Source organism: Microcaecilia unicolor, chromosome 2 (assembly GCF_901765095.1).
Source record: "Microcaecilia unicolor chromosome 2, aMicUni1.1, whole genome shotgun sequence".
NCBI lineage: Eukaryota > Metazoa > Chordata > Amphibia > Gymnophiona > Siphonopidae > Microcaecilia > Microcaecilia unicolor.
The window spans coordinates 630,848,004-630,968,001 of NC_044032.1; the positions used below are offsets into that span (position 1 = coordinate 630,848,004).

General features: G+C 45.6%; 1 protein-coding gene across 1 annotated transcript; it reads left to right on the forward strand.

Moving 5' to 3' along the window:
- Positions 1-25,405: 25,405 nt before the first annotated feature.
- SETD7 (SET domain containing 7, histone lysine methyltransferase) lies at positions 25,406-100,905 on the forward strand. The gene is given in 9 exon segments (XM_030191720.1): positions 25,406-25,546; positions 56,535-56,664; positions 70,670-70,871; positions 83,268-83,457; positions 87,298-87,379; positions 92,791-92,908; positions 94,099-94,256; positions 99,674-99,692; positions 99,694-100,905. Coding segments are annotated over 9 exon segments (1,101 nt in total). The 5' UTR covers positions 25,406-25,506; the 3' UTR covers positions 99,856-100,905.
- The last annotated feature ends 19,093 nt before the right edge of the window (positions 100,906-119,998 follow it).

Consider the following 119,998-nt stretch of genomic DNA (forward strand, 5'->3'; position numbering starts at 1 on the left):
TACGTCTAGTAGCGTTATAGAAATGATAAGTAGTAGTAGTAGTCATCGCGATTCCGGAATCTTGCAACTCTTTGGGATTCCGGAATCTTGCTACTCTTTATCCTTATCCCTTATTTGCCCTCTTCTCTGGCACGGCCACGTTGCTGATCTGCAAGGGCAGACTTCTGTTTCTGTGACTCACAGAAACAGAAGTCTGCCCTTGCAAGCCCACCTTTTTGATGCTGCTTTTAACTCCTAACCCTTATTCACTTGTTCAGAACCCTTATTTTATCATCCTCACTTTAATATTCTCTTATCTCTTGTTTGTCCTGTTTGTCTGTCCTAATTAGATTGTGAGCTCTGTCGAGTAGGGACTGTCTCTTCATGTTCAAGTGTACAGCGCTGCGTACGTCTAGTAGCGTTATAGAAATGATAAGTAGTAGTAGTAGTCATCGCGATTCCGGAATCTTGCAACTCTTTGGGATTCCGGAATCTTGCTACTCTTTGTCCTTATCCCTTATTTGCCCTCTTCTCTGGCACGGCCACGTTGCTGATCTGCAAGGGCAGACTTCTGTTTCTGTGACTCACAGAAACAGAAGTCTGCCCTTGCAAGCCCACCTTTTGATGCTGCTTTTAACTCCTAACCCTTATTCACTTGTTCAGAACCCTTATTTTATCATCCTCACTTTAATATTCTCTTATCTCTTGTTTGTCCTGTTTGTCTGTCCTAATTAGATTGTGAGCTCTGTCGAGTAGGGACTGTCTCTTCATGTTCAAGTGTACAGCGCTGCGTACGTCTAGTAGCGTTATAGAAATGATAAGTAGTAGTAGTAGTCATCGCGATTCCGGAATCTTGCAACTCTTTGGGATTCCGGAATCTTGCTACTCTTTGTCCTTATCCCTTATTTGCCCTCTTCTCTGGCACGGCCACGTTGCTGATCTGCAAGGGCAGACTTCTGTTTCTGTGACTCACAGAAACAGAAGTCTGCCCTTGCAAGCCCACCTTTTTGATGCTGCTTTTAACTCCTAACCCTTATTCACTTGTTCAGAACCCTTATTTTATCATCCTCACTTTAATATTCTCTTATCTCTTGTTGAATGGAGCCATTTTTTATAGCACCCCTACTTAATCGTTCATGCCAGCGATAGCGTCTGACGTCAGTCAGGAGGCTATAGAGAAGCCATTTTTGTAGAGAAGTTAACGTGTAAGGAAGTACACAGTGAAGCTGTCCTCTCAACTTGGTGAGTGTGTTGATTCTTTATGGTTTTCAGTGTTTAGATTTTCCAGAATTAATATGTATATCTTTCAACAGATAGTGCAGTAGAGGCCCTGAAGCAGCCTTGCGAAACGCTGGCCACCGTCGGCCCTGCACCAGTTGAGAGTGAAAGAGTACAGCGCAGTTAAACCGCAAGCATCCACTTTAAGATAAGTGTGGCGTTTTGGTGTTGAATATAACATAATCACGGTTTACCATAAATGAATGTAGATTAGCACAAGCAGTGGTTTTTTATGCCAGTGATGATTAAAAAGGTCATTTGACCCGTCACATCTTCTCTAAATCAATTTAAGATTTAGGAGGACTTTTGAGGCTTTTTCCACTGTTATACGTGCATGTAGGAATTAATTTTTTTCGGACTGCAGAAAAGGTAAAAGAAACCAGAACACCATAAAGCAGTGCTTCTGAAATCTTTACTGGGGCCCCCCACAACCAGTTAGAGATTCTGGATATCCACAGTGAGGCCCCACCTGGAGTATTGTGTTCAGTTTTGGTGGCCGTACCTTGCGAAGGATGTTAAAAAAATGGAAGCGGTGCAAAGAAAAGCTACGAGAATGGTATGGGATTTGCGTTCCAAGACGTATGAGCAGAGACTTGCTGACCTGAACATGTATACCCTGGAGGAAAGGAGGAACAGGGGTGATATGATACAGACGTTCAAATACTTGAAAGGTATTAATCCGCAAAAAAATCCTTTCCGGAGATGGGAAGGCGGTAGAACGAGAGGACATGAAATGAGATTGAAGGGGGGCAGACTCAAAAAAGATGTCAGGAAGTATTTTTTCACGGAGAGGGTGGTGGATGCTTGGAATGCCCTCCCGCAGGAGGTGGTGGAGATGAAAACGGTAATGGAATTCAAACATGTGTGGGATGTGCATAAAGGAATCCTGTGCAGTAGGAATAGATCCTCAGAAGCTTAGCCAAAATTGGGTGGCGAAGCAGGTGGGGGAAGAGAGGTTGGTAGTTGGGAGGCGAGGATAGTGGAGGGCAGACTTATACGGTCTGTGCCAGAGCCGGAGATGGGAGGCGGAACTGGTGGTTGGGAGGCGGGAAATACTGCTGGGCAGACTTGTATGGTCTGTGCCCTGAAAAAGGCAGGTACAAATCAAGGTAAGGTATACACATATGAGTTTATCTTGTTGGGCAGACTGGATGGACCATGCAGGTCTTTTTCTGCTGTCATCTACTATGTTACTATGAGAGAAATTAGCATTTAGTGGAGTCAGTGATTGCATATTCATTGAGGATATCCTGAAAACCAGACTGTCTGGGAGTCCCCAGCATAGACAAAAACTGCTCAAGAACAAAAGCACAATATAATTAAATAATTAACAAAATTCAAATAAATCTTTTTGAACGAAGTAAACCATGTGCTCAGACTGGCATAATTCAAAGCCCTATGTAAAGTTTATTCATTATATATGTCCCTCTCACTGATTGGAAAGAGCCTATCTTCCCCACTCCCTTGCGTTTACATTTGACTTTTTCTCCCCGGGGATTAAGTGCACCTCCGCCTTTGTGTGGTCTCCCTCCTGTTCATAATTCAAAGCCCTACCATGGGCAAACCAACTTACCCAGTGTAATCACTGCAACATGGAAACATTAATGTAAGTACAATGCAGCATAATATTGAAAATAAGAACATCTCACAGGCAAATTTTCAGGATTTTTTACTATCTTCTCCTTGAAGAAGCTCTTTTGTTAGAGTGAAATATGGACCATGTAGGAGTACTTTCATATTGAAGGTTTTATGTGATCTTTTTGAGTGTGATTGAATTTCCAATACTTTGGACATTTATTTATTTATTGCATTTGTATCCCACATTTTCCCACCTCTTTGCAGGCTCAATGTGGCTTACAATACATCATGAATGGTGGAAGCATATAAGAAGATATACATTTAGCATTATAGAAGGAACTTGGGTAACATGATAATGATAGAACATAATAGTAACATAGTAAATGACGGCAGAAAAAGACCTGCATGGTCCATCCAGTCTGCCCTACAAGATAAACTCATATGTGCTACTTTTTGTGTATACCTTATCTTGATTTGCACCTGTCCTTTTTAGGGCACAGACCGTGTAAGTCTGCCCAGCACTATCCCCGCCTCCCAACCACCAGCCCCGCCTCCCACCACTGGCTCTGGCGCAGACCATATAAGTCTGCCCAGCACTATCCCCGCCTCCCGCCTCCGGCTCTGCCACCCAATCTCGGCTAAGCTCCTTAGGATCCATTCCTTCTGAACAGGATTCCTTTATGTTTATCCCACGCGTGTTTGAATTCTGTTACCGTTTTCATTTCCACCACCTGAAATGAAATAGTAGTTTAACAAGCAAATTTTGTAAGGCAGCTCTGGATATTTGTATTGGAGTTCATATTTGTTGGTCTTTGTGGTATGCCTTGTTAAAGAGATGGGTCTTCAGTATTTTGCAGAAGTTGGTTAGTTCATAGTGTTTTTACGTTGCGCAGCAGCGTGTCCCAGAATTGTGTGCTCAGGTAGGAAAAGGTTGACGCATGCGTTAGTTTGTATTTTAGACCTTTACAGTTGGGGACGTGAAGAGGAGTGGCCTAGTGGTTAGGGTGGTGGACTTTGGTCCTGAGGAACTGAGTTCAATTCCCAATTCAGGCACGGGCAGCTCCTTGTGACTCTGGGCAAGTCACTTAACCCTCCATTGCCCCATGTAAGCCGCATTGAGCCTGCCATGAGTGGGAAAGCACGGGGTACAAATGTAACAAAAATAAACTAGATACTATTGGAGATTCTACATGGAATGTTGCTACTATTGGAGATTCTACATGGAATGTTGCTATTCCACTAGCAACATTCCATGTAGAAGGCTGCGCAGGCTTCTGTTTCTGTCAGTCTGACGTCCTGCACATACGTGCAGGACGTCAGACTCACAGAAGCAGAAGCCTGTGCGGCCACATTGGTGATCTGCAAGGGCTGACTGCTAGTGGAATAGCAACATTCCATGTAGAATCTCAAATAGTAGCAACAGTGGAGGGGTGGCCTAGTGCTTAGGGGGTTGGACTTTGGTCCTGAGGAACTGAGTTTGATTCCCACTTCAGGCACAGGCAGCTCCTTGTGACTCTGAGCAAGTCACTTAACCCTCCATTGCCCCATGTAAGCCGCATTGAGCCTGCCATGAGTGGGAAAGCACGGGGGTACAAATGTAACAAAAAAGGATTAAGGAATGTGCAGGATGATTTTTTGGCATTCCTGCGTGGTAGGTCTAGCAGGTCTGACATGTAGGCTGGGGCGTCTCCGTGGATGATTTTGTGAACTAGGGTACATATTTTGAACGTGATGCGTTCTTTGAGTGGGAGCCAATGTAGCTTTTCTCGTAGGGGTTTAGCACTTTCATATTTTGATTTGCCGAATATGAGTCTAGCTGCGGTATTCTGAGCTGTCTGAAGTTTCTTGATTATTTGCTCTTTGCAGCCAGCGTAGAGTGCATTGCAGTAATCTAGATGACTGAGTACCATTGATTGTACCAGGTTGCGGAAGATGGTCCTTGGGAAGAAAGGTCTTACTCTTTTTAATTTACACATTGAGTGGAACATCTTCTTGCTTGTGTTTTTCGCGTGATTCTCAAGTGTCAGGTGTCGGTCAATGGTAACTCCAAGAAGTTTTAGGGTGTCCGAGTTTGGAAGATTCAATTTTAATTGTATATTTATTATAGACAAGTGTAACTTTACTTCAATACTTAAAGGCTGAATCATTTGAATTTCTTTGAGATATGCTTATTTTTAATATTTTGCTGCATGGCAATTACATTAGGACTTTGTTTCCACATTGCCATAATTAGACTGGGAGTAAAACATCTCTAGTACACCACCAGCAAGTAAGATTCTCTATTAAATTCTATTGTAGATTTTTGAGGAAAAGACTTCAGACACTCGGTTCCAGCTGTTGCTAATCTTGTTAGTACAGCGCACCGCCTTGCTCAGCGTACACATTGAACAATTTCAATAAAGTAAATACGCTAGCGAGTATCGTCACTAGTCAGAAAAACCTCATTTTGTGATGACTCTGCTTCAATTTTAAATAGACTTTGTTGAATATATTAAAGGCTTTGGAAGAAAAGCTGGTACTTAGCTGTGGTACGTTCTGAGACTGCTAGGTACGCCCGACAGCGAGCTCCTGTGTCGCTCAGTGCCTCCTAAGGAGCTGAACCCCAAGTCTTCTCACAGGAATCTTTTAGTACCGTTGGTTTTCATGGAACAGGACATGAAACTGGAGGCAACTTTTCCCAGCAGAGAAGAGCTGCTAGTCTAAGGCCCGGAAAAGAGGAATCAGGGTGGAGCCTGAACTAGCACCGACAGACAATTAGCTGAGTGCTAGAGATTGGCAGGCAAAAAATGTTGTCTTTTCTTTTTTTTTTTTACAATTTTTAAAATTTTGGAGCGAATGTCATCAGGTGTACACGCTCTTTGCAAAAGAATGTTCACTGTGTGTAAAGAGGGTGGTCTCTTCTTAAAGAGGATGCTCTCTTTTCGTGATAGTACAAGCAGGCATGAACCATTACACATGCGCAGACTATTGGAAAGAGTACCCCTTCTTTCATGTAGTGCATAGTCTTTAAGAAGAGTGCATGCTGTTATTGATTGAGTCCGCTACTGAAGGACCGCGTTTGCTCACCAGAGTATTTTTTGTCCTCTATTGCGAAGGGGATCACACGGCGTTGCAGTTCATTGATCTTCTTGACTGTATTGTCTTCACAATACCGCCGCATGTTGTTTGCTGTTTTTTTGCGACCCCTGAGGCAGGCGCTGTGCGCCGAAACATGGACCGTGGGGTCCATTCAAGTATTGTTTCTTCAACATATGATTAAAGACTTCAATCCCCATTTTTTGGAGGCCCTTGGTGCTTTTTGTTTTTTGGCTTGGTTATTGGTGAATGACATTTCATTGCAAACGACAATCCATCCCTACTGATTGCTGCCACTACAAGAAAAGTAAAGAAGCAGCTGGGGGAGATTCTGCCCTATCATACCATGTTTTAGTCTTTCACCAGCCACCACTGAAAACTTGGAATGCCTGCATCCAGTGGCGTTCCTAGGCTGGCTGACACCCGGGGCGGATCGCCGATGCGCCTCCCCCCGGGTGCAGCGCGCCCCCCCCAGCGAAATTACACCCCCCCCCCAGGTGCAGTGCGATCCCCCCCCCCCCGACGAGATTACACCCTCCCGGGTGCATTTTTACCTGCTGGGGGGGTGCCGCGCGCCTGTTGGCTCCGAGTCCGCTCGTTCCATGGCTGCTGCTCCCTCTGCCCCGGAACAGGAAGTAACCTGTTCCGCGCTCAGGGAGCAGCAGGGAGGGAACGAGCGGACTCGGAGCCAACAGGCACGCGGCACCCCCCCCCAGCGGCGTGCACCCGGGGCGGACCGCCCCCACCGCCCCCCCCCCCCTTGGTACGCCATTGCCTGCATCATTGTCCTTAGTTCAAGTTCCATAACACAGACCAGTTGAAACAGGATGACATAATGATTAAGACAAAACCTAAATATGTCTCTAGGACAAGTACATAAACAGATGTACACAAATCTTTTCAAAATCATGTTCTGGGGGTCCTTGTTTCTGGTATTGTAAAAGCTGTTGCCTGGATAGTCTCTTGTGAACAGCTAATGTTAGCAGGCAGCACAAAATACTTTCTCCCTAATTTTATAAACGACACCCAAGTTGGACGCCAAAAAGATTCACACTAGACTAGTATTCTACAAAGGGTGCTCGCCCTTTGCGGAATACTAGCTTAGCATGGATCTCGCAGCTAACTCTGGGCACTGGATTTACGGCTGCTGAAACCTGGTGTAATGCCGATGCCCATTACGTACTCTGTAAGCCACATTGAGCCTGCAAATAGGTGGGAAAATGTGGGATACAAATGTAATAAATAAATAAATAAAAACAAGCTAATGATATCAGCACTTAACAAGCAACGATGAGCACTAATTTGCACTGATTAGAATTTAGGCCATGTTTTACTTGGTATTAGGCACACAGCAGATGTATTCTATAATAATGCGCATAGAATTTAGAAACGCCCACACACCCCCGCCTATGGCCATGCCCCCTCTTCAAATATGCGACTTAGAATTCACGCGCATCACGTTACAGAATACAGTTAGTGAGTTGTACGCATAAATCTTAATGCCAATTAGTGCTGATAACCGCTTGTTAACATCCAATTAACAGAGCTGATTAATTAGTCCACCAATTAAGGTACGTGCATTGTTATAGAATACATTTTGATTTCCATGCAGAAATGAAGGCACAGTGTATAGAATTTGGGGGGTTGTGCTCACTGGACTGGAATGGTCAGTATTGGGCCCAAAGTCACAAATAGCCTACAGATTCCGTAAGACAGTTTAAAATGCACAATGCACAACATCCCCTGGCTGTGTCTGACGAATGGGAATGGCAGGAGGAATCACGTTAGGAAGCAGATCTGAGAACAGTGATAGCACATCTTTGTAGGGAAGCAATGATGTGGTCATGATTACTCCATTGCTTTTTGCTTCAGTACTCACTCACCTTGCTAAATACGGCAGTAGGTATTACTCACAGCCTACCCCAAATGAAACCTGTCATTGCTGTCAAATGTCTCTTTGCTGCTTTTTGCTTGATTTCACCCATCAGGAGGAATAGCGCGGGATACATAGCTCCCTGCAATTATGTGAAAACACAGAAGTGCTATTTTCCATACACTTTCATTCAGGTTTGTTTATATAATTATTGCACTTTGTTAATGCATCTGTTACAATTTCTTCCTTGTTTTGTTTCGATTCAGTTTAGTAAATCCCTGTTTACTAACTGCGCTAGCAACTGCTGCTCAGCAATGCCGACACAGCCCATTCAAAGTGAACGGGCTGTATTGGCATTAGCGCACAGCAGCCGCTAGCGCGATGTGGTAAACAGGGGAGTAAATGGGTCACACCAACAGCCCTAAAGAGCTCTGGTGGTTCTATATAACTAGGCTCACAACTAAAGTGGATATATGGTATATACCAGGCTAAATAAAATGAGGGGAAAAGGCCTCAGAAGGTCCATGGATGGTAATACTACCCCCTATGGGCAGGTCTGTGGTACGCAAATTCATACAACACCCTACAGACCTTTTTCGTCTATCATTGGCCAGAAAAACCCACTCATTCTAAGTGCTAATTTTTAATCATATTTTTTACTGCAAAGGGCTTCCCAAATTGTAGATCATGACCACAAATGGGGTCACAAAGCCCACATTTGAGGTCACATCTGGGCAGGCTATCCATATATAAAATCATCAGCCTACGCCTCTGGGGGCCACATGCCTTCAGTGGCGACAAAAATGGTCTTGTGGTCACAGAAAGTCTGATAGATTTTGTCTAACGTACTGCTTTTCTTTAACAATCTACGTGATTTCCTCTAAAAATATCATAATATCAAACCAATCTGGCTGCTCATGGTTTACAGAGCACCTCGTAACAACACATTATCTGTGCAAGAACTCCTAGACCTGATTACTCAAGTGACCCTGAATTACCCTAGGTTGGTGATCATGGGAGACTTCAATCTACACATCAAAACCCCAGATACCACCACAGCTGCCTTCTTGGACACGATGACAGCACTAGGATTTACACAGGTGATCAATTCTCCAACCCACAAAAAGGGTCACATACTAGACTTGGTATTCTACAAAGGGGTGGATATCCCAGAATTCTGGGATAACAGGATTGAAATAACACCACTATCATGGTCAGACCATTTTCTAATTACATTCTCCATAAGTGACCACCTAAAACAAATGGCACCTCCCAGAGTTTGGAAGGAGATCAGAGACAAAAAAAAGCTGACCGCTGAGAATTTCCTAGAGGCCTTGAACTATCCACATGTGGATGAAAAGACAACAACAGTGTCAGAACAAGTTGACATCTGGAATACACACTTAGCCAAGACCTTAGAGAAAACAGCACCACTAAAAAAGGTCTTATACCCCACTCACAAACGCTCACCTTGGTTTTCTCCAGAACATCAGATCCTTAAACATGAAGGACGAAAACTGGAAAGGAGATGGCGCAAATCTCACCTGGATGAAGACAGACTAAACTGTAGGAAGCACATGGCAAAGTACCGCCAAGCAATAACAGCAACCAAAAAACAGTATTTCTCGCAATGCATTGCACAGGCTGCCAATTCAACCAAGAAGCTGTTCAGTATAGTAAAGAGCCTACTGCAGGCCCCACAACAGAACCAGCCTGCCCAGTTTAAACTGAATTGCAATGATTTTGCTGCATACTTTGCCAACAAAATTAAAAGTCTCCGCCAGGATTCACTAGCAATCCCTAGTCTCCAACCAGTCAACCAGGGGTGCACAAACTCACCCCCTCCTGACAGAAACAGATGGGACACTTTTAACCCAATGACAGAGGAGAGTCTTGACAAAATCCTAAGAGACATTCGACCAACTACCTGCTCCCTCGATCCCTGCCCATCAAAGGTAGTGCAGCAGGCAAGTATGGGCCTCATAGAAGGCGCCACAAAAATTGTGAACACTTCTCTTTCTAATGGGCAGCTACCAACAGCATTAAAAAGGGCAGTGGTCCACCTTTTGCTGAAGAAAAACAACCTTGACCAGGACAAACTTGAAAGTTACAGGCTAGTATCCAACATCCCGTTTCTAGGGAAACTCATAGAACAAACAGTCTGTGTTCAACTTAATGACCTGTTAGAAAAGAGAAACTGGCTAGATTCACGTCAATCTGGATTCAGACCTGGTTATGTTTCAGAAACGGTCCTTGTACCCCTACTAGATGATCTTCACAGAAACCGAGACAAGGGATTCGCATCGATGTTAGTACTGCTAGATTTCTCTGCAGCTTTTGACATCGTGGATCATGATATCATGCCAGCACGACTGACAGAAACAGGTATCAATGGAACAGTACTTGCTTGGTTCAGATCCTACCTATCAGACAGGCAATAATCCTTAATGTTTGGCAGCAACTCATCACCACCATGGACACTGACCTGCGGGGTACCACAAGGATCGATACTGTCACCTATTCTGTTTAATATCTACCTCAAACCACTAGCTGAGCTGATTCGGTCAATGGACCCTCAGTTTTACATCTATGATGTACAGCTACTCATACCCATTGAACCTGACTTACCTACAGCCTTGAATAAACTGATTACCTAACATCAATTTAAGAATGGGCTAAACACAACAAACTTTGCCTGAACCCAAGTAAAACCAATCTTCTCTGGGTCCCTAACACAAGTGGATACATACCTGACATCAAAATCCCTTTTGAGAAGTATGAACTCCCCCTCAAATCACAAGTCAGAAACCTTGGAATACAGTTCGATTCAACACTTACACTGATTCCCCAAATCCAAGCAACCTTCAAGAGCTGCTTCTACTCCCTACATTGAGAAGGTAAATTTTATCCCAGTTGTACATGCAATGATAACATCAAGACTGGATTACTGCAATGCACTATACAATGGTCTGACTACAAAGGGCCTGCACCAGCTCCAGTTGATTCAGAATGCAGCATTAAGACTCATAGAAGGTTGCAAGCGACGTGACCATATCACACCATTTTTGCAAAAACTTCATTGGCTACCAGTATAATACAGGGCAAAATTTAAAACTCTATGTCTGATCTTCAAGGCCCTAAAAGGAAATGGCCTTGAGTACCTGAAAAATAGGATGATCCTCCACACACCGCCAAGGACACTAAGGTCCTCCCAAGGACTTTCACTAACCACACCCTCTCCAAAAGACACTACACAATGTGATACCCACAAGCGAGCCTTCTCCGGAGTAGCCCCCACACTCTGGAATGCACTGCCTGAAAGGCTGCGCTTAACACAAGACTATCTCTACTCAGTGGCGTTCCTGGGGGGGCTGGCACCCGGGGCGGATCGCCGATGCGCTCCGCCCCCCGGATACAGCGCCCCCCCCCGATGCAGTGCGGACCCCCCCCCCCCGGCAAAGGGACACCCCTGCGAAGGAAACCCCCTCCCGCCAAGTGCATGCCGCTGGGGGGGGTGCCACGCGCACCTGTCCTCCGTTGTTCCATGCTTCTTCTCTGCCCCAGAACAGGAAGTAACCTGTTCCGGGGCAGAGAAGAAGCATGGAACAACGGAGGACAGGCGCGCGCAGCACCCCCCCCCCCCCAGCGGCGTGCACCCGGGGCAGACTGCACCCACCGCCCTCCCCCCCCTAGGAACGCCACTGTCTCTACTTCAGGAAGCAGGTGAAAGCTTGGCTCTTCAACCAGGCCTTTACTGGAAGAAGTAACTAACTTGTTAGTCTCACTCACGCACACAAGGAGTACTCGGGCTGTATATACTGCAGCAGGACATGTTTATCCACTCCTACCCTTTTTGCACTTCCTCCTATCACGAACATATCTAAAAAAAAAAAAAAAAAAGTATTGTCCCCCTATTTACTCTGTTGGCTATTTTTTCTTCCATTTGCATCTTTGCTTTCCTATTTTCTTTTCCAGATATTGTTACTTGTCTTCCTCTTTCTGCGATCTCTTGTAGTTTATAAAGGCTACCCTCTTTTCATTTTCCTTTTCAGCCACTATTTTTGAGAACCAGAACAGGCCTCCTTTTCCTCTTACTTTCCGTACAAATAGGTTTGTTGCCCTTATGATAGCTTCTTTCAGTTTTGAACCAGGGGCGTATCTGGAATCCGGCGGTAGAGGGAGCCAGAGCCAGAGAGGGGGGGGCACATTTTTGCCTCCCCCCCCCCCGCCACCACTCTCCACCCCCCCCCCCCCGCTGTCAACCCTCCCCCGCTGCTTACCTTTGCTGGCGGGGGGCCCCAACCCCCGCCAGCCGAGGTTCGACCCGCAGTCTTCATATTTCGTCTTCCTCCGACTCCTCCGTGGCCATGCTGTAAGTAACGCTGCTAATTCGTTGAATCCAGTTCGGAGTCTGACGGCGGGGAGGGGGGCCAGGGCGAAATCTGTGGGGGCCCAGGCCCCTGTGGCCCCACGCAGATACGCCCCTGTTTTGAACACTGCTTTCCAACTTCTTTGAGATGTTCCCATCCAGACAGCAATTCCTTGAAATAATTACTCATCTGAATAAAATCAGTTTTTTTTAAAAGTCTAGAACCTTCACTTTTGAATGAACCCTCTCTACACCTATCTTAATATTAAACCACACCATCTGGTGATCACTTGATGCCAGATGAGAATATAAGAATATAAGTGTTGCCATATTGAGATAGACTGAAGGTCCTTCAAGCCCAGCATCCTGCTTCCACTAGTGGCCAATCCAGGTCGCAAGTACCTGGCAAGATCCAAGAACAGTAAACAGGGCACTCTTGCCTGACCAATTTGCTTCATTTCTTTGATGGCGTGAATAAACCTGCCGATAAAGGTAAGCCGGTTGAAGTAGTGTAGCTAGATTTTCAGAAAGCTTTTGAAAAAGTTCCTTTCATGAGAGACTCCTGAGAAAATTAAAGAGTTATGGGATAGGAGGCAATGTTCTGTGATGGATTAGGAATTGGTTATTGGACAGAAAACAGAGAGTTAAATAGCCATTTTTCTCAATAGAGGACAGTGAACAGTGGAATTCCGCAAGTACCTGTACTGGGACCAGGGGCATAGCTACGTGGGGCCACGAGGGCATGGGCCCCCGTAGATTTGGCCCTGCCCCCCCCCCCGCCACCAACCCTCTCGACCCCCCCCTCCCGCCGCCAACCCTCCCTCGCCGTCGGGTACCTTTGCTGGTGGGGGTCCCTAACCCCCGCCATCCGAAGTCCTCTTCGCCGGCGCGGCCACATTGCTGATCTAAAAGCAAGGCTTCTGTTTCTCTGAGTCTGACGTCCTGCACGTACAAAGGTACCCGACGGCGATGGTGGGAAAGGGGGGTCGAAAGGGTTGACGCCGGGGGGGGGTCAAAGGTGGTGGTGGTGGCGGTGACAGGGAGGTCAAAAAGGCAGGGGGGGGTCGGTGGTGCCGGAGGGGGGGGGGTAAAATGTGCCCCCTCACCTCGGGCTCTGGACTCCCTTCTGCCGAAGTCTGGCTACGCCCCTGGCTGGGACCAGTTCTATTTAACATATTCATAAATGATCTGAAAATCGGAACAACAAGTGAGGTGATTAAATTTGCAAATGACACAAAACTATAAAAAGTTGTTAAAAAAACACTTGCAGACTGTGAAAAATTGCAGGGAGACCTTAGGAAATTGGAAGACTGGGCATCCAAATGGAATATGAAACTCAGTGTGGACAAGTGCAAAATGATACACATTGGGAAGAATAATCTGAATCATAGTTACCTGATGACTGGGAGTCAGCACCCAAAGAAAAGATCTAGGTGTCATTGTAGACTACACACTGAAATCTTCTGCCCAGTGTGTGGTGGTGGCCAAAAAAACCAAACAAACAGGATGCTAGGAATTATTAGGAAAGGGATGGTAAATAAGACCAAGAATACTATGATGCCTCTATATCGCTCCATGGTGTAACCTCACCTTGAGTACTGCGTTCAATTCTGGTCACTGTATCTCAAATAGATATAGCACAATTAGAAAAAGGTTCAAAGAGGAGTGACCAAAATTATAAAGGGGATGAAACTCCTCTCATATGAGGGCTCTTCAGCTTGGAAAAGAGATGGCTGAGAGGAGATATGATTAGTCTACAAAATTCTGAGTAGTGTAGAACGCGTAGATATGAACTGAATTTTTACTCTTTCAAAAAGTACAAAGACTAGGGGATACTCAATTAAGTTATTTGGAAATACTTTTAAAACAAATAGGAGGAAATATTTTTTTCACTCAACAAACAGCTAAGCTCTGGAATTCATTGCTGAAGGATGTGGGCTGTTTAGCTTGGAGAAAAGATGGCTCAGGGGAGATATGATAGAAGTCTATAAAATAATGAGTGGAGTAGAGAATGGGTAGACGTGAATCACTTGTTTACTCTTTCCAAAAATAGTAGGACTAGGGGGCACGCAATGAAGCTACAAAGTAGTAAATTTGAAATGAATCAGAGAAAATATTTATTCACTCAGCATGTAATTAAACTCTGGAATTCGTTGCCAGAGAATGTAGTAAAAGCAGTTAGCTTAGTGGGGTTTAAAAAAGGTTTGGATAGCTTCCTAAATAAAAAGTCCATAGACCATGATTAAAATGGACTTGGGGAAAATCCACAGCTTATTTTTAGGATAAGCAGCATAAAGTGTATTGTACTATTTTGGTAAGTACTTGTAACTTGGATTGCATCCTGTTTGAAACAGGATGCTGGATTTGATGGACCTTCGGTCTGTCCCAGTATGGCAATACTTATGTTCTCTGTTTTGGTGATAACTTTGAAAGATATCTTGTTCCGAACCATTCGCTTTTGAACAACTGTCGGCCTTCCCCCAGTTTCTAGTTTAAAAGCTGCTTTATCTCCTGTTTAAATGTCCCTTTCTTAAAGACCTCTTTCTGCCCCTTTCACACTGGGGGACTAAAGGTCCTTATTTCATATAACAGGTTCTGTATAGTTTCTCTAACCTCCATTGTCACCCAATCACAAGGGGGTCTGTTCTGGGGTGGCATTAGGAGCCGTAATTGAAAACTAATTCCCATAACTACTGCTTTCTGTCCAAAACTGAGTGTCACTTGTATGGGATCTACCTTGTAGGCTAAATGTAAGGTAAAGAGAAGATAGAATCAATAAAAATAGAGACAGAGATAGGTTTAAACAGATAGGTACATTTTATTCCTTACCCTAAGACAAGTCTTCAAGTTGATACAAATACAGACATCAGACAGATTCTGGGTTCATCTGCACAGCGCCCTGCCGTCTGAGAGAAGCGTTGGGGAGGACTCCGAAACTAAGGCAAAATCTCCCCTCTTTTATACACAAACCTCTCCATAGAAGTACATGGTGAGATACCTTGCTCTCAATTTCTGAGATGATACTTTCCCATGCGGTCTTATCAGCATGTTTTGGGAACAAGTTGTTTTGTTTTTTCTCATCTTGCGGTTTGAGATAACAGTTTCACATCTCCCTGTTGCAATACTTTTCACACCATCTTATGAACTCTGTATGACCTCTGTATCATGTTATACAAAAATTATAAGCTCCATGTTATTCATCTGATCCATCATTCTTTCATTACAGGTGCTGTATTTGATTTAAAAATTGTACCAATTTGTGGCAGGACTCATTGTTCAGACCTGCTTTGTGCAGATTCTCAAATATTAAACCATTTACCTCTTGTGTGGCCTAGTCAGTACTTTTTCAGTTGTTTTAGGCTGCATAGCTTTGGCCATCACTATTCCAGTGGTAGCCTTAAATGCCGGTGCCAGCAGCCTGGTCCCACCCTGGTTAAGGAGGAGCCCATCATTATGGAATAGGCTCCCCCTTCCCCAGAATATTGCCCAGTTCCTTACGAATCTAAAACCCTCCTCCCTGCACCTTTGCCTCATCCATGTATTGAGACCTTGGAGCTCTGCCTGTCTCTTGGACCCTCCGCTTGGAACGGGAAGCACTTTTCAAATTCTACTCTAGAGGTTCTGGATTTGAGCTTTCTACATAAGCACCTAAATTTGGCTTCCAGAACCTCCCTCTCACATTTTCCTATGTCATTGGTAACCACATGTATCAAGACAGCTGGAGCGTCCCCAGCACTATCTAAAATCTTGTCTAGGTGATGCTTGCAGTCCGCCACCTTTGCACCAGGCAGGCCAGTGACCAGGCAATCCTCATGTCCAACTACCACGCAGCTATCTGTATGCCTAATAATCGAATCACCATCTACAACAGGCATCCTAACCCTTACCTCCTGGGCAGAAGCTCCTGGAGACATATTCTCAGTGCGAGAGGATATTGCATCCGCTGGTGGGCTGGTCCTGGCTAAACGATTACTTCCACCTGCACCAGGGTAATGCTCTCCTTTTAGAAGACCTCCAATGCAGCACAGGGGTTGCGAGACTGGATGTGGGACTTCTCTACAACGTCCCTGTAGTCCTCCTCTATGTACTCTCTGTCTTCCTCAGCAACTCCAAGTCTGCTACTCTAGCCTCAAGAGAATGGACTTGTTCTCTGAGATCTAGGAGCTCTTTGCATTGAGCACACACATATAACCTCTCACCAACTGGGAGATAATCATACATGTGACGCTCAATGCAAAAAAACTGGAGAGAACCCTCTTGCTACTGGACTGCTGTCTTTATCTTAGTATTATAGAGTTGTTTAATTAAAACATATGGTACTAGGGATATCAGATGAATATAAACAGCCTTAAGATTATATGGTATAATATGTAATTTGTTTAGTGTTTGCTTCTCAGAAACTAATTAAATGTAATTAAAACTAATGAAAAACTCTCCCCTTGTTGACTATAAATGAAGAGTTGAGCTATGGGTCATCCTCACAAACCAAGGCTTCGAGCAGTGATGCAAGAGTTCTTGATGGCAACATTTAAAATTTTGCTCAGTTTCTCCGCCTTTTTAAATACTTTGACTATAGAGTTGATAATGCTCCTTCTCAGTTATGCTATGTTGTGATTTTTGGAACTAGTGGGATTTATAAAGGGGGGCGGGATGAGAGTGGGAGTCTTATATTACAGACGAATCATAGACTTGGTGGGTCTAAAAGCAGAATCCGTCACATCCCACTGTGCATGAATAACATCCCTGACATCTTGGTGCAAAGGAAAGGTCTTCCCTGGCTTGCAAATGCCCTTCAATAGGGGATCACCTTGTGGCCCTCTACAACAGGAGTCTCCTCTTCCTCAAAGCGTAAAGTAGTGGAAACCAAAGAAATTAACTCCTGCAAGTCCTCTTTGTGGAAAACTCTAACCAAAGAAGGATCTTCTCTCGGGAGAAGGGGCTCAGTACCTGAATCTATTTGACTAGAGTCCTCAACCAAATGTCCCTCAAGACAAAAATCCTGTTCCTCGAGAGAGGGCATCTCCTGGTCTGGATCAGAACCTAGGTCCTCGTCCAGATCCCAGGACTCCCTTGGTCTCTTAGTTCAGGGGCGTAGCCAGACACCCACATTTGGGTGGGCCTGGGCCCAAGATGGGTGGGCAGAAGAACTCCGCCCTGTCCCACAAGTGATTTGATCTCTCACTCTCTCACCTGCGTGCCATATGGTCTGTCAAACATCCCCCCTACCCCGCATACCTTTTAAATAGCAGATTTTCACCGGCAGCGAGCAGCAACTAATACACACTGTTCATGTTGGCCCCACAGTCTTCCCTCTGATGCAACTTCCTGTTTCTGTATAGACGGGAATACATCAGAGAGAAGGCTGGTATGCAGTTGTTGTGAGTTTTCAGCTGGTGGGGCTTGGGGATCCCTGCCAGACACCTACTGGGTGGGCCTGAGCCCAAAGTAGGTGGGCCTAGGCCCATCTAGGCCCACCCTTGGCTACGCCACTGTCTTAGTTGACACCAGCTGTCTTTCTATAGACTGTCTCACAGAAGAAGAGGAGGAGGATGGATTTGTTTTTTGTAAAAGAAAAGCTTTGTACATTTGAAGAACAAACTCAGGAGGAAAACCCCCTTCTGATCCTGCAGGCACAAGAGGAAAACTCTCTGCCTGTGGCTGAACTGATGGGACCAGCAGAGAAACAGACCACTCTGATAAAAGAGGGAGAGGGCAAAATGGTGGCGTTTCCTGCCAAAGCCGGAGCTACTGGCTTAGCCTTCCCCACAGATGAGGCTTTGCCCCCCCCCCCCCCCCCTCCGATGCCACAGACACTAAAACAGAAGGAGAGGGACCTGCCTCCAAAGAGTTTTCCGAAGCGGTGAAAAATTTACAACAGCCGCTAGCACCAAGCCCCCACCGCTGATAGACAGGGCAGCGTCAGAGTTTCTCTGCTATGCCAGCTAGAGACAGTGACACGGCTTTTTATTTCATTAACTTCTCAGCAACAGAGCACGGACTGAGGGAGAAACTGAGGCCAGTAAAGAGAGCTGCCTTGCTTGCCTGCACTACGGCTGCCTCTCTGCCATACAGCTTGTCCCTCGAAGAGACGGAGGCAAATATCAACCAGAAGCAGCGTACCTCACTGCAATAGGGAGGACTTGGGTGAAGGGACCCAGCCACCCGGGTGTGACACCCCCATGGCTGACAGAGATCCCCAACAACTCACAAAAAAACTCCAGACCGCCCAAAACACAGCAGCCAGGCTGATATTTGGTAAAACACGATTCGAAAGTGCAAAACCCCTCCGAGAAAAGCTGCACTGGTTCCCAATCAAAGAAAGGATCATCTTCAAAATCTGCACTTTGGTCCACAAAATTATCTACGGCGTAGTCCCAGGATACATGACAGATCTCATAGATCTACCAACCAGAAACAGAACTGGATCATCACGATCATACCTAAACCTACATTACCCAAATTGCAAAAGCCTTAAATACAAAACAACTTACGCATCCTGCTTCTCCTACATAAGCGCACAACTATGGAATGGACTCCCAAAAGCCGTGAAAAGAATTCATGACCATTTAAACTTCAGGAAATCGCTAAAAACCAACCTTTTCAAAAAGGCTTATCCCACCGATCCACCGTAAATCCCCACATCCAGCAACACAGCATAACCAATGATTGTACTGGACAATATACAATCTTCATTCCCTTTGACCCTCATGGTGCCTGATACACACCTACCTCATTAGACCACAATATAACCTTGTATTTGTTATCAACCAACTTGGCGAACGCCAAGTCGGTAGTATGTAAGCCACAATGAGCCTGCAAATAGGTGGGAAAATGTGGGGTACAAATGTAACAAATAAATAAATAAATAAAAATGGTCTTCAGCTTCTATAAACAGGTTCCAAGTACCCCAGATACACAGAATAAAGAGGAGAAAGAAACCTCTATTGCCTACTACTACTACTTATTTTTTTAAACTAGCTAATAAGTCAGAGAAAGAAATAATATAGAGAGACTGAAGGGCTCACCACCTTCCACCTGCTGGAGACTGAGAATACTGGATCTTTCTGTAGCTGGCAAAGGCTCTTATTGGCTCACTCTCTAGACTCAGAATTCTCAGTCTCCACCTGCTAGAAGGCGTGCCCAACCCATCAGTCACATTCTGGGCCGCTCCATAGGGACGCTAAGGAAAAGACAGTTTGAAGTATCTATATACAAATGATAGAAGCCTTAAAATAAAATAGGAGAATTGGAGTGTATAGTACTAAATGAGGAGGTAGACATAATAGGCATCTCAGAGACCTGTTGGAAGGAGGACAATTAATGGGACACTGTGTTAGCAGGGTAAAAATGATATCGCAATGATAGAGCGGATCAAAGTGGAGGGGGGGTTGCGCTATATGTTAAAGAGGGAATCGAGTCAAACAAAATAAACATTCTACATGAAACAGATAGCACTGTGGAAACTTTATGGATAGAAATTCCATGTATGAAGGGAAGGGGTATACTGGCAGGGGTATACTACCATCTGCCAGGAAAGAACAAACAGACAGACAGAGGAAACTATGTTTACAGAAACTAGGAAATCTGGCAAATTGTGCAACATTATAATAACGGGTGATTTCAATTATCCTAATATTGACTGGGAGTGCTAGGGAGGTAACATTTCTAGATGTAATAAATGACTGCTTCTTGGAGAAACTGGTTTAAGAACCAAAGAGAGGGGGAGCTATTTTGGATCTAATCCTTAGTGGAATGCGGGGCATAGTAGTAACACTGGGAAACAGTGTTCATAACATGATCAAATTTGAGTTGATATCTGGAGCAAAGTCACTAAGGAAATCTACTATAGCAGCATTTAATTTTTGAAAGGGCGACTATTTTTTATTTATTTTATTTTTGTTACATTTGTACCCCGTGCTTTCCCACTCATGGCAGGCTCAATGCGGCAGGCAATGGAGGGTTAAGTGACTTGCCCAGAGTCACAAGGAGCTGCCTGTGCTGGGAATTGAACTCAGTTCCTCAGTTCCTCAGGAACAAAGTCCACCACCCTAACCACTAGGCCACTCCTCCACTCCACTCTATGACAAAATGAAGAAAATGGTTAAAAGGAAGCTGAAAGGGTTGGCCGCAAAGGTTAGGACTTTAAATCAGGCATAGACGTTGTTTAAAAATACCATCATGGAAGCCCAGACTAGGTGTATTCCACGTATTAACAAAGGTGGAATGGTTAAAAGGTGAGGTGAAAGAGGCTATTAGAGACAAAAGAACATCCTTCAAAAAAATGGAAAAGGATCTGAATGAAGAAAATAAGAAGCAACATAAGCACTGTCGAGCCAGATGCAAAGCATTGATAAAGAAGGCTAAAAGATAATCTGAAGAAAAACTTGCTACGGAGATGGAAATTCATAGCAACACGTTTTTCAGGTATATCAGAACACGAAGCCTGCAAGGGAATCTATAGGACCATTAGATCGGGAAAGAGCAAAATACAATCCAAAAGGAGCACTCAGGGAGGACAAGGCCATAGCGGAGAGACTGAATTATTTGCTTTGGTCTTTACAGAAGATGTAAGAGTGGAGGAGTGGCCTAGTGGTTAGGGTGGTGGACTTTGGTCCTGGGGAACTGAGTTCAATTCCCACTTCAGGCACAGGCAGCTCCTTGTGACTCTGGGCAAGTCACTTAACCCTCCATTGCCCCACGTAAGCCGCATTGAGCCTGCCATGAGTGGGAAAGCGCGGGGTACAAATGTAACAAAAATAAAATAGATACTATTGGAGATTCTACATGGAATGTTGCTACTATTGGAGATTCTACATGGAATTGTTGCTACTATTGAGATTCTGTTGCTACTATTGGAGATTCTACATGGAATGTTGCTATTCCACTAGCAACATTCCATGTAGAAGGCTGCGCAGGCTTCTGTTTCTGTGAGTCTGACGTCCTGCACGTACTCACAGAAGCAGAAGCCTGCACGGCCACATTGGTGATCTGCAAGGGCCGACTTCTACATGGAATGTTGGAATAGCAACATTCCATGTAGAATCTCAAATAGTAGCAACAGTGGAGGAGTGGCCTAGTGGTTAGGGTGGTGGATTCTGGTCCTGAGGAACTGAGTTCAATTCCCACTTCAGGCACAGGCAGCTCCTTGTGACTCTGGGCAAGTCACTTAACCCTCCATTGCTCCATGTAAGCCGCAATGAGCCTGCCATGAGTGGGAAAGTGCAGGGTAACATAGTAGATGACGGCAGAAAAAGACCTGCACAGTCCATCCAGTCTGCCCAACAAGATAAACTCATAAGTGCTACTTTTTATGTATACCCTACTTTGATTTGTACCTGTCCTCTTTAGGGCACAGACCGTATAAGTTTGCCCAGCACTATCCCTGCCTCCCATCCACCAGCCCCGGGTACAAATGTAACAAAAAAGAGATCTACCTATACTGCTTAGCAGTTAGTTCTTCTTGCTCATTCTCATAAGCCCAGGCTTCGAGCTGTGATGCAAAAATTCTTGATAGCAACATTTAGAATTTAACCCAGTTTTATCACAGTTGTATATATTAGGAGAGGGATGCAAAACAAGACCAAAAACATTATAATGCCTTTGTATCGCACCACGGTGCGACCTCATCTTGAGTATTGCATTCAATTCTGGTCGCAGTATCTAAAAAAATATATAGCAGAATTAGGAAAGATTTGGGTGGGATACCGGTGCCGGAAATGGTATTCAAAGCAGACGAGTCGGAGAAACTTAATGAATTCTCTGTAAACCTGGAGGATGTAATGGGGCAGTTCTACAAACTGAAGAGTAGCAAATCTCCTGGACGGGATGGTATTCATCTCAGAGTACTGACAGAACTGAAAAATTAGCTTGTGGAGCTATTGTTAGAAATATGTAATTTATCCTTAAAATTGAGCGTGGTACCGGAAGATTGGAGGGTGGCCAATGTAACGCTGATTTTTAAAAAAGGATCCAGAGGAGATCTGGGAAATTATAGACCGGTGAGTCTGACGTCAGTGCCGGGCAAAATGGTAGAGACTATTATTAAGAACAAAATTACAGAGCATATTCAAAAGCATGGATTAATGAAACAAAGTCAACATGGATTTAGTGAAGGGAAATCTTGCCTCACCAATCTACTACATTTCTTTGAAGGGGTGAACAAACATGTGGATAAAAGGGAGCCACTTGATATTGTGTATCTGGATTTTCAGAAGGCGTTTGACAAAGCACCTCATGAAAGACTCCAGAGGAAATTGGAGAGTCATGGGATAGGAGGTAGTGTTCTATTGTGGATTAAAAACTGGTTAAAAAGATAGAAAACAGAGAGTAGGTTTAAAAGGTCAGTATTCTCAATGGAGAAGGGTAGCTACTGGGATTCCCCAGGGCTCTGTGCTGGGACCGCTGCTTTTTAACATACTTTTAAATGACCTAGAGATGGGAGTAACTAGTGAGGTAATTAAATTTGCTGATGACACAAAGTTATTCAAAGTTGTTAAATCACGGGAGGATTGTGAAAAATTACAAGAGGACCTTATGAGACTGGGCGTCTAAATGGCAGATGACATTTAATGTGAGCAAGTGCAAAGTGATGCATGTGGGAAAGAGGAACCCGAATTATAGCTACGTCATGCAAGGTTCCACGTTAGGAGTCACAGACCAAGAAAGGGAGCTAGGTGTCGTCGTTGATGATACATTGAAACCTTCTGCTCAGTGTGCTGCTGCGGCTAAGAAAGCAAATAGAATGTTAGGTATTTTAGGAAAGGTATAGAAAACAAAAATGAGGATGTTATAATGCCTTTGTATCGCTCTATGGTGCGACCGCACCTCGAATATTGTGTTCAATTCTGGTCGCTGCATCTCAAAAAAGATATAGTGGAATTAGAAAAGGTGTAGCGAAGAGCGACGAAAATGATAAAGGGGATGGGATGACTTCCCTATGAGGAAAGGCTAAAGCGACTGGGGCTCTTCAGCTTGGAGAAAAGGCGGCTGAAGGGAGATATGACAGAGGTCTATAAAATAATGAGTGGAGTTGAACGGGTGAAGCTACAATATAGTAAATTTAAAATGAATCGACGAAAATGTTTCTTCACTCAACGTGTAATTAAACTCTGGAATTCGTTGCCAGAGAATGTGGTAAAGGCGGTTAGCTTAGTGGAGTTTAAAAAAGGTTTGGACGGCTTCCTAAAGGAACTTGGGGGAAATCCACTATTTCTGGGATAAGCAGTATAAAATGTTTTGTACATTTTTGGGATCTTGCCGGGTATTTGTGACCTGGATTGGCCACAGTTGGAAACAGGATGCTGGGCTCGATGGACCTTTGGTCTTTCCCAGTATGGCAATACTTATGTACTTTTGGTTCAAAGAAGAGTGACCAAAATGATAGAGGAGATGGAACTGCTTCCATATGAGGAAAGGCTAAAGAGGTTAGGGCTCTTCAGCTTGGAAAAGAGATGGTTGAGGTGGGATATGATTGAGGTCTACAAAATCCTGTGGCGCGTCTGGAGGTGAATCGATTTTTCACTCATTCAAAAAGTACAAAGATCTGGGGAGACTCAATGAAATTGCATGGAAATACATTTAAAACAAATAGGAGGAAATATATTTTCACTCAAATAATAGTTAAGCTCTGGAACTCTTTGCCGAAGGATGTGGTAACAGTGGTTAGTGGTGTTTAGAAAAGGTTTGGACAAGTTCCTGGAGGAAAAGTCCATAGTTTGTTATTGAGATGGATGTGGGGGAAGCCACTGCTTGGCCCGGGATTGGTAGCATGGAATGTTGCTACTAATTGGGTTTCTGCCAGGTACTTGTGACCTGGATCGGCCACTGCTGGAAGCAAGACACTGGGCTAGAGGGACCATTAGTCTGACCCAGTGTGGCTATTCTTATGTTCTTCCATTCTTAAGTGATTTCTACAGATCTAAAAATACAGTACAAGATATAGTATTACCTATTAAAAATATTGCATAAAAAGAGAATAAGATTCCCTGTGAGGAAAAAGCAGGGTCCCCCGGCACAAGGTGCCATTTTTGCAGTAAAAGCAAGGTCCTGGCCCGGGTATTAAACTTTTTTGTCTGAGGTGTGAAAACTTCCCTCTGCGGGAAAACGGAATGAGATGTGTGTTTCTTGACGGCAATGTGGTGGTCAGTCTGTCACAGTGGCGTAGCCACAGGTGGGCCTGGGTGGGCCAGGGCCCACCCACTTAGGACTCAGGCCCACCCAACTGTAGCACATGTTTAGCGGTAGCTGGTAGGGATCCCAAGCTCTGCCAGCAGAAGACTTCCCCCTGATGGTAATGAAAACGCTACTCTCCACCATACCGGCACCTGCACGTGCTCAGTTTTCAGTGCATGCCTGCTACAGACTGCCAAGGTGGAAAGAAGTGTTTTCTCGCCAGCTGAGATATTTTTTTGGTGGTGGTGGTGATGAAGAACACTTGGTGCCCACCCACTTCTTGTCTAGGCCCACCCAGAATCTGTTGTCTGGCTACGCCTCTGCTGCCAGGTACTTTTGACCTGGATCGGCCACTGCTGGAAGCAAGATACTGGGCTAGAGGGACCATTGGTCTGACCCAGTGTGGCTATTCTTATGTTCTTCCATTCTTAAGTGATTTCTACAGATCTAAAAATACAGTACAGTAAGATATAGTATTACCTATTAAAAATATTGCATAAAAAGAGAGTAAGACTGCCTGTGAGGAAAAAGCAGGGTTTTGCAGTAAAAGCAAGGTCCTGGCCCGGGTATTAAACTTCTTTGTCTGAGGTGTGAAAACTTCCCTCTGCGGGAAAACGGAATGAGATGTGTGTTTCTTGACGGCAATGGGGTGGTCAGTCTGTCAGATAAGGGAAGGCTGGATAATCATCAGACTCTTCTGCTGCCTTTCTGCAGTTACAAGTCAGAGCAGTTCACCTGTTATACACAGATCCTTATTTTTAATATCCGGGGTAATGCATGGTTGTTGGGTCTGAAGAAGCTGCAGTGAAGTTTTCGTTTATGGTCTGTGATGTCCACCCACCTCTTTGGAGGCTCAGGCCAGCCCTTCCCTGCTTTTAAATGCAAAGTGCATTGGGCGCGGAATAAATGCAAATGTGTGACTAAGTTCCAGCTGAGACTGTAGCTCTCTCTCCTTTGCAGACTCCATGCTGTCTGTGCTTTCTCTGGTGTAATCGTGGGGGAGGAGATGATGTCAGAGGATCAATTGCTCGGTGACAGAGAGGGAGGAGGAGGAGAGATAGAGGAGGACAGGCAGCCGAAGTGGGAGGGAGGGAGGGAGGGAGAGGCAGCGGGAGCAGCAGAGCAGAGCTGAGCTCAGCCCGATCGTAGTCGCCTCTCTGGCCTCTGCTGTAATCCAGCCCCAATGGACAGCGACGAGGACACCGTGGAGGAGACAGTGGAAGGTGAGCGGAGGGGGAGGAGGCTGGTGGGTCGGGAGAGCAAAGGCGACAGGCCCCAGACGCAGAGCCGGGGCCTTTCCTGGCAGCCCAAGCAGGGGAGCATGATTGCCCCATGCGCCTGCTCAGAGAGCCAAGATGCTGGCCAGCTCTCCTTACTGCACGTGTGCACACATGTGTTTGCTACTTTCAGCATGTATGCACGTGTGTCTTACTTGGACTACTCAGATGCTTATTGCACTGTTTGTGATGCCCAGCTGAATATTGCATCTTGGTACGTGTGCTTGTGCTACCCAGATATCTATTGCTCCAGAGTGTGTGCTGTCCAGATGTCTGTTGCACCTGGGTACATTGCGTGTGTGTGTGTGTAGCCCCGATGTCTACTGCACCTGGGTACATGTGTGTGTGTGTGTGTGCTGCCCAGATATACTTTGCACCTGGGTACGTGTATATGTGTGTGTGTGTGTATGTGTGTGCTGCCTAGATGTCTGTTGTACCTGGGTGCATGTGTGTTTTGTGTTGCCCAGCTGAATATTGCATCTTGGTACGTGTGCTTGTGCTACCCAGATGTCTGTTGCACCAGTGTGTGCTGTCCAGATGTCTGTTGCACCTGGGTACATTGTGTGTGTGTGTATGCGCTGCCCAGATATCCTTTGCACCTGGGTACATGTGTGTGTGTGTGTGTATGTGTGTGCTGCCTAGATGTCTGTTGTACCTGGGTGCATGTGTGTTTGTATGTGTGTGCTGCCTAGATGTCTGTTGTACCTGGGTGCATGTGTGTTTGTGATGCCCAGCTGAATATTGCATCTTGGTAGGTGTGCTTGTGCTACCCAGATGTCTGTTGCACAAGAGTGTGTGCTGTCCAGATGTCTGTTGCACCAGGGTACATTGTGTGTGTGTGTGTGTGTGTGTGTGTGTGCTGCCCAGATGTGTGTTGCACCATGGGTACATTATGTATGTGTGTGTGTGTGTGCTGCCCAGATGTCTGTTGCACCATGGGTACATTGTGTATGTCTGTGTATGTGTGTGTGTGCAGCCCAGATGTCTACTGCACCTGGGTACATATGTGTGTGTGTGCTGCCTAGATGTCTGTTGTACCTGGGTGCATGTGTGTGTGTGTTGCCCAGCTGTCTATTGCATCTGGGTACACATGTGTATGTGTATGTGCTTGTGCTGCTCAGCTGTTTAATGCACCTAGGTAGACGTGTGTGTGTGTGTGTGTGTGTGTGTGTGTGTGTGTGTGTGTGTGTGTGTGTGTGTGTGTGTGCTGCCCAGCTCTCCCTGCGGTGCAGTGCTAAAGACAGTTTTCATAGCATAACTTGCCTCATTGCATATGAGGAACAGATAGATCGAAGGGGAGTTGAGGGCATTTAATTCCTTTGCCATGAGTAGTTTGCACTAAATGTTGCTTCCCTAGGAAAAAATAAAACCAAGGGTGAGGCCACCTCTAGCACCAGCCATGGGATGCATGTTGTGTAACTTTATGCGTCCACATCTATTTCACATCTGTCTCATCCCAACCCTTTTCTTCCACTCAACATTCCACGACATCCAAAAGCACCACACTTCTCTATTTTTTCCCCCATATGTTCCATGAGACTTTACTGGCAACGCTTAAAAGCTGTTGACGAGAGCGAGTGCACCAGGAAACCAGACTTCCAGAGCCCTACGACTTTTCTTTATTATTGTCTCAACTATACTTTGCCATGTTTATCCTTTTCTTTGTAACCTTTCTATCATTCGTTTGGCAATTTATATATAGACGGTCAAGCTTGAATAGATTAATGTTTGAGTAAACAGTTTCCCAATCTATAACTTAGTCTCTAGTTTGGGGGATGTATGTTTGTCTCTGTGACTCTTCTAATACAGCCCTCAGGATCATCTGAGTACATTAGGTGATGGCCTCAAGCACTGCAGAAATCTCTGTGGGAGCGATCTTCGCAACATATCCTTAAAAGAACAAAGACCCCGGCACATAGAGCTAAGATTGACATCAACAATTTATTCTTGAAGAAAATGTGCATTTAATTACCTTGGCTATGAGATTATTTGGAAATATATATATATATATATATATATATATATATATATATATATATATATATATATATATATATATATATATATAATTTATTTATTAGTTAGTTGCATTCAGGTACACTGTGTATTTCCCTGTCCCTGGAGGGCTCACAATCTAATTTTGTACCTGAGGCAATGAAGGGTTAAGTGACTTGCCCAAGGAGCAGCAGTGGGATTTGGACCGGCCACCTCTGGATTGCAAGACCGGTGCTCTAACCACTAGGCCACTCCTCCAGAATTTGCGCTTACCTCCTAATTCTATAAAAGCCGCTAAAAATCCAAAAATTGTGTGCGCAAATTTGGGCACATGCCCCAAATTGTTCATGCATTTTAATTGATTAGCAAGCTAACTAGTGCCAGTAATTGGCTTTTTAACGAGTAATTATTGCCACTAATTAGATTTTATTGGAATTCATGAATGTAAATTTAGGCACAGGATCCGCACCTATATTTTACACCCGAATAAAAAAAGGGGAGTGGCAGTGGGAGCAGCATGGGTGGAACAGGGGCATTCCTAGCATTTATGCGGGGGTTTTTTTTTTTGTATTTTTTTTTATCTTTCAATTTGTTTATTAAGTTTAAACTTTTAACAAGAATATACTTGTTATTGAAATACAGCCATAGTACAATTTATACAGAAATAATAACATTCCTTAAAGAAAACATCTTACAGAAGTAAAACCCACTTCAAAAAAAAAAATAATCTGAATTCTTAATTAATATAGTAATTTTTGCTTCCTTAGACCCCATTATTGGAGGAGACGAAAAGAGTTATGGGGAACATATAACAATAATTCACAAAAATAATAAGGTGGCGTAATATTCCCTTAATATTACAATTGTTTAGAATCCAGAAAAGATTTAAGGGCATCAGGTGAAAAAAATGTATATTTAACCTGACCCAGTCTTACAAGGCACTTGCATGGATAGGCCAGGAAAAACATCCCTCCTATCTCAATAGTTCTTGATTTCAATGCCAAAAAGGCTTTCCTTCTCTGCTGAGTCGATTTTGTAACATCAGGAAAAATCTGTACTTTAATACCCCCAAAACAGGTTTTAAAATTCTTAAAGTACTGTTTCATTATGTTGTTTAAGTCCTGTTCAAATATTAAGGACACTATCAATGTAGACCTTTCTGTTGTCTCGTCAAGTGTTTGTTCAAGTATAGCTGAAATATTTCCAGGGTCTATATTCGTAGGTTGAGCTTCTTGATTTTTCCCAATCTCTCCTTTAGGAATAGGAATATAATATACCTTCCATATCATCAAGCTGATCAATCCATAGACTGGTGGGTTGTGTCCATCTACCAGCAGGTGGAGATAGAGAGCAAACTTTTGCCTCCCTATATGTGGTCATGTGCTGCCGGAAACTCCTCAGTATGTTCTCTATCTCAGCAGGTGGTGGTCACACACAGCAGCAGCTCTGGCTAGGCCTCCAAACCTAATCCTTAGGTTTTGTTGAGGCCTGGGGTTGAGGGCTCTTTTGAGCAAGTGCAAACCTGGTGGTGCCAGGTCCCTCCTTTTCTCCCCCCTCCCGCTGGCTCCGTAAAAAAAAAAAAAAAAAATATTTTTAAACGTCTTTAAAGGCGTTTAATTCGACGTTTCTTTAAACGTTCATTGCAGCTACTCACTGGGACACCAGTTCGTTACAGCTCGGAGCGGCAAGCAGGTAATTTTACCTTTTTATAGCGGGCAGGGGGTTCCCCGATTCTTCTCCTCGTGGCAATGGCGTCGGAGGGCGAGGGCGCAAAGGGTCGCTCCCCGGATCGCTGGAGCGCTTCTAGAGGGGATGCGGGGGTTTTACAACCTGATTCGCCCTTGATGGGTGATAGTTTAGTGACCGATGAATGTCCCGGTTGTTCCTCCGGCGTGGCGGTTTTTTCCCGCCATAAACGCCCATCCCCCGCTCCTCGCTTCCGCCATCTTGGCCGGCCACGCGGCTCGGACGGCTTCTTCGGGGCCGCCCTTGAGGTTGGAGACATTAATGCCATGAACGCCCTTAATTTGGGCGATGGCACCAAAGCGGCTAAAGTTAAGCGCCGTTCTTCCCGCGCGGCTCCTTCACGGAGTTTCGCGCCGGACGCCATTTTGGATGCGCAGCATGTCTCTCCCCCGCTATTGCGAGCGCCGGTTGAGAGTGCGTCTAGGGCTGTTGCCCAGGCTGCGGAAGTGCACAGTCTGGGGGGTTTCTCCCCCGAGTTTGTTTTGCTGCTGCATCAGGCTTTCCTCATGCAAAACGCTGCCCCTGCTCCCTCTTCTGATAAAGAGGTTGAGGTTCCCAGAGGTAAACGCCCTCGGGTTGATTTCCAGGCCTTGGAGGACTTTTGTCTCCTCCGATGTAGATGAGGGCAGCGTGTCTGAGGTCTCCCAACGATCCTTTGCGGATTCCTTGGAGGAGATAGATCCCCGCTCGGATGGAGCGGATGACCCCTCTGCAGCGCGGCTTTTTAGCCCAGAGGATTTGCCCAACCTGTTGTTACAGGCCATGGACACTTTGAAGATTTCCTCTCCGGAGGACGTCTCTCCCTCAGCCCCTGTTGGCTCTGCCATTATGCTGGGGACGAAGCGCCCGCCTAGAACCTTCCACGTGCATGATGCCATGCACACCTTAATTGCGGCTCAATGGGATGTCCCGGAAACGAGCCTTAAAGTGGCTAGGGCTATGTCCCGCCTCTATCCTTTGGCTGTGAGTGAACGTGAGGCCTATCTGTGGCCTACCGTGGATTCTTTAATCACTGCGGTGACTAAGAAAACGGCGTTGCCGGTGGAAGGTGGCACGGCCCTAAAGGACGCCCAAGACAGAAGATTGGAGGCGGCCTTAAGGTCGTCCTTGGAGGCAGCTGCTTTAAGTTTGCAGGCCTCAGTTTGCGGCTCCTATGTGGCCAGGGCGTGCCGGACTATGGTGCAGCGGGCTTCCCCCTCGGATCATTCCTTGAGGGCTGATTGGCCGGCCCTGGAATCGGGCTTAGCCTATTTGGCAGACTTGCTGTATGATGTCTGGAGAGCCTCAGCTAGAGGCATGGCTCAGACAGTCTCTGCGCGGCGGTGGCTTTGGCTGAAACATTGGTCTGCTGACCACGCCTCTAAATCCCGCCTGGCTAGATTGCCTTTTAAGGCAAGCTGCTCTTTGGGGTCGAGCTGGACAAAATCGTGACCGATCTCGGCACGTCTAAGGGCAAGAAATTACCAGAGGTCAGGGCTCGGGTTAGTACTTGTCCCGATACCTCCATACCGCCCGGGCAAGTCGGGTTCCTCTGCCCCCTCTTCCTTCAAGAGGAATTTCTCCCCCAAGCAGCATTCCTTTCGCAGAGACCGCCGTCCCGGAGGTGCTCCCTCCGGTACTCCCCCAGGGTCTCGTACCCAATGACGGGGCCTTGGTCCACGCCCCAGTGCAGATTGGAGGACGGCTGTCCTCGTTTCTGGGCGAGTGGACCACTATAACTTCAGACGCGTGGGTGCTGGAAGTCATCAGAGACGGCTACAAGCTAGAGTTCTGCCAACCCTTAAGAGACGGGTTTGTACTCTCTCCCTGCAAGTCTCCGGTCAAGCTGTGGTAGTGCAGCAGACCTTGGACAACCTGATCCGCCTGGGTGCGGTCGTTCCGGTGCCAAAAAATCAGATTGGCAAGGGACGTTACTCCATTTACTTTGTGGTTCCAAAGAAAGGAGGTTCTGTCCGGCCTATCATCGACCTCAATGGGGTCAATCGGGCCTGGAAAGTGAGGCACTTTCGCATGGAGACTCTCCGCTCTGTTATAGCGGCAGTGAAGGCAGGAGAGTTCTTGGCTTCCTTGGACATCAAGGAAGCGTACCTGCATATTCCCATCTGGCCTCCTCTCCAACGCTTTCTGCGTTTTACAGTCCTGAGACGACACTTCCAGTTCAGAGCCCTCCCTTTCGGGTTGGCTACTGCTCCGCGGACCTTTTCCAAAGTAATGGGGGTCATAGCGGCCTTCCTGCTAAAGGAAGGAGTACAAGTCCATCCTTATCTGGACGACTGGTTGATCCGAGCCCCCTCTTATGCAGAGTGCGGCAAAGCTATGGACCGGGTAGTTGCTCTTTTGAGCTCCCTGGGATGGATCATCAACTGGAAGAAGAGCCAGCTGCGCCCGACTCAGTCCCTGGTGTATCTGGGAGTTCGATTCGACACCCAAGTGGGCAGAGTGTTCCTGCCAGACAATCGGATTGTCAAGCTAGGCGGCATAGCTTCCAGAGGCATTTTCAACACCTCATTCAAATAACTCTTGAATAGATCTAGGGGAGTAATCCCTAGGAGTTTGGGAAAGTTCAATAAACGTAAATTTAACCTTCTATTAAAGTTTTCAACTTGTTCCATTTGTCTCCGAAGTTCAACATTATCTTTCACCACATTTATTTTAAATTCTTGTAAAGAATCTATATTCTTTTGAATGACAGTCATTTTTCCAGCTATTTCTACTTTTATCAGGTCTACCTTTGCATTTAACTCACCAAATCTCTTATTAAAGTTACTGACTTCACCCGATGTTTGTTGTAATGTCATATCCATCCTGTTCAGCTTTACCCAAATCATTTCAAGATTTACCTCCTACGTTCTCTTTGAGGTTCCTACGACCTCTGCTCCCAGCGTCTTCTGTGGGACTTCCCGACCCTCACCGTGGATCTCACCCGATACACTTCCGGTAGGGCGTTGGTCCACATCGGTACTCGCCATCGACGCTGGGCAAGGAGGTTTACTAGTAGATGGTGGAGAAAGAGACACATCCTCTCCCAGCGGGACCTCCACTTCCCCAAGGAGCCCCGCTATGGGATCCACATCTCTGCTTGTTTGGGAAATCGGCCTGAAAAAACGCTCTAGTCCCGTCCGAGTCGATGAAGGAGTCGAGGTAGGTGGGGGAACTATCCTCGTCAGCCCCTTCCTTTTAGTATGGGGCATATTGTCAAGAACAATTTTTCTCTCAGGCTGGTTCTCGGAGCGATCTTCCGCGCTGCCTGTTACGCCGCCATCTTGAATCGTCTCCCCATGCGGGGTTTTTTAAAAATAGAATAAGGGAGATTTATTTATTTATTTTATTTATTTATTGCATTTGTATCCCACATTATCCCACCTATTTGCAGGCTCAATGTGGCTTACATAGTTTTGTTATGACATTGTCATTCCGGAATATCAGATACAGTTAGTAGTGTGCAGAGATTAAGTAAGGGACAAAAGAGGAAGTGATTAGGCGGGTAATTGTAGAAGTGGACTTTCATAACTGTTTGGGTTGGTAAAGTGGATCAGTGAAGCTGTTGGTTCTCATTGTAGGCCTTGTTGAAGAAGTATGTCTTCAGAGATTTGCGAAAGTTATTTGTATCGACGATTGATTTCAGATCTGTAGGTAGAGCATTCCATATCTGCGTGCTCGTGTAAGAGAAGGTGGTGTCATGCATCAGTTTGTATTTTAGCCCTTTACAGCTGGGGAAGTGCAAATTGAGAAATTTGCGGGATGTTCTTGTGGCGTTTCTGGGAGGTAGGTCCACTAGGTTCAGCATGTAGATAGGGGCATCTGCGTGAATGATTTTGTGTACAGTCGTACATATCTTGAACGCAATGCGTTCCTTAAGTGGGAGCCAGTGCAGTTTCTCTCTTAGGGGTTTTGCACTTTCATATTTAGTTTTTCCAAATATGAGTCTGGCAGCAGTATTCTGGGCTGTTTGGAGTTTTTTGATAGTCTGTTCTTTGCAGCCCGCATATAGTGCGTTGCAGTAATCCAATTAGGCACATACATTTGCACCATATTTCAGTTTGGCGTGAGTCCCAGGCGTATGCACTATTCTGTAAACTGCGCCTAATTTTAAGCACGGCTTATAGAGTAGTGCTTTTTTCAGTGCCAAACTTCGAAACACTCATAGATGAACTCAATCACACACACCCCCCCACCCAGAAGAAGCTCCAGCTGACAGCAAATGAACTGCCTTCACACAGCCTACAAGTGAGATAGTAGCACAAGTGCTAAGAAAATTCTCTTCCGCTCAGTGCACGCTGGACACCTGCCCCAATCACCTATTAAGAATAGCCCCGGACTGAGTCACAGACCAACTAACTTCCCACATGAACTACATATTTCAGAAAGGCCGGTTCCCACAGGAAAAAGGTAATATTCTGCTCACACCCATCCCGAAGGACACCAAGAAAAACGTCAGTGACACCTCGAATTATAGACCAGTGGCATCCATACCTCTAACGACAAAAATAATGGAAGGGATAGTAGCAAACCAACTAACCGACTACATTAACAAATTCTCCATACTACACGAATCACTTTCAGGCTTTAGACCTCAACACAGTTCTCATTACACTACTTGCTAACCTCAAGAAAGAAATCACTAATGGAAAAAAACAGTCTACTACTACAATTCGACTTGTCAAACGCATTTGACGTGTCGACCATCAAATCCTCAAAAGAATACTAGATAAAATTGGTATTGGAGGGAATGTGCTTGAATGGTTCCTATCAAGTGAAAAACTTCCTCTCTCTCTCTTCTCCCATGAAAAGCAGAATGCAGGGTCCCCCAAGGCTCGCCACTCTCACCAACGTTATTCAACTTGATGATGGTCCCTCTTGCCCGGTCACTAGCCAAACATGATTTCAGCCCTCTTATATATGCTGACGACGTATCAATCTATATCCCCTTCAAAAAGAACCTGCATGAAATCACGACTAGGATAGCGGATAGCATAAACATTATGGAACCATGGGCAACATTGTTCAAGCTTAAATTAAACAAAGAAAAAAACGCACTGCCTGATACTCACTTTATCTCACCACACCGATCAATTCCCAAACATCAACAAACTGGGAGAATGGGCGTGCAAGTGGCAGATGAAGTTCAATGTTGACAAGTGCAAAGTGATGCATGTGGGTAAGAGGAACCCGAATTATAGCTACGTCTTGCAAGGTTCCGCGTTAGGAGTTACGGATCAAGAAAGGGATCTGGGTGTCGTCGTCGATGATACGCTGAAACCTTCTGCTCAGTGTGCTGCTGCGGCTAGGAAAGCGAATAGAATGTTGGGTGTTATTAGGAAGGGTATGGAGTCCAGGTGTGCGGATGTTATAATGCCGTTGTATCGCTCCATGGTGCGACCGCACCTGGAGTATTGTGTTCAGTACTGGTCTCCGTATCTCAAAAAAGATATAGTAGAATTGGAAAAGGTACAGCGAAGGGCGACGAAAATGATAGTGGGGATGGGACGACTTTCCTATGAAGAGAGGCTGAGAAGGCTAGGGCTTTTCAGCTTGGAGAAGAGACGGCTGAGGGGAGATATGATAGAAGTGTATAAAATAATGAGTGGAATGGATCGGGTGGATGTGAAGCGACTGTTCACGCTATCCAAAAATACTAGGACTAGAGGGCTTGAGTTGAAGCTACAGTGTGGTAAATTTAAAACGAATCGGAGAAAATTTTTCTTCACCCAACGTGTAATTAGACTCTGGAATTCGTTGCCGGAGAACGTGGTACGGGCGGTTAGCTTGACGGAGTTTAAAAAGGGGTTAGATAGATTCCTAAAGGACAAGTCCATAGACCGCTATTAAATGGACTTGGAAAAATTCCGCATTTTTAGTTATAACTTGTCTGGAATGTTTTTACGTTTGGGGAGCGTGCCAGGTGCCCTTGACCTGGATTGGCCACTGTCGGTGACAGGATGCTGGGCTAGATGGACCTTTGGTCTTTCCCAGTATGGCACTACTTATGTACTTATGTACTTATGTACTTATTAGGAATCACCAAAGACCGCAAGCTATCCTTTGATAAACAAATCGCAAACACTCCAAAAAATAAACGTTCCAAACCATGTGAAAACTGAACGCATAAAAAGCTACTTCCCAATAAATGTATTCCGAATGCTAGTCCAGTCCACTGTCCTCTCCAGTGCTGAGTACTGCAATGGAATTTATGCCGATAATGCTGGATGCAAGGAACAATTATTAAAGAAAATGCTAATAATGCAAAACACAACTGCAAGATTAATTTTTGGAATAAATCGATTCAGAAGAGCACTGCTCCAAAAGCTACACTGGCCCCATTAAATCACGGATATCCTTCAAGATATGCACCTTGGCCTTCAGAATGCTTTTCGGCCTTGCACCGGAATACATTACAAAACTAATAGATCTACCAATATGCAACACACTCAAAGGCGCAAGAACCTACCTCACCTTACACTTCCCCAGATGCCAAGACCTAAAATACAAATCTTTACACTCGACCAGCTTCACATACATATGCTCCAAAACTTGAAACACGCTTCCGGAAAACCTAAAATGCACAAATGACTACACAACGTTCCGAATACACCTGAAAGCCCACGTCTTAAAAGTTTTTGACGAACCCACGTGCGTCAACCTGATCACCAACCAACACGATTGATGACAGAACCTTAACAAAACTAGTCCATACAGAACTGTAACAAATCCAACTGAATTTACTGTAAGCTACATTGAACCAACAACCCGATTGGAAAATGTGGGGTACAAATGCATGCATGCATGCATAAATATATACAATTCACCCTTAATGCGTGTCATCCCAGCAACTAACTTTAGGTAACCTGTAGAGAATTGTGTCCAATATACATGTCTGCTGTTATACTTGTAAATGAATATATTAAGCTCTATCAAATATATAAATGGCAAGTGACCGACTCACCTGCAAATGCGCAGTAGAGTCGGAACGCTGAGAGTGTAGAAGTCCAAGCCCCGCCTCCACCAGCAGTACAGCCCAATAGTGACGAGGGCTTTGACATGGGCGTGGAAATCGGAGGAGGAGGGAGCAGGGAGGGAAGGAGGGGGCGGAACTGAGGGAAACAGACGCAGCGATGGAGAACTGACGACACGACGATGGCGGAAAGAGGGGGGGGCGACGCTGGGGGGACGGTGAAATGGCGGCGGTGGGGACGGCAGGGCACAGGAGGTCACAATCGCGGTGGATGGGAGTTCGAGGATGGAGGGTAGGGGAGAGAACAGTTGATGGACACGGGTGGATGGAGCGGATGGGAGGGGGGAGAGGAGGGTTGCTGGACATAGGGGGAGTGCAGGGGAGAGAGCAGGGTTGGTGGACGGGGGGAAGCCATAGGAAAACAAAAAACTAGCCCGTTGTTATGGGCTTAAGAGCTAGTTTTGCATAAAACATGCAGATCAAAATTGAGATGCCCATGTCGAGATGTGCTTAGTTCTAGTGGTACTTCAGAAAATGATCTCCTGACATGGAGCCTATTATGAAATCCATTCAGAAGTGCATGTGTATTTGCAGGTACATGGATCAGGAGCAGCCATTTTACAAATATACATGTGGAAAAATGAATGGCATAGACCCAACAGTTTCCACATGGAGGGCTTGACACTTACATGTGGATTCACTTGCCTAGGAACCAAGTGGTGGAACTCCTTACCACCCAAAATAAGAAATATACAGGAATATAGTAGATTCCGCAAAATCCTCAAATCGTTCCTATTCAAACAAACCCTCACAAAGAACAACCATATCTTAAACAATTAATTATTACCTGAATTGATTATTACTCTATTTACCATTAACTTTCTCTTTGCTTCATGTACAATTTCTCATTCATAATAGATTTTCTAAATGTTAAACATCCATTAGCTGTCCTAGTACATTTATGATACCGTATTGTAAAATTGGATTCTTACAACAAATTACTTTCTTATGCATTATTCTTTGTTATGTATCCTATACTGTTTATTGTAAGCCACACTGAACTCAAACTTGTTTGGGATAATGTGGAATATAAATGTCACAAATTAAATAAATAAATAAAAATAACCTAAACTTTATAAAATTAAGGCAGCACCAGCTTTCTGCTGTAAGTTCAAAACATTTTAGGTACATCTTGAGTTACACAGTAAGTTTGGGCAACTGGAGGAAGAAAGACAATTAGGGGTCGATATTCAGACGGCAGCGGTGAGCATTTCTCTTAGCTGCTGATGGCATTATTCCTGGATAGTCAGTGCTGGCATTGAATATCTGGGTTTATGTGGCTGGCTAGCTCTTATGCAGTTAAATGTGATCTTCTGCTTAAAGATAGGACTGACTTGGTCCAATTTAACCCTAAACTTAGGCTTTTAAGTGCTGAATATCACCACTTAACTGGAAAAGTGCTGACTCTGCCCCGGACCACCCACAAAATAGTCGACTTTGAGTTTAGTGGTCTGTGGTTCTCTTTGGTGGCACTAACTGGTGAAATGCTGCGGAATATCAGTTCTACATCTACTTGGATGATGTGCAGCTACTCATACCCATTGAACCTGACTTACCTAAAGCCTTGAATAAACTGATTACCTGTCTAACATCAATTCAAGAATGGGCTAAACACAACAAACTTTGCCTGAACCCAAGTAAAACCGAGCTTCTCTGGGTCCCTAACGTAAGTGGCTACATACCTGACATCAAAATCCCTTTTGGGAAGTATGAACTCCCCCTCAAATCACAAGTCAGAAACCTTGGAATACAGTTCGATTCAACACTTACACTGATTCCCCAAATCCAAGCAACCTTCAAGAGCTGCTTCTACTATTCGCGACAGCTACGCTGCCTCTCTCATTACATTGAGAAGGTAAATCTTATCCCAGTTGTACATGCCATGGTAACATCAAGCCTGGATTACTGCAATGCACTATACAATGGTCTGACTACAAAGGGCCTGCACCAGCTCCAGTTGATTCAAAATGCAGCAGCAAGACTCATAGAAGGTTGCAAGCGACGTGACCATATCACACCATTTTTGCAAAAAACTTCATTGGCTACCAGTACAATACAGGGGTAAATTTAAAACTCTGTCTGATCTTCAAGGCCCTTAACCCTTTAGTGTCTAATGTTCCTGTAGATTGATGGGAACATTGGACACTAGAGGGTTAAAGGAAATGGCCCTGAGTACCTGAAGTGCAGGATGATCCTCTACACACCGCCAAGGACACTAAGGTCCTCTTAAGGACTATCACTAACCACACCCTCCCCAAAAAAACATTACACGATGTGATACCCGCAAGCGAGCCTTTTCTGGAGTAGCCCCCACACTCTGGAATGCACTGCCTGAATGGCTCTGCTTAACACAAGACTATCTCTACTTCAGGAAGTAGGTGAAAGCTTGGCTCTTCAACCAAGCCTTTAACGGAAGAAGTAACTAACTTGTTCGTCTCACTCACCCACACGTGGAGTGTCTTGGGCTGCACATACTGCAGCAGGACATGTTTATCCACTCCTACCCTAGCTGGGGTAATATTTAGCCATCTCTCTGACCTTATGTGCACCATTCTTTAACTTATTTTCTAATTCCACTTACTCTCTTACCTATCTGTATGTTCCATCTTTGCTCATACCCTTCACTGTCAATTAAAATGTTCTATTATGTATTGTGTTGACTTTGTAAGTAGTGTATTATGCCATACTAGTAAAAAAGGCCCGTTTCTGACACAAATGAAACGGGCGCTAGCAAGGTTTTCCTCGGAGTGTGTATGTTTGGGAGAGTGTATGTGAGAGTGACTGTTTGAGAGTCAGAGTGAAAGTGTGAGTGTGTGAGAGAGAGAGTGAGTCTGGGTGTGAGTGTGTTTGTGAGAGAGTGTGTGTGTGAGAATGAGAGTGTGTGCAAGTGTGTATGTGAGACACAGTGTGAGAGAGAGTGTGTGTATGAGACCAAGCGAGTGTGTGAGTGACTGTGTGGCACATAGAGAGTGAATGTGATACAGTGTGAGACAGAGTGTGTGAGAGTGAGAGTCAGAAAGACATTGTATATGAGAGAGAGAGTGTGAGCCGTGCCCTCCCAATCCATGGCCATCTGTCCCCTGCCCCCTCCATTCATCCTTTTCCAGCAATTCCCCTCTCTCCCTGAGCCCTGCCCTCCCAATCCATGGCCATCCATGTTTCTCTGTCACCTGCCCCCTCCATTCATCCCTATCCAGCATTTCTCCTCTCTGCCTGAGGCCTGCCCTGCAATCCATATCCATCCATGCCCATCTGTCCTCTCCATTCATCCCTATCCAGCAATTCCCCTCTCCCTGAGTCCTGCCCTTCCAATCCATGCCCATCCATGCTCCTCTGTCACCTGGCCCCTCCATTCATCCCTATCCAGCATTTCCCCTCTCTGCCTGAGGCCTGCCCTGCAATCCATATTTACTTCTATAATTGCCTATTGCTCATGTTTGGTTAATTATTACTGTACACTGCCTTGAGTGAATTCCTTCAAAAAGGTGGTAAATATAAATCCTAATAAATAAATAGTCCGCAGAGGCAATTTAACTGGCCAGGAGCTGTTTCTAGCTGGTTAAATCACTTTGAGTATCAGTCCCTTACATTTTCTTTCTAGTAAAAAGTTGATCTCATATGTTTCCTGTCTCTCGACAGTTTAGTCATCTTTTACAGTGCCGTAATCAAACATATAAATGGCAAGAGGCGTACTCACTCGTAAATGTGCAGTAGAGACCCTCTCTGTCCCGCCCCCGCGTCAATACGTGATGACGGGGGCGTGACAGAGAGGGAACCTGCACACCTGCGAGTGAGGGAACCGCCGTCGCCACCGCTCCCCCCCCCCAGGGTTGCCGCTACCGCTCCCCCCACCCACCCGGAGTCGCCGCTGCCACCCACCCTCCACCCAGCCCGGGTACCTGGCTTCACTATTCAAACCGCCGGAACGCAGCACACAGCTCATCTGAGCTGCCGTTGGCCTTCCTTACCTGCCTGTGTCCCGCCCTCACCGACGTTACGTCACATGAGGGCGGAACACACGCAGAGAAGAAGGAAGGCCGACGGCAGCTCAGATGAGCTGTGTGCTGTGTTCTGGCGGTTTGAATAGTGAAGTCAGGGTACCCGGCCCGGGTGGAGGGGTGGCGGAGGGGACTCTGGGGGGGGGGGGGGGCGGCGGCGGCGGCAGCGACTCTGGTGGGGGGGAGGGGCGGCGGTGACCTATCCCGGGGGGGGCCTTTCAACCCCCCCCCTTCCTTTACTAGCCTGTTTTTACGGGCTCAATGGCTAGTACAGTATAGATTTGATAAACGGCATTTAATTCTGTAAATATATACGTGTGTCTTTTTTTTTCTGCCATACTTGGCATCTTGTCTTTTGACAGTGGTGAAAAATTTAGATATGAAGGGGAGAGAGTGTTCTGTGAAACTCTTGGTAGAAGACGTCTTGCTTGTGCACAGGTCTCGTTTCCGGCTTCCCACACATCGTTCTTGGGTTTTTTTGCAACAGATTTTGTGGTGACTTCGCTGCATGTTTAGGATAAGGCTGCCAACGGGATCCAGATTTGCGGGATAGGGTCGATCCAGTCCTGGGTCTACCCTATTGCATGCAGGGACTTGTAGTTCTTATTTCCCCATTGCATTCCTTCAGAAAAGCGAGACTACAAGTCCCTGCATGCAGCAGGATAGACCCTGTCCTGCAAATCTGGATCCAGTTGGTTGGCAGCCTTAGTTTAGGAGCTAAAAGGAGGTCACACACCAGTTGTGGTGTCTGAGAGGGGACTGACTATGTTCACACATTTCTGGTCTGCTGTTCCGGCTTCCAGTATTATTTATTTATTTATTTATTTGTAACACTACACCCTGCGCTTTCCCACTTAGATTGTAAGCTCTTTTGAGCAGGGACTGTCTCTTTGTATCAGGTGTTCAGCGCTGCGTGTGCCTGGTAGCGCTATACAAATGCTAATAATAATAATAATAATATTAGCAGGTTCAATGCGGCTTACATAATATAACAGTTTACAAGATAACACAAAATGGATAACAACTGTAATAAAGTGAATAAATAGGTGGACGATAAAATTGGAAAAGTAAAATAGGTAAGGGAGGAAGGTGGCGAGGTATGGAGTGGAAAGAGGTGCATATTGGGAAGTGTTGTTAATTAAGGAAGAGTGAATAATGAAGGTTGGAAGAGGATAAATGGGGAAGCATATTTCATCTGCCCGCAGCCTTGGAGTCATCTTCGACTCCTCCCTCTCCTTCTCTGCGCATATCCAGCAGATAGCCAAGACCTGTCGCTTCTTCCTCTATAACATTAGCAAAATTCGCCCTTTCCTCTCTGAGCACACCACCCGAACTCTCGTCCACTCTCTCATTACCTCTCGCCTTGACTAATGCAACCTACTCCTCACTGGCCTCCCACTTTGCCACCTATCCCCCCTTCAGTCCGTTCAGAACTCTGCTGCACGTCTCATCTTCCGCCTGGACCAATATACTCACATCACCCCTCTCCTCAAATCACTTTACTGGCTTCCGATCAGGTACCGCATACAGTTCAAGCTTCTCCTTCTAACCTACAAATGCACTCGATCTGCAGCCCCTCCTTACCTCTCTACCCTCATCTCCCCTTACGTTCCTACCTGTAACCTCCGCTCTCAAGACAAATCCCTCCTTTCAGTACCCTTCTCCACCACCGCCAACTCCAGGCTCCGCCCTTTCTGCCTCGCCTCACCCCATGCTTGGAATAAACTCCCTGAGCCCATACGCCAGGCCCCCTCCCTGCCCATCTTCAAATCCTTGCTCAAAGCCCATCTCTTCAATGTCGCCTTTGGCACCTAACCACTATTCAAGAAATCTAGACTACCCAACTTGTCATTTCGTCCTTTAGATTGTAAGCTCCTTTGAGCAGGGACTGTCCTTTTTTGTTAAACTGTACAGCGCTGCGTAACCCTAGTAGCGCTATAGAAATGTCAAGTAGTAGTAGTAGGTTCTGCCAAATAGTCAAATTCGGGTAGTGTATAAGGACTCCAATTTAAGACAAGTCATTTGTAGAGGCTCGCTTGAAGAGGTAAGTTTTTAGCAGATTCCGGAAGGGTAAATGGTCATTGACTGTTCGAATAGCTCTTGGTAAGGCGTTCCAGAGTTGGCTTCCCAAAACAGAGAAATTGGATGCATAATATGTTTTGTACTGGATTCCTTTACATTTTGGAAGATGCAAATTTAGATAAGTTTGAGAAGATCTAGAGCGATTCCTGTTTGGAAGGTCAATCCTGTATAACTTCTTTACTCTTTGCACCCCAAGCTCCCCAAAGTAAGCGGGCAAACTATACTGATAACAAGCTTGTGTCCTAGTGAACAGCTCTGTAGGCTACGTAAACTCATGTGTTGTTGATGGATATGTGTTGTCCTTAGGGAGAAGGGTTCAGGCTCCGTTCACATGTTTTTGCAGCTTCCATGCTGTTTAATCCCTCATTTGATTAGATTTCATTTATTTGCTTGATATAGTTCTTAACACTAAATAGTTTTAAAGTGGTTTACAAAACAATAACAATTATTACAATTTAAAATAGTTTACATATATATAACATTATTACAATTACACATGTGAGATTTGCAGGATTTATTTTTGTTTTCCAAATCTTTTTTTATTGATTTTTCAGAGTGACAAAAGAAAAAACAGAGAAATTAAACTAACGATAACCATACGAAATGCATTACAGAGAAGTCCATGTAAAAGACAACTCAGTAGGGTGTTGCTGCAAGGTATTCTTCAAATGGTGCCTACATCAGGCTCATTTTCGAAAGAGAAGGACCTCCTCAGGACCGGACCTCCCTATCCGTCCAGCACCTTCAGAGGTGCACTTCTTCTAGCTTTTCCCTCTGATACCAAACAGGCTTGTCCCTGTTCCGCTCCTGGTGGGGATTAACCCTTTCTACCCACCCAGAGCTCTTCCAGGTGGTGGTGGCGGCAGGAGGGTGTTGGCGGCGCCTGGAGGGGGGGCTAAAATGTGCCCCCTCTCCTCGGGCTCTGGACCCCCCTCCCGCCGAAGTCTGGCTATGCCCCTGCTAGAGAATGATGCAGGGATGAGGACGGGTACAGAGCATGCAAGGACAGAGCCCACGGGGTGGGGCAGGGATGGGGACAGAGCCCACGAGAACAAACTTTGTCCCTGTGTCATTTTCTACTTTGAAGCCTGTTAATGAACTGGACTGTTATTTATGTTTGAGTGATGCAGACAACGATATATTGATTTTTTTGGGGGGGGGAAAAACAAGTGAATATGCTGGCCACAACTAGCAAAATTTGCATGGGGGATCCTGTACATTCCTGCTACCAGCATATCTTCTAAGAAGACATCTTCTATTGCAGGAAGGATTGTGGAAGACAGGAGAGCTAGACTGAATCCTAAGATTGTTGATGACTTTTTATTCATCCACAAATTAAAAAATCATAACAGTGCTTCATAGGGCATATTTCTCCCCTCTAGGGCTTACAGAACGGGTTGTAGTTGTATCCCTGGACATTTTAACAGGGTGGGTTAGGATTCCTTGGAGTAGTAGAAATCAGCTATTGTTGGGGTTGGAAGGGTAGAGTGGTGGGAAGGAGGGTTATTACAGCTGCTCACTGTTATTATTGTTTTCTATTTGTGATTTATACACAATAGTTGCATAGCATGTTGTTCCTTTTTATACTTTAATAAAAAGATTTAAATATAAAATAATAATTGTTCAAGGTTTCTGCAGATGAGGACAGAGCCCATGGGGCGGGGACGGAGACAAACTTTGTCTCCATGTCAGTGGTGTAGCAAGGGGGGCTGCCACCCGGGGCAGTTCGCCGTGGCACCCCCCCCCCGGGTGCAGCACGATGGCACCCTCCGCTACCCAGTGCCTACCCTCCTCAACTCCGTCCAACCAGCTCCCGCACCCTACCTTTAAAGAAATCTCAGAAGCTGTGGCGAGGCGCAGCGCCTCGCGCCTGCATGTAAAAGAAGTGTGGATCGTCTCGTTGGGCCTTCCCTCACTCTGTCTGTCCCGCCCTTGCGGAAATAGGAAGTTGCGTCAGCGGAGGGCGGGACAGACAGAGTGAGGGAAGGCCCGATGAGACGATCCACACTTCTTTTACCTGCAGGCGCGAGGTGCTGCGCCTCGCCTTGGCTTCCGAGAGTTCTTTAAAGGTAGGGTGCGGGAGCTGGTTGGATGGAGCTGAGGGTAGGCACTGGGTCTGGGGTGTTGATGCGCCGAGGTGGGGGGTGTCATTGTGCTGCACCCGGGGGGGGGGAGAGCTGGCAGGGAGCACCCCCTTGAGCTGACACCCGGGGCGGACCGCCCCCCCTTGCTACGCCACTGCTCCGTGTCATTCTTTATCCACTATATCAGGTACATACTTAGATTGTAAGCCCTCTGTGACTGAAACTGAAAAAAAAAGATGTGAGCTAGATGCAAGTACCATACATTTTAGTTTTATGTATATCATGCTGAGACAAAAAGGGGAATGAAAGACGTGACCCTCTGGGGAGGTGGCAGCTGGATTGATGGCAATTTCTGTTGTTGCTGGGACTTCACGTTACCAGTTGCAACAGTTGAAGAGGCTGCAATAAGGATTCTCCTTTCTGCACCTGGATACCCAGTCGTGGTTTGCAGGGAATATGTGCTCTTCAGACTGGGATTTCTTGTTTGGATTCTTGGTTGGAAGTAGGACAGCTACCAGCAGAGCTCCTGCCTGGTTCCTGCTCTGGAGATTTGGTGCAGATGGCGAGAGAAGCTGCAAGTATAACGGGGTCACTGGTGTGGTGGTGGCGGTGGTTGGCCTGGTTCTTCACAGGAGTAGTGTCTGCTCCGTCCGTTGCCCCTTCGAACTATGGAGTCCCTATGAAAGGAGGTGGTGAGAATGCAGGTTGGATAGTTACCAAGACTGTTTCGAATAACATTTCTGCTTTGGATTTATAATTTTTTAAATCACGATTAGTAATTTTAGTGTTTAGAGAGCTAACTGCTAATATTCAGTGGAGATAGCTGGTTATCTCCACTAAATATTCGTGGTTAGCAAATAGGAGCTAACCAGCTGTATTGAGCATTATGGTCGGTTATCACCGATATTCATCGCTGGGTTAAGTGGTTAAATAGGACGGCAGAAATGTCAGTCCTGTCTCTAACCTCTAGAAACTTAACTGGTTAGCGCTGAATATTGGCCGAACCGGTTAAGTTTCGGTGGCCAAAAATGAAACTGGATTTCAAGGCCGGTCACTGGAAGCAGCCCGGCATTGAATATCTGGGGTCAGCGCCAACTCTGACACTTATGCGGGCTGCCTCCGGCTGGCTGAATAGCGGCCCCTTATCAGCGCTTTGCATTTGACTTGACATTCCTTGTGCTGTTTCTTATTATTTTCAGTTGGTTCCTTCTTCCATTTTCTGAAGGATTTTCTTTTAGCTCTAATCGCTTCCTTCACCTCACTTTTTAACCATTCCCGGCTGTGTCTTCCGTCCTCCTTTTTTAATACGCGGAATATATTTGGCCTGGGCTTCCAGGATGGTGTTTTTGAACAGCATCCACGCCTGATGTAAACTTTTGACCCTCACAGCTGCTCCTCTGTTTATTTTTCACCGTTCTTCTCATTTTATCATAGTCTCTTTTTTTTTAAAGTTAAACGCTAACGTATTTGATTTCCTATGTATACTTACTTCGTTATGGAGAGGGTGGTGGATGCGTGGAATGACCTCTCGGTGGAGGTGGTAGAGACGAGGACTGTATTTGAATTCAAGAAAGTGTGGGACAGCCACATGGGATCTCTTAGGGAGATGGATGGATGGGCTATATGGTCTTTATCTGCCATCATTTTCTCTGTTTCTGTGAAGGATAAATGGACAAAAGTTTTAGGAAGCTCTGTTTATGTTCTGAAAACTCTAATTTATTGGCCCTGTGAGAAGGCGGTTAGTAATCTGATTGGACTTTGATATTACTACTACTACTACTACTATTTAGCATTTCTATAGCGCTACAAGGTGTACGCAGCGCTGCACAAACATAGAAGAAAGACAGTCCCTGCTCAAAGAGCTTACAATCTAATAGACAAAAAAATAAAGTAAGCAAATCAAATCAATTAATGTGTACAGGAAGGAGGAGAGGAGGGTAGGTGGAGGCAAGTGGTTACGAGTCAAAAGCAATGTTAAAGAGGTGGGCTTTCAGTCTAGATTTAAAGGTGGCCAAGGATGGGGCAAGACGTAGGGGCTCAGGAAGTTTATTCCAGGCGTAGGGTGCAGCGAGACAGAAGGCGCGAAGTCTGGAGTTGGCAGTAGTGGAGAAGGGAACAGATAAGAAGGATTTATCCATGGAGCGGAGTGCACGGGAAGGGGTGTAGGGAAGGACGAGTGTGGAGAGATACTGGGGAGCAGCAGAGTGAATACATTTGTAGGTTAGTAGAAGAAGTTTGAACAGGATGCGAAAACGGATAGGGAGCCAGTGAAGGGTCTTGAGGAGAGGGGTAGTATGAGTAAAGCGACCCTGGCGGAAGATGAGACGGGCAGCAGAGTTTTGAACCGACTGGAGAGGGGAGAGGTGACTAAGTGGGAGGCCAGCAAGAAGCAGATTGCAGTAGTCTAAACGAGAGGTGACAAGGGTGTGGATGAGGGTTTTGGTAGAGTGCTCGGAAAGAAAGGGGCGGATTTTATTGGCAGCTTTAACTTTTTTTTCCCCTCTATTTAGTTTTTTTTTCCCACACTTTTGTTTCAAAGAATTATATGGCATATCTGTATGCCCTATGGGTAGACTTAAATTCCAGATTTTTTAAAATGTAATATTGCATTGCATATGTTTGAGCAATATTTTAAATATTTTTAGTAGCTTGTTTGAGTTTTGATTTCTGTAATTTGATTTTTGTGAAATTCGTATTGTTGAGTGTCACAAATGACCTCATGTAGAATGGAGTCTGATTTGGTACATGCACTATATGTGAGGTCGTGTGTGAGCCATTATTGGCCTGTTGGATAAATTGAACATAGGGGGAGGGGAATTGTAATTCTTGCTAATGTGGCTGCATGGGGTGAATAGGAAAGAAAAATCTCTAAACACTGCTGGGTGGGGATAAGAAGACTTCAAAGTACATGCCGGCCGATATTCAAAGCAATTTAAGCAGGCAGGAGAGGCTGTTGCCCACTTAAATTGCCTTTCACGACTAACCCCCTCCCCCGATATTCAGTGGTACTAAAGCCAGCAGTGTCACCGAATATGGCCTCTGACTGCAAAGTGGGCAGGTCAGGGGCAGTACTGGGGGCGACGTTAGGGAGGAGTCCAGAGTTATGGGGGTTCTGGCAATATTCAGCGCCAAAATCCTATATAATATATATAATTGTGATAGAATAATCTTAATAGTAAGTACTCGTCACTACACTGTATATGGTATGAGGAAAAGCTTCAAAGAGTTCCAGGCAAAAACACCCTTGGAGCTAACAGATTCTTCATCACCGGCAGAAAAACGTCTCCATTTAAACAATATTAAGTATCAAAAAATGTACAACAAATATTTAAATGAACTGTAATGCACTTATATAACCTCTTTTGTTAGCAGGATCATCCTCACACTGACTACGGCCAGCGTTTCGCATGCGCTGTTTCAAGGTCGGGGTGTCTAAAAAGCAAAAAAAGAGAAAGATATAACAATCAAACTTGATCTTTCATAATAGAAAATTCAAAAACTCGTTAAACCTACTCCATAGATAGCACTGAACAAAGTCTAGCCGCAAAGAGTCATCTTTCCACAATCACAAAGATGGCTACTAGCCTATTAATAATGTGACATCAGACACTGTCTCTCAAAAAGTGGCAGTCCCCTATTGAAACGGCCAGTGACAGAGCTTCTAGAAAAAATGACACCACTCAACTTTCACATTCAATCCTTGAGGCTCAATAGAATTTCAATGATATATCTATCCATTGTTCTTGTTGCAAAAGAATTCTACGCCTGTCGCCTTCCAGGATTAAAGGGGCAACATGAACAAGTATTGTACATTTCAAAGACTCAAATCTGAACATAGTGTTTAACCAGTGGAATGGTAGTTTTCTCAGTGGCGATAGTGCTTTTATGTTCCGTTAAACGCACTCTAAAACTCCCGCTGGTCTGCCCAACATATAGCTTGTTGCAAGGGCGAATTAAACAATATACCACAAAATCTGTGTCGCAGGAAGTCCGTGAACGTAGTTTATAGGCTCTGTTCTTGGCAGGATCTACAAACTCAGTCAGCTCCAACATCTGTGTACAGAACCTACAATTGCCACACTTCTTATGTCCAAGCTCTGCAGATTCTAAAAAGAATCTGTATTCCTCAATGGCAACAAAGACGGACGTAACAGTTCTTTAAAGTTTCTTCCTCGACTAAAGACAAATCGCAGTGAGGAAGTCGAAAATGGAGATAAGGTAGTTATCCCAGTGTTTGCGTATCACTCTAACCAAACTAGGAGCCATGGAAGTATAACGCATAATATAAGTCAAAACATCATCATCTTACATAGTAACATAGTAACATAGTAGATGACGGCAGAAAACGACCTGCATGGTCCATCCAGTCTGCCCATGACAAACTCATATGTGTATACCTTACCTTGAATTTGTACCTGTCCTTTTCAGGGCACAGACCATATAAGTCTGCCCAGCAGTATTTCCCGCCTCCCAACCACCAGTCCCGCCTCCCATCACCGGCTCTGGTACAGACCGTATAAGTCTGCCCTCCCCTATCCTCGCCTCCCAACCACCACCCCCTCTTCCCCCCAACTGCTCCGCCACCCAATTTCAGCTAAGCTTCTGAGGATCCATTCCTTCTGCACAGGATTCCTCTATGCATATCCCACGCATGTTTGAACTCCGTTACCGTTTTCATCTCCACCACCTCCCGCGGGAGGGCATTCCAAGCGTCCACCACCCTCTCCGTGAAGAAATACTTCCTGACATCTTTCCTGAGTCTGCCCCCCTTCAATCTCATTTCATGTCCTCTCGTTCTACCGCCTTCCCATCTCCGGAAAAGATTCGTTTGCGGATTAATACCTTTCAAATATTTGAACGTCTGTATTATATCACCCCTGTTCCTCCTTTCCTCCAGGGTGTACATGTTCAGGTCAGCAAGCCTCTCTTCATACGTATTGGAACGTAAATCCCATACCATCCTCATAGCTTTTCTTTGCACCGCTTCCATATTTTTAACATCCTTCGCAAGGTACGGCCTCCAAAACTGAACACAATACTCCAGGTGGGGCCTCACCAACGTCTTATACAGGGGCATTAAAACCTCCCTTCTTCTTGACGCTGCAGGGAAAGCAAATCTCTGTTATTAAATTTCGCTCTTCAATAAGCAGTCTTTACTATGCAATCAGGGTAACCCCTTTTCTGCAATCTTGATGACAAAAACGTTGCTTGTTCTTTGACATCGTCTTTATCAGACAAATTCTCCAGTATCTGACAAATTGTGAGAAAAAGAGACTGTTTTTTTCAAGGCTGGAGGATGACAACTATTGTAATGTAACAGTGTAATTCCTGTCTGTTATTTTCCTACAAATAGTGGTACGTAAACCTTTCCCAGTCTTCTGTACAATAACATCCAAAAAGGATGTAGACTGATGATCATATTGTAGAGTAAACTATCCATTAAAAAAAAAAAAAAGCAAGCAATTAACATTTCTTCATTTCCATCCCACAGAAGAAATATATCATCTATGAAGCACAGCCAAACCTTCACTTTACCAAACTGCTCACTAGAATATACAAATTTCCGTTCAAAAGCAATAATAAACAAATTGGCCACTGAGGGGACCATTGTAGCCCCCATAGTCACCCCAGAAATCGCTGAGTGACCTAGCGGTTAGGGTGGTGGACTTTGGTTCCTGGGGAACTGAGAAACTGAGTTCGATTTCCGGCACAGGCAGCTCCTTGTGACTCTGGGCAAGTCACTTAACCCTCCATTGCCCCATGGAAGCCGCATTGAGCCTGCCATGAGTGGGAAAGCGCAGGGTACAAATGTAACAAAAATAAAATAGATACTATTGGAGATTCTACATGGAATGTTGCTACTATTGGAGATTCTACATGGAATGTTGCTATTCCACTAGCAACATTCCATGTAGAAGGCTGCGCAGGCTTCTGTTTCTGTGAGTCTGACGTCCTGCACGTACGTGCAGGACGTCAGACTCACAGAAGCAGAAGCCTGCGCGGCCACATTGGTGATCTGCAAGGGCCGACTTCTACATGGAAGAATAGCAACATTCCATGTAGAATCTCAAATAGTAGCAACAGTGGAGGAGTGGCCTAGTGGTTAGGGTGGTGGACTTTGGTTCCTGGGGAACTGAGAAACTGAGTTCGATTCCCGGCACAGGCAGCTCCTTGTGACTCTGGGCAAGTCACTTAACCCTCCATTGCCCGCCGCATTGAGCCTGCCGTGAGTGGGAAAGCGCGGGGTACAAATGTAACAAAAATAAATAAATCTCCATGTTGAAAAATGTTTTTCTTCATGTCTAGAGAGGCTAAAGTAAGAATAAAGGGAGTAGGAACTCAGGGCTGTATCCAATGATCCAAGAAAGATTGTATAATGTTGAGAGCCTCATCTTGGGGTATTGGCAGTATACAATGAGACTACATCCAGCGTAACTAACAAGCAAGGTTGTATCTCTTCCTCAAATTCATCCAACTTACACATAAAGTCAGTAGAATCTTTAATATAGGAATCACCCACTTTAACCAGCGGTTGCAAATGACAGTCCACATACATCGAAATAGGTTCAAGCAAAGACCCTTTACTAGAAACTGTCAGTCTACCTGGAGGTCTTTCAAGTGTTTATGAATTTTAGGCAACGTATAAAACACTGGTATCTTGGGGAACTCTATGTTTAAAAACTGAAACTCTTTCCGTCTCTTGCGTTGGGGCTGTGTTCAGTAGAAACCACATTATGTAGCCACTAAGTTTTCGAAAAATAAATCATGGAATTTTGCAATTGATATATACCCACTTTCAGACCTTTATGGTGGGGCATGCAGCCTAGACCCTGTGTTTTGTGCAACACAGAACGAAACTGAACCTGTCCAACATGGATCCTAAAAAGATGAAGTCAAAACAAAACTTAAATGATCTTTTAGCTGATTTGTTATGTTGGGCAGGAGTGGTGCTTAGACAGCCACTCCAGCACTGGGGAAGTAAGACCAGTTCTAGGTAGATGCCTAGTTTTTTTTGTCCTGACAGTAACAAAGACTGATCAGGATGAGATGGAGTAGCCTTCAGCGTGTACTCCAGTAGTTGGGAAGTAAAGCCAGTGCTGGGCAGAATTCAACGTCTGTTCTAAAAATGGCAAAGACAGGTTAGAGTCAAGTATGGAAGTATTATATCACATTTATATCTTTTATGCTAAGAGTGTGGGTGATACATATCTTGGTAGGGGAGGGGAAGACATCTTAAGATTGAAATTACGGAGTAAAATGTTAATTAGCAATATGGTTTGATTGTTGGTTTAATTGTTACAATGAATGTGACTATGCAGAGGCCATAATAATAAAATCACTCTTCAGACTGCTGGCATGGTGTTGTAACTGCCTTTGTTTGATAGGCAGGGTAAAACATAGAACTGCACGTCCCCATCCCCAATCCTCCACTCAGTCTCTCGCTTGCACATCCCCATCTGTTCTCCCTCCCGTGGTCTGAATATTGGCCCCTGTATCTTTTTGTATATCTGTCTAACTTTGGTCCTTGAGAGTTATAAATGGGTCAGGTTTTCAGGATATTCACAATGAGTATGCATGAGATATATTTGCCGGTGGTTGGGAGGCGGGGATAGTGCTGGGCAGACTTACACGGTCTGTGCCAGAGCCAGTGGTGGGAGGCAGGGCTGGTGGTTGGGAGGCGGTGCTGGTGGTTGGGAGGCGGGGATAGTGCTGGGCAGACTTATACGGTCTGTGCCAGAGCCGGTGGTGGGAGGCAGGGCTGGTGGTTGGGAAGCGGGGGATAGTGCTGGGCAGACTTATACGGTCTGTGCCCTGAAGAGGACAGGTACAAATCAAGGTAGGGTAAACACAAAAAGTAGCACATAAGAGTTTATCTTGTTGGGCAGACTGGATGGACCGTGCAGGTCTTTTTCTGCCGTCATCTACTATGTTACTATGTTACTGTCTTTCAGCTCACTTTGTCAACTGACTATTACCAAGTTAGCTGGAGCAGATTGGAAGAGACTTTCTAGTTACTGTTGGAGAATCAAAGATGTTCCTGTATTGGAGCTTCCACTGTGAAACGTTGTATGGCTTGATTCTGGAAACTTCCAGAGATCATGGGATAGTTTAGTTATTTGTCTGTGAAGTGCTGGATCAGATCAGTTTGGCACATTAATTGATATTTTATTAGAGAAATTTTATATTCTGTGTTTTGTTTTATATGATTATTAGTGATTAGGATTTGTAACTGAACTATTTCTAGGAATATGTTTTGTTACTGTGTATGTTGCTACATAAGAGAACAAAAATGGGATCTAATTGACCTCAAATAATCAATTGAAAAATCAAAACCCCTTACAGTGAATTGTATAATACTTGCAATAATTCTGTTGTAAAGGAGGAAAAGACCACAACACACTGTGGCACAATCACATTAGATGTTGTGAGCTGGTTTCTTCACTCACCACAGCCAACAGTTCAGTCATCATAGGTCAAAAACCTCCTTAAAAAATAGTGTCCCAAAAACTTATCACAATGAATGTGCAACTCAATCAAATTCTTCATAACACCCAAGGATAACGCTTATCATATGTCTTCAATCTTGTGTTGTCAAACAGCAAAAACACAGCTGTTATGTAGATAAATCCTTTCCATCCACGTCATGAGCAGAGGTTAAGCAGTGTCGGGACCCATTTCACCGCAAGCTTCTTCCGGAGACCTCACTACATGATTAATTCAGCTCAGCACTTCTCGGCAGCCCTCTGTCAGTAGACCTCAAAGATGGCGCCAACCCTCAAAAAGCCACTTATATGCAGTGGTGTAGCCACGGGGTGGGGGGGGGGGGGCTGGGCCTTCTTACATTGGGCTTAGGTCCCCCCAGAATTGTGGCACCCATTGAATGTCTGACAGGGATGCCCAAGCCCTGCCAGCTGAAGAGGTCCACAGCCCAAGGCGCCCCTCCCCCCCCTCCGCTGCCTGAGTAGCAAGGAATTCGGCAGCATGCTTCAGCCACTGACACCGGCACGCCTAGTTCAGAACTAGCCACTTGTGAGGAGTGCTGGTGTCAGCGTCTGGAAGCACTCAGCTCAGCTGACTTCCTCACTGATGAAGCAGCATGGGGGGGGGGAGGGTTCAGGTTCAGACAACGACCTCTTCGGTTGGTGGTGCTTGGGTATGATTTTTAACACGGCTGGGGAGGGGAAGAAGAGCAGAGAGGAAGTGCATGGCCTCCCAATCCACCCCTGCCCCTAGACTGTTCACTACACTACTGCTTCTATGTGTACCTTACAGAATACTGTAAATTATGTGTGGTCTTGCAATTAGGTGTCCACATTTATGCCAGGCCTATGGCCTACTGTAACTGAGGGTGCCTAGATTTTAAGCATGCAGATGGTAGAAGAGGAGGGCTCAGATGCCATTGAATAGGTGGTTCTCAGTTCATGGCATCGGGCACCTATAAGGGGGTGCCCACTTACAGAATTTCCTCCCAAAGGGTACATAAGTACATAAGTACATAAGTAGTGCCATACTGGGAAAGACCAAAGGTCCATCTAGCCCAGCATCCTGTCACCGACAGTGGCCAATCCAGGTCAAGGGCACCTGGCACGCTCCCCAAACGTAAAAACATTCCAGACAAGTTATACCTAAAAATGCGGAATTTTTCCAAGTCCATTTAATAGCGGTCTATGGACTTGTCCTTTAGGAATCTATCTAACCCCTTTTTAAACTCCGTCAAGCTAACCGCCCGTACCACGTTCTCCGGCAACGAATTCCAGAGTCTAATTACACGTTGGGTGAAGAAAAATTTTCTCCGATTCGTTTTAAATTTACCACACTGTAGCTTCAACTCATGCCCTCTAGTCCTAGTATTTTTGGATAGCGTGAACAGTCGCTTCACATCCACCCGATCCATTCCACTCATTATTTTATACACTTCTATCATATCTCCCCTCAGCCGTCTCTTCTCCAAGCTGAAAAGCCCTAGCCTTCTCAGCCTCTCTTTATAGGAAAGTCGTCCCATCCCCACTATCATTTTCGTCGCCCTTCGCTGTACCTTTTCCAATTCTACTATATCTTTTTTGAGATACGGAGATCAGTACTGAACACAATACTCCAGTTGAAAATGGACAGACAGTTTTCTTCTTTGTCAGACTCAGCTCAGTCTTCTCGTCTGCTTCTTCAGAATTGCTGTCTGCATGCAGGCCAAGATACTTTCATCTCCCTCTCCCTTTAAAGTTCTTGCTTCCCTGCCATGTTAGAAATCTCACCTTCACCCTCAGGTGCCTTCAAGGCCTATAATTTTAGCACATGCTGGCTTGCTGTCTGGGCTTTCCACTGGGAGTCGTTCGAGGCTAAGAACCAGGGAAGCCAGGGCTCGAATCCCACTTCTTCCGCCGATTCTCCTTGGGACTTTGGGCAAGTTACTTCACCCTGCATTGCTTCAGGTACAGCTTAGTTGTAAGCTCGTTCAGACAGGGAAATAAGTGATGTCCCTGAAATCGTAACTGTCTGACCTTGAACTCAGATCTGGAAAGACATGTAATTAAATCTGAAATCCAATACCAAAATATCCTTCTTGTGTAGTAAACAATCCACCGCTGATTTTAGGGTTTTCCTTTACCTGGCACCGTTATGGAACAGTCTTTTATTGGGCTTCCGGGTCGCCAGTTTGGCAGCGTTCTGTAAAAATCTCAAAGCCATACCTGTTCACACTAACTGGCCAGGATTCCTAAAGTATTCAGTTACTGGTATCACACAGCTGCTTACCTTTTGCTCTTTCATTTATACCAGTATTTTATTTTTTTTATTTTTGTTACATTTGTACCCCGCGCTTTTTCCCACTCATGGCAGGCTCAATTCGGCAGGCAATGGAGGGTTAAGTGACTTGCCCAGAGTCACAAGGAGCAGCCTGTGCCGGGAATCGAACTCAGTTCCTCAGGACCAAAGTCCACCAGCCTAACCACTAGGCCACTCCTCCACTGTTGCTACTATTTGAGATTCTACATGGAATGTTGCTATTCCAACATTCCATGTAGAAGTCGGCCCTTGCAGATCACCAATGTGGCCGCGCAGGCTTCTGCTTCTGTGAGTCTGACGTCCTGCACGTACGTGCAGGACATCAGACTCACAGAAACAGAAGCCTGCGCAGCCTTCTACATGGAATGTTGCTAGTGGAATAGCAACATTCCATGTAGAATCTCCAATAGTAGCAACATTCCATGTAGAATCTCCAATAGTAGCAACAGAATCTCAATAGTAGCAACATTCCATGTAGAATCTCCAATAGTATCTATTTTATTTTTGTTACATTTGTACCCCGCACTTTTTCCCACTCATGGCGGGCTCAATGCGGCAGGCAATGGAGGGTTAAGTGACTTGCCCAGAGTCACAAGGAGCTGCCTGTGCCTGAAGTGGGAATCGAACTCAGTTCCTCAGGACCAAAGTCCACCACCCTAACCACTAGACCACTCCTCCACTCTGTATGTTTTCATTGCTCAAATTTTTGTTGGGTGCCACAAATAAACTCAAATGATATGCACATGCGTGGAGACGGCCCCAAAGCCTGCCCAATACAGATCAGAGTTTAAGCAGTAAATTGGAGACGTTGGCCTGGACAGACTGTACGTTTCACCTTTTCTAATCTTGAGAGAAGTAGACTTGTGTATTTCTTTTTTTTTTTCTATCAAGCTACTAACGTCAGGTTAGAACAGCAGGGTTCTCAACCCAATCCTCGGGACCTAGCCAGTCGGATTTTCAGGATGCCCCACGATGAATATTCACGACAAATTTGCATGCACTGCCTCCATTGTTTGCAAATCTGTCTCGTGCATATCCGTTGTGGGTGTCCCGAAGCCTGAGTTGAGAACCCCTGGGTTAGAAATGTTTTTTTTTTAAGTCCTTGGATCTTTTCATTTTTCAAAAGTCTAGATGTGTTTAAAAACTGTTTATAGTGTTACAAAAAGCCTCTAAAGCTGGAGAGGAGCATGCTGGGCCCTGCTGCATCTGCTTAAATCTCTTCTGTGTCTGCTGCTCAGGTGACCTGGATGAGGATGGTCTACCCCACGGGTTCTGTACAGTCACCTACTCCTCCACCGACAGGTTCGAAGGAAACTTTGCACATGGAGAGAAGGACGGGCGTGGCAAATTCTTCTTTTTTGATGGAAGGTAGTCACCTTAGTTCTGTCTCCCCCACTCATGTGTTTTGTTTTGTTTTAATCTCTGTTCTTTGTAAATAATTTTTCTACCATGTTCTGTCCATATTATAGTTTGATCCATAATTTGTTCTGTTTTTTTTTTTTTTTGCTTCATTTCTTGCTGACACAGTCCTATGAGTAGAGGGACTTAGAATTTTAGGTTTAGTAACTCTTCTTTCCAAATCTGAGCCCCAAAGCAAGTTAGTCAGGTGCAGCTGGTAGGTCCCTGCCACGAAGGGCTTACCACTGAAGTAGGTACCTAGGGCAGTGGTGGAAGAAGTGACTCCCCAGGATCACAAGGAGCAAGATTTCAGCCCGCTGCACTAATCATTAGGCTGCCACTCTGCTCCCAGGACTGTGCTGCTACTGCTGTCTCCTATTTTTTCCTGTAAACCTAGAACGTAATGAAGGCTTAGCACTCAAGAGGCCAATGATCAGAAGCAAACACGGGCGCTAGAGGCCATTAGCGCCAGACTAGTGTCCACGTTTACCTATGCCCCAGGATCAGAGCCGGCAAGAGCGTGAAACAACGCGCTCGCCAGCTCTGTCCACTAATTGCATGCAAATGCATGCAGGCGAGGGTCTTCCGTATTCCTCCCGTATGATCAGCGGGCTGCATGCCAAACAAGGGTGCTCCTCCTGCTGCAAACTAAGCCAGCTCGGATTTGGTGTTAGGGTTTGCCAGCAAGGTAGAAGTGGGGGAGACCAACAGAGGTTTGACAGGTCCAGGATTTTCTCCTGGACCTATCAAACCGAAGCTCGGCCCCCAAACACAAGGCCTGGAGGTCCAGTGGATGTCCAGGCCCACTCCCACAACACTAAAAAAAAATGTGGTGGTCCAGTGGGACCACTAGCCCCCGCCCCCAACACTAACAAGACCCTTGTGGTTCAGTGGGACTGCTAGCCTTCCATACTCGCTCCTGCATCCCCCCACCCCCACGGCCTACCTTGAAGTTGAAGGCGGGAAGGGCTAGCACTCCCTCCTTCCTCTGCGGGTGCTTCCTCAAAATGGCAGCGCCCTGCCCGGTGCATCTTGGGATGTAGTGGGCGGATCTTAACTTCCATATAAGAGTTAAGTCCCACCCAACGCATCCCAGGATGCACCGGGCAGGGCGCTGCCATTTTGAGGAAGGAATGCTAGTCCCACCCTCCTCCATCTTCGAGATAGGCCATGGTGGAGGGGGGTGGTGCCACAACGGGTGTTGAGGGCTAGCAGTCCCACTGGACCACCATGGTTTTGTAATGCTGGAGTTAGGGGCTAGTAGTCCCACTGGATCACCAGGGTCTTTTTAGTGTTTGGGAGGTGGGTGGGGGATAAGCAGTATGAAATCTGTTTTACTCTTTTGGGATCTTGCCAGGTACTTGTGACCTGGATTGACCACTAGTAAAGGTGCTAATAAACCCAAAAGCGTAACAGAATTTAAACATGTTTGAGACAGCTGTATTATGGAAGACAGGGATAAGTGTGTTCCAGGTACCAGGTAAAAGATATAGGAGAGGGGAGGAGAGAGAAGTCTGAGGGTTGTTATTTTAATGTATTTGTTTCTTTAAACCAGTGCTCAAAGTGACGTATACAAACTAGATACATAAATCAGCAAATTAACAAACCAAAAGAGAGCAAAGCCACTCTAATGATGTACCAGTGTATGATTAAATAAAATTAACAGGCAGTTAGAATGGGGTCTTTCATGCGTATCTACCCAGAATGCTAGAGAACCGTCAGGGAAGGAAAGAAAACTAACCAGGCAACTCCTATCCGGGTCTGGCTTTCAGGACATCAGCACTAAACTCTCTTCAGATAAATGCATGGGCTGGTTGTCATAAGTAGCAGGCTTTTCTGTGGCTCTTAAAAGACTTGAAGCAGTTCAGAGAAAAGCAACAAAAATGGTATAGAGTTTGCACCACAAGAGGTAAGAGGAGGGACTTGACGACCTGAATATGTATATCCTGGAGGAAAGGAGAGACAGGGATGATATAGTACAGACATTCAAATATTTGAAAGGTATTAATCTACAAACAGACCTTGCCAGAGATGGGAAGGTGGTAGAACTAGAGGTCATTTATTGAGGTTGCAGGGGGACCAACTCAGGAATAATATCAGGAAGTACTTTTTCACGGAGAGGGTGGTAGATACCTGGAATGCCCTCCCACAGGAGGTGGTGGAGATGAAAACGGTAACGGAATTCAAAAATGCTTGGGATAAACGCAAAGGAATCCGGTATAGAAGGCATGGACCCAAACAAGCTTAACGGTGATCAGATGGCAACACCAGTAATTGAAAAGCAAAGCCAGTGCTGGGCAGACTTCTACGGTCTGTGCCCTGATTATGGTTGGACAGATTCAGCTACACTAGTTGGAGAACAAGCTCATTGCTGGGTAGACTTCTACAGTCTGTGCCCTGATTGTGGCTGGACAGATTTAGATGGGCTGGAGTGGGGCTTCAATGACATCTTCAGTAGTTGGAGAGCAAGGCCAATGCCTGGCAGACTTCTACAGTCTGTCCTCTGAAAATGACAAGGACAAATTAAGGTCAAGTATGTATATGTAGTATCGTATCATACCTTATGTTATGGGTTTATCTTGTTGGGCAGACTGGATGGATTGTACAGTCTTTATCTGTCGTCATCTACTATGTTACTATATAAGGAATGGAGCTGCTTATTGCTGAGATAATACATATGACGTTAACGATAAGCCAAAGTGGATGCGATATTCAGTGCTATTTAACCACCAGGAACATCTGGCAGATTAAATAGCAATTAGCCAGCTAACCACTAACATTCAGTATGAGATAGCTGGTTATCTCTGCTAAATATTAGTTCTTAGGGGGAGATTCTATATATGGCACTTAAAAAATCGGCACTTAAGAAAAATGTCAGAAAGTATTATTTCACGGAGAGAGTGGTGGATACTTGGAATGCCCTCCCACGGGAGGTGGTGGAGATGAAAACGGTAACAGAATTCAAAAAATGCGTGGGATAAGCATAAAGGAATCCTGATCAGAAGGAATGGATCCTCAGAAGCTTAGCAGAGATTGGGTGGCAGCACCGGTTTTTGGGAGGCGGGGTTAGTGGTTGGGAGGCGGGGCTAGTGCTGGGCAGACTTCTACTGTCTGCGCCCTGAAAATGGCAGATACAAATCAAGGTCAGGTATACACATAAAGTAGCACATATGAGTTTATCTTGTTGGGCAGACTGGATGGACCGTTTAGGTCTTTCTCTGCCATCATCTACTATGTAAAACGTGGTATAAATCCACATGTAGATTTAGGTGCTCTGGGCCATATTCTGTAACTAGGCGTGTAAATTTCAGAATGCCCATGAAACGCCTATTTCCCCGCCCATAACCACACCCCTTTTTGCATGTGCACATTAGAAGTTTGATGCGCATTGTTACAGAATATGTTTAGCCTAATTTCTAATCAGTGCCAATTAGTGCTCATTATTGCTTGTTAAGTGCTGTTCTCGGCACTCATTAGCTTGTTAAGCTTGTTAAGTTACGCGCCTTGCTATAGAATCTGCACTGATTTCGGCACCAATCTCTAGGCGCGCTAGATAGAATCCGGGGGGTTAGCTGCTAGCTGTGCGACTTAGCCAGTTAAGCGCGAATAGTTCAGCACTAACCGGTTAAGTTTAGCGGTTAAGGTGGGCTTGCTATTTATGCATCCTATCTTTAACCGGTTAGCACTCAATATCGGCTTATCCTGTTAAGTTGCTGCGGATAAAACTGAAACCGGATATTCAATGCCGGTCGCTGGATACGCTCCCCGGCATTGAATATCCGAGGTGAGCGCCACTGGAGGCAGCTAACTGCACTGGCTGAATATTGGGCTTCGGGGGAAGTGTGTTTTCTAGTCATTGGGCTAATAACAAGCAAAAGTAAAGCACTGGTTAGTCAAAAGCTCATTCAGTTTCAGCACAAGACAGCTCTTGAATGCTAAGACACTCATCTTGGGTTTTTTTTCTCCTCTCACTCTGCCTTTGTGTTGGACTGAAAGCTTCATTTCACTGGGGGAGATAATGGCTGTGTTATGTGCTTAGGAACAAAGGTCCACTTAGAATCCCCTCGCTTAAGTCTCTGCTGTCCCGATGCAAAGGCTGGTCTGAAACGCTAAAGGCTGGGTATTGAAAGAGGGAGCAAAGGTTTGGGGCTCCCCAAAATAACGCTGCAGGGTGGGAGGGCCCCAGTACAGCAGTGGGGAGTCTTTTATTTTTTTAATTCGATTTAATTACTTAATATACTGCTTAATACAGATGATGCAGAGAACCATATCTGTTCTATTCTGTCTAGGTCTTGTATACTGACCATTATTCCTGATAAAGATCACATTTGGTTCACAAAAAAAAAGAGAAGAATTCCTAACAATAAGTAGCAGATTTTAAAAAAAAACAGAATAGTCTAGTCCAAAATGTAACATTCATATAAATAAGTCTTTAGCATCTTCCTAAATAGGAAATATGAAGAGTGTAATCTCATATTCAAAGGTAACGTATTCTAAAGTCGAGCCCCCTGAAAAGGAAATGATCTTTCAGTAATTGATTTTAATCAAATATTTTTCATTGCAGGATGACTTAATGTTCGATAGTATCAAAGATTTCTCTTAGAAGAAGGATTCACTAACAAATCCACCAAACCCTCTGTGTTTGCCCCTAGAGAGTGCTTTAAAAATTCAGCATATCATCTTCAATCTGATACGCTGTTTGATGCAAATTTGAAGCATGCAGAAGCTGTCTGCTAATCAGGATAGACCTACCAAATGCATGCGCACGAGTTTCTGCACCAGTGGTATGTCCAAGCAAAATGAAAGTGTCAGCATACGTCTGTGTATGTGCTGGAATGCTTATTCTGCAGATAACATCAGTCTCAAAAAAATTTCTTGCACATAAATTCTTGTGATTTCAATCTTTCTGCAGACATTTCAGCACATGCGCAGATACAGGGTTGTTTTTCTGTTCGGACCTGTGCTCAGAACTGTCTACTAGTACTACTTATCATTTCTATAGCGCTACTAGATGTACGCAGCACTGTCACATCACTTTACTGTCTTAACAGTTGCAGGAACTGTTATGCTTTTAGAAAAGGAACAAACGTGCATTAAAATCCTCACAGAATGAATTGACCCTTCTGCTTCTCTTCAGAACTGGCATGGTGCTGTGGTTGTTGTAATCTTCTGCATACTGCACCGGGGCTGAATAGGTAATAGCCTCATTCCTGTTACTATGTCATGTGCCATGTCCTATGCACATTATCTTCTGCGTGAAACACTTCTCTGCGTTGCGCAACCATAAAATTGCACAAGGACATCTCGTTAACTGTGAGCTTCCGCCTGCGCGAGCTTTCTGCATCAGTCCCTGAGTGCAGAAGAGTAAGCTTATTGTCACAGTTCTAGAGGGTAGTGAGTTCCTATGCCAAGCAAGCTTGGCAGCCGAACAAAAATCTGCGTCTTACCTGCAGGCAGTAGCGAAGCAGAACACAGGTCTGGGCAAGACTTCAGGGTAGGCAGCCAGCAAAAGCAGAAGTCAGGATTCAGGCACAGTCTATAGGCATGCAGCAAGCAAAGCAGTAGTCAGATCCAGGCACTGCCTTAGGCAGGCAGCAAGCAAAGCACAAGTCAGATCCAGGCAAAGTCTTTAGGCAGGCAGCTACAATAGCAGTAGTCAGATCCAGGCAAAAGTCTCTAGGCAGTTGGCAGGCAATAGCAGTAGTCAGATCCAGGCAAAAGTCTCTAGGCAGGCAATAGCAGTAGTCAGATCCAGGCAAAAGTCTCTAGGCAGGCGGCAGGCAATAGCAGTAGTCAGATCCAGGCAAAAGTCTCTAGGCAAGCAACAAGTAGGAGCCACACGGAAAGCAGCCTCACCAACAAGAAGCCGAGTCAAGGAATTGCTGAAAGACCTCCCCAGAAATAGTCCGATCCTCAGAGGCAGAGTAGAATCAGCTGGGAGGAAGAGCCACCGATAGGTCACAGGTCCCGGGCAGGAGGAGTCATCAAGGAAACAGCCAATCCCCTCACAGCAGGAGGCGGGACCAACCCGAGCAACCCCGGAAGTGGGCAGTCCGGGAAATAGCGTGCAGGACCCGAACCTGCACGCCTGCGCGAAGGCTAGTCTCGGAAGCCAGCGCCACACCGGCGTGAACCTCCCCCAGCCATCCCAGAACATCCTCCCAAATCCGAGGAGTGTCGCAACTGACCACATGCTGGCGGTTGTTTCTGCGCCGCCGGAGTGCGGCGAAAACCAGGTGAGGGACGCGACACTTATAGAGCTGCTATGTGCTGTTTGTCCTTCCAGCCTCCCAAACCACAAGGGTTTTTTTGGTTTAGCACTGTTGATCCAGAGAGGATCATTTCAACTTGTTGATTTGGCCACTTTGAATTGGTTTTGTCAGGAAAGAGACGTATCAGGTCCAGCAGTTAGGAGTGGCCTAGTGATTAGAGTGGTGGACTTTGGTCCTGGGGAACTGAGGAACTGAGTTCGATTCCCACTTCAGGCACAGGCAGCTCCTTGTGATTCTGGGCAAGTCACTTAACCCTCCATTGCCCCAGGTACAAATAAGTACCTGTATATGTAAGCTGCATTGAGCCTGCCATGAGTGGGAAAGCGCAGGGTACAAATGTAACAAAAATAAAATAGATACTATTGGAGATTCTACATGGAATGTCGCTACTATTGGAGATTCTACATGGAATGTTGCTACTATTGGAGATTCTACATGGAATGTTGCTATTCCACTAGCAACATTCCATGTAGAAGGCTGCGCAGGCTTCTGTTTCTGTGAGTCTGACGTCCTGCACGTACGTGCAGGACGTCAGACTCACAGAAGCAGAAGCCTGCGCGGCCACATTGGTGATCTGCAAGGGCCGGTGGTGGACTTTGGTCCTGGGGAACTGAGGAACTGAGTTTGATTCCCACTTCAGGCACAGGCAGCTCTTTGTGACTCTGGGCAAGTCACTTAACCCTCCATTGCCCCATTGAAGCCGCATTGAGCCTGCCATGAGTGGGAAAGCGCGGGGTACAAAAATAACAACAACAAAAAAGTATTAGTTCTAATTATCTTGAGATTTTTGTTTGTTTAGGTTGAAGAGGGCAACTTTCAAAAGCCATTTGTGGATGGTTATATGCCTGGATAAAAGGGCTTTTTGAAACATGTCCATCCTGTATGCAAATTAGAGTAAGTGCATGTTCAAACCATGGTTTGGTGGAGATGCACCATCCAAATCATAGTTAACCTGATGCTAGGGTCCACCTTGAAGGTCAGCACCCAAGGAAAAAAGATCTAGGCGTCATTGTAGTTAATACACTGAAGTCTTCTGCCCAGTCGCCGCCACAAAAGCAAACAGGATGCTAGAAATTATTAGGAAAGGGATGGTAAATAAGACTGAGAATACTATAATGCCTCTGTATCGCTCCGTGGTGCGACCTCACCTACTACTACTACTACTACTTAACATTTCTAGAGCGCTACTAGGGTTACGCAGCGCTGTACAGTTTAACAAAGAAGGACAGTCCCTGCTCAAAGGAGCTTACAATCTAATAGATAAGAGTGAGACAAATATAGGACAATCAAGCCATTGTGACATCACTGATGAGGTTGGCTCTTAGGCATTGGTGGAATGAGGCATTATGACATCACAATCTCAGCTCTGGTTAAATCACTGCTATATGTAATACTACTACTACTACTTAACATTTCTAGAGCGCTACTAGGGTTACGCAGCGCTGTACAGTTTAACAAAGAAGGACAGTCCCTGCTCCAAGGAGCTTACAATCTAAAGGACGAAATGTCAAGTTGGGGCAGTCAAGATTTCCTGAATAGAGGGGTAGTGGTTAGGTGCCGAAGGCTACATTGAAGAGTACTGCATTCAGTTCTGGTTGCCATTTTTTAAACAAAGGTATAGCAGAATTAGGAAAGGTTCAAAGAAGAGCGACCAAAATGATAAAGGGGATGGAACTCCTCTCATATGAGGAAAGGCTAAAGAAGTTAGGGCTCTTCAGCTTGGAAAAGAGACGGCAGAGGAGAGATATGTTTTAGGCCTACAAAATCCAGAGTGGTATAAAATGAGTAGAAGTGAACTGATTGTTTCTATTCTTTCAAAAAAATACAAAAAACATGGGGACAGTCAATAAAGTTACATGGAAATATTTTTAAAACAAATAGAAGGAAATATTTTTTCACTCAATGAATAGTTAAGCTCTGGAACTCTTTGCTAGAAGATGTAACAACAGCAGAGATGGCTGAGAGGGATACGGCTGAGTTCTGTAAAATCCTGAGTGGTATAGAATGGGTAGAAGTGAATCGATTTTTCACTCTTTCAAAAAGTACAAAGACCAAGAGAAACATTCAATGAAATTATATGAAAATACTTTTAAAACAAATAGGAGAAAATATTTTTTTCACTCGAAGAATAGTTAAGCTCTGGAACTCGCTGCTGGAGGATGTGATAACAGCAGTTAGCCTACCTGGGTTTAAAAAAGGTTTTGACAAGTGCCTGGAGAAAAAGTCCGTAGTCTGCTATTGAGACAGACATGGGGAAGCCACTGCTTACCCTGGGATTGATAGCATGGGATGTTGCTACTATTTGGGTTTCTGCCAGATACTTATGACCTGGATTGGGCACAGTTGGAAACAGAATATTGAGCTTCCTTCAAGAAGCTCTCTGGCTGTTCCTCAAAATCTCAGGCGTGCTCAGACTGAGAAGAAATCAGTTGGTGAAGTCAGAGAATAAAGCAACAGAGGGAATAGATGGATCACAGTAGGCTCAGCTAGATTATGACCCGTGACACTACTACTACTACTTATCATTTATATAGCGCTACATTCACCCTCCCAGCCTTTGACCCTGTATAATTCCTTTGCTGCATTGGGGTATTATGATGCTGAGAAAATTGCTGATGTAGAACCAGAGCAGTGGTGTGCTGGAGCAGGCTCTCACAGGCTCGCAAGAGCCGGTTGTTAAGTTTTTAAGAATTTTGGGAGCCGGTTGTTAAAGTAGGGCCCTCCATGGCTACTTTAACAACTGGCTCCCAAAATGTGGGCTTGGGCCCCCCTGCTGAATTCTCTTTTACTTTGCTGGTGGGGATGCTGAGCCCTGCCAGCCAAGTAAATAGAATGCTGCTGCTCCCCGCTCCTTGTTTCCAGCTCTGGGCAGCAGGCTGGGACTTCTCGAGCATGTGAGAGAAGTTCCAGCATGTTGCTCAGAGCAAGACGTTGGGAGTGGTGGCAGTCCATTTATTGGCTGCCAGCAAAGATATGCCTAGCATGCCCGCACGAAGGGAGGGAGGAGAGAGAGGCAAGTGTTGCTCCCCCTTCCCCCGGCCGCCCCTGGCCCTTCCAACTGCAGAGCTGGCTACGTCCGGAGAAAGAGCCTGTTGTTAAAATTTTACCAGCACACCCCTGAACCAGAGGTTCAAAGAATGTAACACAATCCAAGAGACAACCCCAAAACAATGTCAGATCATTGCAAAGTGGAACATTCTTACAGCTAGAAAACGCCATTATCAGAGGCATTAACTTAGGAACATAGTTCAAGGTCCCAACATAGTGAAATGCCTTCCAGGATCCTCAGCTATAAGAAGTACTGATCAAATACTGAAAGTGATCCAAGAAGAGAGCATGAATTCTAAAACTGATGTTGCAATCCACTTGGGGACAAATGACCTGGCCAACAATAGCAAGTTTAAGGCACAGAGAGCATTCCAGAAGCATGGGGAGGGACTGAAGTCTTTGGTTCGGACTGCATTTTCTGAAGTAATTCCTGGAAAGACTACGTAAAACAGAGGAATTCAATAAGTGGCTTAAATCTTGGTGTAAAGAGGAAGGTTTTAGATACATAGGAGGATGAGGTAATATGTGGGAAAAAATTACAGGTTGTACTGTAGTGATGGGCTACATCTTTCTGTGACAGGAAAAAGGAGAAGCTGGACAAGGATCTGATAGAAGATATTCAAAAGCTTTGTATGAAAGGGGAGGTTCTATTGTTAGGAGAGTTCAACTTGCCTGATATGGACTGGAACGTCCTATCAGCAGAATTGTAATGAAGTAGAGAGATCGTGGACGACTGTCAAAGTGCCTTGCTTGGGCAAATGGTGGCGGAACCCGCAAGTGAAGGGTCGACGCTGGATCTAGTGCTCACAAATGGAGGAAGTGTTTCCAATGTCCGTATGGGTGCCCACCTAGGTAATAGTGATCATCACACGATATGGTTTGACATAAGAGTGAAAGCGGAGTGTGGACGTACAAAACTCAAAGTACTAGATTTCAGATGTACTGATTTTGGTAAAATGGGTGAATACCTGAAGAAGGAACTGATGGCATAGGGAGGATGGGTGAAGTGAAAACGCAGTGATCCAAGCTGAAAACTGCTATAAATATGGCAACTGATCTTTACACAAGGAAAGTAAACAAAAACGAGAGAAAAGGGAAGCCTATAGGGTTCTCCAAACAAGTGACTGAACGAATAAGGGCAAAAGAGGCTGCGTTCAAGAAATACAGAAGAATGCAACAAGAGGATCACAGACAAGATTATTGGATTAAACTCAAAGAAGCGAAGAGGGAAATATGGCTAACAAAAGTACAGGCAGAAAAAAAAATGGCTGAATACGCTAAGAGAGGTGACAAGACTTTTTCAGATATATTGGGGAAAGGAGAAAAGATAGGAATAGAATCAGTAGACTGAGTGGAGAGTGATGAGGATAAAGCGAATGTGTTAAATACTTCTCGGTGTTCACAGAAGAAAATCCTGGAGAAGGACTGCGGGTTGTCTGCCGAGGGAGTATCTGGGAATGGAGAGGATATTGTACCGTTCATGGAAAAAAGCGTTTGTAAACAGCTCGAGTAGAGGAGTGTGGTAGCCATGTTAGTCCACTCTTAAGGTTATCAATAGAAATTAAACAAAATAAAACATGGAAAAGAAAATAAGATGATACCTTTTTTATTGGACATAACGTAATACATTTCTTGATTAGCTTTCGAAGGTTGCCCTTCTTCGTCAGATCGGAAATAAGCAAATGTGCTAGCTGACAGTGTATATAAGTGAAAACATTCAAGCATTACTATGACAGTCTGACAGGGTGGGAGGATGGGGGTGGGTAGGAGGTATGCATGGGGACATCAAAGCATATCATTGATATTCTAACAGGATGGGTGTGGATAGGTGAGGGGTGGGGTGATCAACAGAGACATACAGCTTTATGGTTTATAATGGGCTAGGAACCCAGATCCTTGTTAAGTCCTTTCTGTTGGGTGTTAAAATATTCAATCATTCTGACTTCAAAGGTCTTAACGTTCTTGTATGGTTTTAAAGTTACCTTTCAGTATTCTCACTGTGAAATCACTGGTACAGTGTCCTGGTTCTGTGAAGTGCTGTCCCACCGGGGTGGGGGCCCTACTGGCTGTATTGTTCATGTGATGTCTATGTAAATTGAATCTTGTCTTAAGCATCTGGCCTGTTTCTCCAATATAGCATCCTTCGTTACATTTTTTACACTTTTAAGTCTCAGTTTCTGCCTGTTTTGCACATCTGACTGCATGGTTTGGTCTACGGCAGCAAGAGATTCCCAGTGCTTCTCTGAAGATTCCTCCTCCAAAGTGCAGGCGACCTGGACTCCAAATCCTCTCTGGGCCTTGGTGTTGATGTGTCTTTCAGGCAGGGCATGGGTCTTGAGTACTGGCTGGACAGTATCTGCTTTCAACATTGGTGATTTTGAAGCTGCAGCAATACTTTGAACAAAGAAGTTCTCCTTCCACTCTTGAACTGCTCCTCAGAGTCTGCCATTGACAAAGGCATGGATATCACAGTAGAAGTGGGCATATTCTTCTAAGTTACTTGGGGTGTATTGGGACTGAGGTCTTGGGTCCGTAGAAGCTGTTGAGCCCTCTCTGGTGGCAGAGAGGATGAGTGGTCCTCATGTTGAGAGTGTTTCGAGGACATCGGTGCTTTCAGCGTCTTGCTTCAATGCGGAATGATGCTGAGAGCTCCCTTGACACCGACAAAGATAAAGTCAAACCCACTGTCACAAAACGCCTAGCCACTCACCTGAGGCTAACCCTGCAGCCACTTAGAGGATCTATCCCCAGCACAGCTGAGTTCCGCCTGCACCTGGGTATGTGCTCTACACTAGCACCCTCCTCCCAACTGGGTCCCAACCGCCTCTGGGTGAGTCTCCCACTCTCAAGTTATCTTCGGTGATTTCTAGGTTACCGGGGCCACACTCCCAGTGGTCCCACAGTTCCTGGAAAGCACTCACAGACCCAACACACAAATCACCAGGGTTCTTAGTCAGTTCAGACAAGCAGAGTCCATAAACTAAAAAATGTATTGTCATAAAAAAATATTGAACAGTGAACTATAAAAACAGATGGAAAATAACAGGTAACTGAATAAGGATCAATTATAAAACTATCTAAATATTTTATCACTAGCTGGATAGAGCCTTGGAAGTACAGGAAATATAACTGCTAACAGGTTACAGAATATAACTGCTAACAGGGTCTCAGTAAAGAGGTCTTTCTCTCTATACTTCCAAACTGAGACTGGAGAAAAATCTAGTATTTCCAGACTGAATTTGAGCTCCTGGGCCAATCAGAGCCAGCTGGCCACATCACTTCAATTTACTTTCTCTTTGGTTAGACTAAAGAAGTAACAGTCATCTCTCTGTAACAGCTTTAAACATAAAACATGCACCCCCTGCTGGCCAAACTAGAGAAATACACTTCATGAAATATTCTTATAATTCACATGCTGGAAAGTTCACTATTTCGCCACACCCTCCCAATTCTTCATACGGCAGTTGGACAGTGACCATTCCCAGTGACCTTTCTGAAGATGTTGAGGATGATCAAGACACTCTCGATGTCGATGTATCCTTAGTGTCTGATGCAGCTCCTGGACCCACTGACATGAATGTTTCTAGTGCTGATGTTGATGGGCCAGTCTTATTTTTATTTATTTTTTGTTACATTTGTACCCCGCGCTTTCCCACTCATGGCAGGCTCAATGCGGCTTACTTATCACTGAAAGGCTTTTCTCTCTGCTGTTCTCTACCATAAATCCCTCTCTGACATCGGTGAACAGAGAATACAATGAGAGATATCATGCCTGGGTCTCAGGCGTATTGTATAAACTGCGCCTAAATCTATTACAGGTTATAGGATACACCTAGGCAGAAATATTTTCGGCGCTGATTTTTTTGAGGCGCCATGTATAGAATTCTGTTGTAAATACTAGTGCCTAAGCTTGGCATGGAGCAGGTGTATTCTATAACCCCTGCGTGTAGATTTTCAGAACACCCGTGACCAGGCACCCTTTTAATGCATTAGAATTTACACTCACCGCTTTTCATAATACACTTAGCAAGTTATGCATGTAAATTTTAATTAAGGCCAATTAAGTGTCTGTTGCTTGTTAAGTGTCAGCTTTTGAGCCCTCTCTGATGGCAGAGAGGATGAGTGGTCCTCATGTTGAGAGTGCTTCAAGGACATTGGTGCTTTCAGTGTCTTGCTTCAATGCAGAGTGATGCTGAGAGCTCCCTTGACACCGATGAAGATGAAGTCAAACCCACTGTCACAAAGCGCCTAGTCACTCACCAGAGGCTAACCCTGCGGCCACTTAGAGAATCTATCCCCAGCACAGCTGAGGTCCGCCTGCACCTGGGTATATGCTCTACACTAGCACCCTCCTCCCAACTGGGTCCCAACCGCCTCTGGGTGAGTCTCCCACTCTCAAGTTATCTTCGGTGATTTCTAGGTTACTGGGGCCACACTCCCAGTGGTCCCACAGTTCCTAGAAAGCACTCACAGACCCAACACACAAATCCTTAAAATCAACTCAGAACTATTTAAATTTAACTGAGTAAGCCACATTGAGCCTACAACTAGTGGGAAAATGTGGGGTATAAATGTATTAAATAAATATATATCTGTGTAGAGCTGATTAGTCTGTTTTAAAAAAGAATGCCCTTTTTGGTTGTTTTTTTTTCCAGCACACTGGAAGGATTTTATGTGGATGATGCTCTACAGGGGCAGGGAATCTACACCTATGAGGATGGCGGAGCCCTTCATGGTACCTATGCGGATGGAGAGCTGAACGGAGCAGCCCAGGAATATGACACAGATGGGCGTCTGATCTTCAAAGGACAATACAAAGACAACATTCGACATGGAGTCTGCTGGATCTATTTTCCAGTAAGTTGGCCCCGTTACAAGTTTTATAAGCGGGGAACAGAATCTATAGCAGTTAAATTCCTGTTATATTGCCATCGATTCCAGTATTTTCACAACCCAAGGATCTGTGCCTGCTTCATGCCCTTTTTTAAAATTCTGATACTAGTCTTTCCACATTCACCACTGGAGACTATTCCAGTGGCGTAGCCACAGGTGGGCCGGGGCCCACCCATTTAGGGCTCAGGCCCACCCATCAGTAGCACATATTTAGCAGTAGCTGGAGGGGATCCCAAGCTCCGCCAGCTGAAGACTTCCCCCAGATGGTAATGAAAACGCTACTCTCTATGATACTGGCACCTGCACATGCTCAGTTTTCAGCGTATGCCTGCTGCAGACGGCCAAGGTGGAAAGAAGTGTTTTCCCACCAGCTGAGATATTTTGTCGTGGTTGTGGGGGAGGGAGAACACTTGGTGCCCACCCACTTCTTGGCCAGGCCCACCCAAAATCTGTTGTCTGGCTATGCCCCTGGACTATTCCATGCATCCACCACCTTTTCTGGTGGTACCCTGTGAAAGGGTGTACATACATGTGTGTGTGTGTGTGTATGTATATGTATATATATATACACACACACATATATATATACACATATATACATACACACAGAGTGTTTGGCTCGATAAATCCCGGGCACCATGTTGCTGTGGTGCCTAGAAATGTCATCCTGATGCCAGGGATTTTCATAGCTCTGATATATATTTTTTTCCTTCTTCAGCACTGCCTCCTTCTCTCCCCCTGCACGGCGATCAAGCTCTGCATATACTTGATCCGCACAGCAGGGGCGTAGCCAGACTTCGGTGGGAGGGGGGTCCAGAGCCCGAGGTGAGGGGGCACATTTAGCCCCCCCCCCGGCACCGCCAACCCCCCCATCGCCATTGCCGAACCCCACCACCACCAACTTTGACCCCCCCCCCTCCTGCCGCAAACCCACCGTCGCCTACCTTTGCTGGCGGGAGACCCCAACCCCCGCCAGCCGAGCCGAGGTCCTCTTCTTCCCAATCCCGCGCAATGTTTCGTTCTAGTCTGACGTCACGTCAGACTCACACAAACAGAATGAAGCCTTGCAGGATGGCTTCGTTCTGTTTCTGTGAGTCTGACGTCCTGCACGTTGTACGTGCAGGACATCAGACTAGAACGAAGCCTTGCTCGGGATTAGGAAGAAGAGGACCTCGGCTGGCGGGGGTTGGGGTCCCTTGCCAGCAAAGGTAGGCGACGGCGGGTTGGCAGCGGGAAGGGGGGTCGGGCGGGTCGGCGGCAGGTGGCCCCATACTGTCTACGCCACTGTGCCGCACAGTGCAGGGGGTTCGGGAAGTCTCATGGTACTTGAAACCGCAAGACTTCCCCAACTTCCTGCTCCGCACTGCTCAAGTATATACAGAGCTCGATTGCTGTGCAGGGGAAGAGAAGCAGTTTGAGATAGCAAGAGGTACTGGGGGAAAGCTGGAGGGGGGGCAAGAGTGAAAGCTGTGGGGGGAGGTATGAGACACACACACACACACACACACACCCATGGGAAGAACCAGGCTATGCTGATAGTCAAAACAGAGAGGCAATTGCCTCTTTGCTTCACCTATCTAGAGGGTGGCAGCTGACATGCTTTGGGAGGGAGACTACTAACTTTGCAGTTGATTAGCAGAGGCACCTAATGAATTGATTTACTAAAGTTTCTTTGCCCACAGGCACAAAATAGGGGGAGAAAAACATCTTAGTAAGTCAATTTCTAAAGGAGCTGCTGCTAATCTGGGAGGGGATTCAACCTCCCCCCCCCCCCCCCCCCCCCCCCCCCCCCACACACACACAATTTTAGTGGGGGCAATTTGGAAGGGTGGGAAAGAAGACGCTGGCTTTTGAGTGTTTGGGCTGGCTCTTAGATTTAATGAAAACTTGTCGAGGCCTAGTTTCATGACAAACACACAATTATTCCTAATATGCTAAAGTGTTATCTGACTGTATTGTTTTTGACGTTTTTTTCTTGAATGTAAGCCACATTGAACCTGAGCTTATTTGAAATAATGTGGGATACAAATGTCATAATAATAATGATCTGTATATATAGATAGAGGGTTTTAAAAAATGTTTAGACAAGTGATACACACACACACACACACACATACATGCACACACACATACATGTGATACATTGAAACCCTCAAAGGTGTGTGTGTGTGTGAGATGTGGAGGGGCATAATCGAACGTAAACGTCTATCTCCATGGGCGTTTATCTCCGAGAACGGGTCCATGAAGGGGCGGGCCAAACCGTATTTTGGGAAAAAATAGACGTCCGTGTTTTATTCAACAATTTGTGAGCTGGGCGTTTTTGTTTTTCAGCGATAATGGAAAATGAAAGCGCCCAGCTCAAAAACGAATAAATACAAGGCATTTGTTCGTGGGAGGGGCCAGGAGTCGTAGTGCACTGGTCCCCCTCACATGCCAGGACACCAACCGGGCACCCTAGGGGGCACTTTTACAAAAAAAAAAAAAAAGTAAAAGAGCTCCCAGGTGCATAGCACCTTCCCTTGGGTGTTGAGCCCCCCAAATCCCCCTCAAAACCCACCACCCACAAGTCTACACCATTACTATAGCCCTAAGGGGTGAAGGGGGGCACCTACATGTGGGTACAGTGGGTTTGGGGGGCGGTGTGGAGGGCTCCCATTTACCAGCACAAGTGTAATAGGTGGGGGGGGGATGGGCCTGGGTCTACCTGCCTGACGTCCACTGCACCCCCTAATAACTGCTCCAGTGACCTGCATACTGCTGCCAGGGAGGTGGGTATGACATTTGAGGGTGAACATAAAAAGTTGTGAAACGGCATATTTTGTGGTGGGAGGGGGTTTTTGACCACTGGGGGAGTCAGGGGAGGTCATCCCCGACTCCCTCCAGTGGTCATCTGGTCATTTAGGGCACTTTTTGGGGCCCTATTCGTGGAAAAACAGGGTCCAGGAAAAGTGCCCTAAATTCTCGCTAAAAACGCATATTTTTTTTCCATTATCGGCGAAAGGCGCCTATCTCTGATCGGCCGATAACCACGCCCCAGTTCCGCCTTCACCACGCCTTCGACACGCCCCCATCAACTTTGTCCGCATCCGCGACGGAGTGCAGTTGAAAACGTCCAAATTCGGCTTTCGATTGTACCGCTTTATTCGTTTTTGTGAGATAAACGTCTATCTCCCAATTTGGGTCGCAATATAGGCGTTTTTCTTTTTCAATTATAAGCTGGACAATATACTAGTAAAAAAGCCCCGTTTCTGATGCAAATGAAACGGGGGCTAGCAAGGTTTTCTTCAGAGTGTGCATGTGGGAGTGTGTGTGTCCCTGCCCTCTCTCCCTTCCCCTGTGCTGTCTGTCCCCTCCCCCTCCCCTCTCCGAGTCCAGTCCTTCAGTGTTAAGTTTCCTGCTGTTCTGTGTTTGTGTTACAGAGAGAGTGAGGGCGTCTCTCTCCCCTCCCCCTCTGAGTCCTTCACTGTTACAGAGAGAGGGATTTCGTGCTGTGCTGTTTTCCGTCACTCATGGGGAAACCGGATATCTCTGGCGCTTCACACTTCCGGCTGGAGGCTTCATAGAACGTTGGTGGTGCCTTTTATATATATAGATATTTATATTTACACTCATCCTCTCTTATATATTCTCACACACTCTTTGTAAAATGTTGGGGTTTTTTTTGTTTTCATCTCCTGGGCCAGTATTAAAATGCTGGGACCCAGGCAGAGGAGTGGGCCTCAAAGCTTGCTAGTAGGCTGTGCCTCCTTCAGCTTTGAACAGGCTTGGGGACTCAGGGAAGCTGCTCCAATGCCAGACTTGCTCATCCTCATAGTACTTTTGGTACAGACACTGCACCATTTTAATAGCGCTTTTGTGGATCACTTCTTCTCTGTCTGTACTCGTTTGGACGTACGGCCTCCACAACTCCAGAAAACATCTCACCAATGACCTGATACAGATACATGTCTTCTTGTTTACTACCAGGGTTGCCAGGTAGAAAAATTTTTTCCCACCCAAACGAGCCCAAATCCAGCCCAAAACCCGCCCAAAGTCAAACCCCGCCCCATGACACCCCCACCCCCGCCGTCATCAACCCCGCCCCCGCCGTCATCGGCCCCGCCCAGAACGTCACTAACCCCGCCCAAAACGTCACTAGCCCCCCCCCCCCCCCCCCCCCCCCCCCGCGGCCGAAAAAAAAACCTCCCTACAACCTGTTGTGTTTGCTATTTGAGCTTTAGCAGGGTTGGTGGAGAAATTGTAGTTGTTAGGGATTCTACTAGCATGGCAGATTGTAAAAGTGTTCTTGAGAGGGTTTTACAGCTGAAAGAAAGACTCAGTGGAAACCAGGATTCTAAAAAGGTAATATAACCTGATTGTTCATTCCACATCTTTGTCAACTTATTACCTTGCTGACCTATAGGAGTCCCTTGACCCCTGATGCAGGCGTTTGTACGCCGAAACACGGACCGTGTCGGGTCTCCATTATAAATAAAGAACTACATTTTTCTCAATCCTGAAGGCCCAGTGTTTGCTTTGTTTGGTTGTTCTTGTATACTGTATTCCCTCTCTTTTGTGACAATTTTTATAAGAGCCATTTTGCGTTTGCAAATATGTTACACACTTTTTTTTCCCGTGTGTAAAATTTTATCTCCCCCCAAAAAAGTGTCAGAAGGTGCATAAATCCAATTCCTTTGTTAGTCTAGAAGATTGCGATCAGAATGAAATAGGGTCCAAGGTGCGTCTGCATCTCGAATATTGTGTGAAATTCTGGATCTTGCATCTCAAAAAAAAAAAAAAGATTTAGCTGAATTAGGAAACATACAGAGAAGGTCAACCAAAATGATAAAGGGGATGGAACGACTTCCCAATGAAGAAAGGCTTAAGAGGCTAGGGCTCTTCTGCTTGGAGAAGAGATGACTGAAGGCGGATATGATAGAGGTCTATAAAACATTGAGTGGAGTGGAACCAGTGGCGTAGCCAAGGGTGGGCCCGGGTGGGCCCAGGCCCACCCATTTTGGGCTCAGGCCCACCTAGTAGCAGCATACCTATGATGTGGCTGGCAGGGATCCCCAAGCCCCACCAGCCAAAACCTCCCAACAACTGTCCCTCCTGCATACTTTTTAAATAGATCTTCACCTGCAGCGAGCAGCAACTGATACATAGTGCTCACACTAACCCACACAGCCTTTCCTCTGATATATTCCCTCCTATGTGGAAACAGGAAGTTGCATCAGATAGAAGGCTATGGGGCTGTGTTCACAGCCAGATATTTGTGAAAATCTGCTATTTAAAAAGTATGCAGGGGAGGGGGTATGTTTGAGAACCATATGGCACGCAGGTGAGAGATGGAGACACCAAATCACTTGTGGGACAAGGTGGAGTTCTTCTGCCCACCCATCTTGGGCCCAGGCCCACCCAAAATTGGGTGTCTGGCTACGCCCCTGAGTGGAACAGGTAGACATGAATCACTTGTTTACTGTTTCCAAACGTACAAGGACTAGGGAGCATGCAATGAAGCTACTAAGTAGTAAATGTAAAACAAATCACTCGGCTTCTTTTACCAAGCTTTGGCAAAAGGGGGCTGGCGTCGGCACCTGTTTTACATGTGCGCCGAGGCCCCCTTTTACTGCAGCTGGTAAAAGGGAAGTCTCGCCTTCCTGCAGGAAAGGGCCGCGCGGCAAGTAAAGTACTTACCGTACGGCCATTTCGGAGGGTGAGCACTTACCACCACCCATTGAGGTGGTAGTAAGGGCTCCCGCGTTAACCCGGCAGTAACCGGGCAGCGTGCAGCACTGCTCGATTACCGCCGGTTACACTGTAGCGCCACAAAAATAAATACGTTTTTGTAGCTGCGGAAATTTACAACGTGCTAGGGGTGGGAAGTGCTGCCAGGCTGCTTCGGTAGCCCGGCATTACTTCCCGTATAGCGAGCGGTAAGCTCGCGTTGGGCTTACCGCCACTTAGTAAAAGGAGCCCTCATCTTGTAATTATGCTCTGGAATTCGTTGCCAGAGAATTTGGTAAAAGCCGTTAGCTTAGTAGGGTTTAAAAAAGGTTTGGATAAGTTCCTAAAAGAAAAATCCATAAGCCATTATTAAGATGGACTTGGGGAACATCTACCCCTTATTCCCGGAAATGTATTACTCTTTTGGAATCCTGCCAGGTAGCTCAACTGGTCACTGTTGGAAGCAGGATACTAGACTTGATGGACCTTTGGTCTGTCCCAATATGGCAATGCAAGACCTGCTGCTGAAGGCTCTGCTGCAGCCATGTTGACGGCGGAGACTGCAGGGGCAGAGTCACATCCGACATTGCTGCCTGGATGTCCAACCGCCACCTGAAACTGAATATGTCTAAGACTGAACTTATTGTTTTCCCACCCAAACCCACTTCCCCTCTCCCTTCACTCTCTATCTCAGTTGATAACACCCTCATCGTCCCCGTCTCATCTGCCCGCAACCTCGGTGTCATCTTCGACTCCACCCTCTCCTTTTCTGCGCACATCCAGCAGATAGCCAAGACCTGTCGCTTCTTCCTCTATAACATTAGCAAAATTCGCCCCTTCCTCTCCGAGCACACCACCCGAACTCTCATCCACTCTCTCAACACCTCTCGCCTTGACTACTGCAACCTACTCCTGACCGGCCTCCCACGTAGCCATCTATCCCCCCTTCAGTCCATCCAGAACTCTGCCGCACGTCTTATCTTCCGCCTTAACCGATATACTCATGTCACCCCTCTCCTCAAGTCACTTCACTGGCTCCCAATCGGATACCGCATACAGTTCAAGCTTCTCTTACTCACCTACAAATGCACTCGATCTGCGGCCCCTCCGTACCTCTCTACCCTCATCTTCCCTTACGTCCCTACCCGTAACCTCCGCTCTCAAGACAAATCCCTTCTTTCAGTACCCTTCTCCACCACCTCCAACTCCAGGCTCCGCCCCTTCTGTCTCGCCTCACCCCATGCCTGGAACAAACTCCCTGAGCCCATACGCCGTGCCCCCTCCCTACCCATCTTCAAATCAATGCTCAAAGCCCACCTCTTCAATGTCGCCTTCGGCACCTAATCACTACACCTCTTCTCAGGAAATCTTATCTACCCCAACTTGACATTTCGTCCTTTAGATTGTAAGCTCTTCCGAGCAGGGACCGTCCTTAATTGTTAATTTGTACAGCGCTGCGTAACCCTAGTAGCACTCTAGAAATGTTAAGTAGTAGTAGTAGTAGGAGCGACTAGAGATTGCTCCTGCCCTGGTTTGACCACTAGATCACCAACCAGCTCATTTTCGAAAGAGAAGGGCGCCCATCTTTCCTCAGAGGCAGGCTGCAGTACAAAGGAGACAGTAGTGCAGGCAGCAGCGCAGTGAATGGGGATTGCTACAACCACCAACTTTTGAAAATAACAACAACAAAAAAAGAAGGTAGGCTTGGGGGGGGGGAGAGATGCTAGACTGGGGCAGTGGAGGGACGGGAAGGAGTTGGCAGGGGGCGCGATGCTGGGGGACCAGGGCGCAATTTCATCCCTGCCTCAGGTGACAGATTGCCTTGGGCTGCCCCTGGGTGGCAGGACCTTTATCAAGGGTACCAGATATTTGGGAAAGGGGAAAGGGATTTTGGATTCAGCTCACACCTTTTTCTGCTGTAGCTCAAGGTGAGTTATATTCAGGTACACTAGCTAGAGGCATATTTTCAAAGCACTTTGGGAGGCTAAGTTCCATAGGTTTCTATGGAACTTTGGGAGGCTAAGTGCTTTGAAAATGAGCCTGTAGGTATTTTCCTGTCCCAGGAGGGCTTCCAGTCTAAGTTTGTACCTGAGATAATGGAGAGTTCAGTGCCTTGTCCAAGGTCACAAGCAACTGCAGTGGAATTTGAACTTGTCTTCCCTGACTAACCTGGATAGTAAGTACATTGATATCAGAATCTTATTGTATATCTTTGTTATATTATGTTCCTTTCTGTAAAATATTTGTTTAGCCCAGTTTGCTATTTCTGTAAACTGCTTTCCTGTCTATTGTATAAAAGGTGGTAAATCATCAAATATAATAAAACTTAAACCCCCAGATGGGAGAATCACCTGTGTCGCATGCTTAAAATTATGGGCCTTGTTAAAGGGACAGAAGTCATATTTTGGTTGATTAAAATGTTGAAAGGGATTTGTGCTCCAAATTCAGGACAGTTCTCTATGGCTAGACAATAGCGTCCTGCTCTTATTCCTTTTATCTGTCACATTCTCAACCTCTCACTTTCCACTGCGACTGTCCCTGCTGCCTTTAAACATGCTGTGGTCACACCTCTCCTTAAGAAGCCTTCACTCGACCCTACTTGTCCCTCTAATTACCGACCCATCTCCCTCCTTCCTTTTCTCTCCAAATTACTTGAGCGTGCTGTTCACCGCCGCTGCCTTGATTTTCTTTCCTCACATGCTATTCTTGACCCACTACAATCTGGTTTTCGCCCTCTCCACTCAACCGAAACTGCGCTTACTAAAGTCTCCAATGACCTATTACTGGCTAAATCCAGAGGTCAATATTCCATCCTCATTCTTCTTGATCTTTCCGCTGCTTTTGACACTGTCGATCACAGCATACTTCTCGATACCCTGTCCTCACTTGGATTCCAGGGCTCTGTCCTTTCCTGGTTCTCTTCCTACCTCTCCCTCCGCACCTTTAGTGTTCACTCTGGTGGCTCCTCTTCTACTTCTATCCCTCTGCCTGTCGGCGTACCTCAGGGTTCTGTTCTTGGTCCCCTCCTCTTTTCTATCTACACTTCTTCCCTTGGTTCATTAATCTCATCCCATGGCTTTTCCTACCATCTCTATGCTGATGACTCCCAAATCTACCTTTCTACCCCTGATATCTCACCTTGCATCCAAACCAAAGTTTCAGCGTGCTTGTCTGACATTGCTGTCTGGATGTCTCAACGCTACCTGAAATTAAATATGACCAAAACCGAGCTTCTCATTTTCCCCCCCAAACCCACCTCCCCGCTCCCCCCGTTTTCTATTTCTGTTGATGGCTCTCTCATTCTCCCTGTCTCCTCAGCTCGAAACCTTGGGGTCATCTTTGACTCTTCTCTCTCCTTCTCTGCTCATATCCAGCAGATTGCCAAGACCTGGCGTTTCTTTCTTTACAACATCCGTAAAATCCGCCCCTTTCTTTCCGAGCACTCTACCAAAACCCTCATCCACACCCTTGTCACCTCTTGTTTAGACTACTGCAATCTGCTTCTTGCTGGCCTCCCACTTAGTCACCTCTCCCCTCTCCAATCGGTTCAAAACTCTGTTGCCCGTCTCGTCTTCCGCCAGGGTCGCTTTACTCATACTACCCCTCTCCTCAAGTCGCTTCACTGGCTCCCTATCCGTTTTCGCATCCTGTTCAAACTTCTTCTACTAACCTATAAATGTATTCACTCTGCTGCTCCCCAGTATCTCTCCACACTCGTCCTTCCCTACACCCCTTCCCTTGCACTCCGCTCCATGGATAAATCCTTCTTATCTGTTCCCTTCTCCACTACTGCCAACTCCAGACTTCGCGCCTTCTGTCTCGCTGCACCCTATGCCTGGAATAAACTTCCTGAGCCCCTACGTCTTGCCCCATCCTTGGCCACCTTTAAATCTAGACTGAAAGCCCACCTCTTTAACATTGCTTTTGACTCGTAACCACTCGCCTCCACCTACCCTCCTCTCTTCCTTCCCGTTCACATTAATTGATTTGATTTGCTTACTTTATTTTTTGTCTATTAGATTGTAAACTCTTTGAGCAGGGACTGTCTTTCTTCTATGTTTGTGCAGCGCTGCGTATGCCTTGTAGCGCTATAGAAATACTAAATAGTAGTAGTAGTATTGTGGGCTAGGTTAGCATGAAGAGGGCTGTCTCTGCTTCTGGAAGCATCTGTTTTGTCCTTCAGCAGCAGCTATCAATGATAGCAGGTTTCAGAAGTGGGGTGGGGGCAGGAGGAACTTGGCATCTTTGCTGCTGTTGCTGTCGGCACAAGTTGAATATTCCCTGTAGCAATAAAGAGACACATTGGCGCCCGGTATAAGAGGCTTGGGGAGGCTAAGCCTCCCCGGCCAGAAGTTAACAGCAGGATCAGCAGTTTCTCCGTCTTCCTCCAGACCTGTTTCTCCTCTTTCCCTCCCCCGCGCGACTCTCCCTTCAGGCTGGCCGGCTGGCAACGAGTCCTCCTGCTCCCTTAATCGCTACTACCACAAGCGGTAACCAGCAATCAGCACCGTCAACTCTGTGTGCATGCAGGGGGTGGGAGTCGGGACCTATGGGTAGTGGCATACTGGTGGGGGCGGTCCCGGTCTGGTTAGGGGGTGCGGGTGCTCCGGTGCTGCCATCCATTGACGTCTTCCCCTGCCCTGCCCCCAACTGGTCCGGTCCTGCATGGGGTGTCCCAGCATCTCTCCCCCCCCCCCCCCCCCCCGACTCTGCTAATCTTTAAATTTTGGAGTCCGGCAGCATCAGCAATGTGAGTGCTGCCTTCAGCCAATCCCGGAAGCATTCTCTGTTCATTGTCCCGCCTACGCGGGAAGTTGTATAGAGGAGGCTTCCGGGGCAGGCAGAAGGCAGCGCACATTCATTGCTGAGATGCTGCTGGCAAGCTTGGAGGCATGCAGGAGCGGAGGGGGAGTGCAATAATCGGGGGGACGGGGGGACGGAAGGACAGCAATTCCAGCCACACCAAAGGGAAAGGGGGGTGGAGAGAAGAGGGGTGGGAGTGTAGGAGAGAGAGAAAGAAGGGTGAGGAACATCATGGGAAGGGGACACAGGGCAGATGCTGAACTTGGGAACAGGGATGGGAACACAGAGAGCAAATACTGAACATGGGTGGAATAGGGACAGAAATACAGAGGGGACAGGGGAGGTTATAGATAAGAGAGATAGTGAGTCAGAGGGAATGACAGTGGACATGGAGAGAAAAAAGTCAAATAGGAGGTAAGCGGAAGATGGGTATGGATGACGAACAGAGAGGAGAAATAAAGATGGAGGGGGGGGGAGATACTGGAATGCATATGTACAAAGAAAAGAGGAAGACACAGGCAGAAGGGAAAGAAAGGGCAGGCAGTGGATGGAAGGGGCAGAGAAAGCAGACAGACGCTGGATGAAAGGGAGAGAGAAAGAGAGCAGATGCTGGATGGAAGGGAGAGTGAAGAGAAGAAGAGGAAAGCAGAAACCAGAGACGACAAAGGTAGAAAAAAAGATGTATTTATTTGCTTAGTATTGTAGCTGTGGTGATAAATAGAAATAAAAATAAGGTGATCTTTTTGTTGGACTAATTTTAATACAGTTTTGACCAACTTTCAGAGACCAAAACCTCCATCCTTAGGTCAGGACAGGACCGTAACAGCAGTACTGACCTGAGGAAGGAGGTTTTGGCCTCTGAATGCTAATTGAAAAAGTATTAGTCCAATAAAATGGTATTATCTTATTTTCTCTGTTTTGTTTTATTTCTATTTTTTAATTTGAAAAGTGGTGATTGGTATTTGTCAGTTTTTTCAAATTTATGTCTGCTATCTTTATATTTTGCACAGTACTAGGGATATGCATCACTGTTTTTGTGGTGTTGCATTGAATGTGGAATCTGGCCTCTTGGGGGTTCAGTTTAATTTTTGTCTATATATTTCTATTTTAGTTTGTGGTTACTTATTCTATACTTGGTGAGGATGTATCTGTGTTCTATGTGTTTTTGATGACTTATACTGTGCCAAAATTGAAATTTGAAAACTCTTATCTCTATCTGGTCGTTAATAAAAGGAGCTCATTGTGAATACCATCCACCCTAAAATAATGTTTTGTGGCTGTGCATGAGAATTGTAATATGATTCCTTGTTTCATATTGTTGACGGTCTGTGATGTTGTCCGTATGGGTGGTATATTGGTGAATTAGGTTCTGCCCAGTGTAATATTTATGGTACAGTAAGGTTCTGAGTGTGTTTTTGAACAAGTTTGTGCATAGTGTTTTGCAGTTGAGCGATTGTGGTTAGGATATACTTTGAGCAACCACTTTATTCTTTGACATATGATACGTATCTAATATCTAAATGTAATAAAAGGTATTAATTGTGACTTTTATTTTTACTTTTTTTTTCTGTGTGTTGTCAGACAATTATGGATGTAAGCTCCACCCCTGGCCCCACCCCTAACCCCACCCCCATTAGCCTCCCCAAACAGTTGGGCCACCGACCGCCTATCAAGAGACATCTAGGTGATCGAACTCTTCCTCTACCAAGAAGTTGACGTCCAGCTGGCTCAGCCTTTAGCCAACCTTGACTTTTGGCTAGGAGAGTTCATAGGATATGGTCGACAGTTCGTAGCTCACTCTAGACCGTTCTGTTTTCTAATTAAGCTTTCTTTTGATCACTTTCTCACCAGGATGGAGGAAGCCTTGTGGGAGAAGTCAACGAAGATGGAGAGATGACAGGAGACAAGATAGGCTATGTGTACCCCGATATGAGGATTGCACTGTATGGAAAATTCGTAGATGGAGAAATGATAGAAGGAAGACTGGCAATGCTTATGTCGATAGAAGAGGGGAAACCTCAATTTGAACTGATACCGGATAGTAAGTCCATTCAATGTTGGGACAATTATTGTAATTAAAAATGGGTGAAAATGTGCTTGTATTTATCTGGCGTGGTATGTCGAGTGGAAACACTGGAATATTTTCATTGATAAATCTGAAACGTTTTGTACTGTAGAAAATCTTTTATAAATCCTTCTCTACTCTTCCTTCGTTTCCATTTTGATGTTTTGTGACAGTAGCCCATAATGTAGAGTTAGTGTTCAGTCACTCGGTGGAGGGGGCCTTATCCACTGCATAATGGTGACATCTAGTAACCAGGATCTCCAGGTCTGTTTCTTACAAGAGGGCGCTGTGGTTTGTTGGCTTTGGCCAAGGGCTCTCACTTAAATGACTGGACTGTGGAAGGGATGAAAATAGGGAACATTTCTCTGGGTAGTTGCAAATGAAGGCTCGTGAAGGGGAGTTCTGTTCCTGGTCACCTGGATTTGCACACCACTTGAGTGTGTAAATGTACAGAACACTAATACTTTCACACGCGATGGCAGGGCTACTAAGCATTATTCTAAGGGTGCGCTTAAGTGGCATAGGAGTCCTTTTACTAAGCTGCAGTAAAAAGGGCCCTGTGCTAGCAGTGGGGGCTGTTTTTGCCGTGTGCTGCAGCCCCTTACAGTGGGTAAAAATGCCTGAAAATGGCCATGCGGTAAGATTGCTCTTACCACATGGCCGTGGAAGAGGGAGCACTTACCGCCACCCCAGGGGCATAGCCAGACCTGGCGGTGGGGGGGGGGGCAGATCCCGAGGTGGGGGGCACATTTTGGTCTGTCACCGCCTCGCCACCCTCTCCCCCCACCGCTCTGCCGCTCCCCACCCACTGCCACAGCAAATACCTTGGCTGGCGGGGGTCCCCAACCCCCGCCAGCTGAAGCCTTGTCCAGCTCCGGTCTCCGGAACCGCCACGTTGCCTACCCTGCTCTGTCTTCCTCTTAACGTCCTGCACGCTCCTTTTAGTGAAAATGAGCATGCTCAGTTTCATTAAAATGAGTGTGCCAGACATGAGGAGAAGTCAGAGCAGGGCAGGCAATACAGTGGCGCCGGAGACCGGTGCTGGACAAGGCTTCAGCAACCCCCGCCAGTAAAACCAGGGGCCCAGAGGAAATTGGGGGGGTGGCCCCACATAACTATGCCACTGCGCCACCCATTGAGGTAGCGGTAAGGGCTCCTACGTTAACCCACCGGTAACCGGGTAGCACCACGGCAATGCCCAATTACTGCCAATTTAGCGCCATGCTAGAATGTAGCCTGCTATTTTCCCTAGCGCAGTAAATGGCACATGCTGGGGCTGGAACTGTTGCCAGCGCCCGTGTTGGGTCGGTGGTAGTTGCAGATTAGCGTGTAGTCATATAAGGGGGTATTGAAATGCTGGGAACATGGGAGGGGCATTGGCGGGGTTGCCACACGCGCCCCTACCTTATTTACTTGACTGCAGCTGGGCCACATCTGTGGCTGGCGCCCTCCCTGCCCATCTTCAAGTCCTTACTCAAGGCCCATCTCTTCTCCCTTGCTTTTGGCGCCTAACCACCTTCCCCATTCCTGTTACCTACACTGACTACGTAGTCTGTTACCGTTAGATTGTAAGCTCTCTTGAGCAGGGACTGTCCCTCCCCGTGTTTAAACTTGTACAGCGCTGCGTAACCCTGGCAGCGCTATAGAAATGCTAAGTAGTAGTAGTGCGGGTGTGAATCTGTAGGTACACTGACGGTGGGTTACGATAGTATTCTGTATTGGAACCTGAGTGCCCGGATGTTATTGGCTCTTGCTGCAGCATCAGGGTGGTCTAAAAAGAAATGTCCATTTATAGAATTGCCCCTCTGGTGCCATAGCCCAGCGTAATTCACCTTCAGTTTGACTGAGGGCCCGAAGAAGCAGAAGGAATCTTAAGGGCAAATTTAGATCGGGAAGACCAGCCGGCCCTTTTCTGTTTCTCAATCCCTTGGCAAAATGTTTTAGCAGAATTACAGGAAAACAAAGCAAAGCTGTTTGTTAATTACGTGTTCATAGAGCAGAAAAACCTCTTAAAAAAAAGAAAAAACCCTGTTGACATCTCTTGCTAATCTTGAGTTAAATTTTAATTTCAATTTCTTGTGAGCAACATAAGAGGGCAGTCTTCAGACTGTTCACCTGGGGCAAAGATGGCAGGTGAACATTTATCGAGCACTAAGTCTGTGAATACTTTTCATTTCCTGTTGTACACACAGCCTTCTGCTCCTGCTTTATATGTATGTAAATTTAGTGTGAGGAAAATAGCACGCGTAGACTTGAAAATACAATACAATCTGTGTGTATTATATTTTGATCCTGCCCAAACACTGCCTCTAAATGCCCAAAGTATTCATGTTTGGCAGTGTTTTATAACCTTTTTCAAGCTCCAGACTTATCTACACTTTGAGAACAATTGTGCGGTGCACACACCAGCCTTCATAGAAGGGGTGAGGGCTCAGATGATAAAAAGAATTAGGGAAGAACTGAAAGCCCCGCCGGAAGCTGGAAGGACTCAGAGGGTCAGGAGGGCATGTAGGGCCCTGCTGTCTGTGCCCCACATGCCACCTATTAATTCTCATTTTCCGGGGCTCATTCTGTGTCTAGGAAGGAGAGAAGCACGTGTGAGTATACGAATTCAGCAAACAACAACAAAGAAGACCAAAAAAGGAGCTTACATCAAGGGTGTCCAAGGAAACTTTATTACAATCTTCTTAAAGACTCAACACGGCTTGTGTTTCGGCCTGGATGGTGTTTGCTTTATTGATTATCGACTTTGTGAAGAGCATTCCTTCAGGTTTTTGCGCCTGAGGACCAGTGTCATAGCTACATGGGGCCACAGGGGCCTGGGTCCCCCCAAATCTCCTCTGGGCCCCTGGTTTTGATGGCGGGGGTCCCTAACCCCCGCTAGTTGAAGCCTTTGTCCAGCACCGGATTGCCTACCCTGCTCTCTCTTCCCCTCACATCTAGCAGGCTTCTTTTAGTGAAACTGAGCAGGCTCAATTTCACTAAAAGGAGTGTGCAGGACGTGAGGGGAAGAGAGAGCAGGGCAGGCAATGCGGCGGCAACAGAGACTGGCGCTGGACGAAGGCTTCAGCGGACAGCGGTTGGGGACCCCCACCAGCCAAGGTATTTGCGGTGGGAGCGGCAGGGCGGCGTTGGGGCAGCAGATCAAAATGTGCTCCCCACCTGGGGCTCTGGCCCCCTCTCACCCCGAGGTCTGGTTATCCCCCTTCTGAGGATGCTGGTTTTTCAAGTCCATGTAAGAGTTTTTTTGAGGGCAGACACTGTTTATGAGAATATCTTGTAGACTTCTGATGCAGGCTGTCCAGGCCAAAACACGAGCTGTGTCGAGTGTTTAAGAAGATTGTAATAAAGTTTCCTTGGACACCTTTGATGTGAGGACCTTTTTTGGTCTCCTCTGCTGTTGTTTGCTATGTGCATTGCTTTCCATGGAGGATTTTTCTTCTGTGTGCTTTTGGTCTGAGTATACGAATGTGCATTTCTGAGCCACTGCTGGGTGTCTCTTTTCACTGCACAGTGCGGAGAGCAGAGGCTGTGAGCTGGTTTGGACCTGAGCCTCAGACAGTGGTAACTTTTTTTTTTTTTTCTCTGTGGCACATCTGATCAAGTTTGGAGGGATGCTGATTGGAAAATATTATTATGGGACAGCACACAAACCTCTAGCTGTATTGAGGGAGTGCAATTTTCATACAGCCAGTATATGCGTGTTCAGTAAATCACCAGCCGCCCTCCACTTTTGCAGTACCCTTAATAAATGAGAAAGAAATGGGAGTATGGTCCAGTTTTTTTTAATTTGCTGTGTTTTGTTTTTTCTTCTAGGCACCATTTACATCTTTGATAAATCTACTTCATCTTGCATTTCTACAAATGCACTTCTTCCTGATCCGTATGAGATGGAAAGGTGGGTGGATTTCCTGTCTTTAGTGGCTTTTGCCAGCATGATCTGTAGCTTGCCAGATCCCGGGAAATTGGAACATAACATAAAAGTTGCTGTCCTGGGTCAGACCAAGGGTCAGTCTAGCCCAGTATTCTGTTTCCAACAGTGGCCTGTCCAGGTCTACTACTACTACTACTATTTAACATTTCTAAAGCGCTACTAGGGTTACGCAGCACTGTACAATTCAACATAGAAGGACAGTCCCTGCTCAAAGAGCTTACAATCTAAAGGACAAATGTACAGTCAGTCAAGTAGGGGTCATCAAAATTGGGGCAGTCTAGATTTCCTGAAAGGTATAGAGGTTAGGTGCTGAAAGCAACATTGAAGAGGTGGGCTTTGAGTAAGGATTTGAAGATGGGCAGGGAGGGGGCTTGGTGTAAGGGCTCGGGAAGGCTGTTCCAAGCATAGGGTGAGGCGAGGCAGAATGGGCGGAGCCTGGAGTTTGGCGGTGGTGGAGAAGGGTACTGAGAGGAGGGATTTGTCCTGTGAGCGGAGGTTTCGGGCGGGAACGTAAGGGGAGATGAGGGTAGAGAGGTAATGAGGGGCTGCATACTGAGTGCATTTGTAGGTAAGAAGGAGAAGCTTGAACTGAATGCGGTATCTGATCGGAAGCCAGTGAAGTGACCTAAGGAGAGGGGTGATATGAGTATATCGGTTCTGGCGGAATATAAAACGTGCAGCAGAGTTCTGAACGGATTGAAGGGGGGATAGGTGGTTAAGTGGGAGGCCAGTGAGGAGTAGGTTGCAGTAGTCAAGGCGAGAGGTAATGAGAGCGTGGATGAGAGTTCGGGTGGTGTGCTCAGAGAGGAAGGAGCGAATTTTGCTGATGTTAAAGAGGAAGAAGTACCTGACAGCCCTGCTGTCAGGTCACAAGTACCTGACAGCAGGGCCGCCGAGAGACTGGGCCAGGCCCGGGACAAGGCCGCCCCCGCCCCCCCCCCCCCCCCCACCCAAGGTCACCGGGCGCTCTCTCCACCCCCGGGCCCTCTGCACTGACCTTAAGCGCCTCACCTTTGAAAGCGCAGCAAACAGCGGCAGACCACTCCTTCCTTCTGTGTCCCGCCCTCGCGGAAGTTACGTCAGGCGAGGGCGGGACATGGAAGGAAGGAGTGGTCTGCTGCTGCTTGCTGCGCTTTCGAAGGTGAGGCGCTTAAATTCAATGCCAGGGAGCGACGGAGGGCGGGCCCGGGCCCGGGGAATTTTGTCCCCCCCTCTCGGTGGTCCTTCCTGACAGAATCCCAGAAAATAGCAAGACCCCATTCTACTTAACCTCAGGGATAAGCAGTGGCTTTCCCTGGGTCTAACTTAATAATGGTTTATGGATTTTTCCCCAGGAATTTATTCAAACCTTTTTTTAAAGCGATCTACATTATCTGCCTTTACCACTTGCTCCAGCAATGAGTTCCAGAGCTTAATCATATATTGAGTGAAAAAAATATTCTCTGAGGACAAGCTGGCTTATTAATTCTCACAAGTGAGTGACGCTGACCCGTGCCGCCCGGTCTGGGATTTACAAAAGTAAAAATAGAGCTTAGTGGAGCGCGGAGATAGGAAGGCAGTAGAACTAGAGGACATGAATTGAGGTTGAAGGGGTGCAGACTCAGGTCTAATGTCAGGAAGTATTTTTTCACGGAGAGGGTGGTGGATATTTTTATTTTATTTTTGTTACATTTGTACCCCGCGCTTTCCCACTCATGGCAGGCTCAATGCGGCTTACATGAGGCAATGGAGGGTTAAGTGACTTGCCCAGAGTCACAAGGAGCTGCCTGTGCCTGAAGTGGGAATCGAACTCAGTTCCTCAGGACCAAAGTCCACCACCCTAACCACTAGGCCACGCCTCCACTGTGGAATACCCTTCCGCAGGAGGTGGTGGAGATGAAAACGGTAATGGAATTCAAACATGCATGGGGAATCCGGCTTAGAAGGAATGGTTCCGTGGAATCTTAGCAGAGATTGGGTGGCGACGCCGGTAACATAGTAGATGACGGCAGAAAAAGACCTGCACGATCCATCCAGTCTGCCCAACAAGATAACTCATATTTGCTACTTTTTGTGTATACCCTACTTTGATTTGTACCTGTGCTTTTCAGGACACAGACCGTATAAGTCTGCCCAGCACTATCCCCGCCTCCCAACCACCAGCCCCGCCTCCCAACCAACGGCTCTGGCACAGATTGTATAAGTCTGCCCAGCACCAGAGTCGGCAGGGTTGCGGTTAAGCCGCAGAATTGGGCGGCTTTTCGGAAACGGCTGCGGGGAATTTTCGAATCGCGTGGGTTGCGGGGATTTGGGCGGGTTTTCGAGCGGCCGCGGTGCGGGATTGGGTGGGTTTTCGCAGCCACCGATTGGCCGGTTTTCCCGCTGCCGGGGCTTCTATTGGTCCAATTTGGTCCAATAGAAGCCTTTCAGGGGCGGGGTTGACGTCAAGGGTGACGTCGGGGGCGGGGTTAGTGACGCGGGGGCGGGGTTAGTGATGTGGGGGGCGGGGTTCGGTGACGCGGGGGCGGGGGTTGGCTGCGGGCGGTTTTTGGGCGGGTTTACGGCTGGTTTTGGGCTGGGAAAATTTTTCCCAGCTGGCAACCTTGCCCAGCACTATCCTCGCCTCCCAACCACCAGCCCTGCCTCCCAACCACCGGCTCTGGCACAGACCGTACAAGTCTACCCAGCACTATCCCCGCCTCCCAACCACCAGTCCTGCTTCCCACCTCCATGACTGAATAGATAGGGATGGGCTGGAGTGTAAATTTTAAAGGGCTTCGATGTTAGCTTCAGAACTTAGTACAAGAACAGTGGTGGGCAGACTTCTGCGGTCTGTGCCCTGAGAAATACAAGGAGAAATCAAACTCGGGTATACATATAAAGTATCACATACCATGTAAATGAGTTTATCTTGTTGGGCAGACTGGATGGACCGTACAGGTCTTTATCTGCTGTCATTTACTATATTACTATTAAAAAAGATGATGTTGCTTGAAAATCCTTTTATTCCAAGCACCAGGTCAAGGACCATGTTTCAGCAGATGGAGCCACTTGCCTCAGATGTCACACCAGTATTCTCTGTGCTAGAGCAACTGGTTGTATGGCTGGTGCAAAGGTGCTGGTAGGTACAGTAGTAGCAGCAGGATAAAAGATGCCTGTAAAACTGTGGATAGGAGATTAGGGAAGTAGAAAGACAGAGGGGCCAGTGGGAGTGCTGGAGAGAGAAATGGGAAAAGTCAGTAGATAGATGAGAGGTGAAAAGGAGGAGACTAAGGAATAGAAGGTGAGGGAAAAGAGAATGAGGTTAAAAACAAAAAACGCCAAAACATATCAAATTCTTGTTTATACCATTAAAGAGAGCGTGGCAGTGGATCTGCAGACTGTGTGGTCTGGATGCAGAGGTCTCCCCATTTCTGCCAATCAGAGGAAATGCAGACTTCCCGGTGGGTAGGTCATCGCGTACCTTTACACAATGGGGAGAGGTGGGGATTTTCTTCTTATTCCAGATTATTAAGAGAGATGGAACACTACAACCTAGAGAGGTTTTGCAGAGGCGCCAGGGGTTGGAGATCAAAGATTTCTTAGCCTATGCACAAATACAGCACTATATACAATCTCTTCCCAGGGCAGCACTCCACTATGAAGTGCGGGTAAAGTTGGTGGAAATTTTAGATCTGGAAGCAAAACGGGCAGTGCCCTTAAAATACTATCATGCGCAGATTCGAACCGCTATGCCATTAGCACCATACCGGGAGCTGGCACAGGCGTGGGCAGGGGAATTAGGGTTGGCAATTGGTGCAGATGCAGTACAGACATGCCTGCAGACATGCTATAAAGAGTGTGGGAGTGCGGAATTACGAGAAACCCAGTATAAATTTGTGATGAGACTATTTATCTCCCCCCATAGAGCATACAGGGCTACCTTAAGACCAACAGATGATTGTCCGAAATGCACAGGGGGTGGGGCGCACCTGGGCCATATGTTCTGGCACTGTCCCCCAATATTGGGATTCTGGGCCATGGTCTGCAGACAGGTCTCTATGATGTGGAAGGTTCAATGGATCAAACACCCGGGACTTTTGTTTAATATCTTCACAATTCATGGATCATCTAAAGCAGGACTCCGCTATTTCCAACGCCGAGCTGTACTGATGGGGAAAAAAACGATTCTCAAGCTCTGGCTCCAGGAGGAAAAACCCACTACCCAAGTATGGAGGGCATACATGAAATCGTTGAGTGCCCTAGAACGCAGGGCAGTACAGGACTTAGCCACTCCAAAGGGCGAGAAATACCTCCAATGTTGGTTACCATTCTTGGACACTTTAACACCCCAAGCGCGAAGTAGAGTACTTAATGGTTAAATACAGTAATAACATACAGCAACCTGGTGAGGGGGGGGGAAAGGGTGGAATGGGGGGGGGGGTGGATCATGAGGGGGGGGGGGGAAAGAAAAATATAATGATGATATATAGAATCTGTTAAGACTATAGTACCAAGACACATGGTAAACCACTGTTGTAATTTATTTTGATTGTACGGATTTATTGTAGAAGTTTGTCATCAATAAAACATATATTAAACAAAAACAAATGGGCAGAATTCAGGGGCGTAGCCAGGCACCTAATTTTGGGTGGGCCTGGGACCAAAATGGGTGGGCAGAGGAATCCTGCCTCCATCCCACAGGTGATTTGGTCTCTCCTTCTCTCACCTGCATGCCATATGGTCTCTCAAACATCCCGCCCCCCCCCCCCCCCGCATACTTTTTAAATAGCAGATTTTCACTGTCAGTGAGCAGCAACTAATACACACTGCTCATGTTGCCCCCCACAACCTTCCCACTGATGCAACTTCCTGTTTCCGCATAGGTGGGAATACATCAGAGGGAAGGCTGTGGGGCCGAAGCAGGCAGTATGTATCAGTCACTGCTCACTGCAGGCAAAGATCTGCTATTTACATGGTATGCAGGAGGGACAATTGTTGGGAGTTTTCTGTTGGTGGGGCTTGGGAATCCCTGCCAGCCACATCATAGGTGTGCTACTACTGGGTGGGCCTGAACCCTAAGTGGGTGGGCTTGGGCCCACCCTTAGCTACGACACTGGGGCAGATATAAACCTAGAGAATATAAAAATGAAAAAAGCCCATAAAGATCAGTGCCAGACATACAGAGAAGGAAAAGAGGAAGACAATAGGAAAGAGAAGAATTGGAAAGGCAAATCTGGAAAAAGAATTTAGGAGTAAAACCATAAATATTTTATGTTCAAGATGGTCACATACACAGGGTAGTGAACGGTACTGAGTAGATGGTGTCTTTGTCATGGCTTGGAAGGTTTGTAGAGATTGCATGTTTGATGCAGAAGGGAGACTCTAATTCCTTCCTTGCCTGTCATTTCTTTCAGGGTCTATGTTGCTGAATCTCTTATTTCCAGTGCTGGGGAAGGATTGTATGCTAAAGTAGCAGCTGGTCCTAATACTGTGATGTCGTTTTACAATGGTGTCCGCATTACGCATCAGGAGGTGAGTGCATCCAGAAGTCGGTAAGTGCCCCACCCGATTTCTGACCACCTTATCTAGAAAGTATCATCTTAGAGGGTCTGGCTCACCATGATAAAACAGATTTTTGTCTCTGTAAAGATTCACACAGTGTGATGTGGTACATGTGGTATTTCAATAGGCAGTATCATTTAACGCAGAGCTTCCCAAACATGGGTCGTGACCAGTGTGTAAGTTTACAGCCTGGATTTGATAAGTGCGGTATAGCTTAACGTTCACAATAAAGAAAGCCAGCAAAAATTTTGTGTGCGCAGGTGCTAAGCATGTGCACTCCCTTTCTGACCCGTATGCGCTTGCTCACCCCTCTACAGTATCCCCATACCTTTTCAATATGACGCATCCTCACTCCATTCCTCCAGGTCATTCGCACTATGTCTCAGCCTCTCCCTATATGTCATCCCCTTTTTCTTGCCCCCATTTCACATGCTCAGTATTTTCATTAATTTATACTAGAGAAAACAAAGAGCCTTCAAGTTTTTCTTACTTACCACCACCCCCCCACCTTTTACAAAGCTGAGGTAGCAGCTGCAGGTGCAGTAATGCCAACACAGCCCATTCAAAGTGGGCTGTGTTGGCATTACTGCACGGCAGCTGCTAGCATGGATTTGTAAAAGGGGAGGGTTAGTGATTTCCTTCCAGCAGATCATGTCACCCACCTTTTTTATATCCCCCCCCTCCCTGTACACAGATACCATCCATATTTTTTACAGCCCCCCTCCCTACACCCACACTTCATCCACCTTTTTTACAGCCCACTTCCCTGTACACAGATACCATCCACAAAAAAATAGGCTTGATGTCTCGGCGGCCATTTTGAAGAAGCAGCAGCAGTGAGCAGGAAAGAGTGGGGTTCTTTCCTGCCCCCAAAGAGGCCACTGAACCACCAGGGCACATTAAGGTAGGTCTGGGGAGGGCTGACTTCCTTTTATTCCCATTCCTGTTCCCATGGTACTACCGTGTGATTTTAAAAAAATGTTTTTCAAATTCTGCGCGACAAAGGTAAATCCTACGTGGCTGGGGAATTCTGAGCAAATTCTGCATTGCACAGAGCCCCACCAGGAGTCATTATATTCAGTGGGTTTTAGTGAAACTCAGACTTTATAGGGAAAGCTATTGCTGCTGCACTTCCTGCTGACTCTCGTTTTCTGTTTCAGGTGGACGGTCGGGACTGGGCTCTCAATGGAAACACCATCTCTCTTGATGAAGAAACAGTTCTAGACGTGCCTGAGCCGTACAGCCACACAGCCAAGTATTGTGCCTCTCTGGGACACAAGGCCAACCACTCCTTCACTCCCAACTGCATCTATGACCTGTAAGTACAAGGCTGTGTTTGTGTTCACTCGGAAATGACCGAGCTATTGGGCGGGGATAGGGACGGGGAGTGGGGGGCTTGTTCATCATTGTAGATGTTTATTGACCAGTTGCTTGTACTTTTGAGTATTTTCAATAAAACCTAATACAAAAACAAAGGAAATGACTGAGCTCTTGCAAAGAAGCACTTTACGATGAAACAGAGATGAGCTGTTTGTAATGACTTTGGAAATTTTATACGTCTCATATCATTAAAACCTGAAAGTAAGCAGAAAAAAAAAACATAAAAATTTGTGGTTTTCATTTGCCCTATCTGGAAACAGGTTGCACTCTTTCCCCGATAGAGCAATCTATAGTACAAGTCCAGAAATCTGGACTGCTCGGGGATTGGGTCAGTTCAGATTTTCTGGATTCTCAGGCAGTACTTTTAAAATTCAAATATAAGGAAGAATAAAGAGATGAACAGGCAGGGCTGCCAAGAGGGTTCAATTTCTGAGAGGGAGATTTTAGTACACATCCACTAGACTTCCTGACCCAACATCTCTTTCCCCCATCTCTCTATCTCCCTTTCCCCCATCCAGTGTCTCTCTCTCTTTCTCTTATTTATTTATTTATTGCATTTGTATCCCACATTTTCCCACCTTTTTGCGGGTTCAGTGTGGCTTACAATATGATATAAATGATGGAAATACAATTTGTTACAACTTGGTTATCGATTACATTGTGTAGATTTAAGCGAGACAGTCAAGTAACGTTAAGGAATATAACAATGGAACACAGACATTGAAACATTGGAAGGGGACAATGGGAGGTTTAAAGGGCAATATTAAGGCATGAAGACATACGGTATACATATTTCTCTGAGTGGAGGTATGAGTAGTGTGAGATTACGGGGAGAGGATTGTAGAATTGGATGTGTGATGCATTAGTGAACAGTGAGTATGGACTTTATGTGTTTTGGCTCTTTCCGTATGTTTTTTCAAAAAGATGGGTCTTCAATACTTTGCGGAAGGAAGTTTGTATACTTCCCCATCCAGCATCTCTCTCCCCTGTCTAGTTTCTCTCTGTGGTTCTCTTCCCCATCAAGCGTCTCTATTCCCCATCCAGCATCTCTCTGTGTCTCTCTTCCCATCTAGCATCTCTCTTCCCCATCCATCACTCTCTTAGAGATCCTATGTATTTTTCTCAAGCTCTCTTGAATTCAGAGAATGGTTTCATCTCCACCGCTTCTATCGGAAGGCCATTCCATGAATTCACCACCCTTTCCGTGAAGAAGTATTTCCTTAGGTAACTTCTGAGTCTGTCCCCTTTGTTGTAAATTTAGGGGTTCAGAGACCCCCAAGAAGGCTGAAGTGACCTTAAATCTGACTCCATCTCTAAATAGCACTAGTACTGGGGTAATCAAGGAGTTGTGAAGTTCTAAAAGGAATTGCCACTAAGAGAGACGTTAGGTCTAAGGAAAAGATACCAGCCTTATGACAAACTGGATTTAGATTACAAGTTATACAATGCAGAGAAAGATAGCCTGATACAGCAAAAGCATTTATACTTACAGCCTTTCATCATTAAGTGACGCCCACAGATCATCATTTGGAATGAGGAGTTTATTTGCCAAGGTACAAGTCAAATCAGTGATTGACAACAGGCACGTACAATCAATTAGTTATAGGAATATAATAATCCAGCTGCAAACAGGTGTTAATTAGTTCCTAATCTTTTATAATTTCTTTTACCAATTAGAGGTTTTACAATGGAAAGCAATTAGGTAATTTGTCAATTCTGCTGGACACATTGGTTTCCCTTGGAGAGAGAGAGTGGCAACCCTTTTCTCTCTAACTTAAACCAGGAAATACCCTGATTTTTATAGGTGCCCTCAGGATATGGATAATATGACAGTAGATATTCCTGATTGGATCTATGCTATTGTCATGGTTGTCACTGATTGGCTCATGCTAATGAGTAGCTTCTATCTTGCTAACATGGTTTTGTCTTTAGCTCGCTTGACCACAAATCTTAAGCAAGACCCTGCATCCAGCTACACCTTTCCTTTCTCACACCATGGCTGACCACAATCCTGCTCACAGGAAAGTCTCATTTCTCAACTTGTTTTTCTAACTTACATTACAGAAAATTCCACTTTGCAACAGACGCGGCTTCCATTTTGTGCTGAAATCCTCCATTTTGTTTCCATATCTATTGACCTAACTTTTCCTAATTTAGCTTATTTAGGCCTCAATCCGGGCTACAAACTAGGCCATACTTTTCCAGTAAGCTCCCAGTTATGTCAGCCATCAGATTTCTGACTCAGCCAAGGTCTGTAATGGCCTGAGCTCTATGACTGGGCCCGCCACCATTCCAGTGGGGGGGTCTCTGGCTGTACCATAATTATACACCTTCCACCTTCATTCTATGCACCCTTGTTCCAGACTTGGCTCCTGTGCATTTGTTATCCCCTCTCCCGCCTTTCTTCCAAAGTATACATATTGAGATCTTTGTCTGTCCCCATATGCTTTATGATGAAGACTACTGACCATTTTAGTACCTGCCCTCTGGACTGACTCTATCCTATTTATATCTTTTTGAAGGTGTGGTCTCCAGAAATGTACACAGTACTCTAAATTAGGTCTCACCAGAGTCTTATACCTCATCACCTCCTTTTTCCTTCTGGCCCTTCCTCTCCCTATGCACCCAAGCATCCTTCTAGCCTTTGCTGTCGCCTTTTCTCCCCCCTCCCCTTGCAGCATCTGTCCCTCCCCTCCATGCCACCACCATGCCCAACATTTCTCCCTCTCATCCCTCTTTCTCCTGTGCAGCATCTCTCCCTCCCTTTCCTCACCCCACCGTACCCTACATCCAACACTTCCCCCCCCCCCCCCCCCGTATCACCTTTCCCTCCCATCCTCATTTCCAACAATTCTCCTGTTGTTCAGCATTGCTCTGGAAGGTCCCAGGTATGGATCTTCTCCCCCCACCCACCTTAAAAAGTGACTGTCTTCAAAGAGTCGCTGGCAGCGTGTAACCGTTGCTGCCAGCTGACCCAAAAGCCTTCCCTCTGTCACACTTCTCCCAGGTTGTAAACAGCAAATTGCCATCAGATTTGGGGATGTGCGCGACCTACCCGCCCCCCCCCCCAAAAAAAAAAAAAAACAACTACAGTAAATCTAGGCTTAGTGTGTGGGAAAGTTCTGCATTACAAGACATTACGTCCAGATTTCACTGCAGCTTTATAAAAGTCACTGATTTCTCCGGCTAGTGAGAAATAGGCTCTTGATAAGTCCCTTGTTTACCCAGGTTAGCAATTCTCTTTTTCTTTCTTTTTAAAATGTTTTCTTCTTTACTAGCGGGACTAGTGCTGGGCAGATTTATACGGTCTGTGCCGGGGCTGGTGGTTGGGCGGCGGGGATAGTGCTGGGCAGACTTATACGGTCTGTGCCAGAGCCGGTGGTGGGAGGCAGGAATAGTGCTGGGCAGACTTATACGGTCTGTGCCAGAGCTGGTGGTGGGAGGCAGGACTGGTAGTTGGGAGGCGGGGATAGTGCTGGGCAGACTTATAGGGTCTGTGCCAGAGCTGGTGGTTGGGAGGCGGGGTTGGTGGTTGGGAGGCGGGGATAGGGCTGGCCAGACTTATACGGTCTGTGCCAGAGCCGGTGGTGGGAGGCAGGGGATAGTGCTGGGCAGACTTATACGATCTGTGCCAGAGCTGGTGGTGGGAGGCAGGACTAGTGCTGGGCAGACTTATACGGTCTGTGCTGGGGCTGGTGGTTGGGCGGCGGGGATAGTGCTGGGCAGATTTATAGGGTCTGTGCCAGAGCCGGTGGTGGGAGGCAGGGATAGTGCTGGGCAGACTTATACGGTATGTGCCAGAGCTGGTGGTGGGAGGCGGGACTAGTGCTGGGCAGACTTATACGGTCTGTGCTGGGGCTGGTGGTTGGGCGGCGGGGATAGTGCTGGGCAGACTTATAGGGTCTGTGCCAGAGCCGGTGGTGGGAGGCGGGGATAGTGCTGGGCAGACTTATAGGGTCTGTGCCAGAGCTGGTGGTTGGGAGGCGGGGTTGGTGGTTGGGAGGCGGGGATAGGGCTGGCCAGACTTACACGGTCTGTGCACTGAAGAGGACAGCACAAATAAAAAAGTAGCACATATGAATTTATCTTCTTGGGCAGACTGGATGGACCGTGCAGGTCGTTTTCTGCCGTCATCTACTATGTTTACTATATTTCTTTTTCTTTCTCTGTTTTTATTGTAAGTAAAGCTTGTCGTTTTTATTTGGAGCAAATGGCAGTATATCGCTAAACTAAATCTATGCAGAACACCATTAAAATTAGCCAGCGAAGGGAACTACAACTACTAATCATTTCTATAACGCTACTAGATGTACACAGCACGGTACACATTATATGCAGGTACTTTCTCTGTCCCTAGATGGGGCAGTGGAGGTTTAAGCGACTTGCCCAAGGTCACAAGGAGCTGCAGTGGAAGTCAAACCCAGGTCGCCAGGATCAAAGCCTGCTGCACAAACCATTAGGCTACTCCACACAAAGGAGCCCTAAATGTTTATTTATTTATTTACAGTATTTATATATTGCCTAGCCTAGACCTAAGTGGTTTACAATTTTCTTTTTCAGGTACAGGTACTGTCCTTAATGGGCTCACACTCTAGTATTATATCATACCTGGGACAGTGGAGGGCTGAGAGGGTCTTTTATGAAGGCACGCTCGCGTTTTGCTAAAATTGTGGGTACGCTAAACGTTAGAGATGCCGATGCATTCCTATGGGTGTCTCTAACGTTTAGCGCGCGCTAAAAACGTGAGCGCGCCTTAGTAAAAGACGCCCCCCGAGTGAGTTGTCCAGGGTCACGCGGAACCGCAGAGGGAATTGAACCTGATTCCCTAGGATGTCAACCCACTGCTGACTTATCAGCTGTGGGAATCGAACCCAGTTTCCCAGGTCGGTGAATAAATGTGGACTGCCTATTCCTAAAGACCTAAAACTTGTTTGTGGTAGCCAAGAATCATTGCCCTAGGTGGGACCTTCCTAGAGCGATTCCCTTGTAAGTGTTTTATTTCCTGATTACTTATTTGTTGAACCCAGGAAATTATAAGAGTTTGTGGAGTTAAAAGAACAGATGAAGAACCCTCTGCAGCAACTTTAAGTTACCACTGTACCGGCTGCAATTACCGATTAACCATTTTGTGTTTTTCTTATTTTCTTTGAGATTGTTTTCCTGGTCTTGGATCCCCCAATTGTGGACAATAATGTGGACTAACAAAGATGATATTTTCCTTAATGTTTGTTTTTATTGATATTTTCTCTTTTCTTTCCCATTTATGTATTGGACATAAATGTAATATAAAATGAATAAATAAAATAATTTAAAAAAGAAAAAAACAAACAAAAAACTTGTTTTTGGTGTTTTTAGGTTTGTTCATCCACGTTTTGGGGTCGATCAAATGTATCCGGACCATCAGGGCGGTGGAGCGGGATGATGAACTGACAGTGGCCTACGGCTATGATCTCAACCCACAAGGGAAGAGTGGACTTGAAGCACCTGAATGGTACCAGTTAGATCTGAAGGCCTTCCAGGCATCTCAGCAAAAGTAAAGGAAACCAACCCACACACCAACACACACAGCAACAATTTCTCAGTTCAGGGAGCTGCCATGGCTACATGGATCTATGCACTGCATTTATACTGAAAACTGGACACCCAGGGACTGTTTTATGCTATCATGTCACAACCCTTCATTTGTTGTTAAACATGAGTTTCTGATCTACTACTAACTAGGTTTGAGTGCCCTGTTCTTAGCCAGTTTACAATTAACTAGCCCTCGTGACAAAGCTTACAGAAGAGGCTATTTACTGGTACCTGGTGTATGCTTCCTTTTGTAGGTCCAGTTGTCAAGTCTTTTTCAGATACCAGATAATTAAAAAATCAAAGAACATGGTTATACATGTGGTTTACAGGTTGCTGAGACATCTTCTTACAATTTGCATAAAAGCCTTTGTAAACTGGAACAGTGGGTTGGTGTATTTTGATACTTTCCCCTGCGGCAGTAACAGAACTTTTTCTCTTCTACTATTGCCACTTAACTGTTTAAAGAGAGCAGACTTGACTTCTTGCAAGAAGCCGAATCGTGCTCCTTTTTCCAAGAGACACTTTTGCTGCTGGAAAGCGTGCATTAAGAGCTCTCCATGCAGCATTAATCTGTTTTTCAGGATCTAGTGCATGGGTTGATAATAGCGTCATCTGAGGCCTTTGCCACTGGTGCCACTGATCGCACCAGCTTTGAGATGTCTTTGTACCCGTCCAAAGAAGATGGGGGGGGGGGGGGGAGGAATACCTTTGTAATTGAACTACCCATCACGCAGGTGAGATCAGAGGGGAAAGAACGTAAATGTGATTTGAATCTTTATGTACTCTGTTGTGTGTTTGTTTTGAAGGTTATTTGCCTCGCTGAGAAAATAGTACAATAACATGAGAAGAAATGTATAGCTGCAGTGCAGGAACAGAGTACAAACCTTTTTGGAAAACATTCAACAAGCAAACTAAACATTATTCTAAAAAAATATATATGTATTTACTAAAGGCTGATTTTTGGAGGGGCCTTCATTAAATTTGATTCACAATTTGCTAAATCACAAACAACATCCACCTGGGAACAGTGGCGTAGCCACAGGTGGGCTTGGGTGGGCCAGGGCCCACCCATTTATGGCTCAGGCCCACCCAACAGTAGCACATGTTTAGTGGTAACTGGTGGGAATCCCAAGCTCCGCCAGCTGAAGAGTTCCCCCTGATGGTAACGAAAACGCTACTCTCCACAACACCGGCACCTGCGCATGCTCAGTTTTCAGTGCATGCCTGCTGTCAAGGTGGAAAGAAGCGTTTTCCCACCAGCTGAGATTTTCTTTTTGGGGGGGGGGGGGGAGGGAGAACACTTGGTACCCACCCAATTCTTGCCTAGGCCCACCCAAAATCTGTTGTCTGGCTACGCCCCTGCCTGGGAAACTTCATATTTGTGCTGTTTTCCACGGTTTGGCTTAGCTGGCATTGCGTGTGCAGCAGGGGGACCTTTGTTCTGCAGCTTTTCCGAGTCATGGAACTGGCTGAATAGCTGGAGCTATTGGACTCATCACTTCTTAACTCATGTTGCAAAACAAACTTAACTTTGTTTTATCATTTATTTCATGCCTCTGTCTTTTGCAGAAGAAAGAGCACAATCAACCCCAAAAGCTACAGCAAAATAGGGGCTTGTGGGATTTTGAAAGGAGAGGGTGCAGCACATTAGCTAAAAGAAAGAAAGGGAGACACACAAACTCTGTGCACAAATTGTGAAGTCCAAACGAGCCACCGACTATGCTTTGGTTTGACTGTCATGATGGGTGTAAATTTAGAAAACAGGCACTAACATTTATGTACCAGTTTCAGGGGGGAAATGTTTATAATACTAACTTGCTTGTGTGCCTAAGCTCGGTTCTCTTAACTACTTTGATATCTTACACAGCACATAGTTTGCAGGTGGGTGAAGCACAAAGTTACATAAAATAGAGTAAGTGACACAGATATCCCTGGAAAATAGGTGCATGCATGAGTGCTGGTGCCTAATTGCACAGGTGTGTATCTACCCCCTTACATTAGTATTCTATCAAAGGATATAGGTGCCTGCTTTCCTTAAAGAATATGCACCAGTCAGAGGTCCAGTTCTAGAATTACACCCCCCCCCCCCCAGAAGGGTTTTAGCCATGGAAGTGAACTTTTGTCTGCTCGCTGTGCAGGTAGAAGTATGTGCTTCTGAAAGCATTTGTGTACTTTTACTCACAGTGAGCAGAGACGGTCCAAGGGCCCAGAATCTGTCCCTAGGTAAGCCTTCTGTACAGGTACATGCTGGCTTGCACCATGCCTTTTTCATTGATAAGTACATAAGCTCCGCCATACCGGGAAAAGACCAAGGGTCCATCAAGCCCAGCATCCTGTCTCCGAGAGTGGCCAATCCAGGCATACATGGTTGATAAAATGACCCTCATTATGCATACATCCACTGTCATACTTTGGGCATGCTAAGAGTAGATGTAAATGCAAGCATGGAGTTTTCCAGGCATAAATTCTTAAAGCAGAAGTATACGTGTGTGCTGACTTTCAAAATTCAGCAGAGTCCGCACTGAACATTTCAGTTCCCTGTGCACACGGTTATAAAATTCAGCACAGTCCACACAGAACATTTCAGTTCCCTCTGCACACGGTTATAAAATTATGCTGTAGCCAAAATAATTCTAGTTATACAATACAGCCCTTCATCCGTTTATTTATTTAATTTTATTAGTTGCCTAATTTCTTCAAAGAAAAATCGTGACTCTGGGTGGCACAGAACAACACACACAAACAATCATAAACATAAATGAAACACATCTAAAAATAGTACAACCATAAAGGAAAAAAAAAAAAACTAACAGAATTTAAAAATTTCTCAGAAGAAATTAAAAATAATACAGCAGTTCACTTTACTGCTGTTGAAATCTGTAAATAACCATGTTTTCACAATGCAAAAGGCTGTCCTTAGGATAAAAACAAACTTGTTCTGGATTTGGGGGTGTTGACTAAATAGATTTAACACTTCACAGCAGGATGGTCATTTAGAGTTCCTTTATTCAGAATAAAATGTACATGGGGCACATTTAGTCCTCAGCAACGTGAAAGGAGCACTGTACCACTGGGATAGCTTATGATTTAGAAATGGGTGACTCACAGTGGAGAGTTTGCCCCTCAAGTGACTGAATACAGTTACGATCATAGTCAGGTGTAAAAGTTTTCTGAACTGGAAAGGTGCAATACTATTTGGAAAACCTCCTTGTGGCTTTAAAGAAGCTTCTCTTCTCTATTTTACTTCAGTCAGTAAGTGGTGCCTTGCCTTGAGAGATCTTATTTCAGCACTGCTTGGTTTTATGCAATAAATTTCAGTTTTCTTTCAGTAAACACTCTCCAAGCCATGACAATAGCTCAAACCAAGGAGGTTTAATGGCAGGAGATGGCATGAGCCCATCTGGTCCATTAACTGGGCTGACGCCAGGGGGCAGAGCTTGTCACCATATCAGTTACATTGTTTTGTGTCTACCAAGATGGTGGCGGCAGCACTGAGGAGAATTAAAACCTCCATAAGACTACTGGGTGGAAACCGGCTTCAGCTTTTTGATGTCATGCCGGCTCCCGTCATTAAACCTCCTTGGCTCAAGCCATCCAACCACGAGGGCGGTGGAAACCTTTTTTTCACAAGTATGAGCATGCTAGTTTAGATAATAGAAGTTTGTATGCAATATTTTCATCGAAATGAGATGATGGACAAATAAAGGAGGTGATACTATAAATTTGGCTCCTCAAATTGGACACCCCAGCGGGGCATGATGTGCACAAGTTCTGTAATAGCACTTAGGGCCACCTAAGATGTTATAGGAATTCTAACATAAACCTGTTTTGTTTTCCAGAAGTTAGGCGTGTTCACTTGCACCAGGTCATACCTAAATGCACCGTGCAATGCACAACTGATGGAATTCTATACATGAAAGAGACCATCAGGTAGCAGAGCATGTGTGTAACAAATAAATAAGTAAGTATAAGTGAAAGTGGTTTCTGTCGGTAAATAAAGCTATGGCTGAACAAACCCTTGGTAACAGGGGCTATATAAACTTCAGTGAATAAACCTGAAAAAGGCGGTCATTCAAATACATCCTCAAGTAAACCACAATTATATGGTGTCCATGTGAATGAAGTGAAAACATCTTCTATATATATATAAAACTCACTCTCAACGTTCTATTGTCTGATGACGTCACTGAAGCCAAGGTTCGTAAGTTCGAAGCTCTGAAGCCAAGAAAATCACAGCCTCGGGGCCCCGCCCTCGCGTCAAACGTTATGACGTTGAGGGCGGAGGCGGAGCTATTCACTCACATCGACGACGGCCAGGGCGCCGCAACGGGCCACCCACTGACGACGAAGGTGCGTTGGGTGGGGGGGCCACAGTCACACATCGACGGCGGCCACGGCGGCGCAATGCAGTCACTAACAACCAAGGTGCGTTCAGTGGGGGGGGGGGGGGGGGGGGCCACAGGAAAGCCTTGCTAGCGCCCGTTTCATTGGCTCCAGAAACGGGCCTTTTTTTTACTAGTTAGAAATAACAGCACTCTTAACTGCTATCCAAAAATACATAAAATGGCCCAATTCCAAAAATCTGGCAAGGTCCTAACAAGTGTAAACAATAGAGAAGCGACTTCTCTTGTACGTTAAAAGAATCATAACTTATCTGAAAGACAGCTCCATATGTTCTTTTAACGTACAAGAGAAGTTGATACTATATTGTTTAAGCTTTTTTAGACCTTGCCAGATTTTTGAAATTGGCACATTTCATGCATATTGGGACTTATCACAATAGCCTTTTTCGGGCTTATTCATTGAATATATTAACATAGTAAGTGACAGCAGTTAAAGACCTGAATGGTCCATCTATTCTGCCCAACAGATTTAAATCAACAATGGTTGTGTATTATATACACGATTATAGTTTTTTTTTTGTGTGTGTGTGTGTGTTTTTGGGACATAGACCATAGAGGTCAGCTCTGCTCTATCCTTATGTTCCAACTACTGGAGTTGCCATCAAAGCCCACTCCAGCCTATCCAACTCAGTCATTTGCGGGACAAAGACCGTAAAAGTCTGCCCTGCAGTGTCCTTGCGTTCCAAATTACTGGAGTTTCCATTGAAGCACTATCCAGCCCATAGGAGCCGACTTTTTTAAATGATTGGGGGGTGCTGAATTTTTTTTTTTTACAGGTGGTGCATTCCCCCCCCCCCCCCCCCCCCCCCCTCTGAGTTCCAGGACCCCCCCAGCCCTCCATCCCTCCAAATTTTAACTTCTTACCTCATCGGGGTGTTACGGCGGCAGCTGCACACAGTGAAAAGCGTGCAGGCTCGTGCTTCAGCCTTCCCTCGTCTGTCTCTCAGCTCTGGTCCCGCCCTCATTTCCTGTTTCCGCAAGGGCGGGAGCAGAGCTGAGAGACAGACGAGGGAAGGCTGAAGCGTGAGCCTGCACGCTTTTCACTGCGTGCAGCTGCCGCCGTAACACCCCGACGAGGTAAGAAGATGGCTTTTAAAATTTGGCTGGACGGAGGGGTGGGGGGGGCCCTGGAACTCGGAGGGAGGGACTTTTAAAATTCTGGGCTAGAAGGGAACTTCCGGTCGGTGAAATATTGGGGGTGCTCGAGCACCCATGGAGTCAGCGCCTGTGCTGCAGCCCATCCTAAACAGGATCGCTATATGCAGGACTCAGACCGTACAAGCCAGCCCAGCACTGGCCTTAGCTGATGAAGCCAGATTTGCCATCTAAGCACCACTTGACATACAAACACATATGCAACCCTTTAATTTTGTTTTTTTTTAAATATCATTCCTGATTAGAGATCCTCTGTGTTCATCCCACGCCTTTTTGAATTCCACCACAGTTTTTATTTCCTCCACCTCCCGCGGGAGGGCATTCCAAGCATCAACCATCCTGTCCGTGAAAAAGAATTTTCTGATATTACTTCTGAGCCTATTACTCCGCAACATCAGTTCATGTCCTCTAGTTTTACCACTTTCTCTTCTCTGGAAAATATTTTTTTCTATATTAATACCATTCAAATTTATATAGCCCCTATTGCCAAGGGTTTTTTTTCAGCTACGGATTTGTTTACTAAGAGAAATCATTTTCACTTTGTAAATATTTGTTACAAATACTCTCTGCTACCTGAAAGAAAGTTTTCTGTGAAAGAGGCTTTCTCTGAAGACATGCAGGCCTTTCTATTTTCACATGTGGGTGATGGAATCTCGAAGGAACCTGGAGCAGATGCTGACTAGCTTATAGTGTAGAACTTTCTAGCACTGTCCCACCACACATGCACTGGTGCCTTCCCACCCAATACAGGGGCACAGCCAGCCCCATCCCCAGCTGGCTCCCCAGTCAAAGCAGGCACAGGCTTTTCACTGGCTCCAGCAGAGCATAGCTGCTCAAAGAGTATCCATCCCAGAAGGCTTACTGTCGGAGGGAGGCTCACTTTTTTCCAACACAGATGGCCCCTTGTAATCTCTGATCAGTGGGTTCTTCAAATAGTCTGTCATGGGTATACTCTGCAGGCCTGAGCGGTCGAAGCCGCACCACAAGGGGAAGACATTCTATTCCAGGTACTTTCTTGTGATCAAGAAAACGGGAAGATTCCGCCCCCTTCCTAGACATAAGGGCCTTGAACAAATTTTTAGTAAAGGAAAAGTTGAGGATGATTTCCCTGAGCACCCTGCTCCCTCTAATTTAGGAAAATGATTAGCAGTGCTCTCTGGACTTAAAGGACGCCTATACCCACATTTTGATACTTCCAAGTCACAGGCGGTATCTCAGATTTTGAGTAGGGAAACACTGCTACAAGTATTGCGTTCTACCGTTTGGCCTGGCATCTACCCCGAGTTTTCACCAAGTGTCTAGCAATAGTTGCAGCATATCTATGATTGACTGGTCAAGAGCACATTTCAGAAGAGAGCCATGGAGTCAATCTGGATGATTATTCAGGTACTAGATCTGCTGGGGTTGTCAGAAATTATCCTAAGTCCCATCTTCAGCCAATTGGAGTACATAGGAGTCCTGCTAGATATGATACAGGCTCGGGCCTGTCTTCCTTTAACGAGAGTGGATACCTTGGTAATGCTTGCCTTGCAGGTCTGCAGCAGCCAGCAGGTTTCAGCTTGGCAGATGTTGAGATTGATGGGCCACATGGCCTCCACAGTGCATGTCACGCCCATGGCATAGCTCCATTTGAGAGGAGCCAATGGAATTTAGCTTCCCAGTGGTCTCAGGCAACAGGGGACTTAATGGGTGTCATTCGCATTCCACCACAGTTGGCTTATGTCCTTCTCTGGTGGACAATCCGGTCCAATTTGACTCTAGGACTTCCATTCCAAAGTCCACCGCCTTAGGTGGTATTGACAACGGATGCATCCAACCTGAGTTGGGGAGCTCATGTGGATGGGCTTCACAATCAAGGTCAGTGGTCTGCTTAGGAGGTTCAGTTCCACATCAATCTCCTCGAGCTTTGGGCCATTTGGAATTCTCTAAAGGCTTTCAGAGATCGACTCCAGAACCAGACTGAACAGGTTGCGATGTTCTATGTCAACAAGTAGGGGGGTATGGGTTCCTCCTACCCCTTGTGTCAGGAAGCAGTGGACATGTGGCAGTGGGCTCTGCTTCACGGCATGGGCCTTCGTGCTGTTTACCTGCCCGGCAAGAACAACCGCCTGGCAGACAAACTGATCACGAATGGTCTCAACAAGGGCGTAGCCCGGAAGATCTTCCGAGAGTGGGGCACCCCCGCTGTGGATCTTTTGGCCACTTATCTCAACAACAAGGTCTCTCAGTTCTGCTCCAGGCTCGGGTCACTTCAGACTAGCGTCAGATGCCTTTCTCCTGCATTCAGGACAGGGTCTTTTTGTATTCATATCCTTCCATTCCTATCATAGAGAAGACTGCTGAAACTCGGGCAAGATCAGGGCACCATGATTCTGATCGCTCCCTCTTCTTCGGGAGTTGTCCTCTGAAGATCCCTGGAGATTGAACTCCAACCCTCATTACACAGAATGCAGGGTCCCTTCTACATCCCAACCTCCAATCTCTGGCTCTCATGGCTTGTATGTTGAGAGCTTAGAATTTGGGTCCCTCGGCTTGGCTGGGGATGTCTTCCGTATCTTGCTGGCTTCCAGGAAAGATTCAACTAAGATATTACTCTTTTTTTTTTTAATTGATCTTTATTACAACCACGCAATCAACAAAACACGCTAAGAAGCAATACAACATGGTGGTTTTCAATTTTTACTCCTTCCCCAACTAAATAATATGAACCAAACAGGTCAAACTGCTCGTGTTGGTTCTTCACGGCAATCTGAACCCACAGTCATGACAAGCACAAACACTGGACACCTCCCCTCACCCCAAAAAAATCAAGTACTTCAAGTTAAGTTCAACAGATAGCTATGAGCATGATGTGGCAAACGATCCTAAATTTGTTGAAAGGTTTTCCACGCCCTAGGAGACCTCCGTCCAACATCCAATCTCTCCATTTTCATTAGAGACATAGAAATATGATGGCAGATGAAAGAGTTCATTCCTCCAAGCAGTCAATGAAGGGGCAGCTTCCAGCCTCCAGCACATCAATATACACTTTCTTGCCAAAAAAAGGCTTTGTGTAAAAGATTAGGAACCAATCTAAGGCCCAAAGAAACAAAATTTGAGAACACTTGAGCATCCACTCAAGGCAGCAGACGTCTACCCAAGATCAACAGGTAATTCAGCAGCCGCACCCAGAAAGGTTTTATTAAGACATATGTCCAGAACATATGCACCAGCGAAGAGATGTTACTCTTAAATGGAGAAGGTTTGCTATCTGTTATGAGGGCAAGGCCTTAAATACCTTTTCTTGCCCTACACAAAAACTGCTTGAGTACCTCCTGCACCTTTCTGAGTCTGGTGTAAAAACCAACTCTGTAAGGGTCCATCTCCGTGCAATTGGTACTTATCATCATCGTGGAGGAGGCGAGTCCATCTCTGTACAGCCTTTAGTTGTTGAGGTTGGTTGTTGACAAAGCCCCCTACCAAACCTCCTGTTGTGTCATGGGATCTCAACATTGTTCTCACCCAGCTGATGAAAGCTTCTTTGGAGCCTCTCGATACCTGCCATCTGAAGTTTTTGACCTAGAAAGTCATGTTTCTGGTGACGGTCACTTTAGCTCACAGGGTCAGTGATGTCCAGGCCCTGGTAGCTCATCCACCATATATTAAATTCTATCACAACAGCGTAGTCCTCCTTTCTAAGGTAGTGTCAGAGTTTCATCTTAACCAGTCAATTGTTCTTCCAACATTTTCCCCCGCGACTTCATGCCCATCCTAGCAAGTGTACTGCATACCTTAGGCTGAAAGCGAGCCTTAGCCTTCTATGTGGAGTGAACAAAAGCCCATAGACAGACCACCCAGCTTTTCATTTCTTTTGACCCCCAAATGATTGGGGGTGGCCATCGGCAAACACACACTTTCAAATTGGATAACAGACTGCATCTCCTTTGCTTGTACCTAGGCTGGGCTGACTGTTGAGGGATGTCACAGCTCACAATGTTAGAGCCATGGTGGCTTTGGTAGCCCACTTGAGATCAGCCTCCATCGAGGAGATTTGCAAGGCTGTGACGTGGTCCTCACACATTCACATCACACTATTGTCTGGGTCAGGATCCTGACGTAACAGTCTGTTCGGACAGGCAGTTCTGCAGAATCCATTCTGTGTCCAACTCCATCCTCCTAGTCACTGTTTTATTCTGTTCCAGGCTGTACCTCCACAGCTAGTATGGAAAAATTATGTTCTTACCTGATAATTTTCTTTCCTTTAATCATACCAGACCAGTCCAGACTAATGGATTGTGTCCATCTACCAGCGGAAGGAGACAGAGAAAATAGTTCCAAGTAAACCGCCCCTTAAGGGTATCGTGCAGCCTGGAATGTCCTCAGAGAAAGCAAAGATACTTTCCTGTAGCTGGTGTTCTCTGAGAACAGCAGGCTGACTATTTTCACATACCCTCCCACCTCCCCTCGGAGTTCTATTAAGTTTGGGATTTTTGCTTTTTTCATCTTTCTGGAGGACAAGGCACCACCGCATGTGCGGTGGGATGCTGCTAGAAAGTTCTGCACTGTAAGCTAGTCAGCATCCACACTGGGCTGCATCGAGATGATATCATCCACATGTGAGAATAGTCAGCCTGCTGTCTTCAGAGAACACCAGCTACAGGTAAGTATCTTTGCTTTATCCTATTATATTGTTTTCTGGTTATTGGTTTGTGACATAGCATTCTATACTTCACACGGATTGCTTGGTGCTACACCCATGGCCTGCCCTTGCTCTTCCCAGGTGTACACCCCCTTGCAGTTAAAAGGCATAGCGCTTCCGTGCTACCTTCTATGCTTATCTCTGCCAATTAGGGTGGCATGCGCACACACACACACATTTATAGAATCACCTCCAAAATGTCCGATATTCTTTTAGAAAAAGATGAGGATTTCTGTGTTCAAGATTATCTGCTAAAAACCTCGGGGGAGAGGAGGAGACATTATTAACAAACAGGAGATGAGAAGTGGGGTTTTTTCCCTATTCCAGCTCTTTGACGGTTACTTTTCTCTACAGTGTAGAAAGAATATGTAAGTAGCATGATAGACAAGAGATACAAAGGAAATGGTAGGAACTGTGCACATAATTTATGACATACCTCTAAACAAGTGAACCTTGTCCTGTATCCAGTGGTCTTTCTTGACACAAAGTCTTAGCCGTAGCCATATCCGAATTTACTTGGTTGCCCTAAACTTCTGGGACCCAAATAAAACGTTAAGTAATCCTTTTAAAAAGAAATGAACACACTTCTAAAATATTCTGCTTCCATGGGGCTTACTGGGGGGGCCCCTTCTTCACATTTTTGCATTTGGTTTCACCCTGCTCTATGCTAGGATATGGGAGGTATGTCGAGGAAAAGGCAGACAGGATTAAGAAATCAGCAATCAGGGAATAAAAAAAAAAAACCACCCCAGCTCCTATGAATGGAGTTGGGGAGTTATTTTGCTGATTAATTATCTGTACACTGCGCTATAAAATACACCCTATTGTCTTTAATATACAGACTTGATTGGCAATCACTGCACTTGTGCTAGGACTATGATTCATTCTTGCGATACAACATTATGGTTGACTACTGAAAGATGTTTACAGGACTGGAATTTGTCCTCATGCCCCAGGTTATGTATGAGAGGTTTTGTAGTATGTAAGGGAGGAAGTAGGAGAGAAGAGAAACTTGAAAAATATTTGTAATAAGAAGTGAATTTTAAATTTTAAAACAGTTACTTCATATGTGCAGATATTAAACAATATATGCAATCTTATTGGATGGTCTTGTTTATTGTTTGATGTTTACGTTTTTTATTTGATGGTATGCGTCTGAAACTTTTTTTTTTTCCCCTTCAAACTCCAGTTTTGGTGATGAGTTTTTCTTTCTCAGCTCTGACCGAACAGTCTAAGGAAACTCCAGAGTGGGTTACAGGGCACCTGGACTTCAGTACTGTAAATCTGCATTATACATTTTGAGTGCAGAACTCTGAGGAAGTGGTTCACATTGGGGATGAGTTACTGATAACTAAAGGGGACCCTGGTACAATTTATATTCGATGATCTGAAGGTAGCAAAACAGTGCAATGTCTAGAGCCAAGGTGATGCTAGGATGCATAGGAGAGCCAGAACTAGCAGGGGAAAAAAAACGTTTTCTGTGTTAGGGATTATTTTTATAAAGTCAACTTTGCAAGTATATTTATTTATTTATGATCAAACCACAAAGAGGACAAGATATCAAAATGTCAAACAAAACAACCTCTTGTTGTAAAGACTGCAAAGTACTTATCAATACTCTACTGCTATGAAGTGCAAGAGGATATGAAAATGAGAAGGGGAAAAGGCCTCTGCGCTCACACCTCCACCTATATTTAGTTTTTAAAGGGTAAGGAGGACAACCGTGGGTCACCTGTCATCATCGGCATTAAAAAAAAAAACCCTTATCTCAATTCCTTACTTGGTAAAACTTCATAGAAAAGGCAACAGTGGATCCAAAAATATAAGTGAATTAGAAGGTAAAAATTAAACCTCTAGGTCACTCGTGAAGATAAACATGCAGTAAAGGTCAGTCACACTGACTATGGCCAGAGTTTTGCTATCAAAAGCTGTCTCAAGGCGTTCATGACATCAGTAATTCAAGCACGATGATGACGGGTGACCCATGGTTGTCCTCCTTACCCTTCAAAGACTAAATATGGGTGGAGGTGTGGTTGCACATGCTTTTTCCCTTTCTCATTTTTATATCCTCTTGCACTTCATAGAAGTAGAGTATTTACTTATTTATGTATGTCATTTACTACCCTGGACAATCCAAAAAGGTCTTGGCGGCTTACAATAATCAAAAGTGAGTAGTTATATGTTTGTGGCTTCTTCTTTTGGCACAGACAGACATTAAGCTTAAAGCTTGGAGTTTTGAAATTTCGTGACAGCTTCCAACCCTAGACTGTGCCTAGTTTCCTTATGTTTAGATGACGTGCAGCTGCCTGAGGGTTATCACTGTTGACAGAGATCTCTTCATTTTTTTTTTAATCACAGGCCACAACTGCAGTCAACTCCTGATGGGAAGGGGGGAAGGGAAATGGGACTTGATATACTGCCTTGCTGTGGTATTTTGCAACTACATAAAAAGCGGTTTACATATATACAGGTGCTTATTTTGTACCTGGGGCAATGGAGGGTTAAGTGACTTGCCCACAGTCACAAGGAGCTGCAGTGGGAATCAAACCCAGTTCCCCAGGATCAAAGTCCGCTGCACTAACCACTAGGCTACTCCTCCACTCCAGGCTTTCTAGCTGAAACTGGGCCTGTGATGAGGGAGGTTGTCTGGGATTGCATTATTATACCTTGGTTGAATAAAGTCTGAATACATAGCTATCAAATAAAGACAGTTTATTCACCACATTGGATCATCTTGGTCCTCTCCATTATCTTCCACTTCTGACATTTGCATTCCCTGGTGTGTGGGAGTTCTGGTTTTCTCTTTGTTCTTCAGCTTACAATAGTAACATGCATAGTTAAAAACATAAACAATACAATAAAACATATACTTTAGACATAAAAGTAAACAAAATCAACATGAGTTAAATATCATGCAGTCTCTCTCCAAAATAAATAGGAAGTTACTAAACATTACAGATTAAAACCATATCGAAATAAAAATGTCTTAAGTCCTTTCTTTAAAAGGGCAATGCCCTGAACTGATCCGTATATGCTGATAAATAAAAAATATCAAACCAGTCTCGATTCTAAAATCAGCGGGGGCTTCCAAAATAGATAAACATAATCCCAGCGCTCTGTATCTTCAGCACATGTAGACTATCCCTTTATTTAAATCGTTTATTGAAAACTTGTACAAAAGCATTTTGGAGCACCGCCATTGTCCTGACGCAGCTATGACGAAACGTGGCCATACTGATGCAGGTCCTGGAAGTATAAATTGCATTGTGAATTGAATGAGGAACAAATGAGAAGTTTTCTGCAGGGTTTCAATAAATTATTTAAATAAAGAGACAGTCTACTTGTGACATGTGTTGAAGATACAGAGCGCTGGGATTGTGTTTATCTGTATACATGTGAATAAAGCTTCTTAAAAAATTAGCCCACATATAGAAGTACATGCATTTTGGTGTAGGCGTCAATATAAAAACATAAGAATAACCACACTGGGTCAGACCAATGGTCCATGTAGCCCAGTATCCTTCCAACAGTGGTCAATCCAGGTCATAAGTACCTGGCAGAAACCCAAACAGTAGCAACATTCTATGCTACCAATCCAAGCAGTGGCTTCCCCCATGTCTGTCTGACTAGCAGACTATGGACTTGTCCTCCAGAAACTTGTCCAAACCTTTTTTAAACCCAGATATGCTAACCACTTTTACCTCTTTAGCCTTTCCTCATATGAGAGGAGTTCCATCCCCTTTATCATTTTGCTCGCTCTTCTTTGAACCTTTTCTAATTCCACTGTATCTTTTTTTGAGATAAGATGACCACAACCGAACTCAATACTCAAGGTGCGGTTGCACCATGGAGCGATACAGAGGCATTATAGTATTCTCAGTCTTATTTACCATCCCTTTCTTAATAATTCCTAGCATTCTGTTTGCTTGTTTGGCTGCCGCACACAGAGCAGATTTCAGCATATTGTTCTGGGGCACAGCTTGGATACAGCATAGGTGAAGTCATAATTTGCCTTTGTACTTTTAAAATATCATGTTTGAGAGCAGCTATAGATGTAGACAGGCTCATTTTTTCTACATTTTCTACAGGATTTGTACTAGCATTTTGTAAAGACACGTGGAGGGGCATAATCTAACAGGGACGACCATCTCTGAGGATGTCCTGGTGAAGGGGCGGGGAAACCCGTATTATCGAAACAAGATGGGTGTCCATCTTTCATTTCGATAATACAGTCGGGGACACTCAACATTAAAGTCGACCTTAGAGATGGTCATCCCCAGTTTTCGGTGATAATAGAAACCGAGGACGCCCATCTCAAAAACGACCACTGGGGGAATCAGGGGAGATCATCCCCGATTCCCTCCGGTGGTCATCTGGTCATGTAGGGCACATTTTTGTGGCTTGGTCATAAAAAAAAAAAAAAAGGACCAAGTAAAGTCGGCCAAGTGTTCATCAGGGACGCCCTTCTTTTTTCCATTATCGCTTGAGGACGCCCCTCTGTTAAGCACGCCCCAGGCCCGCCTTTGCTACACTACTACTACTACTACTTAACATTTCTAGAGCGCTACTAGGGTTATGCAGCGCTGTACAAATTAATAACTAAGGACAGTCCCTGCTCAGCTACACCTTCAACATGCCCCTGGGAACTTTGGTCATCCCCGCGATAGGAAGCAGATGGGGACGCCCAAAATCAGCTTTCAATTATGCTGATTTGGGCAACCCTGAGAGGATGCTCGATTTGTGTCGGAAGATGGGCGTCCTTCCCTTTCGAAAATAAGCTAGATAGATACCTATGCTTCTTTATTAAATAAGCTGCCAATAAGTACTTTTTTGGCTCATAACCCAAGTGATCAGTTATAACATTTTCTCCATTTGTATTATGTCCTGTCCTGGAGGCTGTATCTTCAGAAGGATATATAGAGGAGAAGCAGTCCAGAGAACGGCTATCAAAATGCACCAGAAGCCCTAGGCTAATTACATATACCCTAGAGGACAAAGGCAAGATGAAAGAGATACAATAGTTGTTCAAATATCTAACAAGCAGGAAAATGTGTTTTCTCGAAAAAGGTAATAGGCACATGTAATTCCCTTCTAGGATGGGTGGTGGAGCTTAAAATGATAATGAACTTCAATCGGGGTTTGACTGAACTACAGTTGGTTGTGGGGCAACAGTCACATGTATCTTGTTTCCACAATCGGACTTCCAGTGTCAGGCCAAGTAGAAGCTAAATGCTGGGGAGAAGGAATGGAGTGACACACCTCATGCTAGGTCAGAAGTACCTGGGTGCAGAGTCAGGAACCAACAAAGTCTTCTCTTTTCCTTTTAGGCATATATCTTGCTCTTCGTGATGCAGTATTTTTGTTGCTTCTTTGGGATGATGTATCCTAGAGCTGTCCCACTGAGGCTATTTATCTAGGTTTCTGCTTCCCTTGTGTTACTGTGGCTATGCTTCTTAGTGTCCGGCCTCAGATGTCAATATTTGCTATCGAGGTCCTGGAGTGCCTGACATTATCTCTCCTCCCACAGCCACCAACAAGGTTTTGAGAAAATGTTTGAAATTATTTCAAGTCAGGTAAGTGTACATTCCTTCCCGTTTCTCAAGACTGTTCCTCTGGCCTATATCCTTTCTAATTGATGATTTGGGGCCCACAGATCCTTTGTTTGTATAACATAGAGGGGCATAATCGAACGCGAATGCCCATCTCCATGGGCGTCTATGTCCGAGAACGGGTACGTGAAGGGGTGGGACAGACCGTATTTTCGAAAAAAAAATGGGCGTCCATCTTTTGTTTCGAAAATACGGTTTGTACGGACCAAAATGCCATGGATTTAGTCATTTCCGAGCTGGGCGTGTTTTTTTTAGTGATAATGGAAACTAAAAACGCCCAGCTCAAAAACGTCCCAATCCAAGCCATTTGGTCATGGGAGGGGCCAGGATTCGTAGTACACTCGCCCCCCTGACATGCCAGGACACCAACTGGACACCCTAGAGGTCAGTGCGGTGGACTTCAGACAACAGTCCCACATGCATAGCTCCCTTACCACGGGTGCTGAGCCCCCAACCCCCTCCCCCAAAACCCACTACCCACAAATGTACACTACCATAGCTCTTAGGGGTGAAGGGGGCATCTACATGTGGGTACAGTGGGTTTTGGAGGCCTCCCATTTACCAGCACAAAGTGTTACAGGTAGGGAGGATGGGCCTGGGTCCGCCTGCCTGAAGTGCACTGCGGTACCCACTAAAAGTGCTCCAGGGACCTGCATACACGCAGGCCTCTAGGACTTGTTGCTGCTGTATAACCTTGGCACACCAGTTCACACCTGAAGACTAATGTCTCAGAAAACGTCCTTTATTGGAATAAGCACGTTTACTCACAGTTAACTGCAGATCAGAGATTGTGCCCCACTGGCAAAGAGTCTCCCTGGTACTGAGATTAGCAATAGGTCAGAGCTGGCAGAATGCTGTACAATGCCCTCTTTCAACAACATTCAAGGTAAGAACTAAGTTCTCTAACGTGGCTAACACATGAAAGGGATCTAAAACTGGCTTACAAAAATGGCCTCTACCTCATGGACTACCGGAAACAAAACAGGGCACACTCTGACCCAGTAAGCAGAGAGAAAAGCACCATGGGAGTAGAGCCTACCAACTACCAACATCGTGAGCATTTAACACAAGCTAGTGGAATCACGGAGCCCAATACCCTACACTCACCACAATGCATTGCTGATGTGACTCTGCAGTGCGCATAGCAGAAAAGGTGTCACACTCACCCGAGATCCACATCAGAACCAGGGAAAGGCTGTCAGAGGATAGAACACATTCTGCTGTCATGGAGGTGGGTACGGCATTTGAGGCTGGCATAGAGGATGGAAAAAAAAGTTTGTAAAGTGGGGGTTTTTTTGGTGGGAGGGGGTTAGTGACCACTGGGGGAGTCAGGGGAGGTGATGCCTGATTCCCTCAGGTGGTCATCTGGGGCACTTTTTTGGGACTTGGACCTGAAAAAAAAGGGTCCAAATAAAGCGGACCAAATTCTTGTCCAAAACGCCCTTCTTGTTTCGATTATCAGCTAAAGACGCCCATCTCTCCTCAGTCGATAACCACGCCCCAGTCCCGCCTTCGCCACGCCTTTGACACGCCCCCTTCAACTTTGTTCGTTCCTGCGACGGAGTGCGGTTGAAGACGACCAAAATCAGCTTTCGATTATACCGATTTGGTCGCCCACGGGAGAAAAACGCCTACCTCCTGATTTGGGTTGAAATATGGGAGTCTTTCTCTTTCGAAAATAAGCTGGATAGTAACATAGTAGATGACGGCAGAAAAAGACCTGCATGGTCCATCCAGTCTGCCCAACAAGATAATTTCACGTGTGCTACTTTTTGTGTATACCTTACCTTGATTTGTATCTGACATTGTCAGGGCACAGACTGTATAAGTCTGCCCAGCACTAGCCCCACCTCCCACCACCGGCTCTGCCTCCCAATCTCGGCTAAGCTGAGATTGTGTAGTATGTAAGACTTGAAACCACGGATTGAACCTTAAGTATTTCATGTTTTGCACAGACCTCACAAAACTTGATGTGTGCTTGAGCCTTCTTGTGCCTTTACACATCCCTACCCTCTGTCCTAATCACCCACCAACGGTCATAGCGGGGACTTCCCCCATGGCAGCGCAAGCCCTGCCACCAAACTCTTATTAATTGAAAGATTTATTTCCCCTCAAATCAAAGTTGTATGGGAGGGATGGCATAGTCAAACATGATAAAGATCTTGCAAACATAAAATGAAATGTGAACTCTATGGATGGAATTCCATGTATGATGATGAGGAGTATAGTGGTGGGGGTGGTAATAGTCCACCTGGACAGAATGAAGAGACGATGAAAACAAAAATACTCCAGTGTTGATTGGGTAAATGTCTCATTAAGATATACTAGGGATATAGTTTCTAGATGCAATAATTTATTTATTAGGATTTTTTTTTCCTGCCTTTTTGAAGGTTAGCTAATTGGAGACTGGGTGGGATTGCCTGTAAATCCTGGCAGAAACGTTTTGTTTTGTTGGTAAAGTATGCAGCAAGTGCTTCCTTTTGCTATTGCAGTATAAATGACTGCTCTATTGAGCAGATAGTCCTGAAATCCACAACAGGGGAAATTATTTTATATCTAGTTCTTACTGGAACACAGGGACTGATGTGAGTGGTAATTGTGATGGGGCCACTTGTCAATAGTGACTGTCATTTCACCAATTTTTCATTATGACTGTAGAGACATTGAAGAAAAAAAAACCTACTACCGTCACATTTTATTTTAAAAAGGGAGATTGTGATAAAAAGAGAAAATTAGAAAATAAAAAAGGCACAGTTGCAAAGTTTAAACATTTACATAGTAACATAGTAGATGACGGCAGAAAAAGACCTGCACGGTCCATCCAGTCTGCCCAACAAGACAACTCATGTGTGCTACTTTTGTGTATACCCTACTTTGATTTGTACCTGTGCTCTTCAGGGCACAAACTGTTTAAGTCTGCCCAGCACTATCCCCGCCTCCCAACCACCAGCCCCGCCTCCCAACCACCGGCTCTGGCACAGACCGTATAACTCTGCCCAGCACTATCCCCGCCTCCCAACCTCCAGCCCCGCCTCCCAACCACCGGCTCTGGCACAGACCTTATAAGTCTGCCCAGCACTATCCCCGCCTCCCAACCACCAGCTCCGCCTCCCACCACTGGCTCTGGCACAGACCGTATAAGTCTGCCCAGCACTATCCCCGCCTCCCAACCTCCAGCCCCGCCTCCCACTACCGGCTCTGCTATCCAATCTCGGTTAAGCTCCTGAGGATCCTTTCCTTCTGAACAGGATTCCTTTATGTTTATCCCACGCATGTTTGAATTCCGTTACCGTTTTCCTCTCCACCACCTCCCGCGGGAGGGCATTCCAAGCATCCACCACTCTCTCCGTGAAGAAATACTTCCTGACATTTTTCTTGAGTCTGCCCCCCTTCAATCTCATTTCATGTCCTCTTGTTCTACCGCCTTCGTATCTCCGGAAAAGTTTCGTTTGCGGATTAATACCTTTCAAATATTTGAACATCTGTATCATATCACCCCTGTTCCTCCTTTCCTCCCGGGTATACATGTTCAGGTCAGCAAGTCTCTCCTCATACGTCTTGTTACGCAAATCCCATACCATTCTCGTAGCTTTTCTTTGCATACATGTGGCATGAATGCTATTTAAAAATCTCTTTTGGTCTGCCTTAATTTTTTGCATCTAACTTGCCAGTCCATATACTATTTTTTTTCTATTTTGTCATCAGTTTGAATCTACTTTTCATCTTTTGAAAGTTATTCTTTAGCTTTAGTTGCTCCTTTCATTTCATAGTAACGTGGAAGGGCATTTTCGATATGATGTCTTAAGTCCGACTTTCAACGTTTTGCAAAAAAATGTCCAAAATCTGAATAAGAAAGAAACTCATTTTCAAAAAAGAAAATCAACTATCTTTTGTTTTCAAAAATACTATTTCTAACAAGGTTTTGTGCTTTGGACATTTTGCTTTTTGGTCCATTAAAAAAAAAAAAAAAGTCCAAGTGAAAAACGTAGAAAATCAAACCATTGGGATGTAGGAGGGGCCAGCATTTTTAGTAGACTGGTCTCCCAGACATTCCTAGGGGGCACTGCAGTGGACTTCAAAAACATGCTCCCAGGTACACATCTCACCATTACTCCCTTTCCTGCTGAGCCCCCCCAAAACCTACTGCCCTCGATGGAACACCACTACAAAAGCCCTTATGGGTGAAGGGGGCACCTATGTGTGGGTACAGTAGGTTTCTGATGAGTTTTGGAGGGCTCACAGTTTCCCCCACAAATGTGACAGG